Source organism: Salmo salar, chromosome 15 (genome assembly GCF_965601325.2).
Source record: "Salmo salar chromosome 15, fSalSal1, whole genome shotgun sequence".
Taxonomy (NCBI): Eukaryota; Metazoa; Chordata; class Actinopteri; order Salmoniformes; family Salmonidae; genus Salmo; species Salmo salar.
The window spans coordinates 60,886,245-61,030,423 of NC_138305.1; the positions used below are offsets into that span (position 1 = coordinate 60,886,245).

The 144,179-nt window shown below is 43.2% G+C and overlaps 1 protein-coding gene across 1 annotated transcript; it reads right to left on the minus strand.

The window, feature by feature from the left end:
* Window positions 1-6,342: 6,342 nt before the first annotated feature.
* LOC106571757 (uncharacterized) lies at window positions 6,343-102,730 on the minus strand. Its single transcript, XM_014145182.3, has 4 exons — window positions 102,414-102,730; window positions 33,204-33,309; window positions 12,984-17,687; window positions 6,343-7,320 (listed from the first exon to the last, which is right to left on the minus strand). Exons 1-3 carry the CDS (start codon window positions 102,528-102,530, stop codon window positions 13,009-13,011), a joined length of 4,902 nt encoding a protein of 1,633 aa, XP_014000657.3. The 5' UTR covers window positions 102,531-102,730; the 3' UTR covers window positions 6,343-7,320; window positions 12,984-13,008.
* Window positions 102,731-144,179: the final 41,449 nt, after the last annotated feature.

The following is a 144,179-nucleotide window of genomic DNA, read 5'->3' on the forward strand; positions in this document are numbered from 1 at the left end:
AAGCTGCCATAGAGTTACATTAGAAGTAACCTTCCAAGAAGGGTCAAGGTCATTGGCCACAGATAAAATGATGACAAATCACATTATACCAACAGTAGCTTTGATTGGACTGATGTCAACATAATTTTGAAATCTTAGCTAGCAAGCTAGCAGTCATCATCATGAATCAAGTCAACAATCTACTGGCAAATAAATCCTTGTCATTTGAAGAGAAATTATGAAGAGAAATTATAGATGAAACGTATCAGTGCACATCGGCCATAAACATTACACATCAAAGCTGGAAATCACAAATTCAACAATGAGTCATTTGGAAGGAATCAGTGGCTAACTGCAAGCATTGCAAAGTAATCACTGGCCTGCTATTCAGTGGTGTGGATATGTGGTCCAAGTCTGGGTTTAGTGGTGTCTTTTACAAGTTTAAAAGGATAAACATTCAGCATTGGCCATGCTGTCAATCCAGCATGACTTTTGCCATGTTCAAAACAACTGGAGTTCAAGAGAACTAGGAACTCTGGGGGAAAAAAACTAGCTCAGACTGGGAAAATATGTTTTGAACTTTCATCCAACTTGGAATTCCAAGTCTCGAACTGAAGATAACTAAAGTCATGATTCGACCTTGTTCCCCCCCATGTGACTCACCTTAATATGTGGTCCCTTCTCCCCTCATTATTTAGCCTACTGTTCTGACTTGGTGGTGCACATGTAGCCTATAGCCTGTTTTAGAGAAATGTCAAATATTTTAAGAGATTTCATTGTCTGCTTATTTTTTATTTCACCTTTTATGCTTATCAAGACAACTTGATATGCTTATCAAGACAAGTGGTTTGATACATTCACCTCTGAAGGTAAATAATGTACTTACATTCAGTAGTCTTGCTTTGATTTGTCATCCTGTGGGTCCCAGAGATAAAATGTAGCATAGTTTTGTTTGATAAAATCAATTTTGATATCCAATCATGATCCATGTTGTATACAGCGTTTCTCATGAATTCCGACTCAACTTGCATCAAAACAATTGATGAAATTTAACACTATACCTTGTTTTACCCCGTCAAGTTCGATTTCTGTGTAATCCTCAGACACTCTAGAAGGCAACCAAACTGTTTCACCATTCTACATTAAGTATTGGCTACACAACACCTCTTTTAGCCCATGAAGGACAGACATCATTGAGACGGGCGGTGTTCACTGGATTGACTGTATCTTGGTCCAATGACCACCTATCATTTTGAAGCATAACTAGCTAGCCAATGAGCTGGGCATTACATGAGTATGTGATGGCCCTTTGTATGAGTAAAGGCCATTGTGCTAAGCCCACGCGCAATGGGATTCATTCTCCATTGAAAATAAACTGGACGAAGAGGAGTTTGCATTATGCATAGCTCAATTAGTTCTTCAAACTCTTCTGAGAACTGTAAAAGTAGGACATGGATGAAATTATTGAAGAATTTGACTGGGAGAGTGAACCAGAACTAATAGAGGACTCTTCCAGTGAGCGTAAGTTTTGGCTGAACGCGGAAGAAATGTTTTTGGAAGGAAAATGTCCTTTTAGACCATTAAGTAAAATATGTTTTTGCTTCTCATGCTATTGTAGTTGTTTAAATGGTTGCATATTCATTTGAGATATTTTTGTGGGATACCATATATTAGTATAGCCTATGTGTAGGTTATTTTGGATATGACATTGTGTGGCTGTCATTCAGTGTCATTCAGTGTCTTATTGTCTATTGGTCCACATATTTCATTATATTGATTGTGCTCCCCATTCCCCATATATAGAATACAGTGGGGGAAAAAGGATTTGATCCCCTGCTGATTTTGTATGTTTGCCCACTGACAAAGAAAGGATCAGTCTATAATTTGAATGGTAGGTTTATTTGAACAGTGAGAGACAGAATAACAACCAAAACATCCTGAAAAACGCATGTCAAAAATTTTATGAATTGATTTGCATTTTAATGAGGGAAATAAGTATTTGACCCCCTCTCAATCAGAAAGATTTCTGGCTACCAGGTGTCTTTTATACAGGTAACGAGCTGAGATTAGGAGCACACTCTTAAAGGGAGTGCTCCTAATCTCAGTTTGTTACCTGTATAAAAGACACCTGTCCACAGAAGCAATCAATCAATCAGATTCCAAACTCTCCACCATGGCCAAGACCAAAGAGCTCTCCAAGGATGTCAGGGACAAGATTGTAGACCTACACAAGGCTGGAATGGGCTACAAGACCATCGCCAAGCAGCTTGGTGAGAAGGTGACAACATTTGGTGCGATTATTCGCAAATGGAAGAAACACAAAAGAACTGTCAATCTCCCTCGGCCTGGGGCTCCATGCAAGATCTCACCTCGTGGAGTTGCAATGATCATGAGAACGGTGAGGAATCAGCCCAGAACTACACAGGAGGATCTTGTCAATGATCTCAAGGCAGCTGGGACCATAGTCACCAAGAAAACAACTGGTAACACACTACGCCGTGAAGGACTGAAATCCTGCAGCGCCCGCAAGGTCCCCCTGCTCAAGAATACATATACATGCCCGTCTGAAGTTTGCCAATGAACATCTGAATGACTCAGAGGACAACTGGTGAAAGTGTAGGGGTCAGATGAGACCAAAATGGAGCTCTTTGACATCAACTCAACTCGCAGTGTTTGGAGGAGGAGGAATGCTGCCTATGACCCCAAGAACACAATCTCCACCGTCAAATATGGAGGTGGAAACATTATGCTTTGGGGGTGTTTTTCTGCTAAGGGGACAGGACAACTTCACCCCATCATTTGACAGGACCATGTGCTGTCAAATCTTGTGTGAGAACCTCCTTCCCTCAGCCAGGGCATTGAAAATGGGTCGTGGATGGGTATTCCAGTATGACAATGACCCAAAACACACGGCCAAGGCAACAAAGGAGTGGCTCAAGAAGAAGCACATTAAGGTCCTGGAGTGGCCTAGCCAGTCTCCAGACCTTAATCCCATAGAAAATCTGTGGAAGGAGCTGAAGGTTTGAGTTGCCAAACATCAGCCTCGAACCCTTAATGACTTGGAGAAGATCTGCAAAGAGGAGTGGGACAAAATCCCTTCTGAGATGTGTGCAACCCTGGTGGCCAACTACAAGAAACGTCTGACCTCTGTGATTGCCAACAAGGGTTTTGCCACCAAGTACTAAGTCATGTTTGCAGAGGGGTCAAATACTTATTTCCCTCATTAAAATGCAAATCATTTTATAACATTTTTGACATGCGTTTTTCTGGATTTTTTTGGATGTTATTCTGTCTCTCACTGTTCAAATGAACCTACTATCAAAATTATAGACTGATCATTTCTTTGTAAGTGGGCAAACGTACAAAATCAGCAGGGGATCAAATACTTTTTTCCCCCACTGTATGTTTATTTGATGTGTTGATGCAGGGCTCATCCGTAAAATGATTGATGTTCATCTCCTGCTAAAATAAAGGTTAAATTAAATAAGTAATAGTAAACTTGAGTTCTAACTGATCTGGATCCTTCAGTCTGACCCTTTGGCTGTCTCTGGCTCCACACAAACCCCGTCCGGACATCTAGATGTGTGAAGGTTAGTGTATTTTATGTAGGGAAGCTAATGACCCATCATGTATGACATTCCTTGGAGTGTGTAAACTAAAAAAATATAATACCATAATATTTTTGCATGTTTTCTATAGTTACGTACTTGGGAATTTATCAATTGACCAATTCAGACACTTGGGTACATTTGGGTAAACTCGTGAGGGGCACCAGGGATACAAAATATTATGTAGAATCAGTTTGATGCACACACTGGTGCCATCTTCTGGATAACATCTAAATTACACCCATATTCCTAGGTCAGTGTATGGCCTTCTTTTCGCGTTTCAAAGAAAACATGTTTTTTTGTTTTATCTTGAACCATATCTAATGTATTATTCTCCTACATATATTTCACATTTCCACAAACTTGAAAGTGTTTCCTTTCAAATAGTATCAGAAATATGCATATCCTCGATTCAGGTCCTGAGCTACAGGCAGTTGATTTGGGTATGTCATTTTAGGCGGAAATTGAAAGTGTCCAATCCTTAATTAATGTCTTAATCAAAATTACGGATTGCCTCTTATCCACTTGTCGCCCCCTTATGCCATAGTTTGTACATCTCAATTGTCAGTAGAAACCACATTTGTTTAAGCAAGTCAGCCATTTCAGCTATGTTTTTTTAAAAGGCAATAAATGAGGTTGAATTAACTATTTCGCTACTAGACAAGGCTCCTCTGATAGCCAGGTGTAGTGGTGGTAAGGTGTTGGGACTGCGGTTGGGATAGCTTTATGTAGGCCCTAACAGTTTGTGGGCACCGTTTGTCTCCATTATAGTTCAATTAATGTATTGTTTAGTGTTGTGCTGTGTAGTGGCTTTGCTGGCATGCATCTAACACTTCTTTGGGGAGTTTTCCCCACCAAGATTTGCATGCTAAAATAGTCACTGCTACTTTGCCCAGTTATATTCAAGGTTAGAACTACTTTTCTACGGGTTCTGATACTTCTAGACTTTATTTGCATTTTGATAACATATCTACAGTATTTCACTTTTTAATGTGTATAGTATTGCTTACTAGGTATTGTCCAATGAATCTGTAACCACTCCCGCTTCAAAACAGGGTTGATTGGAAAAAGCTGTTCAAAAGAGAACGTGGTATTATCATATCTTTGTACTCCCTGACGAAGGCCATGCAGCCAAAACGCGTTGTCGTTTTTCACCTTTGTTTCCCTTGAACATGTCATAGAAATGAAGGCATTTTAATTAATATTATTAAGAGTGCCTTGGTCCTCCTTTCTTTTTGATTACCAGTGTACCCCTTTTGTCGACCAAAACCTACTATTGTGTACCTTAGCAGTGCTTCCCTTCCTTTTTTCTACAAAATAGTACCATACTTGGCAACATTCTGAAGATAGAAAATGTTGGTAATGCTTTTGGAATGACAGTAACAACCATAACAGTTTAACTGCTACATGCATACTGGGCAACAAAGGTCACCACCTAACTATGTTATTTATTGACATTGTCATCAAACAAAGAAAATGTATGGTATATCACCATTCATTCTCTCTCAGCAAAAGTTATCCTACATGAACACATACTCCAAGACCCTTAGTCGATATTCGCTCTGGTAAAATTTGGCCTAATTTACTACATTGGCCAGGAAAGCATTACTGGTGTGGCACCAGGAAAAAAATGCATCGATTTATATTTTGCTTATGACAGAATTTCACACTACTTTGCCTCATATAAACATCACTGAATTAGCTAAACATTTTGTTTAACATAACTTCAGATGCATTGCCTACTTTGCTCATTTAAAAGATCACCGTTGTGGCCAGAGATTTTTTATAACCTTTAACTAGGCAAGGCAGTTAAGAACAAATCTCATTTACAATGATGGCCTTCACCGGCCAAACCCGGACGCCGCTGGGCCAATTGTGCACCGCCCTATGGAACTCACAATCACGGCCGGTTGTGATACAGCCTGGATTCGAACCCCAGTGTCTGTAGTGATGCCTCTAGCACTGAGATACAGTGCCTTAGAACGCTGCGCCACTCGAGATGGTTTAGACATGATTGTGTCAGATGTAACCTGTTGAGAAATAACTTTTCCGATGGACTATATCAACGTTACACAGCGCATGCATTAGTACTCGTTCTTAAAAAACATTATTGCAAAAACTATTGGCGTCTGCTGAATGCAAACCTATGTCAAACTTGCTACAGAATACCAATATCAAGAGGGTTTACTACAGAAATATGTTTAGAATAACTACACACGGTTTATTGCACGCTTCAAGATTGAGCTCTTGTACTGTATCAAGCAAGTCTTAGGATGACATTGCAAAACCCTAGTTATTTAGATATTCAAATCAGTATAAATGCAATCTTCATAATGAAAACATTAACTTACCTTCATAATAATATAGATACCCTTCATGGAAGAACTATTAGCCTTTCTTATTTCCTAAATTCGTTCGTAGATGCCATGTATCAAATTCTGTGGAGATCGGTCATTCAGTGCCAGAGGAGTATTGAGTGTTTTTCAACAGAATTCAAAATAGCGAATAATCCATCATGGCAGCCATTGCGTTCTTGAGGCAAATTTGCTCCTTGTGAGGGGAGGGACCTATGTACTGAATTTCAGGACTTTAGGTCACATGGGGTGAGGGGCATTTCCCTTTTCAATCGTTTGTTATAGCGCCACTATGTGGCCAATTGGTATGGCATTGCATGAGAGTACGTGGCCTATGGATGGCCTTTACCATTATGCAACTTTCCATCCTCCTAGGCCTTGTTATCTCAGCCAAATTTGCATTGTAGTGTATTATAGTGCTTTATTTTATTTCTACATGATAATCAGAGACATACTATATATTTCAGAAAGTAACAATACTTTTTTCACAGTCAGTCTGCCAGTGAAGAATGTTTTATCTACAGTAGGAGCAGAAAATATATTGTCAGGCTGAAAGGTGAAGGTAAGTACAATGTCAAAGGTTAAAGTTTAAGATTGTTGCACTTCTATTGGCTTTCATCCTCTGTAATCAATGATACCGGAACCTGCCATTGAAATCACATCTGTACCATGGTTAAGGTAGAATTTCTGCAAAATCCAGACATTGTCTTACATATGTATGAGAAAATGGGGCACATATTCTATACAATCAGAAATAGAAAAGATAAAGGATGGGGAGAATGAGAAAATACTCACAAAATATAATTACAATATACAAGATAATAAGACCACACACACACACACTTTCTCGAACTCACTTTTAACTTTTCCACACACACACACACACACACACACACACACACACACACACACACACACACACACACACACACACACACACACACACACACACACACACACACACACACACACACACACACACACACTCTCCATGGGACAGCAGACTCCCGAGTTGCAGCAAGGGCGATGGAAGCTCACCAAGACAGCAAGCGTACATCACATTGATTACCAGCCAGGTGGGAAGCTTCAGATGTGTGGGACTAGGACAGTGGCTTGGTGTGTGTTTAGGGGGATTGATGCTTCACTCCAGGGGTGGGGGGGATCACCTCTGTGTGAAGGGGCTGGTGCTGCAGGAGAGGGGGTGAAGGGGGCAGGGGGGAAATCGAGGGGGGAAGTTGTCGCTCAGTCACTCTGGGCAGGGTGGGTTGGAGCTGAGTCTGTGTGTTTCTCCATAGAGCATTCTCTCGCTCCCCTTTTCACTATCACTCACTTCCTGGTCAGGACAGTCGGTCTCCCAGTCAACCCTCTTGCATCTATAGCTGGGGTAGAGAGAAATACATGTTATTAATAAATGGATACCATTATCCTTGGAAACACACGTTATAACCATAACTACTGTTCCCTGAAGGTGGGAAACAAGGTTCAACATAACTATGGGGAGTTGCACTCTAGCGACTTCGATTGAAGAACAAAAATCATGTCTTCCACAGGTGATAAGCGTGATGCTCGGATTCATTCCTTCAATTCAGTACTGCACTTCACAGAGCCTAGGAACGGGCGGTGCGGGGCCAAACAGGTGTTGTACCTTATTTCCCTCCTTCAGGGAACAGTAGTTATATTCATAACATTACGTTCCCTTTCAGTCAGTACTTGTGGTACAACACAAGTATGGGGAACTAGAATCCCGCCCCAAGCTGGCCCCAACGGATACCAAATGAAATGGCCCATGGCAGACCACCCAGACCTCCACCCCTCAAGATGCAGTAGTTGGGTATTGTGCACACGGGACACGCTGCCTAATGACCCTCTCCTGTCCTAGCTGTATGCATGCTGTGGGCTACACTGGGAGCAGTGACATCCAAGCGATAAAACCTCAAAGTGAGTGGTGATGCTCGCCGCAGCACAGATATGCCCTACAGTCAACCCTTTAAATAATGTCTAAGACGCTGCCAGACACCTGGTGGAGTGGGCGCGAAACACCGCTATGTAACCCTTGGCCCTTTCTGCAATATGCCAGGGAGATAGTCTCCACAGTGGGAGAGACGCTTAGAGAGTGCCCTGCTGTGAGCTGGAAAAACACACATAAAACTGGTCACCTAACCGGAAATCCCAGGTCCGCTCAATGTACGTGCGTAAAGCTTGTACTGGACACAGGGCATGTAACCTCTGTTGCGCTTCAGAAGCAAAAGGAGGAGGCAATAAGGGAAATTGCTCAAAAGCTAAATTCCAGTGGGACATAACCATGACTTTCGGGAAGGCAGCATTCGGATGCAACGTCCCCTTACCGTTGCCAGGGGCGAACTGAGTACAGGAAGGGTATTTGGATGACGCGTGGAGGTCCCCAACACGTTTAGCCGAGGTCAAAGCCATGAGCTGGAAGGTCATGTAGGAGAGGATCTTAAGATCCACCGATTCCAGAGTCTCAAAGAGCGCCTCCAAAACCATAGCCAAATCCCATGTTGGCGCAATAGGTTTAGAGACCGGTCTGAGACAGCACACACCTTTAAGGAACCTAACAACCAAGTGTTGGGCCCCCAGTGTGGAGAATGCCCGACGCTGCTCGAAAAGCTCCTGTAGGAACACTAGGATGTCTCTCACGAAGCACTGAAAATGAACAAGTCCTTTATCTTGGCACCAGAGCTCAAACGCCTGTCACTTATACACATACAGCCCTCTCATGGAGGGTGCCCTTGCAGACTGAATAGCAGCAATAACCTTCAGAGGTAAACCTCGCGCCCTCTCAGAGGCCAGGCCCAGAGGAACTAAATTATGTTGATTTGCTGATGCTACAGTGCCTTCAGAAAGTGATCACACCCCTTAGAAAAATTGTAACATTTGTAGAAGATTTCCCCCCCAAAAAAAACACGTCTTGATTAGATAAGTATTCAACCCCCTAAGTCAATACATGTTAGAATCCCCTTTGGCAGAGATTACAGCTGTGAGTCTTTATGGGTAAATCTCTAAGAGCCTTACACACCTGGATTATGCCACATTTGCCCATTATTCTTCAAACTCCAATTGTTTGTTGGTCATTGCTAAACAACCATTTTCAGTTCTTGCCATAGATTTTCAAGAAGATTTAAGTAAAAACTGTAACTCGGCCACTCAAACATTTCACTGTCTTCTTGGTAAGCATCTCCAGTGTAGATTTGGCCTTGTGTTTTAGTTTATTGTCCAGCTGAAAGGTGAATTCATCTCCCAGTGTCTGGTGGAAAGCACACTGAACCAGGTTTTCCTCTAGGACTTTGCCTGTGCTTAGCTCCATTGCATAAAAAAATGCATCCTGAAAAACACCCAGTCCTTAACAATTACAAGCATACCTATAACATGATGCAGCCACCACTATGCTTGAAAATATGGAGAGTGGTTTGCCCCAAACATAACACATTGTATTCAGGACAAAAAGTGAATTGCTTTGCCACTTGTTTTGCAGTAGTATTTGTGCCTTGCTGCAAACAGGATGCATGTTTTGGAAAATTGTTATTCTGTACAGGGTTCCTTCTTTTCACTTTCAATTAGGCTAATATTGTGGAGTAACTACAATGTTGATCCATCCTCAGTTTTCTCTTATCACAGTCACTAAATCTATAACTGTTTTAAAGTCACCATTAGCCTCATGGTGAAATCCCTGAGCGGTTTCTTTCCTCTCCGGCAACTGAGTTAGGAAGGACGCCTGTATCTTTGTAGTGACTGGGTGTACTGATACACCATCCAAAGTGTAATTAATAACGTCACCATGCTCAAAGGGATATTCATGTCAGGTAGAGAGATGAGGTAGTCATAAAAACATTATGTTAAACACTATTATTGCAAACAGAGTCCATGCAATTTGTGACTTGTTAAGCACATTGTTACTCCTGAACTTATTTAGGCTTAACAAAGGGCTTGAATACTTATTAACTGAAGACATTTCAGCTTTTCCTTTTCAGATTTTTTCTCCAAAAGCATAATTCCACTTTGAAATTATAGGGTATTGTATGTAGGCCAGTGAGAGAAAAAAATATATTGAATCCATTTTAAATTCTGGATATTGAAAAGGCAAGGGGTGTGAATACTTTCTGAAAGCACTGTATGTATTGGCTATTGAGAGGCTTTGAAGCCACTGGTGGGCCATATTGGCACTCCCCAGTAGGAGCAGTCCTCCATAGGAAGGAAAGGAATTCTACAGTATTTCAGTTAAATGTTTAAAGGACAAAATGACAAGTATTTTTTGTTGTTGTAGTGGGGACAGTAACATTAGTAATCACCGTCCATATCCCCAGAATTGTGTAGCCATTGCACAGCGCATCCCTGTTGTGACCACCTTGCGGAATAACACCTGGCCCATGAGAACCACTTGCGACAGTACCTGGGGGTCCTCCCACTGGGCCAGTGCCCGCAGCCATGCCATGGACACCCAACGCGACCGGTTTAGGTGGCGAGTTGTGTCCAAGCGAGTGGCTAGCACCCAGTGCTTGAAAGGCTGCATCAATAATAGCCCCAGGGGAACGCCTACTACCATAGAAGCCATCATCCACAGTAAGCGCAGGAACTGGCGAAAACGCACTGGCGAAAGGAACTGGCAAAAAATCCAAAATTGGGCAAAGCTGAGCCAGAACCTGGATACCCTCTGCATGGATATAAAAAGTGTGATTCACGTGCAAGTCTAACTCGAGACACAGGAACAGAATGCACTGCAATGGGGTCCGACAGCTCTTTTTCTGGTTTGCAATAAAACCTAGAGACTGAATATGGGACACTAGCCTGGATGTGTGCAACATAGCTTGTTCCCTTGACTCTGCTGCTATCAGCCAATCGTCCAGATAGGCCAACACCCTCAGCCACTGGCCCCTCATGGGTGCCAGAGCTGCCTCCACTACCTTTAAAAAGGCACGAAGCGAGAGGGACAGTCAGCACAACAGGATCAAAAACTCGTAGGCTATCGCTTCATAATGGAACCTCCAAAATTTCCTGTGACCAGGGTACATGGGCACATTAAAATATGCCTCCTTCAGGTTGATTGTGCTGATCCAATCGCCGGGACGCATGGACCATAACAGCCTCTGGTTTGTGAGCATTCTGAATGTGCAAACCCTGAGGTGCTTGTTTAGGGTACGAAGGTCTAGAATAGAACGTAGCCCCCTTCCCTTTTCGGAATACTGACTGTACCAGCAGGGCCGGTATTGCCTACTTCTGGAGCAGGGAGGATATTTCCTGCACTATGCAGAAATCACTCCGCCATTTCCTGGTTGCAAAAATTTGAATAGTTCACCTAAATTCAGTTTATGCGACAAGACAAGGAAGACAACTGTGTGTCTGAATGTGGAGGAGGGAAAATGCTTGATTGAAATCACATGTGGGATACACAACACTTTTGATACCCATGAACAATGGGGTTGAAACGATGTGTTTACGTGCAAATGTTTGTCTGAAGCCCGGTCCACTCTGGATTCGGGGGCATTGGCCATCAGTGACACACCCAGATTGGCCGTGCCACTTGGGGGTACTGCTGTCACAATGGGTGTTTGGGGAGGCTCTGCCTCGGACTCGTAACAATCTGCCCTGGTGCTGGGTCTGGCCCCTGGGGCACCCCTCTTAGCCAGCGGGGCTCCACCTGTCGGCTTTAGGGAAGGTGCTCCACCAACAGCCCTGAAGGACCTCCGAGGGAGAAAAGCGTGCGGCGCTTATTCCTGCTTCTTTTAACCTTGAACCACGCCTGTGTGGCCTCCAGGGCCGAGCTGAACAACCCCATAGGAGAAAATCGTCTCATCAGGGTACATCTGTCTGTCCCTGTCTGGCACCTGTGAGAGCATCAGCCAAAGATGACAATGTGCCACCACAGTAGCTCCCATGCTTTTCCCGAGCACCAGAACGGTACACCGGGACATGCGCAGAATGAACTCGGCACAGTTCTATGAATGAAGCATTGGACACCAAGCCCTGGTGTCCAATGCGTCATTCATTCATGCCTCTACTCCAAGCCGAGACAAACACAGAAATATTGAGTATCTTTTGGAGATATAAAATAACTGCATGACTAGGGGCATGGTCGCGAAACTGAACTCGGCTTAGCCTTCATCATCTCAGTAGCATTTTTATCCAGCTTACTCATTGCACAAATAAATGAAGAATAACTAATTGTTTGTGATTAGGAAACTATGAGAACAAATACAAACTCCAGCACGTAAAGTCTAGGGGGTGAGCACGCTCTACCATGAAGGGACAGTTTAGTTGGCACAAAGTTAGATAGTCTTGCGTTCCCAAAAATTTTGTTTTTAGTAGTGTGAATCGTTACTGCTCACATCGAGGTGAAGAGTGGAAGAATTTTAATAATGAATCCGAGCCTAATGCTTACACCTGTCAAAGTCGCGAGAGTTTGACTCCTAAAAGTGGTGTTGTACCGAGAGTGCTGACTGAAAGGGAACTGGTCTCCATCTCCCATCCTGTGGATAGCAATTAGGCAACTGAGTTATCTAGAAAAGCCCAATCAGTGATTTTTCTTCTTCTAAGAGATCTTTCTAAGATGTTATACTTTGAGCACTCAGAGTAGTTTAAAACAGAATAACTTTATGACTCATGTGTCTGAGTGGAGAATGCTTTATGGGATATATTGTAGATTACATCTCTCTCTTGCTCTCTCTCTCTCCCCTAATAAAAGTAGGGCCCATTGTTGTTTTTAAAAAGCCACCATGAGAAGATTGTGTGATACCCGACAAAGGAATTCTGGAAATAACAAAATAAATGTGGTACTCTTTTCTATCACTCTTTTTTTGCTAGTGGAATAAAATAACCATAATAACATATCTAGAATGAATACCTTGGTAAAACACAAGAAAGCACTTTCTTTCACTTTCTTGTGGTAGAAGACAAGGCAGAGGGTATGATCAGATGACTAACATTAACTAAATGGATTTATAGTAATTGTGGGGAAATATTTTTGGAACTCTTTGACAACATCCACTCACTGCTTAAAAAAGGTAATTGTATAATATAGACTCCTCACCTGCTCAGGATGCTACTGTGAGCTCTTAGGAGACAGGTTTGATCTCCTTCACCACATCCTCAATCACCTGCACCATCACCTCCGCACACTTCACCGACGTCGCCTTCTCTGCCGCTGGCTCCGCTGAGCTGGCAACTGTCACAGCCATGGCAACAGCAACCTCCTCTTCCATGCTGTTAACTGGGGCGTCTTGAATGGCAGCCACAGCCTCTGTTGAAACATCCGTTTGATGCTCTTCCAGTGCTGTCTGGGGGCCGTCCGATGTCTGTTCCTGAACTGCGGCACTGTCGTCTTTCATGTTTGTTTCGACAACATCGGCGACAGTTGGAACAGGGGCGGGGGTATCTGGTGTGGGTTCAGGGGTGGGGGTGTCTGCCGTTTGTTCAGGGTCTGTTGTGTCTTCATTGGCCGGGGCTTCCTTTGTCTCTGGTGAGCTTACAATGGCATCTTTTTCTACCACCTCCACCATGATTTCCTCCGCTGCCTCTTCAATGATCTCTGTTGCCTGTATGACCACCTGTGTGGTCTGTGGGACTACAACCTCTGTAGTTGTCTCCTCTGGCTGGGCTGGGGCTTCAGCAGTCTCTGTGGGGGCATCTGGGACTGGGGTCTCTTCTGTCACAACCGTTGCTTCTGACTTCTCTTCAGCTGTCTCTGGTGTGGGAACCTCTGCTATCACTTCCTGAACCACCGCTTTTACCTCAGCTTGTTGAACCTCGAGTTGGAATTCATTAACTACTTCCTCTCCCTCAGATTGTGGAACTTCCTGAACCTCTAATGCGTCAATGTTGCCCTCTACCTCTTTGATCTCCTCCTTTGCCTTTCCATCTGTCTCACTCTCTGTCTGGTCCACCTCGGTTACAACTTCAACCTCTACAACTTTCTCCACACTTACATTGACCTCCATTGCTTGCTTTAATTCCACTTCCTGTTTTATTTCCTCTACTTCCTCTTTGAGAACATCCTCCACCTCCTTGGTAACCTCTTCCATGAGACTCTTTGTGATTTCAACTGAGACTGGAACGGTGTCAATGATCTGGACAGCCTCGTGGACTTCCTTTGGTGCTTTTTCAGCCTCGGCTGGTGCCTCTGGAGTAGCAGACACCTCTGCTGGGGTTTCTGGTGCTGGTGCCTCAACTTGGACTACAGGAGTTTCAGCAATGACAGGTTTCTCCTCTGCTACTAGTTCAATCTCTTTCTCTATCGTTGCTACCACCTGGACTGGTGGTGCATCTTCAGTTGTGATGGTAGCAGTGGCAGGCGCTTTGGGTTCAAACTCTGCTTCAGACACTTTCTCCACAGCACTCTGGATGACCACCTGAGCGACGACCAAGCCCGTCTCCTCCATGGCCTCTGCCTCCTTTGTCTCTTCAGCCTCTGTAACGCCAACCTCAGTCACCTGCACTTGAATTTGGTCATCGCCAGCGGGCTCTGCAACTGCCACTGAGACCTTTTCCACTGCCATGGCCTCTGTGACCTCCACTTGCTGGGTTTCCAAGGACTCAGACAGTGGGCAGACGAGGTACGTGGTCTGCTTTACAATGGCAAACTCTTCAGCAGGGGCAACAATGGCTGCCTCGCACACTTCAGTGACTGTGGGCTGGTTAGCATCAGTTAGTGAAGTGACCATTTCTCGGGCAGCAGGCTCATTCACCTCCTCTACAGCAGTGACCTCTTCGACGGCAGCCATCTCTTCTTTACTTTTGACCTCAATGACAGGTGCCTCAGAGCCATCCAAAATGTTAGCAGCAATGGAGTCTTCGACAGTTGGTACAATGGGGTCCACAATGTTCTCATTCACCGCAGGGGCCTCAACAATTTCAACCTCCATCTTGATATTATTGATCGTGACGACCTTTTCATCTTCATGCTCTTTACCCTCAGTGGCTATATCAGGATTTGGGATGTCTTCAATAGTTTTCTCTAGTGGCGGCTCCAGGAATATGCTTTCGACCTGCTCCACTTGAGCCTGGAACACTGGGTCTTCATTAGTGTCAGCCGCCTCAGTTGGATCAGCCTTATCTTCTACCGGCATTTCAGCAGACAGACCATTGCTGATCTCAGCTAGACATTCCATGGTGGGAATTACAAGCTTCTCCACAGCCACCTTGGCGATCTCCTTGGTGCCCAGGACAGTGCAGATGGCGGAACCCTCGATTTCTTCATGCACCATCAAGACAACATTTGATTTGGTTTCGGCGAACTCGATCGGCGGAGTGGGTTCTGGGACGGAAGCAGCCTCCTCCAGTGGGATCTCTATGATTTCCACAGAAGTCAGGCTTGGGAGATCACTGAGCAGCTCCACAGCCTCCTGCTGGACCTCCAAAGACTCTGTCTCAGGCTCATTGGACAGAGGGGTGGTTTTGCCATACGTGGCTGGGATCATCTCTTCAGTTACCTCAGAAACAGACAGATCAGGCTCCTGGCAAATGACTGCTTCTGGGATCTGCTCTAAAATGTTCTCGGCATCAGAATTTTCAGTCACCTTGGCAACAGACAACTCAGGTTCCTGCTTTTGGCATGAGACTGCCTCTGAGGTCTGTTCTGCAATGTCCTCTGCGATGGTGGTGTCAGCAGATTTGGGGGTGGCGGCACCCTCTTCTGGGATGTCACTCAGCTGATCATGTGGAATCTCCTGGAGGTTTTCCATGACCCCCGTGGCTGAGATCCAAGAGGGGGATCTCTCTTCAATGGAAAATTGGACCTGAGTGATTGGTGCTGCTTCCTCAGAATCCACTGTCTCCACTGTCATTTCGGCTTCAGCCTCTTCTTTACTCTCGGCATGCTCGTTGTCGAACTCTGAGAGAGGGACCACGGCTGGTGTGTCGGAATCTTCCTCAACAAACCCCAGATTGGAGGAAAGCAGCTTCTTCTTTCTGCGTCCGGGAATGAGTTTCCTCAGAGAGAAGGAGGACTCTTCTTTGGGAATTTCACTGTCTGAGATTACCTGTTCGCCACCAGATTCATCTGTCTTCTCCTCGTTTTTGGGCTTCTTTCTATGGGTGACAAAACGCTTGAGAGTATCCCAGGTGGAGTCTCCTGCGGCGGGGCTAGTGGATGGTTCGGGGGATGACACTGTGTTTTCCTTGTCTGCCTCTCCAGAGCTGCCAAGAGGAGACTCTGCTGTCTTAACCTGCTCTTCCCCAGTTGGTGGTGCCTCCTCTTCGATTTTGGTCTCCTCATCTTCAGAGGTCTTCCTGGTCCTCTTCTTGTTGCCCATACACATCAGGGCCTCCCAGGAGAGTGAGGTGTCCATCTTCATCTTTTTGGGGTCCTCTGTGCTGCCCTCCAGGTCCTCTGTGGTTTCGGTTTTTGGCTCCTCCTCAGTGAGTTCCGGCTCCTCTTTCTTTTTCTCCACAAACACGGCGCTCTCAGTGGAGAACAGGGTGGCCGACATGGCCTTCTCAACAGTTGTCTCGTCCTCGCTCTCAGAGGGCCTCTTGACTCGTTTCTTGGGTGTCACCAGCTTCTTGAAGGAGGACCAGTGCATGATACCTTCTTTCTTCTTGCCTTCGTCTGATCTGGTTACCTCCTCATCAGCCTCTAGGCTGACCTCAGCTTGGGTAGCTTCCACCCCGATGGCATGCTCACCAGACTCCTCTGGAGATGATGCCCCACTGTCAGGTTTCTGGACCTCTGCTGACTCTGTAGAGGGTTGGAGCTGTTCAGGTGCCTGTTCCCCAGACTCGGTCAGCTTGGTCTCCGTATCTTTCTTGTCTTTCTTCTGTTTCTTGGTAGAGAGCTTCTTCAGGCCAGCCCCAGTAAAGAGCTTTTTCAGTGGGCTTCCCTGGGCCTTGACCTTATTCTGGGATGAGAAAAGCTCAACCTCGGTGGTGACCTCAACTGGGGCCTTGTCTGAATCCACAGCTCCTTCAACATTCTCCTCTGCTTGTTTGGCATAATCAGTAATAGCGGCTTCTGAGATTTCCATGTCAACTTCGGCTTGGATCTCCTCGTTGATCTCTTCGGCAGATGCTTCAGGTGTCTCAGTTTCTGATAGTGTCACTGGCTCCACCTCCTTCACCTCTTCCTTTGCTTTCTCTCGCTCCACCCCAGCCTCTGCTTTCTCCTCTCCCTCCTTTATCTTCTCCTCAGCAGCTTTCTCTTTTGGTTCCTCCTCTTTGGCCTTTTTGATACTTGCCTTCTTGCGCTGGTTGGAGAAGATTCCCTGTGTAAAGAACCTTCTGAAGGGGGACGCGGGGGCCTCCTGGCCACGTGGGGTAGTTGCAGCTGCAGCTGGGTCCGAGGGCTCTTTCTCTGCAGCCTCTCCATCCACAGTCTCAGATGGGGCATCCACTGGAGTTGCAGCCTCAACAGCGTCAGCCTCAACAGTGGCGGTCTCTGGCTCAGCCGCCTTCCTCTCCTCTGCAGTGGCGGCTTCCTCTTTAGTTTCCTCAGACCCCTTAGTCCCTCCTTCCACGTCCTTGTCCATCAACTTCAGCATCTGCACCGGATCAGTCTTCTCATTCTTGTCCTTCTTCAGAGTGAACTTGAAGCCGATGAAATTGAAGATCTTCTTGAAACCCACCTCGTTGGCCTCACCCGATTTCTCCTCAACCTCCTTCTCTTCAGGCCCGGTGATGTTGTTGGCGTCAGGAGACTCATTCTCCTCCTTCTCTCTGTTCACCTGAGAGGCCACCGCAGCCTGGAGGGAGTCCATCATCTCAGGAACAACCTCCTTCTGAGACACGGACACGCCACCAACTGAAATGACAGGGAGATAAGTATTCATCTTTAGGTTGAGGTAATACACATTCCCACAAACAACAACCAGCAGGCACTCTTTATCTCACACGGGCACATAGGGTGGAGCCAGACTAGAAACAAGACTGTCAGGGCAAAAGGAAAATGGGTAGAAAACAATAAAAAATATCAAACTGATATAATGTACAGTTGAAGTCGGAAGTTTACATACACCTTAGCCAAATACATTTCAACTCAGTTTTTCACAATTCCTGACATTTAATCCTAGTAAAGATTCCCTGACTTAGGCCACTTAGGATCGCCAATTTATTTTAAGAATGTGAAATGTCAGAATAATTGTAGAGAGAATGATTTATTTCAGCTTTTATTTCTTTCATCACATTCCCAGTGGGTCAGAAGTTTACATACACTTAATTAGTATTTGGTAGCATTGCCTTAAACAATTTAAACTTGGGTCAAACATTTTGGGTAGCCTTACACAAGCTTCCCACAATAAGTTGGGTGAATTTTGTCCCATTCCTCCTGACAGAGCTGGTGTAACTGAGTGAGGTTTGTAGGACTCCTTGCTCGCACACACTTTTTCAGTTCTGCCACACATTTTCAATAAGATCGAGGTCAGGGCTTTGTGATGGCCACTCCAATACCTTGACTTTGTTGTCCTTAAGCCATAACTTTGGAAGTATGCTTGTGGTCATTGTCCATTTGGAAGACCAATTTGTGACCAAGCTTTAACTTCCTGACTGATGTCTTGAGATGTTGCTTCAATATATCCACATAATTTTCTTTCATGATGCCATCTATTTTGTGAAGTGCACCAGTCCCTCCTGCAGCAAAGCACCCCAACAACATGATGCTGCCACCCCCGTGCTTCACGGTTGGGATGATGTTCTTCGGCTTGCAAGCCTCCCCCTTTTTCCTCCAAACATAAGGATGGTCATTATGGCCAAACAGTTCTATTTTTCTTGCATCAGACCAGAAGACATTTCTCCCAAAAGTATGATCTTTGTCCCCATGTGCAGTGGCAAACCGTAGTCTGGCTTTTTTATGGTGGTTTTGGAGCAGTGGCTTCTTCCTTGCTGAGCGGCCTTTCAGGTTATGTCGATATAGGACTCGTTTTACTGTGGATATAGATTATTTTGTACCTGCTTCCTCCACCATCTTCACAAGGTTAATTATTGAAACAGTGGATGTTCATTTTTATGCAGATGATACTGTTCTTTATTCAAGTGGTAGTAGTTTATCTTTAGCTTTTAAAAATGCCCAAAGAGCATTTAACATCATACAACAGAATCTGTATGATTTAAAGCTGATTCTAAATTCAGGTAAAACAAAATGCATGGTATTTTCAAATGCCAGGCATGTTACAAATCATGTCATTGCTACATTGGCTGGACCTAATATAGAGCAAGTTAAAGTGTACAAATATTTGGGTGTGTGGGTTGATGATAAGCTGAGCTTCACTGTGCATGTAGAGAACTTGATAAGGAAGCTCAAGCTGAAAATACGATTTTATTACCGGCATAAGGCTTGTTTTTCTTTTGAGGCCAGGAAGGAGCTGGTACGATGTACATTACTGTCGGTTTTATATTTTAGTGATGTTATATATATGCAGGCCTCAGCCACTACCCTGAGAGCACTTGATTCAGTGTATCATGCAGCCCTCAGGTTCATTACAAATCAGAAACGTCTAACACATCATTGTGATCTCTACAGCGCTGTTGGCTGGTCGTCATTGACCTTGAGTAGGCTTAAACACTGGTATACAATGATTTATAAGGCCATATTGGGTAAAATGCCATTTTATCTCTGTTCTTTTTTAGTTAGGTCAGTAAATAAGTATCAATTACGGTCCCATTCTGATTTGCTTCTAACAGCACCAAAAATCAGAACAGGTCATGGTAAAGGTAAATAAAAAAGGTCCTTTGCTGTTGTTTTGGGATTGATTTGCACTTTTCGCACCAAAGTACGTTCATCTCTAGGAGACAGAACGCGTCTCTTTCCTGAGTGGTATGACGGCTGCGTGGTCCAATGGTGTTTATACTTTCGTACTATTGTTTGTACAGATGAACGTGGTACCTTCAGGCGTTTGGAAATTGCTCCCAAGGATTAAGCAGACTTGTGGAGGTCTACATTATTTTCTGATTTCTTGCCTGATTTATTTTGATTTTTCCCATGATGTCAAGCAATGAGGCACTGCGTTTGAAGGTAGGCCTTGAAATAGATCCACAGGTACACCTCCAATTGACTCAAATTATGTAAAATAGCCTATCAGAAGTTTCTAAAGCCATGACATCATTTTTTGGAATTTTCCAAGCTGTTTAAAGGCACAGTTAACTTAGTGTATGTAAACGTCTGACCCACTGGAATTGTGGTACAGTGAAATAACTGCAAACAATGTCTGTAAACAATTGTTGGAAAAATTACTTCTGTCATGCACAAAGTAGATATCCTAACCGACTTGCCAAAACAATAGTTTGTTAAAAAGAAATTTATGGAGTGGTTGAAAAACGAGTTTTAATGACTTCAACTGTATCTAAAGATTTCATTTTCAACATTTGAAGATAATTTAAACCACATTAGAAAAGCAGTAGCTGAGAGATTTTGACCCCTTGAGTGGATTTAATCAATCATTTGATAGATTAATTGCAGTCAGATTTCGTAAAACAAAAGGTTTGATCATTGACACCACCCAACAACAAGCCCTGGAGGAGACTGCAGTGTGTTTCACAATGAAAGCAATTCCATTGCCAACGCTTGAACAAAGATTCAGTCCCAAAACAAAGAAAGCTTACAGACAAGGGTATACTGTAAACTCCTCAGCTGTTGCTTCTTCCAAAATTATAGCTATGACTTTATCCACTCATGCATCTACTGTAAGACGCAGTTTCTTTATTGTTTAGGTTATAAAATGGCAGCAAAAGAAATGGCAGCAGTTTTACGGTCACCCAACCAATTGTGCTGTTATGTGATTTTTTTCGCATTATTTGTAACTTATTTTGTACATAATGTTTCTGCAACCGTATCTTACAGCAAAAAAAAGCCTCTGGATATCAGGACAGCGATCACTCACCTCAGATTAGACAATGATTTTTTCTTCAACAAGCAGGACGCACAGGACATTCTTCTAACACCCGACAAGGCCAACATCCCAGTTAGTTGCAAGAGGGAGAGACGCAGGAACAGAGGACAGAGAGCTGGATGCCTCGTGAGGATCCGCAGAACGCGAGGGTGAAAGCTGCCGTTACAGTCAATATTACTCGCCAACGTGCAATCATTGGACAATAAATTAGACGAGGTACGATCACGAATATCCTACCAACGGGACATCAAAAACTGTAATATCCTATGTTTCACGGAATCGTGGCTGAATGACGACATGGATATTCAACTAGCGGGATACACGCTGCACCGGCAAGAAATAACAGCACACTCCGGTAAGATGAGGGGGGGGGGGGGGGGGGGGGGTGGTCTGTGCATATTTGTAAACAACAACGGGTGCACAAAATCTAAGGAAGTTTCTAGATTTAGCTCGCCTGAAGAGTATATTGTGATAAATTGCAGGCCACACTACATGCCTAGAGAGTTTTCAGCTATACTTTTAGCGGCTGTTTATTTACCACCACAGACAGATGCTGGCAATAAGACCACACTCAGTCAGCTATATAAGGAAATAAGCAAACAGGAAACCACTCACCCAGAGGCGGCGCTCCTCTCCTAGTGGCCGGAGACTTTAACCTCTTACATCTAGACGTTCCGCTAGCGGAACACCTGCTCCAATATCCAATGATGGGCGTGGCGCGAATTACAAATTCCTCTAAAATCCGAAAACTTCAATTTTTCAAACATATGACTATTTTACAGCATTTTAAAGACAAGACTCTCGTTAATCTAACCACACTGTCCGATTTCAAAAAGGCTTTACAGCGAAAGCAAAACATTAGATTATGTCAGCAGAGTACCCAGCCAGAAATAATCAGACACCCATTTTTCAAGCTAGCATATAATGTCACAAAAAACAAAACCACAGCTAAATGCAGCACTAACCTTTGATGATCTTCATCAGATGACAACCCTAGGACATTATGTTAGACAATGCATGCATGTTTTGTTCAATCAAGTTCATATTTATATCAAAAAACAGCTTTTTTACATTAGCATGTGACGTTCAGAACTAGCATACCCCCCCGCAAACATCCGGTGAATTTACTAAATTACTCACGATAAACGTTCACAAAAAAACGTAACAATTATTTTAAGAATTATAGATACAGAACTCCTCTATGCACTCGATATGTCCGATTTTAAAATAGCTTTTCGGTGAAAGCACATTTTGCAATATTCTCAGTAGATAGCCCAGCCATCACGGCTAGCCATTTAGACACCGACCAAGTTTAGCCCTGATCAAACTCCGATTTACTATTACAAAAGTTTCATTACCTTTGTTGTCTTCGTCAGAATGCACTCCCAGGACTGCTACTTCAATAACAAATGTTGGTTTGGTCCAAAATAATCCATCGTTATATCCAAATTGCGGCGTTTTGTTTGTGCGTTCCAAGACACTATCCGAAATGGTAAATCAGGGTCGCGAGCATGGCGCAATTCGTGACAAAAGATTTCTAAATATTCCATTACCGTACTTCGAAGCATGTCAACCGCTGTTTAAAATCCATTTTTATGCCATTTTTCTCGTAAAAAAGCGATAATATTCCAACCGGGAATCTCCGTTTAGCTATACAGACAAAGGAAAACAAAGCTTTTGGTCGACGCGGGCACGAGCCTGAGTCTCACAGTACTGTAACCAGCCACTACCCAAACGCGCTACTTTGTTTCAGCCAGAGCCTGCAAAGCCACGATTCAGCATTTTGCCGCCTTCTGAGAGTCCATGTGAGCCGTAGAAAGTGTCACGTAAGAGCAGAGATCCCCTGTAATTGATAGAGATAATCAACAAGGCCAAGAAATGGTCAGACAGGGTACTTCCTGTACAGAATCTTCTCAGGTTTTTGCCTGCCAAATGAGTTCTGTTATACTCACAGACACCATTCAAACAGTTTTAGAAACTTTGGAGTGTTTTCTATCCAAAGCTAATAATTATATGCATATTCTAGTTTCTGGGCAGGAGTACTAATCAGATTAAATCGGGTACGTTTTTTATCCGTCCGTGAAAATACTGCCCCCTAGCCATAACAGGTTAATGCAGGGATACTTAAATCAGTTCTACCTAATTTCTATCAACATGTTAAATGTGCAACCAGAGGCAAAACAATTCTAGATCACCTGTACTCCACACACAGAGACGCGTACAAAGCTCTCCCTCACCCTCCATTTGGTAAATCCGACCACAACTGCTATCCTCCTGATTCCTGCTTACAAGCATAAATTAAAGCAGGAAGCACCAGTGACTCGGTCTATAAAAAAGTGGTCAGATGAAGCAGATGCTAAACTACAGGACTGTTTTGCTATCACAGACTGGAACATGTTCCGGGATTCTTCCGATGGCATTGAGGAGTACACCACATCAGTCACTGGCTTTATCAATAAGAGCATTAAGGACGTCGTCCCCACAGGGACTGTACGTACATACCCCAACCAGAAGCCATGGATTACAGGCAACATTCGCACTGAGCTAAAGGGTAGAGCTGCCGCTTTCAAGGTGTGGGACTAACCTGGAAGCTTATAAGAAATCCTGCTATGCCCTGCTACGAACCATCAAACAGCGAAAGCGTCAATACAGGGCTAAGATTTAATCATACTACACCGGCTCCGACGCTCATCTTATGTCGCAGGGCTTGCAAACTAATAAAGTCTACATGGGAAGCACAGCCGAGAGCTGCCTAGTGACACGAGCCTAACAGACGAGCTAAATCACGTCTATGCTCGCTTTGAGGCAAGCAACACTGAGGCATGCATGAGAGCATCAGCTGTTCCGGACGACTGTGTGATCACACTCTCTGTAGCCGACGTGAGTAAGACCTTTAAACAGGTCAACATTCACAAGGCTGCGGGGCCAGACGGATTACCAGGACGTGTGCTCTGGGCATATACTGACCAACTGGCAGGTGTCTTAACTGACATTTTCAACATGTCCCTGATTGAGTCTGTAATACCAACATGTTTCAAGCAGACCACCATAGTCCCTGGGCCCAAGAACATGAAGGCAACTTGCCGAAATGACTACAGACCCGTAGCACTCACATCCATAGCCATAGAGCGCTTTGAAAGGCTGGTAATGGCTCACATCAATGCCATTATCCCAGAAACCCTAGACCCACTCCAATTTGCATACCGCCCAAACAGATCCACAGATGATGCAATCTCAATTGCACTCCACACTGCCCTTTCCCACCTGGACAAAACAGGGAAAGCGGAAGGAACACCTATGTGAGAATGCTATTCACAAAAAAAAGTAACACCTATGTGAGAATGCTATTCATTGACTACAGCTCAGCGTTCAACACCATAGTACCCTCAAAGCTCATCACTTAGCTAAGGATCCTGGGACTAAACACCTCCCTCTGCAACTGGATCCTGGACTTCCTGACGGGCTGCCCCCAGGTGGTGAGGGTAGGTAGCAACACATTTGCCACACTGACCCTCAACACTGGAGCCCCCCAGGGACCTCCTTCCCTCCTGTACTCCCTGTTCACCCACGACTGCATAGCCAGGCACGACTCCAACACCATCATTAAGTTTTCAGATGACACAACAGTGGTAGGCCTGATCACCGATAACGACGAGACAGCCTAAAGGGAGGAGGTCAGAGACCTGGCCAGGTGGTGCCAGAATAACAACCTATCCCTCAACGTAACCAAGACTAAGGAGATGATTGTGGACAACAGGAAAAGGATTCTCATCGACGGGGCTGTAGTGGAGCTGGTTGAGAGCTTCAAGTTCTTTGATGTCCACATCACCAACAAACTAGAATGGTCCAAACACACCAAGACAGTCGTGAAGAGGGCATGACAAAGCCTATTAAGGAAACTAAAAAGATTTGGCATGGTCCTGAGATCCTCAAAAGGTTCTACAGCTGCAACATCGAGAGCATCCTGACTGGTTGCATCAGTTCCTGGTATGGCAATTGCTCGGCCTTCGACCGCAAGGCACTAAAGAAGGTAGTGCGTTCGGCCCAGTACATCAATTTTATTTTTTATTTTATTTCCCCTTCATTTAATGAGGTTGGCTTGTTGAGAACAAGTTCTAATTTACAACTGCGACCTGGCCAAGAATAAATCAAAGCAGTTTGACACATATAACAACACAGAGTTACACATGGAATAAACAAAACATACAGTCAATAATACAGTTGAAGAAAATGAGGTAAGATAAGGGAGGTAAGGCAATACATAGGCCGTGGTGGCGAAATAATTACAATATACGAATTAGACAATGGAGTGATAGATGTGCATAAGATGAATGTGATAAATAAACGAATACAGTATGGGGATGAGGTAGTTGGATGGGCTATTTGCAGATGGGCTATGTACAGGTGCAGTGATCTGTGAGCTGCTCTGACAGTTGGGGCTTAAAGCTAGTGAGGGAGATATGAGTCTCCAGCTTCAATGATTTTGTTGCAGTTCGTTCCAGTCATTGGCAGCAGAGAACTGGAAGGAAAGGCGGCCAAAGGAAGAATTGGCTTTGGGGGTGACTAGAGAGATATACCTGCTGGAGCACGTGCTACGGGTGGGTGCTGCTAAGGTGACCAACGAGCTGAGATAAGGCAGGGCTTTAACCTAGCAGAGACTTGTAGATAACCTGGAGCCAGTGAGTTTGGCGACGAGTATGAAGCGAGGGCCAGCCAACGAGAGCGTACAGGTCGCAGTGGTGGGTAGTATATGGGGCTTTGGTGAAAAAACAGATGGCACTGTGATAGACTGCATCCAATTTGTTGAGTAGAGTGTTGGAGACTATTTTGTAAATGACATCGCCGAAGTCGAGGATCGGTAGGATGGTCAGTTTTACGAGGGTATGTTTGGCAGCATGAGTGAAGGATGCTTTTTTGCGAAATAGGAAGCCGATTCTAGATTTAATTTTGGATTGGAGATGCTTAATGTGAGTCTGGAAGGAGAGTTTACAGTCTAACCAGACACCTAGGTATTTGTAGTTGTCCACATATTCTAAGTAAGAACCGTCCAGAGTAGTGATGCTGGACGGGCGGCAGGTGCAGGCAGCGACCGGTTGAAGAGCATGCATTTAGTTTTACTTGCATTTAAGAGCAGTTGGAGGCCACGGAAGGAGAGTTGTAGTGCATTGAAGCTCGTCTAGAGGTTAGTTAACACAGTGTCCAAAGAGGGGCCAGAAGTATACATAATGGTGTCGTCTGCGTAGAGGTGGATCAGAGAATCACCAGTCGCAAGAGCGACATCATTGATGTATACAGAGAAGAGAGTCGGCCCGAGAATTGAACCCTGTGGCACCCCCATAGAGTCTGCCAGTGGTCCGGACAACAGGCCCTCCGATTTGACACACTGAACTCTATCAGAGAAGTAGTTGGTGAACCAGGTGAGGCAGTCATTTGAGAAACCAAGGCTGTTCAGTCTGCCGACAAGAATGCGGTGATTGACAGAGTTGAAAGCCTTGTCCAGGTCGATGAATACGGCTGCACAGTAATGTCTCTTATCGATGGCGGTTATGATATCATTTAGGACCTTGAGCGTGACTGAGGTGCACTCTCCTGACTGTCTATCTGCCAGATAAATACACACACGCCCCTAACCCCCCCACCACAAACACACACACATGCAATATATCCATAAAACAACGGTATTAGAATACAGTTCAATATGAATAATTTTCCCTCTGACAACCTTGCTAATGTTAGCTTTTAATGCATGTCTGAAGAGAATCCTATCTTTTAAGAGCCAACTAATGAAAAATCTTTCTCATCAATTTCTCTAAGGGATAAAAGAATGTGAAAAACACAAGGTAATATATCAAAAGAAACATTAAACTAAGACATTGGAGCATAAAGTTTCAATTTAAATGAAACATAAATTATATACAGTGCATTCAGAAAGTATTCAAACCCCTTGACTTTTTCCACATTTTGTTACGTTATAGCCTTATTCGAAAATTAATAAAATATTTTCCTCAATCTATACACAATACCCCATAATGACAAAGCAAAAACGTTTTTTGAATTTTTTGCAAATGTATAAATAAATAAGTATTCACACCCTTAACTCAGTACATCCTCGAGTGTTCTTGAGTATGACGCTACAAGCTTGGCACACCTGTATTTGGGGAGTTTCTCCCATTCTTCTCTGCAGATCCTCTCAAGCGCTGTCTTGTTGGATGCGGAGTGTTGCTGCACAGCTATTTTCAGGTCTCTCCAGAGATGTTCGATCGGGTTCAAGTCCAGGCTCTGGCTGGGCCACTCAAGGACATTCAGAGACTTGTCCTGAAGCTACTACTTCGTTGTCTTGGCTGTGTGCTTACGGTCATTGTCCTGTTGGAAGGTGAACCTTCACTCCAGTCTGAGGTCCTGAGCGCTCTGGAGCAGGTTTTCATCAAGTATCTCAATGTACTTTGCAACCGTTCATCAGTCCCTCGATCCTGACTAGTCTCCCAGTCCCTGCCGCTGAAAAACATACCCACAGCATGATGCTGCCACCACCATGCTTCACCGTAGGGATGGTGCCAGGTTTCCTCCAGACTTGACGTTTGGCATTCAAGCCAAAGAGTTCAATCTTGGTTTCATCAGACCAGAGAATCTTGAGTCCTTTAGGTGCCTTTTGTCAAATTCTAAGTGGTGTGTCATGTGCCTTTTACTGAGTAGTGGCTTCCGTCTGGCCACTCTACCATAAAGGCCTGACTGGTGGAGTGCTGCAGATTGGTGGAGTGCTCCCATCTCCACAGAGGAACTCTGGAGCTCTGTCAGTGACCATCAGGTTCTTGGTCACCTCCATGACAAAGGCCCTTTTCCTCGATTGCTCAGTTTGGCCGGGCGGCCAGCTCTTGGTGTTTCCAATCTTTTTCCATTTAAGAATGATGGAGGCCACTGTGTTCTTGGGGACCTTCAATGCTGCAGACATTTTTTGGAACCCTTCCCCAGATCTGAGCTCTACGTACAATTCCTTCAACCTCATGGCTTGGTTTTTGCTTTGACATGCACTGTCAACTGTGGGACCTTATATAGACAGTGTTGTGCCTTTCCAAATCATGTCCATCAATTGAATTTACAACAGGTGGACTCTAATCAAGTTGTAAAAACATCAAGGATGATCAATTGATACAGGAGTTCAATTTCGAGACTCATAGCAAATGATCTGAATACTTATGTAAATAAGGTATGTTTTTATTAATAATACATTTTCCAAAAATCCCAAAAAACTGTTTTCACTTGTGTGTAGACTGATGAAGAAAAAAATGTGTTTAATCAATTTTAGAATAAGGCTGTAACATAACAAAATATGCAAAAAGGGAAGGGATCTGAATACTTTCCGAATGCACCGTATATCCCTAAAAACACTTATATTTTAACCTCTTAGTGACCCCTTAACACGCGAATGCCATTAGCGGGATTGATTTGACAACAGCCAGTGAAATAGCACAGCGCCAAAACCAAAATCTCATAATTCAAATTTCTCACACATAACCACACTGTCCGATTTCAAAAAGGCTTTACAACGAAAGCAAAACATTAGATTATGTCAGCAGAGTACCAAGCCAGAAATAATCAGACATCGTGCGTTCAGATCACTATCCAACGGCATAACGCGCGAGCGTAAATCCAGACACGAAAAGTCAAAATGTTCCATTACCGTTCGTAGAAACATGTCAAACGTTGTTTACAATCAATCCTTAGGGTCTTTTTTAACATAAAACGTCGATAATATTCCAACCGGACAATAGCGTATTCATTCAAGAAGAAAAAGAAGGAACGGCGCGCTGGCGCATAACCAAGTCCTTTGTCCTCAGACTGAGCTCCTATTTTCTGCCCAGTAACAGGAGACGGATGAAACAAGTTTCTAAAGGCTGTTGAAGCCTTAGGAAGTGCAACATGACCCCACAGACACTGTAGTTTCGATAGGGATTCAAAAGAAGAACTACAATTCTCAGATTTCCCACTTCCTGGTTGGATTTTTCTCAGGTTTTGTATCCAAATCTACTAATAATATGCATATCCTACCTTCTGAGTCTGAGTAGGAGGCAGTTTAATTTGGGCACGTTTTTCATCCGAATTTGAAAATACTGCCCCCTATCCTTAACAGGTTTTAACATGTTATTGCGGGTGTAGTGAAATGCTTGTGTTCCTAGCTCCAACAGTGCAGTATTATCTAACAATTCACACAAATCTAAAAGTCAAAAAATGGATTTAGGAAATATAAAAATTAGATTAATTAATGTCGGAGTGGCATTGACTAAAATACAGTACAATAGAATACAGTATGTACACATATGAGATGAGTAAAGCATTATGTAAACAAAGTGACTAGCGTTCCAATTATTAAAGTGGCAAGTGATTCCAAGTCTATGTTTGCATGGAGTGCTGCAGAGATGTTTGTCCTTCTGGAAGGTTCTCCCATCTCCACAGTCAAACTCTAGAGCTCTGTCAGTGACCATCGGGTTCTTGGTCACCTCCCTTATCAAGACCCTTCTCCCCCAATTGCTCAGTTTGGTCGGGCGACCAGCTCTACGAAATGTCTTGGTGGTTCCAAACTTCTTCCATTTAAGAATGATGGAGGCCACTGTGTTCTTGGGGACCTTCAATGCTGCAGAAGTGTTTTGGTACATTTTAGTCATTTAGCAGACGCTCTTATCCAGAGCGACTTACAGTAGTGAATGCATACATTTCATACAATTTCATACATTTTTTTTTTGCTGGCCCCCCGTGGGAATCGAACCCACAACCCTGGCGTTGCAAACACCATGCTCTACCAACTGAGCTACAGGGAAGGTACCCTTCCTCAGATCTGTGCCATCCTCTCTGTGCCATCCTCACCATCCTCTCTCTGAGCTCTACGGACAATTCCTTTGACCACATGGCTTGGCATTTGCCCTAACATGCACTGTCAACTGTGGGACCTTATATAGACAGGAGTGTGCCTTTCCAAATCATGTACAATCAATTGAATTTACCACAGGTGGACTCTAATCAAGTTGTAGAAACATCTCAAGGATGATCAATGGAAACAGGATGCACCTGAGCTCAAGTTCGAGTCTCAGAGCAAAGGGTCTGAATACTTATGTAAATAAGGTATTTCTGTTTGAAAATTTGCAAAAATTTTGAAAAACCTGTTTTCGCTTTCTCATTATGGGGTATTGTGTGTAGATTTATGAGGATTTTTATGTATTTAATCCATTTTAGAATAAGGCTGTAACGTAACAAAATGTGGAAAAAGTGAAGGGGTCTGAATACTTTCCTAATGTGCTGTATGTCTAATCTCACCAGATCATTCTCTACATACAGTGCATCACCTCATTAAATAGGCTTTTTGACAGTGTGGTATGTGACATATCTCTCTGTTTAAAGTAGCATAGAGTTACTCCTTCCCCTTGCAGAACAGAGTTATTAAACGGCGAAGTTCACTTTTGTTCGAGTCAGGTCACGGCCTGCTAAATATTTAGGGAGGGAAGTGCCCATGCAGCCCTCCCAGATAGACGGAGACCCTGTTAGGAACCTTAACGTAAATAAACAAACACACATACACAGAGTGGGCAGGGTCGTGAGGAATTCTACCTGGCTTTAGTTAAGATCCCACAAACAAATGACTTTCAGGCTAGTTCAAGTGAATGGGCAGGTGTCTACACACAGTCTTACACCAGATTACCTAGAACAACTGAGCCTCCACGCAGTCCAGATGTGTGTTGGCTATGTGAGTGTGTGACATGCGGATCACATGGCTCGCGTGTGCGAGGGTTGCAAAATAAATGTACACATACATGTTATTCAATCATTGCACCACTCTGCTTGCGCGCGTCAACAAGCGTCTGCGTAGCCAGGCGCTAAAATAGAACTTGGTTCTATTTGTGATGCAAGATGCACTGCATGTCACGCCTCTCCCATCTCCTCATTGGTTTTTAGGAGCATATACCCACATGCCATCTCATTGGTTTTTAGGAGCATATACACACATGGGTGATTGAAAGATGAACTGAGGTCCACACTCCAGTCCAGTTGGTAATGCACCTTAAAGTTGGTTGCCAACCACCATATAAAGTCCAAAGAAGAAGAATCCTGAAGGAGGAGAGATTACTAGAAACAAACTCGGTTTACCCTTTTATCTGTGGATTAATTGTCAGAGTAGAGGACCTTGTGCATTTCAGGTAAAATAACAACCCAATGTTTATATCCCAGGACAAATTAGCTAGCAACAGCAAGCTAGCTAGCTAAATTGCCATATATGTTTAATGCTTTTTGACCTGTCCCCAAATTAATATAGTTGGTTCAGATTTCATTTTGATATTTCAACCTGCGTGTCCTGATCGCGTCTGGTGTGGGTGAACAAAATAAGGCGCACGATGTTGCACACGGACGGTCTGGTCACCATGTGAGGGACCAGTTTCAAAGCTCCAATAGGAGACTGTAGGTTTCCCTTCAGCTGTCACGCCCTGACCTGAGAGAGACGGTTTATTTCTCTATTTTGTTAGGTCAGGGTGTGGGGTGGGCATTCTATGTTTTGTATTTCTTTGTTTTGGGCCGAGTATGGTTCCTAATCAGAGGCAGATGTCTATTGTTGTCTCTGATTAGGAATCATACTTAGACAGCCTTTTCCCACCTGAGTTTGTGGGTAGTTGTTTTCTGTTTCTGTACCTGACAAAACTGTGCGCTTTCGTTTCCCTTTGTTATTTTTGTTCGAGTTTGTTTGTTTGATTTAAATAAATAATCATGAACACGTGCCACGCTGCATCTTGGTCACCTCTCTATGACGATCGTTACAGAACTACCCACCACAACTGGATCAAGCAGCGTGCCCGGGAGGAGATGGATTCCTGGTCTCTGGAGGAGTTGCGAGAGAGGATAGATTGGACTCAGGGGCAAGTATTGGAGAGATACAGAAGCCTGCCGGGGAAGCAGGTGAAGGCAGCAAGAGAGGAACTAGCACGGCAAGGACGGATGCACGAGAGGCAGCCCCCAAATTCTTTTGGGGGGGGCACATGGCTAGATTGGCGGAGTCAGGGTTGAGACCTGAGCCAACTCCCCGTGCTTATCGTGGTGAGCATGTGCCTGCTCCTCGCACTCTCCCTCCAGTGAGTTTATTCAGCCTGGTACGCCCTGTGCCTGCTCCACGTACCAGGCTGTTAGTATGTCTCCTCAGTCCGGTGAGACCCGTTCCGGCGCCACGTAAGAAGCCTCCAGTGATGATCCATGGTCCAAAGCCTCCAGTGATGATCCATGGCCCGGAGCCTGTAGGGATGATCCATGGCACGAAGCCTCCAGTGATAATCCATGGCCCGGAGCCTCAAGTGATAATCCATGGCAAGAAGCCTGTAGGGATGATCCATGGCCCGGAGCCTGTAGAGATGATCCATGGCACAAAACCTCCAGTGATGATCCATGGCACAAAGCCTCCAGTGGTGATCCATGGCATGGAGGCTGTAGCAACGGTCCCCAGTACGGAACCCCCTGAGACGGCCCGCAGCCCGGAACCCGCTGAGACGGCCCGCAGCCCGGAACCCGCTGAGACGGCCCGCAGCCCGGAACCCGCTGAGACGGCCCGCAGCCCGGAACCCGCTGAGACGGCCCGCAGCCCAGAGTCTTCAGCGGCGGCCTGCAGCCCAGAGTCTCCGGCAATGATCCACGGTCACGGTCACGTTCCTCCGGCGACACAGAAGCGGGGGGATCAGCGGGCGGAGTGGGGGCTACACCCCGAACCAGAGCCGCCGCCAAGAATAGATGCCCACCCGGACCCTCCCCTATAGGTTCAGGTTTGCGGCCGGGAGTCCGCACCTTTGGGGGGGGGGGGGGTACTGTCACGCCCTGACCTGAGAGAGACGGTTTATTTCTCTATTTTGTTAGGTCAGGGTGTGGGGTGGGCATTCTATGTTTTGGGCCGAATATGGCTACTAATCAGAGGCAGCTGTCTATCGTTGTCTCTGATTAGGAATCATACTTAGGCAGCATTTCACCACCTGTGTTTGTGGGTAGTTGTTCTGTGTTTCTGTACCTGACAGAACTGTGCGCTTTCATTTCCCTTTGTTGTGTTTGTTTGATTTAAATAAATAATCATGAACACGTGCCACGCTGCATCTTGGTCTCTAAGACGATCGTTACATCAGCATTGACAGAAAGATTAGTGAAGGATCAAGAGGCTCTAGAGGGACATAGTTGCAGGGATCTACAGATCACACAGACACCCACACCCACACACGAAGGGCCAGAGGCTGAACATGGGTGATATTGTATTTTGTGTCAGTCAGGGGCCATACCACACACACTCTCTCACACACACCCCACCCACCTGCACATCGAACACACAAATAGGATCAGGGACAAACTCAAACAGACACATCCATACATAAACACAAGCTCACAGATAATCACAATCACATAGATAAATAAACAACTGTCTCTCTAACCTTCCTCTGCCAGGGTATTGTCCTCTGAGTGGTCATAGAGCTCTGTCTGTTCATCTGCCTTCCCATTCAGACTGGAGATGGAGATCAGTCCATTCTTCTGCTGCAGCTGATGAGGAAGGGGGGAGAGAGAGCACTGAAAGATAACTCCAACAATACAGCAGAGATACTCATCAGTAAAGCACAGCATCCGCACAGTATTCAATCCACTCATTGTCATGTCAAGAGAGCAGAAAAAAACAAATGGTTTTCATCAAGGTTTCAAAATAAAAAAACAGGTATCATAATAATATTCCTCCATCCAACAAATGACATATAATGTCAAATTCATAACAAAGTAGCTACAAACCTCCCAGAGGTGTCATGGCGATAGGGGGCACAAGGGCATGTGCCATCTCAGATTTAAAACTGTGCAGTAATAATACCTGTGCCTCGACACAATCCTGTCTCGGCGCTCTACGGACAAATCTTTTTGTCCAAGCCATGGCTTGGTTTTTGCTCTGACATGCACTGTCAACTGTGGGACCTTATATAGACAGGTGTGTGCCTTTCCAAATCATGTCCAATCAATAGAATTTACCACAGGTGGACTCCAATCAAGTTATAGAAACATCTCAAGGATGATCAGTGGAAAAAGGATGCACCTGAGATCTCATAGCATATGGTCTGAATACTTATGTAAATAAGGTACTTCTGTTTTTAATAAATCTGCCCCAAAAATTTTTTTACCTGTTTTCGCTTCATCATTATGGTGTATTATGTGTAGATTGATGAGGAAAAACATTAATATAATCCATTTTAGAATAAGGCTGTAACGTAACAAAATGTGGAAAAAGTCAAGGGGTCTGAATACTTTCCGAATGCACTGGATATATAAACTCAGCAAAAAAAGAAACATCCCTTTTTCAGGACCCTGTCTTTCAAAGATAATACGTAAAAATCCAAATAACTTCACAGATCTTCATTGTAAAGGGTTTAAACACTGCTTCCCATTCTTGTTCAATGAACCATAAACAATTAATGAACATGCACCTGTGGAACGGTCGTTAAGACACTAACAGCTTACAGATGGAAGGCAATTAAGGTCACAGTTATGAAAACTTAGGACACTAAAGAGGCCTTTCTACTAACCCTGAAAAACACCAAAAGAAAGATGCCCAGGGTCCCTGCTCATCTGCATGAACGTGTCTTAGGCATGCTGCAAGGAAGCAAGAGGACTGCAGATGTGGCCAGGGCAATAGATTGCAATGTCCGTACTGTGAGACGCCTAAGACAGCGCAACAGGGAGACAGGATGGACAGCTGATCATCTTCGCAGTGGCCGACTACGTGTAACAACACCTGCACATGATCGGTACATCCTAACATCACACCTGCGGGACAGGTACAGGATGGCAACAACAACTGCCCAAGTTACACCAGGAACGCACAATCCCTCCATCAGTGCTCAGACTGTCCGCAATAGGCTGAGAGAGGCTGGACTAAGGGCTTGTAGGCCTGTTGTAAGGCAGGTCCTCACCAGACATCACCGGCAACAACGTTGCCCATGGGCACAAACCCACTGTCGCTGGACCAGACAGGACTAGCAAAAAGTGCTCTTCACTGACGAGTCAAGGTTTTGTCTCACCAGGGGTGATGGTCGGATTCGCATTTATTGTCGAAGTAATGAGTGTTACACCGAGGCGTGTACTCTGCAGCGGGATCGATTTGGAGGTGGAGGGTCCATCATGGTCTGGGGCGGTGTGTCACAGCATCACCGGACTGAGCTTGTTGTCATTGCAGGCAATCTCAACACTGTGCGTTACAGGGAAGACATCCTCCTCCCTCATGTGGTACCCTTCCTGCAAGCTCATCCTGACATGACCCTCCAGCATGACAATGCCACCAGTCATACTGCTCGTTCTGTGCGTGATTTCCTGCAAGACAGGAATGTCAGTGTTCTGCCATGTCCAGCGAAGAGCCCGGATCTCAATCCCATTGAGCACGTCTGGGACCTGTTAGATCGAAGGGTGAGGGCTAGGGCCATTCCCCCCAGAAATGTCCGGGAACTTGCAGGTGCCTTGGTGGCAGAGTGGGGTAATATCTCACAGCAAGAACTGGCAAATCTGGTGCAGTTCATGAGGAGGAGATGTACTGCAGTACTTAATGCTGCTGGTGGCCACACTAGATACTGACTGTTACTTTAGATTTTGACCCCCCATTGTTCAGGGACACATTATTCCATTTCTGTTAGTCACATGTCTGTGGAACTTGTTCAGTTTATGTCTCAGTTGTTCAATCTTATGTTCATACAAATATTTACACATGTTAACTTTGCTGAAAATAAACGCAGTTGACAGTGAGAGGACGCTTCTTTATTTGCTGAGTTTACATTTACTACTGTTATCATTTTTAAATTGAGAACACATAAGCTCAATAATATGTAAACAATGTGCATTGCAAATGCCCATAATGCTAATGCCATCATAATTTAGGCCAGTGGTTCCCAACTCTGGTCCTCGAGTACCCCCAACAGTACACAGTTTTATTGAAGCACAACTGATTCAACTTGGCAACTGATCATCAGGCCGTCAATTAGCGGTGATGCAGCCATTCAAGATGCTCTCAATGGTGCAGCTGTTGAACTTTTTGAGGATCTGAAGGCCCATGCCGAATCCTAACACATCTTAACACAGGCAACATGCTGTGAAGGCAGATTTGTTTCCCTTAGGTAGTGGAATGACGTTTGACTCTTTCCAGATTTCTGGGCACATCCCACACACCAAGCACCAATTAAAATTGGGGTGAATATGTGGTTGGTTGTAACTCTAAGCAATTTGCCGTCAAGATTATTTGTACCTGGGATGCAAGATGGCAGCTTTGCTTCTAGCTCCTAAGCAACTTTGCAGTATTTTGTTTTCTTACATTATTAGCCCAGAATGTTGTTGTGTGTTATGACATCCAGCCGTAAAGAACTTTTGGATATCAGAGCAATGGTAACTCACCAGCATTACGACCAGGAATATGACTTTACCGAATTGGATCCTTTGTTCATACCCCCCAGGGCAATTGAACTTAGGCTGCTCCAAGAAGCCGCTGGCGGAGAAGAGGTATTTGGAGTGGACCTCTAGTCCAACTCAGGAGGCGTGCTTACCATCCACTGCTTCCGAGTGTATTACTCGCTAATGTTCAGTCTCTGGAATATAAAGTGGACGAGCTCAGTGTGAGGATCTCCTTCCAGGGAGACATCAGGGACTGTAATATACTCTGTTTCACATAATCATGGCTGTCTCTGGATATACTGTCCCCGTCCATACAGCCAGCTGTGTTCTCAGTACATCGATCAGACAGAAATAAAGAACTCCGGGAATAAGAACGACGGTGGTGTATATTTCATGATTAAGTACTCATAGTGTGATTGTGATAACGTACAGATACTCAAGTCCTTTTGTTCACCTGACCTAGAATACCTCACAATCAAATTCTGACCGTATTACCTGTCAAGAGAATTCTCTTCAGTTATAGTTACAGCCGTGTATATTCCCCCTAAAGGCGATACCATGACGTCTCTCAAGGAACTACCCTGGACTTTGTGCAAACTGGCAACCACATATTCTGAGGCCGCCTTTATTGTAGCTGGGGATTTTAACTTTTAACTTGAGGTTCTATCAACACAATGACTGTAGTACTCATGCTGCTAAAACGCTCAAACCCTTCCGGGATGGCTACAAGACCCCCCCTTTGACAAATCAGATCCCGACTCCATTTTGCACCTCCCTTCCTATAGGCAGAAACTCAAACAGTAAGTAGCCATGCTAAGGTCTATCCAATGCTGGTCTGACCTATCGGAATCGATGCTTCAAGATTGTTTTGATCACGCAGACTGGGACATGGTCCAGGTAGCCTCTGAGAATAACATTGGCATATACATATACAATGACTGAGTTCATCAGGAAGTGTATAGGGGATGAGGGGATGATGTTCACACTGTGACTATTAACTTACCCAAACTGGAAACAGTGGAGAGACAGCAACATTCACACAAAACTAAATGCACGAACCACCGCATTTAACCATGGCATAGTGACTGGGAATATGGTAGAACACAAACAGTGTAGTTATTCCCTCCATAAGGCAATCAAACAGGCAAAATGTCAGTACACAAAGTGGAGTAGCAATTCAACAGCTCAGACACAACACGTATGTTTAAATTTTATTTAACGTTTATTTAACTAGGCAAGTCAGTTAAGAACAAATTCTTATTTACAATGATGGCTTAGGAACAGTGGGTTAACTGCCTTGTTCAGGGGCAAAATTACAGATTTTTACCTTGTCAGCTTGGGGATTCGATCTAGCAACCTTTTGGTTACTGGCCCAACGCTCTAACCACTAGGCTACCCGCCTGCCTATGTGGCAGGGTCTACAGTATATGGCAGGGTCTACAGACAATCAAGGATTTGATTTGATTTGAAAACCAGCCATGTCGCGGACACCGACATCTTGCTCACGGACAAGCGAAACACCTTCTTTGCCCGCTTTGAGGATAACACAGTGCCACCACTCCCAAGGACTGTGAGCTCTCGTTCTCCCTGGCTGACATGAGTAAGACATTAAAGCATGTTAACCCTCTCAAGGCATCCCTATCGGGTCCTCAGAGCATGCGCAGACCAGCTGGCTGGAGTGTTTACAGACATATTGAATCTCTCACTATCCCAGTCTGCTGTCCCCACTTGCTTCAAGATGTCCACCATCGTTCCTATACCCAAGAAAGCAAAGTTAACTGAACTAAATGACTATCGCCCCGTAGCATTCACTTCTGTCATCATGAAGGGCTTTGAGAGGCTAGTTATGGATCATATCACCTCTACCTTACCTGACACCATCGACCGACTTCAATTTGCATACCGCCCAAGTATATCCACAGACGATGCAATCGCCATAGCACTGCACACTGCCCTATCCCATCTGTGTAAGAGGAATACCTATGTAAGAATGCTGTTCATTGACTACAGCACAGCATTCAACACCATAGTACCCTCAAAGCTCATCATTAAGCTCAGGAGCCCTGGGTCTGAACCCCGCCCCGTGCAACTGGGTTGTGGACTTACTGACAGGCCGCCCCCACAACGGTTCATGCTCAGCCCCCTCCTGTACTCCCTGTTCACCCATGACTGCCTGGTCGCATCTGCTACAAGACCATGGTGCTTGCCTACGGAGCTGTGAGGGGAACGGCACCTCCGTACCTTCAGGCCCTGATCAGATCCTACACCCAAAGAAGGGCACTGCGTTCATCCACCTCTGGCCTGCCTGGCCACGCACGTGTCCAACTCAATCATCAAGTTTGCAAACAACATAACGGTTTTAAGTCGGAGTACCAACAACGACGAGACAGCCTACAGGGAGGAGGCTAGGGTCCTGGCGGAGTGGTGCCAGGAAACAGCGCCTCTTCAACCTCAGGAGGCTGAACAAATGTGGTTTGGTCTCTAAGACCCTCACACTTTTACAGATGCACAATTGAGAGCATCCTGTCGGGCTGTATCACCACCTGGTACGGCAACTGCACAGCCCGCAACTGCAGGGCATTCCAGAATGTGGTGCGGTATGCCCAACGCATTATCGGGGCCATGCTGCCTGCCCTCCAGGACACCTAGAAGGCCAAAAATATCATCAAGGACATCAACCACCCAAGCCACGGCCTGTTCACCCCGCTATTATCCAGAAGGTGAGGTCAGTACAGGTGCATCAAAGCTGGGACAGAGAGACTGAAAAACAGCTTCTATCTCAAGGCCATCAGACTGTTAATAGCCATCAATAGCCGGCTACTACCCAGCAACTCAACCCGCACCTAAGATGTACATTTACATTTACGTAATTTAGCAGACGCTCTTATCCAGAGCGACTTACAAATTGGTGCATTCACCTTATGATATCCAGTGGAACAACCACTTTACAATAGTACATCTATATCTTTTTTGGGGGGGAGGGTTAGAAGGATTACTTAATCCTATCCCAGGTATTCCTTAAAGAGGTGGGGTTTCAGGTGTCTCCGGAAGGTGGTGATTGACTCCGCTGTCCTGGCGTCGTGAGGGAGCTTGTTCCACCATTGGGGTGCCAGAGCAGCGAACAGTTTTGACTGGGCTGAGCGGGAACTGTGCTTCCGCAGAGGTAGTGTGGCGAGCAGGCCAGAGGTGGATGAACGCAGTGCCCTTGTTTGGGTGTAGGGACTGATCAGAGCCTGAAGGTACGGAGGTGCTGTTCCCCTCACAGCTCTGTAGGCAAGCACCATGGTCTTGTAGCAGATGCGAGCTTCAACTGGAAGCCAGTGGAGTGTGCGGAGGAGCGGGGTGACGTGAGAGAACTTGGGAAGTTTGAACACCAGACGGGCTGCGGCGTTCTGGATGAGTTGTAGGGGTTTAATGACACAGGCAGGGAGCCCCGCCAACAACGAGTTGCAGTAATCCAGACGGGAGATGACAAGTGCCTGGATTAGGACCTGCGCCGCTTCCTGTGTGAGGCAGGGTCGTACTCTGCGAATGTTGTAGAGCATTAACCTACAGGTTCGGGTCACCGCCTTGATGTTAGCGGAGAACGACAGGGTGTTGTCCAGGGTCATGCCAAGGCTCTTAGCACTCTGGGAGGAGGCCACAATGGAGTTGTCAACCGTGATGGCGAGATCATGGAACGGGCAGTCCTTCCCCGGAAGGAAGAGCAGCTCCGTCTTGCCGAGGTTCAGCTTGAGGTGGTGATCCGTCATCCACACTGATATGTCTGCCAGACATGCAGAGATGCGATTCGCCACCTGGTTATCAGAAGGGGGAAAGGAGAAGATTAATTGTGTGTCGTCTGCCTAGCAATGATAGGAGAGACCATGTGAGGATATGACAGAGCCAAGTGACTTGGTGTATAGCGAGAATAGGAGAAGGCCTAGAACTGAGCCCTGGGGGACACCAGTGGTGAGAGCACATGGTGCGGAGACGGATTCTCGCCACGCTACCTGGTAGGAGTGACCTGTCAGGTAGGACGCAATCCAAGAGTGAGCCGCGCCGGAGATGCCCAACTCGGAGAGGGTGGAGAGGAGGATGTGATGGTTCACAGTATCAAAGGCAGCAGATAGGTCTAGAATGATGAGAGCAGAGAAGAGAGAGTTAGCTTTAGCAGTGCGGAGAGCCTCCGTGACACAGAGAAGAGCAGTCTCAGTTGAATGACCAGTCTTGAAACCTGACTGATTTGGATCAAGAAGGTCATTCTGAGAGAGATAGCAAGAGAGCTGGCCAAGGACGGCACGCTCAAGAGTTTTGGAGAGAAAAGAAAGAAGGGATACTGGTCTGTAGTTGTTGACATCGGAGGGATCGAGTGTAGGTTTTTTGAGAAGGGGTGCAACTCTCGCTCTCTTGAAGACGGAAGGGACGTAGCCAGCGGTCAAGGATGAGTTGATGAGCGAGGTGAAGTAAGGGAGAAGGTCTGGAGAAGAGAGGAGGGGATAGGGTCAAGCGGGCAGGTTGTTGGGAGGCCGGCCGTCACAAGTCGCAAGATTTCATCTGGAGAGAGAGGGGAAAAAGAGGTCAAAGCATAGGGTAGGGCAATGTGAGCAGGACCAGCGGTGTCATTTGACTTAACAAACGAGGATCGGATGTCGTCAACCTTCTTTTCAAAATGGTTGACAAAGTCATCCGCAGAGAGGGAGGAGGGGGGAGGGGGAGGAGGATTCAGGAGGGAGGAGAAGGTGGCAAAGAGCTTCCTAGGGTTAGAGGCAGATGCTTGGAATTTAGAGTGGTAGAAAGTGGCTTTAGTAGCAGAAACAGAGGAAGAAAATGTGGAGAGGAGGGAGTGAAAAGATGCCAGGTCCGCAGGGAGGCTAGTTTTCCTCCATTTCCGCTCGGCTGTCCGAAGCCCTGTTCTGTGAGCTCGCAATGAGTCGTCAAGCCACGGAGCAGGAGGGGAGGACCGAGCCGGCCGGGAGGATAGGGGACAAAGAGAGTCAAAGGAGGGTTGAGGAGGCAGAATCAGGAGATTGGTTGGAGAAGGATTGAGCAGAGGGAAAAGATGATAGGATGGAAGAGGAGAGAGTAGCAGGAGAGAGAGAGCGAAGGTTGCGACGGCGCCATACCATCTGAGTAGGGGCAGAGTGAGTAGTGTTGGAGGAGAGCGAGAGGGAAAAGGATACAAGGTAGTGGTCCTCCGACCACTACCTTGGAGGGGAGTTGCAGTGAGATTAGTAGAAGAACAGCATCTAGTAAAGATGAGGTCAAGCGTATTGCCTGTCTTGTGAGTAGGGGGGGACGGTGAGAGGGTGAGGCCAAAAGAGGAGAGGAGTGGAAAGAAGGAGGCAGAGAGAAATGAGTCAAAGGTAGACATAGGGAGGTTAAAGTCACCCAGAATTGTGAGGGGTAAGCCATCCTCAGGAAAGGAACTTATCAAGGCGTCAAGCTCATTTATGAACTCTCCAAGATGCTGCTGCGTTATGTACATAGACATGAAATCACTGGTCACTTTAAAAATGGAACACTAGTCACTTTAATATAATATTACATACTGCTTTACTCATTACATATGTATACACTGTATGTGAACTGTATGTGACCTGTTTCAGGAAACGAGGCGTATATCGCGGGTCACTACTTCACATGAGAACCGTTTGAATGTAAACATAATTTTTTTTAAATCAAAATTGTTTTTTTTAGCAGAAATGCCTTCTCGAACATGTGAACTTTCATGTACCTTAATAACAAACGTGTATGCCATCTGTCAATACGAATACAATTGTTAAATTACAAGCCTAGTTGGTTAAGCTACACAAAAAGGGGGCAACCTTCTCGCTACCAATGATTGGCTGAGATTATGAGTTGGTTGGACAAGCCGAGAGATGATTTTGGATTGGTCTGCCATATAGCACGCTTCCGTCTATTTGAGCTGGTCAGTTTGTATAGGTAATCCTGTCTAACAAGGCTTTTTTATGTATTGCGTAGTAAAACTTAACAAAAGACTCAACTATGCAAATATCAATTTCAATAGAACGTCACTGCAACAATTGTTTCAGAGCATTCTCGTCTGAGTGTGCCAGAGTGCAGAATAACTGATGAATTTACGAACGTTCAATACCGGTTGAAAATGACTGGTGTCAGTAAACATCCGCAAAAAAGCGTAAATAAATTGTTGTCATACAGTCACCAACGCTCTGGATAACATGAAAACAGCCTAACCAGCTCTGCTAGGGCGAGTAAAATGGTCAAAGTTTGGGTGGGGGTTAAAGTTGAAGTTGATTCTTATGACATTGCACACAGTCAGTGTGAACCAGAGTGACTTGATGCTAATCAAGCTGTACAAACAAAATGGAAACGACACAATACATCTTATTTAATGAAAGGGGTTGCAGTCTGCCATGAAGCATTAATCTATGTATGCGGGGAAGAGTCTAGCTACAGTTTCAGATATTATACGTTTCTAATTTTGTCAGAAAGTTGTTTTCATTGCAAATTAAAGCTTACTGTTAGCTAGCTATCTGACGTTAGATGTCTGGCTCGCTAGCTAACATTATGTTTGAGATCTGTGTGTAGTAATGTTCTCAGAATGCCATTTTGCATTGCTAAATAGCCTAATGTTAGCTAGCTAACTAGCTAACATTGAACCTATTTGGTTAAGTTTAGCTAGCTGTGACAATCGGTTTGTATTGCTAGTACTCTATGGATTAGGATTATGGATCATTGTTTAGCTAGCATGTGCAAACAAAAGACTCCATTTCGCCAGATGATTATATGACCCATCAAGTTAGCCAGGTGTGTCTGACGGTGATTACGGCTAACTGTTGTATAATAATGCCAAAATATTTGTATCTGGAATTTGTCTTTCAGCATCAGTAGAACATGCCTGACTCTCTTCCACCAGTCATACAAGGAGAATTATCTAATGCCTCCCATCAAAAAGAGAGCTGGTCCAAGCAAGCACAGGTTACACCTGAAGCATGAGGACTTGCAGCGAGTGGTGAACTTCATCAACAACTATGCAGAGGATAATGCAATAGTATTACCTGGACGCCACCCAGGACCCAAACACTTAGGTGGAAAGCTGCTGCCATCCCATGTGACAAAAGCAGCAGTGTGGCGTCTCTACAAGTAATCGATGACAACACTTGGTATGCAAAGCATAAACAACACATTTTGATTATTTCAATGACCTGATAATGATGCATTAAAAAATGACATTACATTTTATGTTACATTTTCTTTTGATTAACTTATCTTAATGGTATTTTGTTGTTTGCAGGTGCAATATCCTTCTGACCCTATGCAGCCACTTGGTATGTAAAGCATAAACAACATGTTTTGATTATTTAATTGACCTCCAACATGATTGGCATTACTTTTATTGATCTCACATTTTTTTCTTTATTTTCCAGAGGTACGTGTAGTCGGGCTTACATTTTCTTTTCATTAACTTATCTTAATGTTCTTTGTTGTTTGCAGGTGCACTATCCTTCTGACCCTATGCAGCAAGGTCCCATCTACTTTTTAACTCCTTGCAAGTGTGGCTTGTTTGGTGTTTGCTGTGAAGGATTGCCACAACAAGTCAACTACTTGATTGACGAAGGCATGTCATCCAGCAAAGGCAGCAGCGCAGTCATCAACTACATGCACCATTTCTTCACCAACTACGGAGTTGGGGGACACGTGTGGACCTGAATTGTGATAACTGCAGTGGCCAAAACAAGAACAAGTTTGTGCACTGGTATTGTGCCTGGCGGACCATGCGCAAGCTCCACCACAGTCTGGACATTCACATCCTGTTCACAGGCCACACCAAGTTTGCCCCCGACTGGTGCTTCGGCCTCATTAAGCAGCGCTTCAGAAAGACCAGAATGAACACTTTGTCTGAGATTGCTGGTGTTGTGAAGGACAGCACCGTGACAGGGGTCAACATCCCACAGATGGTTGGACTGGAGGATGGTACGATGCTGGTGGAAAGCTATGGCTGACAACATCACCTGACTCCACAGCCACTGTTCAAGCAGTACCAGCACTTCAGGTGAATATTATTTTCATTGCATTGTATGAGGTTGTTCTTCTTATCTAAACTTGGGAGGTGAAATGATGTTGTGCAAGGTTGTAATGTCAAATGTTTTTGTTTGTTATATCCTGTTTTACAGCTTCGATGCTCTGGAGCCTGATGTTGTTATCGCCAAAGAGCTTCCGGACTCAGTCGGGATCAGGTTTCAGCTGGTGCGCAATGCGAACATCCTTCCTCCCATAGATGATCAGCCTGTACAAGCACCATCTGGACTGGACAGCTAGACAAACTGATGTTTTTGAGAAAATCAGGTAGTTTTGCAACAAAGAGGCTATGGACATCACATGCCCTGCACCAAAGTCAAGGGCAGGACAGAAACAGGCTCTCCGAATATAGATTCCCTTGTTCATGCTTGGTTCGGACGGACCAGTAATCAGCACTATCTGCAGTGCCATATGTTGCTGCTACAATTTTTTTGTTATCCTGGTGCTCAGCCACTTTACCCCTGATTGTATGCAAATAACTACCTAATCTGTCACTGTTCTTGTTATTGATATTGTTCTTGTACATACTGTTTATTATTTTATTTATATTGACACTATCCATTTCTGATATTGCTACTATGCAAGTAACCATTTGGCTGTACTGTTTAGACCTTCTGCAGAGACCCATCCACTTGGCAATATGTGGCTGGAGGTTATAGCATTTCTTTCACATGACACATCCATTTAGACAAGTGTGTCTTGGTAAGCATCATCTAATATCTATAAAATATTTTTATCTGGACACTTTCTGTTTACCTGGAATTTTTCCTTTTGTAGGCTACTACCTTTACTACGCTACTCACTGCTTAGCACATGACTTCACATGTGAATCCTTAAAGAGATGGGTGGGGCTGGCTTAAGAGTGTGTGAACAATATTGAAAGGGTGTGGACAAAGGAGAGCTCTCCAGTAGGTACCAAAACATTGAAAGGCAAGTGAGTTTACAAGTTTATCAACTTTCAAATCAGAATTACTTTCCCATTGTTCCTCAAATGCAGTGTATGATATACCATTTTGTAGCTCTGAGTCTCTACTTTTATACAATGTAAAAAAAAAAAAATGTTCAATTTGCTACATAAGACCGATTTCAGCCGGTCGGTCATGTATTCTATTTTACTGTCTTTTAGTCAATGCCACTCTGACATTGCTAAATCCTAATATTTATCAATTCCATTCTTTACTTTTAGATGTGTGTATTTTTGTGAATTGTTAGATACTACTGCACTGTTGGAGCTAGGAACACAAGAATTTCGCTACACCCAGAAACACAAGCATTTCGCTACACCCGCAATAACATCTGCTAAATATGAGTATGTGACCAATAAAATTTGATTTGACCTGACCTATCATCAGAACGAGACAGCAGCAGCATCCTTTCCACCTCTTCTCTTTCTACTTGGTGGAATTCAAACTTGTAATGCCTTTCACACATGATACAATATTTTATCAGTGTATATGATAGGGGGCCATTATTTGGCATTTTCTATCACCCTTGACTTAATTTTGTGCTGACAATATCCTTTCTTTTTACCTTTGTTTAGCTTGGTCTTGTCATGCAGCGCCAATCTCTAGTAACAGCATATTCGGGAATAGTACTTTCTTCTTTCATATCTCCACATACATAATAGCGTTATACCATCAAACTCCACTGATGAGACATGTTATCTTCGTTATCTCTAATGAGTCATGTTATCCTCTGAGACATGTAACCCTCGATTGAGATCCTGAGACATGTTATCATTAACCTGTACAGTGCCTTGCAAAAGTATTTATCCCCATGACATTTTTCCTATTTTGTTGCAGTACAACCTGTAATTTAAATGCATTTTTATTTGGACTTCATGTAATGGACATACACAAAATAGTCCAAATTGGTGAAGTGAAATGAAAAGAATAACTTGTTAATTGGTGCATGCATATGTATTCACCCCCTTTGCTATGAAGCCCCAAAATAAGATCTGGTGCAAACAATTACGTTCAGAAGTTACATAACTAATTAAATAAAGTCCACCTCTGTGCAATCTAAGTGTCACATGATCTCAGGATACCTGTTCTGAAAGGCCACAGGGTCTGCAACACCACTAAGCACGGGACACCACCAAGCAAGCGGCACCATGAAGACCAAGGAGCTCTCCAAACAGGTCAGGGACAAAGTTGTGGAGAAGTACAGATCAGGTTTGGGTTATAAAAAAATATCTGAAACTTTATACATCCCACGAAGCACCACCAAAACTCACAGACCAGGCAACGAGGGCATTAATCAGAGAGGCAACAAAGAGACCAAAGGTAACCCTGAAGGAGCTGCAAAGCTCCACAGCAGAGATTGGAGTATCTGTCCACAGGACCAATTTAATCCGTACACTCCACAGAGCTGGGCTTTACGGAAGAGTGGCCAGAAAAAAAGCCATTGCTTAAAGAAAAAAATAAGAAAACACGTTTGGTGTTCGCCAAAAGGCATTTGGGAGACTACCCAAACATATGGAAGAAGGTACTCTGGTCAGATGAGACTAAAATTGAGCTTTTTGGCCATCAAGGAAAAAGCTATGTCTGGTGCAAACCCAACACCTCTCATCACCTCGAGAACACCATCCCCACAGTGAAGCATGGTGGTGGCAGTATCATTGAAGGAATTGAAGGAATGATGGATGGCGCTAAATACAAGGAAATTCTTGAGGGAAACCTGTTTCAGTCGTCCAGAGATTTGAGACTGGGACAGAGGTGCACCTTCCAGCAGGACAATGACCCTAAGCATACTGCTAAAGCAACACTCAAGTGGTTTAAGGCCTAGTCAAAGCCCAGACCGCAATCCAATTAAGAATCTGTGGTATGACTTAAATATTGTTGTACACCAGCGGAACCCATCCAACTTGAAGGAGCTGGAGCAGTTTTGCCTTGAAGAATCCCAGTGGCTAGATGTGCGAAGCTTTTAGAGACATACCCCAAGAGACTTGCAGCTGTAATTGCTGCAAAAGGTGGCTCTACAAAGTATTAACTTTGGGGGGGATGAATAGTTATGCACGGTCAAGTTTTCTGTTTTTTTGTCTTATTTATTGTTTGTTTCACAATAAAAAATATTTTGCTTCTTCAAAGTGGTAGGCATGTTGTTTAAATCAAATTATACAAACCCCCCAAAAATCCATTTTAATTCCATGTTGTAAGTCAACAAAATAGGGAAAATGCCAAGGGGGTGATTACTTTCGTAAGTCACTGTAGATCCGACGGGAGGTGGTGGAATTAGGTATTTACATCACACCACCCCATGTCGTGCTATTATCAGTGGTTCAGACCACATGGACATTTATATTGTTACATCCTATGCACCATAATCAACTTCAATGGTTCTCTTGCCGCAACTTCCTATACATATAAAACACACCATGCTCAAAAACACCTTGTGCTAGTAGTCCCAGACTACGATGGGCAGTGGTGGACAGAACCCCATAGATAACATTTTAGATTGAAAACTCAGCTCACACAGAACTGGAATACTCAGCTCACACAGAACTGGTTGGGATATTCATTCAGACCTCTTTCACACTGGAGCTCATCCCCTGACAGCTGTCATTCACTCAGTACTTAATAGCTACATTTCAATCCTCTTATTATCCACATTTCAATTTGCTTATTATCCAAATTTCAATCAGTTTAACATGTCCTTTCCACACTCACACTTCTTTCACATCCACATTCACTTAGTACTATTCCAAAACACACTTGGTAAACTCCCTTATTGCCCCATGTGCATCTTCAATAATTGTCTGTTAATGTATTCCTATGCACCATATGTATCTTTCACATACATATATAATAACACCCCATGCTATTAGAAGTGGCTGCAGACCACGTAGGCACTTCTCTTATAAATACCAACAGACAGTTGTCAGCAGGGTTTTTCCATGGTACCGTTACGCACTCAGTCCAGTCTTCTCATAAGACGAGTGAATAACCTTCTATAAGACTATGGTTACCTTTTTATGCATTACTCACCTTAATTTTATTGGTTTATCATTTATTTTTTATACAAATTCATTTAACCTCTTACATCTAGACGTTCCGCTAGCGGAACACCTGCTCCAATATCCAATGATAGGCGTGGCGCGAATTACAAATTCCTCAAAAATACAAAAACTTCAATTTTTCAAACATATGACTATTTCACAGCATTTTAAAGACAAGACTCTCCTTTATCTAACCACACTGTCCGATTTCAAAAAGGCTTTACAGCGAAAGCAAAACATTAGATTATGTCAGCAGAGTACCAAGCCAGAAATAATCAGACACCCATTTTTCAAGCTAGCATATAATGTCACAAAAACCCAGAAGACAGCTAAATGCAGCACTAACCTTTGATGATCTTCATCAGATGACACACCTAGGACATTATGTTATACATTACATGCATGTTTTGTTCAATCAAGTTCATATTTATATCAAAAAACAGCTTTTTACATTAGCATGTGACGTTCAGAACTAGCATACCCCCCGCAAACTTCCGGATGAATTTGCTAACATTTTACTAAATTACTCACGATAAACGTTCACAAAAAGCATAACAATTATTTTAAGAATTATAGATACAGAACTCCTCTATGCACTCGATATGTCCGATTTTAAAATAGCTTTTTGGTGAAAGCACATTTTGCAATATTCTAAGTACATAGCCCAGGCATCACGGGCTAGCTATTTAGACACCCGGCAGGTTTAGCCTTCACCAAAATCAGATTTACTATTATAAAAGTTTGATTACCTTTTGTTGTCTTCGTCAGAATGCACTCCCAGGACTGCTACTTCAATAACAAATGTTGGTTTGGTCCAAAATAATCCATCGTTATATCCAAATTGCGGCGTTTTGTTCGTGCGTTCCAGACACTATCTGAAAGGGTAAATAAGGGTCGCGCGCATGGCGCAATTCGTGACAAAAAAAATCAAAATATTCCATTACCGTACTTCGAAGCATGTCAACCCCTGTTTAAAATCCATTTTTATGCCATTTTTCTCGTAAAAAAGCGATAATATTCCGACCGGGAATGTCCATTTAGCTAAACAGAGGAAAGTAAACAAAGCTTTCGGTCGACGCGGGCACGAGCCTGAGTCTCACAGTACTGTAACCAGCCACTACCCAAACGCGCTACTTTGTTTCAGCCAGAGCCTGCAAAGCCACGATTCAGCTTTTTACCGCCTTCTGAGACCCTATGGCAGCCGTAGGAATTGTCACGGGACAGCTAAGATCCTCACTCTTCAATAAACAGAGACAAGAAGAACGACACCTTGTCAGACAGGCCACTTCCTGAATGAAACCTTCTCAGATTTTGGCCTGCCATATGAGTTCTGTTATACTCACAGACACCATTCAAACAGTTTTAGAAACTTTAGGGTGTTTTCTATCCATATGTAATAAGTATATGCATATTCTAGTTACTGGGTAGGAGTGGTAACCAGATTAAATCGGGTACGTTTTTTATCCAGCCGTGAAAATACTGCCCCCTAGCCATAACAGGTTAAATTGACTTACTGAAATTTAGGAGACATGTCCTTCAATTGTTCATGGATGATGTGTCTACTCCTGGGCAGCTCACAGTAAGTGTCTGGGCTGGTCCTCGTTCTCTTTTGGTCAGATTGGAATTTCCCTCATGCTTCATAAAATGTGCCACCGGTTTTCCTTGCAGACCCCCACTGGAAAGCACCGCAGACAGAATCAATCATCCTTTTCGTGATGCCAAATTGTAGTGGAAATTCTACACATGCGACACTCAAAGTCAATCTTAAATGAATCATTGTTTATTAACAGTTACAGTGCCTTGCGAAAGTATTCGGCCCCCTTGAACTTTTCGACCCTTTGCCACATTTCAGGCTTCAAACATAAAGATATAAAACTGTAATATTTTTGTGAAGAATCAACAACAAGTGGGACACAATTATGAAGTGGAACGAAATTTATTGGATATTTCAAACTTTTTTAACAAATAAAAAACTGAAGAATTGGCCGTGCAAAATTATTCCGCCCCTTTACTTTCAGTGCAGAAAACTCTCTCCAGAAGTTCAGTGAGGATCTCTGAATGATCCAATGTTGACCTAAATGACTAATGATGATAAATAGAATCCACCTGTGTGTAATCAATTCTCCGTATAAATGCACCTGCTCTGTGATAGTCTCAGAGGTCCGTTTAAAGCGCAGAGAGCATCATGAAGAACAAGGAACACACCAGGCAGGTCCGAGATACTGTTGTGGAGAAGTTTAAAGCCGGATTTGGATACAAAAAGATTTCACAAGCTTTAAACATCCCAAGGAGCACTGTGCAAGCGATAAAATTGACATGGAAGGAGTATCAGACCACTGCAAATCTACGAAGACCCGGCCGTCCCTCTAAACTTTCAGCTCATACAAGGAGAAGACTGATCAGAGATGCAGCCAAGAGGCCCATGATCACTCTGGATGAACTGCAGAGATCTACAGCTGAGGTGGGAGACTCTGTCCATAGGACAACAATCAGTCGTATACTGCACAAATCTGGCCTTTTTGGAAGAGTGGCAAGAAGAAAGCCATTTCTTAAAGATATCCATAAAAAGTGTCGATTAAAGTTTGCCACTAGCCACCTGGGAGACACACCAAACATGTGGAAGAAGGTGCTCTGGTCAGATGAAACCAAAATCGAACTTTTTGGCAACAATGCAAAACGTTATGTTTGGCGTAAAAGCAACACAGCACATCACCCTGAACACACCATCCCCACTGTCAAACATGGTGGTGGCAGCATCATGGTTTGGGCCTGCTTTTCTTCAGCAGGGGCAGGGAAGATGGTTAAAATTGATGGGAAGATGGATGGAGCCAAATACAGGACCATTCTGGAAGAAAACCTGATGGAGTCTGCAAAAGACCTGAGACTGGGACGGAGATTTGTCTTCCAACAAGACAATGATCCAAAACATAAAGCAAAATCTACAATGGAATGGTTCACAAATAAACATATCCAGGTGTTAGAATGGCCAAGTCAAAGTCCAGACCTGAATCCAAACGAGAATCTGTGGAAAGAACTGAAAACTGCTGTTCACAAACGCTCTCCATCCAACCTCACTGAGCTCGAGCTGTTTTGCAAGGAGGAATGGGAAAAAATTTCAGTCTCTCGATGTGCAAAACTGATAGAGACATACCCCAAGCTACTTACAGCTGTAATCGCAGCAAAAGGTGGTGCTACAAAGTATTAACTCAAGGGGGCTGAATAATTTTGCACGCCCAATTTTTCCGTTTTTTATTTGTTAAAAAAGTTTGAAATATCCAATAAATTTCGTTCCACTTCATGATTGTGTCCCACTTGTTGTTGATTCTTCACAAAAAATTACAGTTTTATATCTTTATGTTTGAAGCCTGAAATGTGGCAAAAGGTCAAAAAGTTCAAGGGGGCCGAATACTTTCGCAAGGCACTGTAACTGGAGAGGTTCCACAGGTGTCACAATACTCAAAAATAGCGATACAATAAATCACTTATCTTTGAAGATCTTCATCTTTTTGCAATCCAAAGGGTCCCAGTTACACAATGAATGGTCATTTTGTTCGATAAAGTCCTTCTTTATATCCCCAAAAAGTCAGTTTAGTTTGGCGCGCTTCATTCAATAATCCACTGGTTTATTGAATGAAATGCATACAAAATGAATACCAAACATTACCAATATACTTCGTCCAAACAAGTTAAAAAACATTTCTAATCAATCCTTAGGTACCCTAATATATAAATAAACGATAAAATTTAAGACGGAAAATAGTATGTTCATTCCCAGAGATAAACAACCAAGTGCGCATCCTCACCGGAACGCGGCACAAACATTTTCCAACCAAGCAGAGGCATAACGAAAGTACAAGAGAGATAAAATAAATCACTTACCTTTGAAGATCTTCATCTTTTTGCAATCCAAAGGGTCCCAGTTACACAATGAATGGTCGTTTTGTTCGATAAAGTCCTTCTTTATATCCCAAAAATGTATGTTTATTTGGCGCATTTGATTCAGAAACAGACCTGTTCCAACATGCCTACAAAGGAATCTAAAAAGTTATCTGTAAACTTCGTCCAAACAATTCAAACAACGTTTCTAATCCAACCTCAGGTACCCTAATATGTAAATAATCGATAAAATTTAAGACGGAATAAACTGTGTTCAATACCGGAGAAAAATAACGAGGAGTGCGCACTCATTCACCCGCACAAAAAGACTAGAGTGCTTTTGAGGGATCCTTTGAAAGAATACGAATACTTTTTCATTTTTCAAAAAACAAGCATGAAACAATTTCTAAAGACTGTTGACATCTAGTGGAAGCCATAGGAACTGCAATCTGGGTCCTAATTATTAGACTTTCCCATAGAAAAGCATTGAAAACTCCAATGACCTCAACAACAAAAAAATTCCTGGATGGATTGTCCTTGGGACTTTCGCCTGGCAAATCAGTTCTGTTATACTCACAGGCATTATTTTAACAGTTTTAGAAACTTTAGAGTGTTTTCCATCCAATACTACCATGCATATGCATATCCTAGCTTCTGGGCCTGAGTAACAGGCAGTTTACTTTGGGCACCTCAGTCATCCAAACTTCCAAATACTGCCCCCTAGCCTTAAAAAGTTAACCAAGTTATGAGCACTACAACCGAGTGGCACTGATACAGGTTTGGAACAATGTTCAGCCATAGTGGTAAAAATATGATCAATACAGGCTGACGATGTAGTACCAGACCTACACCCAAAATAATAATTAAAACAAAGTGGATAGTAGAGAACATGTCTACCATTTACCCTCACTTCTTGAGACAGACCAAAGTCTTAGAAATGCAGTTTTTGAAACGGTTCTTTGCCCTGTACGCATTGCCCTGTACGCTACCTATGGCCCTGCTAGCTGTCTGAATCTCACTTGGACATTTATGATCACTCGGCTAAGCATGCCTCTCCTTAATGTCAATATGCCTTGTCCATTGCTCTTCTGGTTAGTGTTTATTGGCTTATTTCACTGTAGAGCCTCTAGCCCTGCTCATTATACCTTATCCAACCTTTCAATTCCACCACCCACACATGCTATGACATATTCTGGTTTCAATTATGTTTCTAGAGACAATATCTCTCTCATCATCACTCAATGCCTAGGTTTACCTCCTCTGTACTCACATCCTACCATATTTTTATCTGTACATTATACCTTGAAGCTATTTTATCGCCCCCAGAAACCTGCTCCTTTTACTCTCTATTCCGGACGTCATAAACGACCAATTCTCATAGCTTTTAGCCACACCCTTATCCTACTCCTCCTCTGTTCCTCTGGTGATGTAGAGGTGAAACCAGGCCCTGCAGTGCCTAGCTCCACTCCAATTCCCCAAGCGCTCTCTTTTGATGACTTTTGTAACCATAATAGCCTTGGTTTCATGCATGTTAACATTAGAAGCCTCCTCCCTAAGTTTGTTTTATTCATTGCTTTAGCACACTCTGCCAACCCGGATGTCCTAGCCGTGTCTGAATCCTGGTTTAGGAAGTCCACCAAAAACTCTGAAATCTTCATCCCTAACTACAACATTTTCAGACAAGATAGAACGGCCAAATGGAGCGGTATCGCAATCTACTGCAGAGAGAGCCTGCAGAGTTCTGTCCTACTATCCAGGTCTGTACCCAAACAATTTGAACTTCTACTTTTAAAAATCCATCTCTCTAAAAACATGTCTCTCACCGTTGCCGCCTGAAATAGACCACCCTCTGCCCCCAGCTGTGCTCTGGACACCATATGTGAACTGATTGCCCCCATCTATCTTCAGAGCTCGTGCTGCTAGGTGACTTAAACTGGGACATGCTTAACACCCCAGCCATCCTACAATCTAAGCTTGATGCCCTCAATCTCACACAAATTATCAATAAACCTACCAGGTACCACCCCAAAGCCGTAAACAGGGGCACCCTCATAGATATCATCCTAACCAACTTGCCCTCTAAACACACCTCTGCTGTTTTCAACCAAGATCTCAGCGATCACTGCCTCATTGCCTGCATCCGTAATGGGTCAGCGGTCAAACGACCTCCAGTCATCACTGTCAAATGCTCCCTGAAACATTTCAGTGAGCAAGCCTTTCTAATCGACCTGGCCCGGGTATCCTGGAAGGATATTGACCTCATCCCGTCAGTAGAGGATGCCTGGTTATTTTTTTTTTAAATGCCTTCCTCACCATCTTAAATAAGCATGCCCCATTCAAGAAATGTAGAACCAGGAACAGATATAGCCCTTGGTTCTCTCCAGACCTGACTGCCCTTAACCAACACAAAACATACTGTGGCATTCTGCATTAGCATCGAACAGCCCCCGTGATATGCAACTTTTCAGGGAAGTTAGAAAAAGCTAGCCAAGGCTAGCTTTTTCAAGCAGAAATTTGCTTCCTGGAACACAAAATCAAAACAGTTCTGGGACACTGTAAAGTCCATGGAGAATAAGAACACCTCCTCCCAGCTGCCCACTGCACTGAGGATAGGAAACTGTCACCACCGATAAATCCACTATAATTGAGAATTTCAATAAGCATTTTTCTACGGCTGGCCATGCTTTCCACCTGGCTACCCCTACTCCGGTCAACAGCACTGCACCCCCCACAGCTACTCGCCAAAGTTTTCCCCATTTCTCCTTCTCCCAAATCCAGTCAGCTGATGTTCTGAAAGAGCTGCAAAATCTGGACCCCAACAAATCAGCCGGGCTAGACAATCTGGACCCTTTTTTTCAAAAATTATCTGCCGAAATTATTGCAACCCCTATTACTAGCCTGTTCAACCTCTCTTTTGTGTCATCTGAGATTCCAAAAGATTGGAAAGCAGCTGCTGTCATCGCCCTTATCAAAGGAGGGGACACTCTTGACCCAAACTGCTACAGACCTATATCTATCCTACCCTGCCTTTCTAAAGTCTTCGAAAGCCAAGTCAACAAACAGATTACCGACCATTGTGAATCCCACCGCACCTTCTCCACTATGCAATCTGGTTTCAGAGCTGGTCATGGGTGCACCTCAGCCACGCTCAAGGTCCTAAATGATATCGTAACCGCCATCGATAAGAAACAATTCTGTGCTGCCATATTCTTTGACCTGGCCAAGGCTTTCGACTCTGTCAATCACCACATCCTCATCGGCAGACTCAATAGCCTTGGTTTCTCAAATGATTGCCTCGCCTGGTTCACCAACTACTTCTCTGATAGAGTTCAATGTGTCAAATTGGATGGCCTGTTGTCCAGGCCTCTGGTACTCTCTATTGGGGTGCCACTGGCTTCAATTCCTGGGCCAACTCTTTTCTCTGTATACATCAATGATGTCGCTCTTGCTGCTGGTGAGTCTCTGATCCACCTCTACGCAGACGACACCATTCTGTATACTTCTGGCCCCTCTTTGGACACTGTGTTAACAACCCTCCAGACGAGATTCAATGCCATACAACTCTCCTTCCGTGGCCTCCAACTGCTCTTAAAACCTGTTGGGGATAGGGGGCAGTATTTGCACGGCCGGATAAAAAACGTACCCGATTTAATCTGGTTACTACTCCTGCCCAGTAACTAGAATATGCATATAATTGTTTGATTTGGATAGAAAACACGCTAAAGTTTCTAAAACTGTTTGAATGGCGTCTGTGAATATAACAGAACTCATATGGCAGGCAAAAACCTGAGAAGATTCCAAACAGGAAGCGCCCTCTCTGACCATTTCTTGGCCTTCTTTGTCATCTCTTTCCAAAACAGAGGATCTCTGCTGTAACGTGACACTTTCTAAGGCTCCCATAGGCTCCCAGAAGGCGCCAGAACGTTGAATGATGACTCTGCAGTTACTGGCTGAAAAACAGTAGCGCATTTGGTAAGTGGTCGATCTGAGAACAATGAGACGGGCGCACGCGTGCACGTGAAGAGTCCATTTTACTTTCTCAGACTCCCGGTCGGAATATTCTCGCTATTTTACGAGAAAAATCGCTTAAAAATTGATTTTAAACAGCGTTTGACATGCTTCGAAGTACGGTAATGGAACATATTGAATTTTTTTGTCACGATACGTGCCGGGCGCGTCACCCTTCGTTACCCTTCGGATAGTGTCTTGAACGCATGAACAAAACGCCGCTATTTGGATATAACTATGGATTATTTGGAACCAAACCAACATTTGTTGTTGAAGTAGAAGTCCTGGGAGTGCATTCTGACAAAGAACAGCAAAGGTAATCCAATTTTTCTTATAGTAAATCTGAGTTGGGTGAGTACCAAACTTGGTGGGTGTCAAAATAGCTAGCCTGTGATGGCCGGGCTATCTACTCAGAATATTGCAAAATGTGCTTTCACCGAAAAGCTATTTTAAAATAGGACACCGCGATTGTATAAAAGAGTTCTGTATCTATAATTCTTAAAATAATTGTTATGTTTTTTGTGAACGTTTATCGTGAGTAATTTAGTAAATTCACCGGAAGTGTTCGGTGGGAATGCTAGTCACATGCTAATGTAAAAAGCTGGTTTTTGATATCAATATGAACTTGATTGAACAAAACATGCATGTATTGTATAACATTATGTCCTAGGAGTGTCATCTGATGAAGATCATCAAAGGTTAGTGCTGCATTTAGCTGTGGTTTTGGTTTTTGTGACATTATATGCTAGCTTGAAAAATGGGTGTCTGATTATTTCTGGCTGGGTACTCTGCTGACATAATCTAATATTTTGCTTTCATTGTAAAGCCTTTTTGAAATTGGACAGTGTGGTTAGATAAAGGAGAGTCTTATCTTTCAAATGGTGTAAAATAGTCATATGTTTGCGAAATTGAAGTAATAGCATTTCTAAGGTATTTGAATATCGCGCCACGGGATTCCACTGGCTGTTGACTAGGGTGGGACGCAACGTCCCACCTAGCCCAGAGAGGTTAAATACAAGTAAAACTAAATGCATGCTTTCAACCGATTGCTGCCTGCACCTGCCTGCCTGTCCAGCGTCACTACTCTGGACGGTTCTGACTTAGAATATGTGGACAACTACAAATACCTAGGTGTCTGGTTAGACTGTAAGCTCTCCTTCCAGACTCACATCAAACATCTCCAATCCATAGTTAAATCAAGAAGTGGCTTCCTATTTCGCAACAAAGCATCCTTCACTCATGCTGCCAAACATACCCTCGTAAAACTGACTATACTACCGATCCTCGACTTCGGCGATGTCATTTACAAAATAGCCTCCAACACTCTACTCAACAAATTGGATGCAGTCTATCACAGTGCCATCCGTTTTGTCACCAAAGCCCCATATACTACCCACCACTGCGACCTGTACGCTCTCGTTGGCTGGCCCTCGCTTCATACTCGTCGCCAAACCCACTGGATCCAGGTCATCTACAAGACCCTGCTAGGTAAAGTTCCCCCTTATCTCCGCTCACTGGTCACCATAGCAGCACCCACCTGTAGCACGCGCTCCAGCAGGTATATCTCTCTGGTCACCCCCAAAGCCAATTCCTCCTTTGGCCATCTCTCCTTCCAGTTCTCTGCTGCCAATGACTCGAACAAACTACAAACATCTCTGAAACTGGAAACACTTATCTCCCTCACTAGCTTTAAGCACCAGCTGTCAGAGCAGCTCACAGATCACTGCACCTGTACATAGCCCATCTACAATTTAGCCCATACAACTACGGCTTCCCCTACTGTATTTGTTTATTTTATTTATTTTGCTCCTTTGCACCCCATTATTTCTATTTCTACTTTGCACTTTCTTCCACTGCAAATCTACTATTCCAGTGTGTTACTTGCTATATTGTATTTATTTTGCCACCATGGCCTTTTTTGCCTTTACCTCCCTTATCTCAACTCATTTGCTCACATTGTATATAGACTTATTTTTCTACTATATTATTGACTGTATGTTTGTTTTACTCCATGTGTAACTCTGTGTTGTTGTATGTGTCGAACTGCTTTGCTTTATCTTGGCCAGGTCGCAATTGTAAATGAGAACTTGTTCTCAACTTGCCTACCTGGTTAAATAAAGGTGAAATAAAATAAATAAAAAAAAACATGGCATCGCAGGAATTTTGATAGCACACAGGGCTGCGAGCCAGAAGGTTGTAAGGGTTGAAAATTCTCCTTTATAGTAAAAGCATTGCATGAATCTATCATCATATTTGCAGGTCTGTCATGTCCTGACCAGTAAAAGGGGTTATTTGTCATTGTAGTTTGGTCAGGGCGTGGCAGGGGATATTTGTTTTGTGTGTTTCGGTGTTTTTGGTTTAGGTTCTATGTTTTCTATTTCTATGATTAAATCTAGTTTTCTATTTCTATGTTGTGGTTTTGGTAGGACTTCCAATTAGAGGCAGCTTGTTGTCGTTGCCTCTAATTGGAGGCCATATTTAGTTGGGGTTTGTTTCACTTGTGTTTTGTGGGTGGTTGTTTTCCTGTATAGCCTGTGTTGCCTTACGGAACTGTTTCGTCATTTTGTTTATTTTGTTTAAGTGTTATCTTTGAATAAATTAAGAAGATGAGCGCTATACCCGCTGTGCCTTGGTCCAATCCTTACGACGCCTATGACAGAACCACCCACTAAACAAGGACCAAGCAGCGGGGATTGGAGCACCGAGGAGAAGGATGGACGTGGGAGGCAGAACGACGTTTCTGGGAGAGGAAATTAAGGGAGCTACGTGAGGCCGAGAGGCATCGGGGCACACGGGGAGTTGGGCAGAGTCAGGATGGAGACCTGAGCAAACTCCCCGTGCTAATTATGGGGAGCGACAGATACGCACTGTGTCGCCCATATGCACGCACAGTCCGGTGCGGTCAATAAGGGCTCCGCAGCGTTGCCGGGCGAGAGTTGGCCGGCAGCCAGGGAGAAGTGCGCCGGCGCAGCGCTTCTGGCCACCAGTGCATCTCCTCGGTCAAGTTTACCCTGTTCCTGCTCCCCGCACTAGCCCTGAGGTGCGTGTTACTCGTCTGGCGCCCCCAAAGCCAGCCCCAGGCATCAGGCCTCTAGTGCGCCTGCCCAGTCCAGTATGTCCTGTTCCTGCTCACCGCACTAGCCCTGAGGTGCGTGTCACTAGTCTGGCGCCTCCAAAGCCAGCCCCACGCATCAGGCCTCTAGTGCGCCTGCCCAGTCCAGTATGTCCTGTACCTGCTCCCTGCACTCGCCCTGAGGTGCGTGTTACTAGTCTGGCGCCTCCACAGCCAGCCCCACGCACCAGGCCTCCAGTGTGCCTCCATAACCCGGTACAGCCAGTGCCTGCTGTGAGCACTCGGTCTCCAGCGACGCTCCTCAGCCCTGAACCTCAAGCGGCGCTCCCCAGCCCTGAGCCTCAAGCGACGCTCCCCAGCCCTGAGCCTCCAGCGACGCTCCCCAGCCCTGAGCCTCCAGCGACGCTCCCCAGCCCTGAGCCTCCAGCGACGCTCCCCAGCCCTGAGCCTCCAGCGACGTTCCCCAGCCCTGAGCCTCCAGCGACGCTCCCCAGCCCGGAGTCTCCAGCGACGCTCCCCAGCCCGGAGTCTCCAGCGACGCTCCCCAGCCCGGAGCCTCCAGCGACGCTCCCCAGCCCGGAGCCTCCAGCGACGCTCCCCAGCCCGGAGCCTCCAGCGACGCTCCCCAGCCCGGAGCCTCCAGCGACGCTCCTCAGCCAGGAGGCTCCAGAGACGCTCCCCAGCCTAGTCTTCTGAACGGGAGCTACACCCAGAGCCAGAGCCACCTCCGTAGTGGGAGGATTGGGAAGGGGGGGTGTAGCACAGGGACCGTTGTTGACGGTGGCCACCCTCCCTTCCCTCCCTTTAAGTTTGGGGTTGTTTTTGAGGTGCTTTCGGGGTCTGCACCTTTGGGGGGGGGGGGGGGGGTACTGTCACGTCCTGACCAGTAAAAGGGGTTATTTGTCATTGTAGTTTGTTTGTTTTGTGTGTTTCGGTGTTTTTGGTTTAGGTTCTATGCTTTCTATTTCTGTTTAAATCTAGTTTTCTATTTCTATGTTGGGGTTTTGGTAGGACCTCCAATTAGAGGCAGCTGGTTGTCGTTGTCTCTAATTGGAGGCCATATTTAGTTGGGGTTTCACTTGTGTTTTGTGGGTGGTTGTTTTCCTGTATAGCCAGTGTTGCCTTACGGAACTGTTTCGTCGTTTTGTTTATTTTGTGTAAGTGTTATCTTTGAATAAATTAAGAAGATGAGCACTATACCCCCTGCGCCTTGGTCCAAACCTTACGACGCCTATGACAAGGTCAGAGAAAAAAAATTGCCTTTTCTAAACATTTCATGCAATTCAACGTCTTTTTACAGATTAGCATAATATTTTTTAATACCACACAAATTACGGAAATTACATGCTAAGAATGGACAAAGAGATAGGACTATGTGTTTATCTTATCCTATTTCTCCAATGCCAAATCAGTGCGTCTTGTTTGCAACAAAACTGTCCCTGTTTGCAAATAATTAAATCTGAGATGTCATTAAGAATCTGAGCATGGTACAGTACTTACAAAATTTAGGCCTACATTTTCACCCCAGACAGAGTATGACTACCGAAGCAGAAAAAAATTAAGCTTTAACTGCTGGCTACTCTTCCATGGCTTAACCCAACGGAGAGGATAACTGTCACGTCCGGACCAGTAATGGGGTCCTTTGTCATTGTAGTATGGTCAGGGCGTGGCAGGGGTGTTGTTTTTGTGTGTTTTGGGGTCGGCCTTGGGATGAGAGATGTGTACCTAACTTGAGCACAGGGATGTATTATCTGCAGGTACCAGCTGTAGCAGAACACAGGAGGTCATTGGAGATGTTGATGGCTAGAGACTTATCAGTAAACCACGAAGGCAATAGGAGAGCAGGAGACAAATTCCGAGCTATAGCTATTCTCACAGCAGTCGATGTAGGGACAGTAACTGAAGGAGCAGTACTAGTAGCGTAGGATGCTATATTGATAGCATGGAATTGGACTACTGCGCAAATGAGGGGTATTGTGAGACTATAGTCATGGGCCATGTTGGAAGTAGCAATGGTTACTTTAGTAGCATTGTTGGGATATCAGTGTATGATGACTCATGTCACATGGATTGGTTACTGGTAACTGGGGGACCGATGGGAGGACGGGATGGGGTTATTCAAATATCACAAATGATGTTGTCAGGAAATAACCCATGTGTTGCAGTGTGTGTATATCCTCAAGTGAAAGCAGAGATATAACCAAGGGCACGAGCTGAATTCTGGAGATTGAGTGTACATCTAGAGACACCAGGCGGGGTGTTAGAACATCATTGGTTTGAGAGACACACTACTACGAACAGTACCTGCAGTGGTTAAGATTGTCATGTCTCTCCTTGGGGCGTGCATAGTTCTGACGTGAAGTGAGGTCCAACTGCATAATGGGTGAGTGAAGACACCATGACAGAGGAAGCGGAGCGAGTGAGAGACTAGATTCCACTGTAAGACATACGGATGGGTTGGGTCTGGGAACTACTATAAACATCATAGTTGGTTTGGGGTTTAACCTGTTGGGGATAGGGGGCAGTATTTGCACGGCCGGATAAAAAACGTACCTGATTTAATCTGGTTACTACTCCTGCCCAGTAACTAGAATATGCATATAATTAGTAGATTTGCATAGAAAACACTCTGAATTTTCTAAAACTGTTTGAATGGTGTCTGTGAGTATAACAGAACTCATATGGCAGGCAAAAACCTGAGAAGATTCCATGCAGGAAGTGGAAATCTGATTTGTGGAATCACCTTCAACACTTTGCCTATGAGACACACCGCGAGTTAGGATTAGCACTTCCTAAGGCTTCCACTAGATGTCAACAGTGTTTACAAAGTGGTTTGAGTCTTCTATGGTAGAAACTGACCGAAAGAGAGGCTTGGAAAGTTGGTCACAGGGGGAGGGCCATTACTACTATGACGCGGGTGCCCATGGGAACCCTTCTGTTCCGAAACGTTTAGTAAGACAATACAATCGTCTGCCTTGAATATTATTGAAGCTCTGGTTGAAAAAGGCCCTAAAGATTTATGTTATACAACGTTTGACATGTTTGAACGAACGTAAATATATATTTTTTGCTCTTTCGTGGCGACAAGTCCCGCGCGCTACAGTACATTATGAGTAGCCTTCGGAACGCGCTAACAAGAAGGAGCTATTGGGACATAAATTATTAACTTTTTCGAACAAAACTACATTTGTTGTGGACCTGGGATCCCTGGAAGTGCCTTCTGATGAAGATAATAAAAGGTAAGGGAATATTTACAATAGTATATTTGATTTTAGATGGTTCCAAGATGGCGCTAACATGTATCGCCTAGCCTATTTTTCTGAGCATACCACCTCGTTTATTGCAAAGTGTGATTTCCCAGTAAAGTTATTTTTAAATCTGGCAATGTGGTTGCATTCACGAGATGTTAATCTATAATTCTTTGAATAACAATATTACATTTTAAATGTTTTCGAATAGTAATTTTGTAAATTGTAGCGCTAATTCACCGGAAGCATTTGAGGGAAAATATTTTCTGAACGTCACGCGCCGATGTAAAATGATGTTTTTATATATAAATATTAACTTTATCGAACAAATGCATGTATTGTGTAACATGATGTCCTAGGAGTGTCATCTGATGAAGATTGTCAAAGGTTAGTGCTGCATTTAGCTGTGTTTTGGGTATTTGTGATGCATGCAAGTTGCTTTGAAAATGGCAGTGTGATTTTTTTGGCAGGGTACTCTCCTAACATAATCTAATGTTTTGCTTTTGCTGTAAAGCCTTTTTGAAATCGGACAACGTGGTTCGATTCAGGAGAGGTGTATCTATAAAATGGTGTAAAATAGTCATATGTTTGAGAAATTGAAGTTATAGCATTTATGAGGTATTTGTATTTCGCGTGACGCGATTCCACTGGCTGTTGACTAGGGTGGGACGCAAGCGTCCCAGGTTCCCAGAGAGGTTAACTGCTTTATGGGTTAATGCATCATATGATAGAGGATTGTCCATTGTACGGTGAACGAAATGTTGAAGGCATTGATGTGAAAGCATATACAGTGCTGAGTTACCTCAAGAGGATGGAATGTGGATTAGGGATACGCACTTGTATATCAGGTGTCGTGCCTATCAGGTGAAATGGAGATGGGGAACAAAGTGAAAATGACATGACTTGGGAACACCTCTCAGGACCTGGGGCCTAAAGGGGAAGACTGGGCAAAAGCATGAGGAAGCTTTTTAGAGCTTTCATTTTTGTGGAACCCAGCAGGAAAGTATCCTGGAGGCATAGAGTCAGTTGAAAAGAGAGTGGGAATTGTCATGGTCTCAGACTTTGTTTGTCATGCATATATATTTATGCATAGCTTATCACATCGTTAATACTGTTATGTTTTGTGAGTCTTTTTGTTGCTTTCCAAGTCTTGTGCTATCACTCTCTTAGGAACCAGAAGTGGGAAGTGGAGAAACTAAAAGCTGCTCCATCTGCCATTGAATGAGACCGCAGATTCAGCTGGAATGGAATTTTGTTGTGTGATCATAGTTCGGAGGCCATAATTCTCTGAATTTTTACACCTCGCGGTGACTGTTTGGTCGTTGTTTGTTCATTTGTTTAATTCTTGTTTTATAATAATTTGTAAATTTTTTTATTCATGTTTTATTATCATTGTTTATACCTTTATTAGTAATTTCCAAGTTTATATGAATTGAACATTAGGATGCTATTGTTCGAGACGAGGGACTGTTGGGTTCGACATTTTGAACATTGAGATATTAAAGACATGATAGATCAGACGCATAATATATTAAGGAGTGAAAGAGACTGGATCTCTGTAGAAAGACAGATAGCTGTGGAATGTGTCGTATGAGAGGAGAGCAAGGTGTGAAACGGGAGACAGATGGACCTCTGTGGATTAGATGAAGGAGGGGTTGAGGTCAGGAGGTGAGGACAGATTCTCTTAAAGGAGCAATAAAGGTTTGGTATCCTGTTAACCCCTTTATTAGCTTCCTGTAGAGCCATAAAATGTAAGGATTGGAGAGAAGGAGGTCTTAAGTGGGATATAAATATCTGGATGGGACAAATGTTGGGTTGTCTGATTACAGCTGTACCGAACTTTGGGAAGAATTAAACTTGGTTAACCTGTTAGGGCTAGGGTGCAGTATTGACACGGCTGGATAAAAAAACATACCCGATTTAATCTGGTTACCACTCCTACCCAGTAACTAGAATATGCATATACTTATTACATATGGATAGAAAACACCCTAAATTTTCTAAAACTGTTTGAATGGTGTCTGTGAGTATAACAGAACTCATTTGGCAGGCAAAACCCTGAGACATTTTCTGACAGGAAGTGGATACCTGATGTGTTGTATTACCTTTAAACCTATCCCATTGAAAAACACAGGGGCTGAGGAATATTTTGGCACTTCCTATTGCTTCCACTAGATGTCACCAGCCTTTACAAAGTGTTTTGAGTCTTCTGGAGGGAGATCTGACCGAACAAGAGCCATGGAACGATGATGGCCCATTAGACACCTGGCGCGCGAGTTCATGTTGGGTACCCTCGTTCCAATACGTTATAAAAGAGTATGCATTCGTCCACCTTGAATATTATTCATGTTCTGGTTAAAAAAGGCCCTAATGATTTATGCTATACAACGTTTGACATGTTTGAACGAACGTAAATATATTTTTTCCCCTCGTTCATGACGAGAAGTCCGGCTGGCTTAGATCATGTGCTAACAAGACGGAGATTTTTGGACATAAATGATGAGCTTTTTTGAACAAAACTACATTCGTTATGGACCTGTGATACCTGGAAGTGACATCTGATGAAGAGAATCAAAGGTAATGGATTATTTACATAGTATTTTCGATTTTAGATCTCCCCAACATGACGTCTAGTCTGTATCGCAACGCGTATTTTTCTGGGCGCAGTGCTCAGATTATTGCAAAGTGTGATTTCCCAGTAAGGTTATTTTTAAATCTGGCAAGTTGATTGCGTTCAAGAGATGTAAATCTATAATTCTTTAAATGACAATATAATATTTTACCAATGTTTTCTAATTTTAATTATTTAATTTGTGACGCTGACTTGACTGCCGGTTATTGGAGGGAAACGATTTCCTCAACATCAATGCCATAGTAAAACGCTGTTTTTGGATATAAATATGAACTTGATAGAACTAAAAATGCATGCATTGTCTAACATAATGTCCTAGGAGTGTCATCTGATGGAGATTGTAAAAGGTTAGTGCATCATTTTAGCTGGTTTTATGGTTTTGGTGACCCTGTCTTTGAATTGACAAAACATTACACACAACTCTTGTAAATGTACTGTCCTAACATACTCTAAATTTATGCTTTCGCCGTAAAACCTTTTTGAAATCGTAAAACGTGGTTAGATTAAGGAGATGTTTATCTTTCAAAGGGTGTAAAATAGTTGTATGTTTGAAAAATTTGAATTTTGACATTTATTTGGATTCAAATTTGCCGCTCTTGAAATGCACCTGCTGTTGATGGAGTGCACCACGGGTGGCACGCTAGCGTCCCACCTAGCCCATAGAGGTTAAAGCTTCTCTAGTGTCCGTGGGTTATTTACTCTGAAAAATAAGAACCGAACACAATAAACGCGTGCTGAAAGTTGCACAGAATTGAAGTTGACCTGAAATTTGCACGTCTCAAAAATAACAGGGAACATTACCAGTTGTAACGATCGTCTGGAAGAGGGGACCAAGATGCAGCGTGGTAATTGGTCATAATGATTTTTAATGAGACACTTCAAAAACAAACAGGGAAAACGAAAGCCAACAGTTCTGCCAGGTGAACACACACATGATAGAAAACAACTACCCACAAAACCCCAAAGGAAAACAGGCTGCATAAGTATGATTCCTAATCAGAGACAACGATAGACAGCTGCCTCTGATTAGGAACCCTACTCGGCCCTAAACAAAGAAATACAAAAACATAGAAAAAGGAACATAGAAAGCCCACCCAATGTAACACCCTGGCCTAACCAAAATAAAGAACAAAAAACCCCTCTCTATGGCCAGGGCGTTACACCAGTGACCTATTCTGCCACATCCCAGGGGAGAGCAGAACCACCCCTCCTTAAATCCATAGTCATTGACAGTACATTTTGTGTACAAAATATACACTACTGTTCAAAAGTTTGAGGTCACTTTGAAATGTCCTTGTTTTTTAAAGAAAAGCATCTTTTTTTTGTCTATTAAAACAACATCAAATTGATCAGAAATACAGTGTAGACAATGTTAATGTTGTAAATGACTGTTGTAGCTGGAAACAGCAGATTTTGAATGGAATATCTACATAGGTGTACAGAGGCCCATTATCAGTAACCATCACATCCTGTGTTCCAATGGCACGTTGTGTTATCCAATCCAAGTTTATCATTTTAAAAGGCTAACTGATCATTAGAAAACCCTTTTGCAATTATGTCAGCACAGCTGAAAACTCCTGCGCTGTTTAACCTGTTATGGCTAGGGGGCAGTATTTTCACGGCTGGATAAAAAACATACCCGATTTAATCTGGTTACCACTCCTACCCAGTAACTAGAATATGCATATACTTATTACATATGGATAGAAAACACCCTAAAGTTTCTAAAACTGTTTGAATGGTGTCTGTGAGTATAACAGAACTCAAATGGCAGGTCAAAACCTGAGAGATTCCTTTACAGGAAGTGGCCTGTCTGACCATTTCTTGAACTTCTTTTCCATCTCTATCTTTTACTAAGGATCTCTGCTCTAACGTGACACTTCCTACGTCGTCCATAGGCGCTCAGAGCCCGGGAAAAAACAGAATGTCGTCATCCCAGCCCCAGGCTGAAACACATTATCGCCTTTCTCAAGTGGCCGATCAAGGGACTCTGGGCTTAGGCGCGTGACCCGACCGCCCCCGCCTTCGTGATTTTTTCCTCTGTTTGCCGAAAAGGAGATTCCCTGTCGGAATATTATCGCTTTTCTACGAGAAAAATGGCGTAAAAATTGATTTTAAACAGCGGTTGACATGCTTCGAAGTACGGTAATGGAATATTTAGAATTTTTTTGTCACGAATTGCGCCATGCGCACGACCCTTCTTTACCATTTCGGATAGTGTCTGGAACGCACGAACAAAACGCTGCTATTCGGATATAACGATGGATTATTTTGGACCAAACCAACATTTGTTATTGAAGTAGCAGTCCTGGGAGTGTATTCTGACGAAGACAACAAAAGGTAATGAAACTTTTATAATAGTAAAGCTGATATTGGTGAGTGCTAAACTTGCCGGGTGTCTAAATAGCTAGCCCGTGATGCCTGGGCTATGTACTTAGAATATTGCAAAATGTGCTTTCACCAAAAAGCTATTTTAAAATCGGACATATCGAGTGCATAGAGGAGGTCTGTATCTATAATTCTTAAAATAATTGTTATGCTTTTTGTGAACGTTTATCGTGAGTAATTTAGTAAAATGTTAGCGAATTCCCCGGAAGTTTGCGGGGGGTATGCTAGTTCTGAACGTCACATGCTAATGTAAAAAGCTGGTTTTTGATATAAATATGAACTTGATTGAACAAAACATGCATGTATTGTATAACATAATGTCCTAGGGTTGTCATCTGATGAAGATCATAAAAGGTTAGTGCTGCATTTAGCTGTCTTCTGGGTTTTTGTGACATTATATGCTAGCTTGAAAAATGGGTGTCTGATTATTTCTGGCTTGGTACTCTGCTGACATAATCTAATGTTTTGCTTTCGTTGTAAAGCCTTTTTGAAATCGGACAGTGTGGTTAGATAAAGGAGAGTCTTATCTTTAAAATGCTGTGAAATAGTCATATGTTTGAAAAATTGAAGTTTTTGTATTTTAGAGGAGTTTGTATTTCGCGCCACGCCCATCATTGGATATTGGAGCAGGTGTTCCACTAGCGGAACGTCTAGATGTAAGAGGTTAAAGAAGCAATAAAACTGGCCTTCTTTAGACTAGTTGAGTCTCTCGAGTATCAGCATTTGTGGGCTCGATTACACGCTCAAAATGGCCAGAAACAAAGACCTTTCCTCTGAAACTCGTCAGTCTATTCTTGTTCTGAGAAATGAAGGCTATTCCATGCGAGAAATTGTTAAGAAACTGAAGATCTCTTAAACGCTATGTACTACTCCCTTCATAGAACAGCACAAATTGGCTCTAATCAGAATAGAAAGAGGAGTGGGAGGCCCCGGTGGACAACTGAGCAAGAGGACAAGTAAATTACAGTTTTAAGTTTGAGAAACAGACGCCTCACAAGTCCTCAACTGGCAGCTTCATTAACCTGTTATGGCTAGGGGGCAGTATTTTCACGGACGGATAAAAAACATACCCGATTTAATCTGATTTAATCTGATTACGCCATTTTAAAGACAAGACTCTCGTTAATCTAACCACACTGTCCGATTTCAAAAATGTTTTACAACGAAAGCAAAACATTAGATTATGTCAGCAGAGTACCCAGCCAGAAATAATCAGACACCCATTTTTCAAGCTAGCATATAATGTCACATAAACCCAAACCACAGCTAAATGCAGCACTAACCTTTGATGATCTTCATCAGATGACACTCCTGGGACATTATGTTATACAATACATGCATGTTTTGTTCAATCAAGTTCATGTTTATATCAAAAACAGCTTTTTACATTAGCATGTGCCGTTCAGAACTAGCATACCCACCGCAAACTTCCGGTGAATTTACTAAATTACTCACGATAAACGTTCACAAAAAACATAACAATTATTTTAAGAATTATAGATACAGAACTCCTTTATGCAATCGCTATGTCCGATTTTAAAATAGCTTTACGGCAAAAGCACATTTTGCAATATTCTGAGTAGATAGCTCGCCATCACGGGCTAGCTATTTTGACACCCACCAAGTTTGGCCCTCACCAAACTCAGATTTACTATAAGAAAAATTGGATTACCTTTGCTGTTCTTCGTCAGAATGCACTCCCAGGACTTCTACTTCAATAACAAATGTTGGTTTGGTTCAAAATAATCCATAGTTATGTTCAAATATCCTCTGTTTTGTTCGTGCGTTCAAGACACTATCCGAAGGGTGACGAAGGGTGACTTCGAAGCATGTCAACCGCTGTTTAAAATCAATTTTTATGCGATTTTTCTCATAAAAAAGCGATAATATTCCAACCGGGAAACCCTGTTTTCGTTCAAAGACGAAAAAATAAAAACATGGAGTCGTCTCGTGCACGCGCCCCCAGTCTCATTGTTCTCTGATCGACCACTATCCAAATGCGCTACTGTTTTTCAGCCATGGCCTGCAAAGTCATCATTCAACGTTTTGCCGCCTTCTGAGAGCCTATGGGAGCCGTAGGAAGTGTCACGTTACAGCAGAGATCCTCAGTTTTTAATAAAGAAAGTGTTGAAGGCCAAGAAATGGTCAGAGAGGGCACTTCCTGTAAGGAATCTTCTCAGGTTTTTGCCTGCCATATGAGTTCTGTTATACTCACAGACACCATTCAAACAGTTTTAGAAACTTTAGGGTGTTTTCTATCCAAATCAAACAATTATATGCATATTCTAGTTTCTGGGCAGTAGTAACAACCAGATTAAATCGGGTACGTTTTTTATCCGGCCGTGCAAATACTGCCCCCTACCCTAGAGAGGTTAATTGAAGCCAATTTTCTCCTACAGCAGGACAATGACCCAAATCACAGCTCCAAACTTTGCAAGAACTATTTAGGGAAGAAGCAGTCAGCTGGTATTCTGTCTATAATGGAGTGGCCAGCACAGTCACTGGATCTCAACCCTATTGAGCTGTTGTGGGAGCAGCTTGACCGTATGGTACATAAGAAGTGCCCATCAAGGCAATACAATTTGTGGGAGGTGCTTCAGGAAGCATGGGGTGAAATCTCTTCAGATTACCTCAACAAATTGACAACTAGAATGCCAAAGGTCTGCAAGGCTGTTATTGCTGCAAATGGAGGATTCTTTGACGAAAGCAAAGTTTGAAGGACACACTTATTATTTCTGACCTTGTCAACATCTTGACTATATTTCCTATTCATTTTGCAACTCATTTCATTGATGTTTTCATGGAAAATAAGGACATTTCTATGTGACCCCAACATTTTGAACGGTAGTGTATATTTTTTCTCTTTGATACTCTGATCTTCAATGTGTATTGATTCCTACTAACAAGCTAGGTTTGTACTTGCTATGCTGATGATCATTCAACTTTTTTCTCTGTAACAAGTCTCACTGAGATTGGATTCCCCAAGAGACACAATATTTAATATATTTTTTTACAAATGAATAAAAAATGAAAAGCTGAAATGTCTTTAGTCAATAAATATTCAACCTCTTTGTTATGGTAGGCCTAAATAAATTCAGGAGTAACACATTGCTTATCAAGTCACGTAATAAGTTGCATGAACTCACTCAGTGTGCAATAATAGTTGAAAATTATTTTTGAATGACTACTTCATCTCTGTACCCCACACATGTAAGGTCTCTTGCAAGACATGACAATGGCTGTCTAACAATGATCAACAACCAACTTGATAGAGCTTCAAGAATTTGAAAAATAATGAGGAAATATTGTACAATCCAGGTGTGCATAGCTCTTAAGAGACTTACCCAGAAAGACTCACAGCTGTAATCACTGGCAAAGGTGATTCTAACATGTATTGACTCAGGGTTGGAAATACTTATGTAAATGAAATGTTTCTGTATTTAATTTTCAATAAGTTAGCAAACAATTCTAAAAACATGGGGTATTGTGTAGAGATGGATGATAAAAAAAATCTGACTGTAACACAACAAAATGTGGAATAAGTCAATGGGTTTGAACACTTTCTGAAGACACTGTTATTAGATCCAATTGAAATAACACGGCTTCTGATAATATACGTTTGTAAAGCAAATCAAATCCTATTTTAACAGACACCCCACTGGGCACACACGTGAGTTCAATGTCTAGTTTTGATTTACATTTGGTTGAGTTGTTAAGTATTGCCAATTCAACATGAAATCAACAAAAAATGTCATCATGTCATTGGATTTAGGTGAAAAAAAATATGAAATGCCCTTACGTTGATGAGTTTTTGCAATTCCAATGAGTTTTCCACGTTGATTTAACTTCATCACATAGATTGTTTTGGGTTGAAATGAGTGGGGACAACAGTGGGGACCCGTCACTCAGGGTTATGTCATAGTTTTAATGTCTTGACTATTATTCTACAATGTAGAAAACAGTAAAATAAAGAAAAACCCTTGAATGAGTAGGTGTGTCCATACTTTTGACTCGTACAGTTTTTACTATTTGCTACATTGCAGAATAACAGTGAAGACAACAAAACTAACTTTTGGCGCCCCCTTGTGTACTAAGCAGGTAATATCATAAATCCCAGGATGAGAGAAGGATTGTATGACGATATGAAAACCTGGATACCACTCAACCCTACTGTGCATCTCCCAATATTTTTTTAAATTGCGTAGGTATATGTAGCTATGCTGAGCCCTTTGGAAGGTTCAGCATGAATCTGTATAGCTCAGCATTGACATGATTGGTTAACGGTAGGTGGGGGCGGTACGTGCTGTATAACCTCTCTGGGCTAGGTGGGACGTTAGTGTCCCACTCTATTCAACAGCCAGTGGAATCGCGTGGCGCGAAATACAAATCCCTCAAAAATGCTATAACTTCAATTTCTCAAACATAGGACTATTTTACACCATTTGAAAGATAAGACTCTCTTTAATCCAACAACATTGTCCGATTTCAAAAAGGCTTCACAGCGAAAACAAAACATTAGATTATGTCAGGAGAGTACCCAGCCAAAAATAATCACACAGCCATTTTCAAAGCAAGCATATATGTCAAAAAAAACAAAACACAGCTAAATGCAGCACTAACCTTTGATGATCTTAAATCAGATGACACTCCTAGGACATTATGTTATACAATACATGCATGTTTTTTTCAATCAAGTTCATATTTATATCAAAAAACAGCTTTTTACATTAGCATGTGATGTTCAGAACGAGCATACCCACCGAAAACTTCCGGTGAATTTACTAAATTACTCATCATAAACGTTGACAAAATTATTTTAAGAATTATAGATACAGAACTCCTTTATGCATTCGCTATGTCAGATTTTAAAATAGCTTTTCGGCGAAAGCACATTTTGCAATATTCTGAGTACATAGCTCAGCCATCATGGCTAGCTAATTTGACACCCGCCAAGTTTGGGGCAACCTAAACTCAGAATGACTATTAGAAAAATTGGATTACCTTTGCTGTTCTTCGTCAGAATGCACTCCCAGGACTTCTACTTCAACAACAAATGTTGTTTTGGTTCCAAATAATCCATAGTTATATCCAAATACCTCAGTTTTGTTCGTGCATTCAGGTCACTATCCAAAAGGTAACGCGCGACTGCATTTCGTGACAAAAAATATTCAAAATGTTCCTTAACCGTACTTAGAAGCATGTCAAACGCTGTTTAAAATCTATTTTTATGCTATTTTTCACATAAAATAGAGATAATATTCCAACCGGACAACATTGTATTCATTCAAAGCCGGAAAGGAAAAATTCGCGAGGTCTCGTGAACGTGCATCTCCTGTCTCTCTGTCACCAGGCAGTCCACTGACAAACTCTGCTCCTGTTATCTGCCCAGAGACAGGAGACGCGTCAATCTGGTTTCTGAAGGCTTTAGAGAGCCAATGGAAGCTTTAGAAAGTGTCACGTAACAGCACAGATACTGTAATTTCGATAGAGATGCAACAGAAGGACTACAAATTGTCAGACAGGCCACTTCCTGCTTGGAATCTTCTCAGGTTTTTGCCTGCCATATGAGTTCTGTTATACTCACAGACACCATTCAAACAGTTTTAGAAACTTTAGAGTGTTTTCTATCCAAATATACTAATAATATGCATATTATCGTTTCTGGGCAAGAGTAGTAACCAGTTTAAATCGGGTATGTTTTTTTATCCGGCCGTGAAAATACTGCCCCCTATCCCAGACAGGTTAAACACAAACTCACTTCCTTGACAACTTCCGTCACAACAGTTCTGCCATGATCCGCAAAGTGCAAGAAGTATGAATGTCGTGTCTTCAGCAGAGGCTGCATCGTAGTAAATGTTGTATGGCCAATGCAGACGCTGGAATAACATTAGATTTAACATTAGATAAAATAAAAGCAGAGAGGGACACAGCAGGTTCCCTAGCCAATCACCAGTCCTCCCTGATTCAATTTCAACGCTTAAAAATATAAAAGAATCACAAACAAAAGGTATTTCTTGGAAGTTTATATTGTCTGGCGGCCGGTCGGGCACTTGTTTCTCACATGCTGCTACTTTACTTTGTGCTTGTCCTAACCTCATTACTGGAGATGTGACGGATGTCAGATGTAAGGAAGGCAGGGTTCTTATTTCAGTCCACCTACATTGACACATTTAGCAGCATTTCTACTGATAGAGTTCACCTTGGGGTCATGATAGGGGCTGCACCCAATGATTGATGTATTATAATAATTGATTACGCTTATGTTGTATTAACCTGTTAGGGCTAGGGGGCAGTATTGACACGGCTGGATAAAAAACGTACCCGATTTAATCTGGTTACTACTCCTGCCCAGTAACTAGAATATGCATATAATTATTGGCTTTGGATAGAAAACACCCTAAAGTTTCTAAAACTGTTTGAATGGTGTCTGTGAGTATAACAGAACTCATATGGCAGGCCAAAACCTGAGAAGATTCCATGCAGGAAGTGGCCTGTCTGACAATTTCTTGCCCTTCTTGATTATCTCTATCCATTACAGAGGATCTCTGCTGTTACGTGACACTTCCTACGGCTCCCATGGGCTCTCAGAAGGCGGCAAAAAGCTGAATCATGGCTTTGCAGGCTCTGGTTGAAAAAAAGTAGCGCGTTTGGGTAGTGGCTGGTTACAGTACTGTGAGACTCAGGCGCGTGCCCGCGTCGACCGAATGCTTTGTTTTCTTTCCTCTGTTTACCTAAACGCAGATTCCCGGTCGGAATATTATCGCTTTTTTACGAGAAAAATGGCATAAAAATGGATTTTAAACAGCGGTTGACATGCTTCGAAGTACGGTAATGGAATATTTAGACATTTTTTGTCACGAAATGCGCCGTGCTCGTAACCCTTCTTTACCCTTTCGGATAGTGTCTTGAACGCACGAACAAAACACCGCTATTTGGATATAACAATGGATTATTTGGGACCAAACCAACATTTGTTATTGAAGTAGAAGTCCTGGGAGTGGATTCTGACGAAGACAGCAAAGGTAATAACATTTTTCTTATAGTAAATCTGACTTTGGTGAATGCTAAACTTGCCGGGTGTCTAAATAGCTAGCCTACTCTACTGAGAATATTGCAAAATGTGCTTTCACCGAAAAGCTATTTTAAAATCGGACATAGCGAGTGCATAGAGGAGTTCTGTATCCATAATTCTTAAAATAATTGTTGTGTTTTTTGTGAACGTTTATCGTGAGTAATTTAGTAAATTCACCGGCAGTGTTCGGTGGGAATGCTAGTCACATGCTAGTCACATGCTAATGTAAAAAGCTGGTTATTGATATAAATATGAACTTGATTGAACAAAACATGCATGTATTGTATAACATAATGTCCTAGGGTTGTCATCTGATGAAGATCATCAAAGGTTAGTGCTGCATTTAGCTGTGGTTTGGGTTTATGTGACATCATATGCTAGCTTGAAAAATGGGTGTCTGATCATTTCTGGCTGGGTACTCTGCTGACATAATCTAATGTTTTGCTTTCGTTGTAAAGCCTTTTTGAAATCGGACAGTGTGGTTAGATTAACGAGAGTCTTGTCTTTAAAATGGTGTAAAATAGTCATATGTTTGAAAAATTGAAGTTTTTGCATTTTTGAGGTATTTGAATATCGCGCCACGGGATTACACTGGCTGTTACGTAGGTGGGACGCATGCGTCCCACCTAGCCCATAGAGGTTAAATGTGCAACCAGAGGGAAATAAATTCTAGATCACTTGTACTCCACACACAGAGACGCTTAAAGCTCTCCCTCGCCCTCCATTTGGTAAATCAGCTGACAAATCTATCCTCCTGATTCCTGCTTACAAGCAAAAATTAAAGCAGGATGCACCAGTGACTCGGTTTATAAAAAAGTGCTCAGATGAAGCAGATGCTAAACTACAGGACTGTTTTGCTATCACAGTCTGAAACAGGTTCCGGGATTCTTCCGATGGCATTGAGGAGTACACCACATCAGTCTCTGGCTTTATCAATAAGTGAATCCAGGACGTCGTCCCCACAGTGACTGTACGTACATACCCCAACCAGAAGCCATGGATTACAGGCAACATTCACACTGAGCTAAAGGGTAGAGCTGCCACTTTCAAGGTGCGGGACTCTAACCCAGAAGCTTATAAGAAATCCTACTATGCCCTTCGACGAACCATCAAACAGGCAAAGAGTCAATACAGGGCAAGATTGAATCATACTACACCGGCTCCGACGCTTCTCTTATGTGGCAGGGCTTGCAAACTATTACAGAGGGCTGCCCAGTGACACGAGCCTACCAGACGAGCTAAATCACTTCTATGCTCGCTTCGAGGCAAGCAACACTGAGGCATGCATGAGAGCATCAGCTGTTCTGGATGACTGTGTGATCACGCTCTCCGTAGCCGACGTGAGTAAGACCTTTAAACAGGTCAACATTCCCAAGGCTGCAGGGCCAGACGGATTACCAGGACATGTGCTCCGGCCATGTGCTGACCAACTGGCAGGTGTCTTCACTGACATTTTCAACATGTCCCTGATTGAGTCTGTAAAACCAACATGTTTCAAGCAGACCACCATAGTCCCTGTGCCCAAGCACATGAAGGCAACCTGCCAAAATTACCACTGACCCGTAGCACTCACAGACGTAGCCATGAAGTGCTTTGAAAAGCTGGTAATGGATCACATCAACACCATAACCCAATCCAATTTGCAAACCACCCAAACAGAAAACACAGATGATGCAATCTCTATTGCACTCCACGCTGCCCTTTCCCACCTGGACAAAAGGAACACCTACGTGAGAATGCTATTCATTGACTACAGCTCAGTGTTCAACACCATAGTACCCTTAAAGCTCATTACTAAGCTAAGGATCATGGGCCTAAACTCCTCCCTCTGCAACTGGATCCTGGACTTCCTGACGGGCTGCCCCCAGGTGGTGAGGGTAGGTAGCAACACATCTGCCATGCTGATCCTCAACACTGGAGCCCCTCAGTGGTGCATGCTCAGTCCCCTCCTGTTCACCCGCGACTGTGTGGCCAGGCACGACTCCAACACCATCATTAACCTCTATGGGACCGGCGGGACGAATTCGTCCCACCTACGTAACATCCACTGCCAGCCTGTGGCGCGATTTTCAAAATCTTCAAAATCCTATTACTTCAATTTCTCAAACATATGACTATTTTACAGCCATTTAAAGATAAGACTCTCGTTAATCTAACCACACTGTCCGATTTCAAAAAGGCTTTACAACGAAAGCAAAACATTAGATTATGTCAGCAGAGTACCAAGCCAGAAATAATCAGACACCCATTTTTCAAGCCAGCATATAATGTCACCAAAACCCAGAAGACAGCTAAATGCAGCACTCACCTTTGATGATCTTCATCAGATGACAACCCTAGGACATTATGTTATACAATACATGCATGTTTTGTTCAATCAAGTTCATATTTATATCAAAAACCAGCTTTTTACATTAGCATGTGACGTTCAGAACTAGCATACCCCCCGCAAACTTACGGGGAATTCGCTAACATTTTACTAAATTACTCACGATAAACGTTCACAAAAAGCATAACAATTATTTTAAGAATTATAGATACAGACCTCCTCTATGCACTCGATATGTCCGATTTTAAAATAGCTTTTTGGTGAAAGCACATTTTGCAATATTCTAAGTATATAGCCCAGGCATCACGGGCTCGCTATTTAGACACCCGGCAAGTTTAGCACTCACCATAATCATATTTACTATTATAAAAATGTCATTACCTTTTGTTGTCTTCGTCAGAATGCACACCCAGGACGTCTACTTCAATAACAAATGTTGGTTTGGTCCAAAATAATCCATCGTTATATCCGAATAGCGCCGTTTTGTTCGTGCGTTCCAGACACTATCCGAAATAGTAAAGAAGTGTCGCGCGCTTGGCGCAATTCCTGACAATAAAATTCAAAGTATTCAATTGCCGTACGTCGAAGCATGTCAACCGCTGTTTAAAATCAATTTTTACGTCATTTTTCTCGTAGAAAAGCGGTAAAATTCCGACAGGGAATCTCCTTTTCGGCAAACAGAGGAAAAAATCCCAAAGGCGGGGGCGGTCGGGGTCACGCGCATAAGCTAGTGTCTCTTGATGGGCCACTTGAGAAAGGCGATAATGTGTTTCAGCCTGGGGCTGGAATGACGACATTCTCTTTTTTCCCGGGCTATGAGAGCCTATGGACGACGTGGGAAGTGTCACGTTAGAGCAGAGATCCTTAGTAAATGATAGAGATGGCAAAGAAGTTCCAGAAATGGTCAGACAGGCCACTTCCTGTAAAGGAATCTCTCAGGTTTTGACCTGCCATTTGAGTTCTGTTATACTCACAGACACCATTCAAACAGTTTTAGAAAATTTAGGGTGTTTTCTATCCATATGTAATAAGTATATGCATATTCTAGTTACTGAGTAGGAGTGGTAACCAGATTAAATCGGGTATGTTTTTTATCCAGCCGTGTCAATGCTGCCCCCTAGCCCTAACAGGTTTTAAGTTTGCAGACAACACAAAAGTGGTAGGCCTGATCACCGACAACGACGAGACAGCCTATAGGGAGGTCAGAGACCTGGCTGGGTGGTGCCAGAATAACAACCTGTGCCTCAACATAACCAAGACTAAGGAGATGATTGTGGAATACAGGAAAAGGAGGACCGAGCATGCCCCCATTCTCATCGACGGGGCTGTAGTGGAGCAGGTTGAGAGCTTCAAGTTCCTTGGTGTCCACATCACCAACAAACTAGAATGGTCCAAACACACCAAGACAGTCGTGAAGAGGTCACGACAAAGCCTATTCCCCCTCTGGAAACTAAAAAGGTTCTACAGCTGCAACATTGAGAGCATCCCAACTGGTTGCATCACTGCCTGGTACGGCAACTGCTCGGCCTCCGACCGCAAGGCACTACAGAGGGTAGTGCGTACGGCCCAGTACATCGCTGGGGCTAAGCTGCCTGCCATCCAGGACCTCTACACCAGGCAGTGTCAGAGGAAGGCCCTAAAAATTGTCACAGACCCCAGCCACCCCAGTCATAGACTGTTCTCTCTACTACCACCTGGCAAGCGGTACCGGAGCGCCAAGTCTAGGACCAAAAGGCTTCTCAACAGTTTTTACCCCCAAGCCATAAGACTCCTGAACAGCTAATCAAATGGCTACTATTTGCATTGTGTGCCCCCCCTCCCCAACACCTCTTTTACGTTGCTGCTACTCTCTGTTTATCATATTTGCATAGTCACTTTAACTATACATTCATGTGCATACTACCTCAATTAGCCCGACCAACCGGTGCCCCCGCACATTGGCTATCTATCTGGCTGTCTGCATTGTGTCCCGGCACCCACTACCTGCCAACCCCTCTTTTACGCAACTGCTACTCTCTGTTTATGGTCACTTTAACCATATCTACATGTACATACTACCTCAATCAGCCCGACTAACCGGTGCCTGTATATAGCCTCGCTACTGTTATAGCCTCGCTACTGTATATAGCCTCGATTCTGTTATTTTTCACTGTCTTTTTACTGTTGTTTTTATTTCTTTACTTACCTATTGCTCACCTAATACCTTTTTTTCTTTTTACTTAGAAATTACACTGGTGGTTAGAGCCTGTAAGTAAGCATTTCACTGTAAGGTCTACACCTGTTGTATTCGGCGCACGTGACAATTAAACTTTGATTTGATTTGAGAATGGTTCAGAACTTTTGTGAAACATCACAGCACAGTTTAAAAATATATTGGCAAAAATCAAAACTTTTCAGAGATAGATGGCAGAAGGGTGGGACTAAGGCAAAAGAGGGATAACTAACGTAAAATGTACCGTGCTCGTAAAATGTATAATGTATAAGTTGGAAGTAGAAGTCTAAATATTGATCCATTAGTTTAGGTTTTAGGTGTGTGTGTGTGGGGGGGGGTAGTGTTATGGGAAAATAATAAAGCAGGAAAATATAATTAAAAGATACTATAAAAAAGTGGGGATTGAAAATTATGCAAACAATTGCATTGATAGAACCCACAATCTATCTGCAATATATTAAAGCTGATCTACCCCCCCAAAAAAACATTTTAAAAAGCTGTCAGATGTTCATATCCAAACAGAGACAGTCTCAACCCCCCCAGCCATGTCTACTGTGTACCAGCCGTAGACAGATAAGATATTCTATCAGAGAGGAGCTGTACGTGTACCCTATCCATTTCCGTCGCTCAGCAAAAAGCATAACCACAGTCAGCTATTCTGTAGTGTGGGAGTCTCCCCATCCCTCTGTACACTTCCCAAGGCTGCAGGATTTACACTGACGATCCCTCAGTAAATCTCAGAGATTTTACAGTGGATGGAGGGAGCTGGGTAGGGAAGGAAGGAGGGAGAGGGACACATCCGCCATGCCCCTATACACCACACAACAGCATGACCCTAATGAGTTATGAATTGTTTGTCCTTTTGACATTCCCCGACACACACCAAATATGAAACACACACTACCGGTCAAAGGTTTTAGAACATCTTCTCATTGCAGGGGTTTTCTTCATTTTTACTATTGTCTACATTATAGAATAATAGTGAAGACATAAAAACTATGAAATAACAAATATGGAATCATGTAATAACCAAAAAAGTGTTAAAAAAAATCACAATATATTTTATATTTGAGATTCTTCAAATAGCCACCCTTTGCCTTGATGACAGCTTTGGACACTCTTGGTAGTCATTTAATCTGTGTTACTTTCCTCGAAGCGAGCGTAGAAGTAATTTAGCTCATCTGGTAGGCTTGTGTCACTGAGCAGCTTGTGGCTGTGCTTCCATTTGTAGCCTGTAATAGTTTGCAAGCCCTGCCACATCCGATGAGCGTCAGAGCTGGTGTAGTACGATTTAATCTTAGTCCTGTTTTCCGCATTGCCTGTTTGATGGTTTGTCTGAGGGCATAGCGGGATTTCTTATAAGCGTCTGGGTTAGAGTCCCGCTCCTTGAAAACGGCAGCTCTACCCTTTAGCACAGTCCTGTTAGCAATTGATGTTACTCTTCAATAACACAAACCCCAAGCAAATCAGGGGGAGGAAAATAGGTTTAGTCGAAGAGGACAAATCATACAGGGAGGTAGACGGTCATTCTTCCCTGTCCTCAGTGATGCTCTCTCAGTAGTTCTCTACAGTGAATAAAGGAACAGCATGCAGTTTTATAACCCAGCCCTAGCCTGTGGTTGAACAATTAGAATTCCTTGCAATAAAATTAGCAAATGGCTAAATAACAAGTATCCTATTTCAGAAGACATATTCCTCCCATGTCTCCGAAACATTGATGGATAATTCCCATTACAGAAAAAACACTTTCCATTGATCGTTAGTTCTATTCTCGTACTCTGTCTCTGCGTTGTGTATTTATCTTCCAAATATTATTATAGTGCGGATATTGCCTGTAATCCTTGGCTTCTGGTTAGGGTATGTACATACGGTCACTGTGGGGACGATGTCATCGATGCACTTATTGATGAAGCCAGTGACTGATGTGGTGTTCTCCTCAATGCCATCGGAAGAATCCTGGAACATATTCCAGTCTGTGCTAGCAAAACAGTCCTGTAGTTTAGCATCTGCGTCATCTGACCACTTCTTTACTGACCGAGTCACTGGTGCTTCCTGCTTTAGTTTTTGCTTGTAAGCATGAATCAGGAGGATATAATTATGGTCAGATTTGCCAAATGGAGGGTGAGGGAGAGCTTTGTACACATCGCTGTGTGTGGAGTAAAGCTGGTCTAGAGTTTTCTTTCCTCTGGTTGCACATTTAACATGCTGATAGAAATTAGGTAAAACAGATTTAAGATTCCCTGCATTAAAGTCCCCGCCACTAGGAGCGCCGCCTCTGGACGAGCGTTTTCCTGTTTGCTTATGGCATTATACAGCTTATTGAGTGCGAACTTAGTGCCAGCATCGGTTTGTGGTGGTAAATAAAAAATCTCTTCGTAAATAGTGTGGTCTACAGCTTTCTCATGAGATACTCTACCTCAGGTGAGCAAAATGTTGAGACTTCCTTAATATTAGATTTTGTGCACCAGCTTTCCGGTTTCCGGTCACAACTTGCAGACTTGTTTACGCTGCTGTGCGTTTTGTTGCCGATCTTACTTTGCTACCTGACGGTTTTTTACTTTTTCATTACCGTATATTTTAACTTTTTCCCTCACTCAACTTTTTTCATTCATATTTTTACTTTTTCCCTCACTCAACTTTTTTCATTCAACTTTTTCACCCCGGAGGTTTTATCTGGACATGGTTCGTCAGGACTTCAAACAGCCGAAGCTAAGTAACATTAACATGATGCCTTCTAATTGCAGTCGTTGTACTTATAATATATAGGAGAACGATCGCCTTACGGCAAGGATAGCTGTGCTGCAAGCCCAGCTTCAGACGCAATCGTTAGGCAAGGGTCATTTCAGTGTAGCAAAGGATGAAACAGCGTCTGTGCCACCAGTAAGTACAGATAGTAACGTTAGTATAAACCCCCTCGCACAGTCCCCGCAGCCGGACAACTTTCTCATGGCTTCTGGAGGGAAACGCTGTAGGAATGCTCAACCGGTGTCGCTTATTCAGCCGACAGAAACTTTCAACCGGTTCTCCCCATTAAGCGAGTCGGAGTCGGAGGCCGAGACTTCTCTGTGTCGGCATCGATTAATTGTCTCTGGCCCCCTCCCAGTTAGGGGGAGTGATGAGCTCTACAGCAGTCTCACAACTCAATCGCTGGTTGAAAACTGTTTTCTGCTCCTCCCAAAAGATAGAATTTGTAGATAATTGGCCCTCTTTCTGGGACTCACCCACAAACAGGACCAAGCCTGGCCTGTTGAGGAGTGACGGACTCCATCCTAGCTGGAGGGGTGCTCTCATCTTATCTACGAACATAGACAGGGCTCTAACTCCTCTAGCTCCACAATGAAATAGGGTGCAGGCCAGGCAGCAGGCTGTTAGCCAGCCTGCCAGCTTAGTGGAGTCTGCCACTAGCACAGTCAGCGTAGTCAGCTCAGCTCTCCCCATTGAGACCGTGTCTGTGCCTCGATCTAGGTTGGGCAAAATTAAAAATGGCGGTGTTCGCTTTAGCAATCTCACTAGTATAAAGACCTCCTCCATTCCTGCCATTATTGAAAGAGATTGTGATACCTCACATCTCAAAATTGGGTTACTTAATGTTAGATCCCTCACTTCCAAGGCAGTTATAGTCAATGAACTAATCACTGATAATAATCTTGATGTGATTGGCCTGACTGAAACATGGCTTAAGCCTGATGAATTTACTGTGTTAAATGAGGCCTCACCCCCTGGTTACACTAGTGACCATACCCCCCGTGCATCCGGCAAAGGCGGAGGTGTTGCTAACATTTACGATAGCAAATTTCAATTTACAAAAAAAAAAACTATGACGTTTTCGTCTTTTGAGCTTCTAGTCATGAAATCTATGCAGCCTACTCACTCACTTTTTATAGCTACTGTTTACAGGCCTCCTGGGCCATATGCAGTGTTCCTCACTGAGTTCCCTGAATTCCTATCGGATCTTGTAGTCATAGCAGATAATATTCTAATTTTTGGTGACTTTAACATTCACATGGAAAAGTCCACAGACCCACTCCAAAAGGCTTTCGGAGCCATCATCGACTCAGTGGGTTTTGTCCAACATGTCTCTGGACCTACTCACTGCCACAGTCATACTCTGGACCTAGTTTTGTCCCATGGAATAAATGTTGTGGATCTTAATGTTTTTTCTCATAATCCTGGACTATCGGACCACCATTTTATTACGTTTGCAATTGCAACAAATAATCTGCTCAGACCCCAACCAAGGAGCATTAAAAGTCGTGCTATAAATTCTCAGACAACCCAAAGATTCCTTGATGCCCTCCCAGACTGCCTCTGCCTACCCAAGGACGTCAGAGGACAAAAATCAGTTAACCACCTAACCGAGGAACTCAATTTAACCTTGCGCAATACCCTAGATGCAGTTGCACCCCTAAAAACTAAAAACATCTGTCATAAGAAACTAGCTCCCTGGTATACAGAAAATACACGAGCTCTGAAGCAAGCTTCCAGAAAATTGGAACGGAAATGGCGCCACACCAAACTGGAAGTCTTCCGACTAGCTTGGAAAGACAGTACCGTGCAGTATCGAAGAGCCCTCACTGCTGCTCGATCATCCTATTTTTCCAACTTAATTGAGTAAAATAAGAACAATCCGAAATTTATTTTTGATACTGTCGCAAAGCTAACTAAAAAGCAGCCTTCGCAAATGGAGGATGGCTTTCACTTCAGCAGTAATACATTTATGAACTTCTTTGAGGAAAAGATCATGATCATTAGAAAGCAAATTACAGACTCCTCTTTAAATCTGGGTATTCCTCCAAAGCTCCATTGTCCTGAGTCTACACAACTCTGCCAGGACCTAGGATCAAGGGAGATACTAAAGTGTTTTAGTACTATATCTCTTGACACATTGATGAAAATAATCATGGCCTCTAAACCCTCAAGCTGCATACTGGACCCTATTCCAACTAAACTACTGAAAGAGCTGCTTCCTATGCTTGGCCCTCCTATGTTGAACATAATAAACGGCTCTCTATCCACCGGATGTGTACCAAGCTCACTAAAAGTGGCAGTAATAAAGCCTCTCTTGAAAAAGCCGAATCTTGATCCAGAAATTATAAAAAACTATCGGCCTATATCGAATCTTACATTCCTCAAAAATTTTAGAAAAAGCTGTTGCACAGCAACTCACTGCCTTCCTGAAGACAAACAATGTATACGAAACGCTTCAGTCTGGTTTTAGACCCCATCATAGCACTGAGACTGCACTTGTGAAGGTGGTAAATGACCTTTTAATGACGTCAGACCGAGGCTCTGCATCTGTCCTCGTGCTCCTAGATCTTAGTGCCGCTTTTGATACCATCGATCACCACATTCTTTTGGAGAGATTGGAAACCCAAATTGGTCTACATGGACAAGTTCTGGCCTGGTTTAGATCTTATCTGTCGGAAAGATATCAGTTTGTCTCTGTGAATGGTTTGTCCTCTGACAAATCAATTGTAAATTTCGGTGTTCATCAAGGTTCCGTTTTAGGACCACTATTGCTTTCACTATATATTTTATCTCTTGGGGATGTCATTCGAAAACATAATGTTAAATTTCACAGCTATGCGGACGACACACAGCTGTACATTTCAATGAAACATGGTGAAGCCCCAAAATTGCCCTCGCTAGAAGCCTGTGTTTCAGACATAAAGAAGTGGATGGCTGCAAACTTTCTACTTTTAAACTCGGACAAAACAGAGATGCTTGTTCTAGGTCCCAAGAAACAAAGAGATCTTCTGTTGAATCTGACAATTAATCTGGATGGGTGTACAGTCGTCTCAAATAAAACTGTGAAGGACCTCGGCGTTACTCTGGACCCTGATCTCTCTTTTGAAGAACATATCAAGACTGTTTCAAGGACAGCTTTTTTCCATCTACGTAACATTGCAAAAATCAGAAACTTTCTGTCCAAAAATGACGCAGAAAAATTTATCCATGCTTTTGTTACTTCTAGGCTGGACTACTGCAATGCTCTACTTTCCGGCTACCCGGATAAAGCACTAAATCAACTTCAGTTAGTGCTAAATACGGCTGCTAGAATCCTGACTAGAACCAAAAGATTTGATCATTTTACTCCAGTGCTAGCCTCCCTACACTGGCTTCCTGTTAAGGCAAGGGCTGATTTCAAGGTTGTACTGCTAACCTACAAAGCATTACATGGGCTTGCTCCTACCTATCTTTCCGATTTGGTCCTGCCGTACATACCTACACGTACGCTACGGTCACAAGACGCAGGCCTCCTAATTGTCCCTAGAATTTCTAAGCAAACGGCTGGAGGTAGGGCTTTCTCCTATAGAGCTCCATTTTTATGGAATGGTCTGCCTACCAATGTGAGAGACGCAGACTCAGTCTCAACCTTTAAGTCTTTACTGAAGACTTATCTCTTCAGTAGGTCCTATGATTAAGTATAGTCTGGCCCAGGAGTGTGAAGGTGAACGGAAAGGCTGGAGCAACGAACCGCCCTTGCTGTCTCTGCCTTGCCGGTTCCCCTCTTTCCACTGGGATTCTCTGCCTCTAACCCTTTTACAGGGGCTGAGTCACTGGCTTACTGGTGTTCTTCCATGCCGTCCATGGGAGGGGTGCGTCACTTGAGTGGGTTGAGTCACTGACGTGGTCTTCCTGTCTGGGTTGGCGCCCCCCCTTGGGTTGTGCCATGGCGGAGATCGTTGTGGGCTATACTCGGCCTTGTCTTAGGACGGTAAGTTGGTGGTTGGAGACATCCCTCTAGTGGTGTGGGGGCTGTGCTTTGGCAAAGTGGGTGGGGTTATATCCTGCCTGTTTGGCCCTGTCCGAGGGTATCATCGGATGGGGCCACAGTGTCTTCTGATCCCTCCTGTCTCAGCCTCCAGTATTTATGCTGCAGTAGTTTATGTGTCGGGGGGCTAGGGTCAGTCTGTTACATCTGGAGTATTTCTCTTGTCTTATCCGGTGTCCTGTGTGAATTTAAATATGCTCTCTCTAATTCTCTCTCTCTTTCTGTCTTTCTCTCGGAGGACCTGAGCCCTAGGACCATGCCTCAGGACTACCTGGTATGATGACTCCTTGCTGTCCCCAGTCCACCTGGCCGTGCTGCTGCTCCAGTTTCAACTGTTCTGCCTCTGGAACCCTGGAACCCTGACCTGTTCACCGGACGTGCTTGTTGCACCCTCGACAACTACTATGATTATTATTATTTTACCATGCTGGTCATTTATGAACATTTTAACATTTTAACATCTTGACCATGTTCTGTTATAATATCCACCCTGCACAGCCAGAAGAGGACTGGCCACCCCTCATAGCCTGGTTCCTCTCTAGGTTTCTTCCTAGGTTTTTGGCCTTTCTAGGGAGTTTTTCCTAGGGAGTTTTTCCTAGCCACCGTTCTTCTTTCACATGCTTTGCTTGCTGTTTGGGGTTTTAGGCTGGGTTTCTGTACAGCACTTTGAGATATCAGCTGATGTACGAAGGGCTATATAAAAATAAATTTGATTGATTTGATTTGGTTAACAAATATACAGACCGCCACCCTTTGTCTTACCGGAGTTAGCTGTTCTATCTTGCCGATGCAGCGTAAATCCGCCAGCTGTATTTTATCCAAGTCATCGTTCAGCCATGACTAGGTGAAACATAAGATCTTACAGCTTTTAATGTCCTGCTGGGAGGATATTCATGATCATAGCTCATCTATTTTGTTATCCAATGATTGTACGTTGGCTAATAGGACTGATGGTAGACGGGCATGAGGGCCTGTCGGGTGTCTGAAGTAAATCCTTTGCATCCGACTCGTTAAAGAAATTATCTTCAACCAGCACGAGGTGAGTAATCACTGTCCTGAAATCTAGAAGCTCTTTTCGGTCATAAGAGATGGTGGCAGAAACATTATGTACAAAATAAGTTACAAATAATGCAAAAAAAACACACACAATTGGTTAACTTCTTACATCTAGACGTTCCGCTAGCGGAACACCTGCTCCAATATCCAATGATAGGCGTGGCGCGAATTACAAATTCCTCAAAAATACAAAAACTTCAATTTTTCAAACATATGACTATTTCACAGCATTTTAAAGACAAGACTCTCCTTTATCTAACCACACTGTCCGATTTCAAAAAGGCTTTACAGCGAAAGCAAAACATTAGATTATTTCAGCAGAGTACCAAGCCAGAAATAATCAGACACCCATTTTTCAAGGTAGCATATAATGTCACAAAAACCCAGAAGACAGCTAAACCTTTGATGATCTTCATCAGATGACACACCTAGGACATTATGTTATACAATACATGCATGTTTTGTTCAATCAAGTTCATATTTATATCAAAAAACTGCTTTTTACATTAGCATGTGATGTTCAGAACTAGCATACCCCCCGCAAACTTCCGGGGAATTTGCTAACAATTTACTAAATTACTCACGATAAACGTTCACAAAAAGCATAACAATTATTTTAAGAATTATAGATACAGAACTCCTCTATGCACTCGATGTCCGATTTTAAAATAGCTTTTTGGTGAAAGCACATTTTGCAATATTCTAAGTACATAGCCCAGCCATCACGGGCTAGCTATTTAGACACCCGGCAAGTTTAGCCTTCACCAAAATCAGATTTACTATTATAAAAGTTTGATTACCTTTTGTTGTCTTCGTCAGAATGCACTCCCAGGACTGCTACTTCAATAACAAATGTTGGTTTGGTCCAAAATAATCCATCGTTATATCCGAATAGCGGCGTTTTGTTTGTGCGTCCCAGACACTATCCGAAATGGTAAATCAGGGTCTCGCGCATGGCGCAATTCGTGACAAAAAAATTCTAAATATTCCATTACCGTACTTCGAAGCATGTCAACCGCTGTTTAAAATCTATTTTTATGCAATTTATCTCGTAAAAAAGCGATAATATTCCGACCCGGGAATCTCCTTTTCGGCAAACAGAGGAAAAATCACAAAGACGGGGGCGGCCAGGGCACGCGCCTAAGCCCACAGTCCCTTGATCGGCCACTTGAGAAAGGCGATAATGTGTTTCAGCCTGGGGCTGGGATGACGACATTCAGGTTTTTCCCGGGCTCTGAGCGCCCATGGAAGACGTAGGAAGTGTCACGTTAGAGCAGAGATCCTTTGTAAAAGATAGAGATGGCAAAGAAGTTCAAGAAATGGTCAGACAGGCCACTTCCTGTAAAGGAATCTCTCAGGTTTTGACCTGCCATTTGAGTTATGTTATACTCACAGACACCATTCAAACAGTTTTAGAAACTTTGGAGTGTTTTCTATCCAAAGCCAATAATTATATGCATATTCTAGTTACTGGGCAGGAGTAGTAACCAGATTAAATCGGGTACGTTTTTTATCCAGCCGTGAAAATACTGCCCCCTAGCCATAACAGGTTAAGAGCCCGTAAAACGGCAGCATTCTCTTCCAGCGCCATTCAAAACCAGTATGTTAGGAGATAAAGAAGATTGCGTTTTTCATTTCAACTGTCATAATTTTTCATTATGAAGCTTACCTGTAGTCCCCAGTCACGTGATTTTTGTTTACAAGCTCACAACGACGTGAGACCAGAGCCTTGTGAGACACTCACTGTTGTGCATCCAGGTGATCTAGGTGATCTAGTTACGATATGGAACTCACAACTAAATGTTTACCAGCTAGATATCTTGTAACTAATATGTTAACTCTATAAAATGTGCTAAATACTCTGCAGTTTTGCATTTGGGTTGAAAATGTTGCAACTAGTTAACTATTTAGCTAAGTGGTTAGCTTCTTTCAAAACCAAGTTTCACTTGTCAACAGCAGAGAATCCCCTTCTGGATCAAGATAATTGCTGTCTAATATATGAATTGTGCATGCAGCAAACTGTGAGTAGCATTTTTTTTGTTACTTGTATAACATTATGAGCTAGGATGTCTGTCCTGCAAATACCTTACGTCAGAGACTGTATCAAATGTTTGCAATGAACTCATTAGCATTTCGTTAGCATTCTCTATGGGATTTTACATGTAATTGTTAGCAGTGCTAACCTTCAGATTACAATCGTGCCCCTTGTGTTCAGTGTCGGTATTACTGAATATCCCGTTATGGCTCGAGGTTGGTATGACAATCTGTACACCGCCCAAGCCTACTAAACACAGGAAACACAGTCAATTACACACCCATACTAACGAGACACTACAAACACACTACAACTGTATACTACCCTTCCATAAACAACAGAACTATGGAACTGCGTTAGAAGAGTCTCACTGATGACGTGGGCAGAAATGTCCCAATTGATCTCCTCTAAAAATTGCAATTAGGATTTAATCAATCCTCTCGTTGTAACAATAAATTGTTAAGGTCACCCCCTCTCCTAGGGAGGGTGATGTGTTCGATGCCGATAAAGAGAAGGGACAAAATAGAGTGGTTTGCTTCCAAAAACTGTCCCCAATTGGGTACATCAAGTTTTTGCACCTAATGGTGCTAAGATGCTCAGAGATTCTTACTTTCAGTTCACGCTTCGTTTTGCTTACATCATTTTTACCACAAGGACAGGTTATAAGATAAATAACTGTCTTAGTGGAGCACCTGATAACACCATTGATTGGGATCTGTTTCTCTGTTTGGGGGTGTTTGAAGAATCTACATTTATAAGTGCCATTGTATTGAGTGCACCCATTACACTTGTTTTTTCCATCTGGAGGCGCAAGGTGACGTTGTGCTGGGGTATTTTGGGGTGGTAAATCAGAATTTATCAATTGATCTCTAAGATTTCTGCCCCGTGAGAATATGACCAAGGCAGGGTCCGAAAACACATTACCAATACCGTCATCGGATCTTAGAATGTGGCAAAGTTTGAACGATTCCCTTAATTTGTTCAGAGCACTTTGAATAGGCTGTTGTAAGAATGCAAGACTGCTTATTTTTGAGAGGCAGTCCTTGAAAGAGATCATGTCTCAATTGTTTGGGATTTTCTCAACGGCAGTACTGATCTGACATTTCTTGTACCCCCATTCCTTTAATCTTTGCATCAGCCATGTTTCTGTGGAAATCTGATTTGTTTATTGCAAATTCTTTTGATTCAACAGAATTGGCTGAAGGGCAAACTGTTTTTCAATGGAAGCGGGTGACAGCTATCAGCCCTCAACAAACTGTGTATAGAACATTATCCTCACACAAAATCAAAAGATCAAGAAAACTGATTTGACGTGTGTCAGATTTCATAGTGAATCTCAGGTGCTCAGAACAAGAGTTAAGAAAAGCATGGAACGCCTGGAGCTGTTTCGCATCATGTTAAGACTTTCCTTGCACATGACATACACTTTAACCTAAAACAACGGGTACACAGGACCAAACACAAACAAGACCATGGCTGTTCTAATACGTTCACAAAAAATATCCTCCACACCCAATCTGTGAAGCATTTATTACCTCCTGAAGTACTTTATGTATGAGTAAAGGAATTGTGGAAAGGTAGATTGCTTTCTAAGAAAATGTTAATTATTCAAATCAAATTGTATTGGTCACACAAATGGTTAGCAGACGTTATTGCGAGTGTAGCAAAATTCTTGTGCTTCTAGTTCTGACAGTGCAGCAATATCTAACATGTAATCTAACAATTCCACAACAACTACCTAATACACAAATCTAAGTAAAGGGATGGAATAAGAATATATACATATAAATATATGGATGAGCAATGACAAAGCAGTATACAGTATATGTGTATACTGTATAAAATACAGTGTATACATATGACATGAGTAATGCAAGATGTAAACATTATTAAAGTGGCATTATTAAAGTGACTAGTGATCCATTTATTAAAGTTGCCAATGATTTCAAGTCTGTATGTAGGCAGCAGCCTCTCTGTTAATGATGGCTGTTTAACAGTCTGATGGCCTTGAGACAGAAGCTGTTTTTCAGTCTCTCGGTCCCAGCTTTGATGCACCTGTACTGACCTCGGCTTCTGGATGGTAGCGGGGTGAACAGGCAGTGGCTCGCGTGGTCGTTGTCCTTGATGATCTTTTTGGCCTTCCTGTGGCATCGGGTGCTGTAGGTGTTCTGGAGGGCCTGTAACATACTTTGTTTCATGGAAACATGGCTCTCTCTTAATACTCTGTAGGAGTCAGTAAAGCCAGCAGGATTCTCAGTACATCGTTTAGACAGGAATCAATATCTCTCCGGGAAGCAGAAGGGTGCGCGGGGGGGGGGGGGGGGTTGTGTTTCATGATTAACGACTCATGGTGTAATTTTAGGAACATACAGGAACTCAAGTCATTTTGTTCACCTGACCTAGAATACCTCACAATTGAATGGCGATCATATTATCTCCCAATAGAATTCTCCTCCGTCATCGCCACAGCCGTTACATCCCATTTATTGCCGAAACCTCAACGGCCCTCAAAGAACTTCACTGGAATTTATGCAAACTGGAAACCACATATCCTGAGGCTGCATTTATTGTATCTGGTGATTTTAACCTGTTGGGTCTAGGGGGCAGCATTTGCACGTCTGGATAAAAAAAATGTACCCGATTTAATCTGGTTACTAATCCTACCCAGTAACTAGAATATGCATATACTTATTATATATGGATAGAAAACACTCTAAAGTTTCCAAAACTGTTTGAATGGTGTCTGTGAGTATAACAGAACTCATTTGGCAGGCAAAACCCTGAGACATTTTCTGACAGGAAGTGGATACCTGATGTGTTGTATTGACTTTAAACCTATCCCATTGAAAAACACAGGGGTTTAGGAATATTTTGGCACTTCCTATTGCTTCCACTAGATGTCACCAGCCTTTACAAAGTGTTTTGAGTCTTCTGGAGGGAGATCTGACCGAACAAGAGCCATGGAACGGTGATGTCCCATTAGACACCTGGCGCGCTAGTTCATGTTGGGTACCCTCGTTCCAATACGTTATAAAATAGTATGCATTCGTCCACCTTGAATATTATTCATGTTCTGGTTAAAAAAGGCCCTAATGATTTATGCTATACAACGTTTGACATGTTTGAACGAACGGAAATATATTTTTTCCCCTCGTTCATGACGAGAAGTCCGGCTGGCTTACATCATGTGCTAACGAGACGGAGATTTTTGGACATAAATGATGAGCTTTTTTGAACAAAACTACATTCGTTATGGACCTGTGATACCTGGAAGTGACATCTGATGAAGAGAATCAAAGGTAATGGATTATTTACATAGTATTTTCGATTTTAGATCTCCCCAACATGACGTCTAGTCTGTATCGCAACGCGTATTTTTCTGGGCGCAGTGCTCAGATTATTGCAAAGTGTGATTTCCCAGTAAGGTTATTTTTAAATCTGGCAAGTTGATTGCGTTCAAGAGATGTAAATCTATAATTCTTTAAATGACAATATAATATTTTACCAATGTTTTCTAATTTTAATTATTTAATTTCTGACGCTGACTTGACTGCCGGTTATTGGAGGGAAACGATTTCCTCAACATCAATGCCATAGTAAAACGCTGTTTTTGTATATAAATATGAACTTGATAGAACTAAAAATGCATGCATTGTCTAACATAATGTCCTAGGAGTGTCATCTGATGGAGATTGTAAAAGGTTAGTGCATCATTTTAGCTGGTTTTATGGTTTTGGTGACCCTGTCTTTGACTTGACAAAACATTACACACAACTCTTGTAAATGTACTGTCCTAACATACTCTAAATTTATGCTTTCGCCGTAAAACCTTTTTGAAATCGTGAAACGTGGTTAGATTAAGGAGATGTTTATCTTTCAAATGGTGTAACATAGTTGTATTTTTGAAAAATTTGAATTTTGACATTTATTTGGATTCAAATTTGCCGCTCTTGAAATGCACCTGCTGTTGATGGAGTGCACCACGGGTGGCACGCTAGCGTCCCACCTAGCCCCAAGAGGTTAACAAAGCAAATCTGAGGACTAGGCTGCCGAAATTCAATCAACATATTGACTGTCCTACTCGCTCTACTAAGATTCTCGAACATTGCTATTCAAACTTCCGGGATGCTTACAAGGTCCTCCCCCGTCCTCCTTTTGGCAAATCTAACCATGACTCCATCCTGCTCCTCCCATCCTATAGGAAGAAACTCAAACAGGAAGTGCCTGTGCTTCTTACTATTCAACGATGGTCTGACCAATCTACTGGACAACCAGCATTTTATGTATTTTATGTATTAAAGACATGGCTGGAATACAGGGCATGTTTTCAGTTGATCCCAACAGTTACACGTTAGAGTTTGGTTGTAGACCAAAGGTGGAACCAAATGTATGTGATTTACTTAAAGATGAATATGTCTAAATGGAGTCGCAATTCAACGGCTCAGACACGAGACATTTGTGGCAGGGACAACAGACAATCATGGACTATAAAAGGAAAACCAGCCATGTCGCCGAGACCGACGTCTTGCTTACGGACGGGCTAAATTCTTCGCAGTGCCTGTGGCATTTTCCTGTAAAGATTAGAAAAAAATATCAGATAAGATAAAGGGAATTCCAATTCTATTTCCCTTCCCAAACTGCTTTTGCCTTTCATAAAGAATTAGCCCAATTCCATTACATGAAATCCAAATAAAAATCAATTTAAAATTACAGATTGTAAAGCAACAAAATAGGAAAAAACGCCACAGGGGATGAATACTTTTGCAAGGCACTGTATATCTGGAGTATTTCTCCTGTCTTATCCGGTGTCCTGTGTGAATTTAAATATCCTACATCTAATTCTCTCTCTCTTGCTCTTGCTCTCTTCTCTCGGAGGACCTGAGACCTAGGACCATGCCTCAGAACTACCTGGCCTGATGACTCCTTGCTGTCCCCAGTCCACCTGGTCGTGCTGCTGCTCCAGTTTCAACTTTTCTGCCTGTGGCTATGGAACCCTGAGCTGTTCACCAGACGTTCTACCTTTTCCCGGACCTGTTTTCGACTCTCTCTCTCTACCGCACCTGTTGTCTCTAACTCTGAATGATCAGCTATGAAAAGCCAACTGGCATTTTGTCCTGAAGTGCTGACCTGTTGCACCCTCTACAACCACTATGATTATTATTATTTGACCCTGCTGGTCATCTATGAACATTTGAACATCTTGGCCATGTACTGTTATAATCTCCACCTGGCACAGCCAGAAGAGGACTGGCCACGCCTCTGAGCCGGGGTCCTCTCTGGGTTTCTTCCTAGGCTCCTGCCTTTCTAGGTAGTTTTTCCTAGCCACTGTGCTTCTACATCTGCATTGCTTGCTGTTTGGGGTTTTAGGCTGGGTTTCTGTACAGCACTTTGTGACATCGGCTGATGTAAAAAGGGCTTTATAAATAAACGTGATTAACCTCCAGAAGCTACTTCCAATATGGTTTAACTGAATGATATAATCAGGTGAGGCTCCTACAACATGATCCTAGTCAATGAAAGGTTGAATCAAAGGCATGCATGTCCCAGTAGTCTTCAATAGCATTCTCTCATCATTGCCTTTCCTTTGTGATCAAAGATCTGACAGGACTGGATAGGTTAATGCTATATTGTTGAATCCTAGCTACAGACTCCTACTCAGTACAAACTCTACCATTAACCCATAGCTGCAGATGAGAGAGGAGGTCCTCGATCCAACTAGCTCTCACAGTCTCATGTCAGAATTAGACGTTCATCTGCCAACCCCATCTACAATCAAAAAATGGAATCTACTTGAAGGTAACACCGCTCACTGTTGCCCCTAGTGGCCAGTTTCCGCGTCATTTTCCAACGTGTTCAGACATGGATGGACGTCGAATACTGACTTGTATCACGGGTGGCCTGGCTGCCTAGATCTCCCCATTAGACTCTTTCTTTACCTGAGTCCGTTTCACTCTCTACCCCTGCTGTCATCAGGGTCCTTTTAACCAAGGGGACCAGGAACAATCACCCGATTAATCTGTCTTTATGTCACCCTGGCAGGTCCCCATTTCACTCCACCTCTTGGTCTCTCTCTACCTCTCTCCTGACCTCTCTCTCTCCCCCTCTCTCATCCCGCCGTCCCCCCACCCACCCAAAACACTCTCCTTCCTGGCTGTTTTGGGCTGGTGCACACTCAAGCCTGTCTCCCTCAGCCTATCCTCAATGGCTCCTCAATTTGGCTTTACGCCCTCTTCTCCTCCTCCCCCCTCCTCACCCACTCCCATCCCTCTATGCCTGCCCCGTCCTTCAGTCCTAAACAGGATAAAAAGAGTCATAATGGAGCTAGATCAGCCAAAGCTCATTATAAAAGAACGTATGGGCCTTTAAGCGATCTACTCATTACATTACATAACATTAACCTGTTTGGGCTAGGGGGCAGTATTGATAATTTTGGAAAAAATATGTGCCCATTTTTAACTGCCTCCTACACCAACTCAGAAGCTAGAATATGCATATTATTGTTCAGGTTTGGATAGAAAACACCCTAAAGTTTCTAAAACTGTTTGAATGGTGTCTGTGAGTATAACAGAACTCCTATGGCAGACAAAAACCTGACAAGGTTTCATGCAGGAAGTGGCCTGTTTGACAAGGAGTCGTGCGTCTTGCATCTGTTTATTGAAGAGTAAGGATCTTAGCTGTAACGTGACAATTCCCAGGGCTCCAATAGGCTCTCAGAAGGCGGGAAAATCCTGAAGGTTGACGAGGCAGCCTCAGGCTGAAACAGATTATCGCCTTATTCAAGTGTCCCATTAGGTGACAATGGAATGAGGCGCGTGTGCGATTAGCCCCCATGGAGTATTTTAATTCGGCTGTTTAGTTTATTGCAGATTCCCGGTCGGAATATTATCGCTTTTCTACGAGATAAATGGCATAAAAATTGGTTTTAAACAGCGGTTGACATGCTTCGAAGTACGGTAATGGAATATTTAGACATTTTTTGTCACGCCATGCGCACGACCGTGGATTACCATTCTGATAGTGTCTAGAACGCACGAACAAAACGCCGCTATTCGGATATAACGATGGATTATTTTGAACCAAACCTACATTTGTTATTGAAGTAGAAGTCCTGGGACTGCATTCTGACGAAGAACAAGAAAGGTAAGAACATTTTTCTTATAGGAAATGTGATTATGGTGAAGGCTAATCTTGCCGGGTGTCTAAATAGCTAGCCGTGATGGCTGGGCTATGTACTTAGAATATTGCAAAATGTGCTTCATCCGAAAAGCTATTTTAAAATCGGACATATCGAGTGCATAGAGGAGTAATGTATCTATAATTCTTAAAATAATTGTTATGCTTTTTGTGAACGTTTATCGTGAGTAATTTAGCAAACTGTTAGTAAATTTCCCGGAAGTTTGCGGGGGGTATGCTTTTTCTGAACTTCACATGCTAATGTAAAAAGCTGTTTTTTGATATAAATATGAACTTGATTGAACAGACATGCATGTATTGTATAACATAATGTCCTAGGTGTGTCATCTGATGAAGATCATAAAAGGTTAGTGCTGCATTTAGCTGTGGTTTGGGTTTTTGGTGACATTATATGCTAGCTTGAAAAATGGGTGTCTGATTATTTCTGGCTGGGCACTCTCCTGACATAATCTAATGTTTTGCTTTCGTTGTAAAGCCTTTTTGAAATCGGACAGTGTGGTTAGATAAACGAGAGTCTTGTCTTTAAATAGCTGTAAAATAGTCATATGTTTGAGAAATTGAAGTAATAGTATTTCAAACGATTCAAAAATCGCGCCACTGGATAAGACTGGCTGTTACGTAGGTGGGACGAATTCGTCCCGCCTAGCCCATAGAGGTTAACCATGTCAATGTTTATAATCACCCGCTACTGTGTTCTGCTGAGAGCAAGTGAATGGCCCTCTATTGTGAACTGCATGATACAGGCATGTGTAAACAGTGTTTGTATGAATGCATGTATGTGCTTATGGATGGATGGTGCTGTGTAAGGAATGTTCATGCTACATACATTTCTTGATTGACACAGGTATTGTGTGTCAGGAGCAAAACAATGTATTTTGTAGGGCTGGGAATTGCCAGCGACCTCACGATACAATATTGTCACAATACTTAGGTGCCGATACGATATGTATTGCGATTCTCACAATTCTATATGTATTGCGATACGATACGGTGATTTTATTGCAATTTGATATTCCAAACATATTGCTCACTATATGTCTGCTACAGAGAGATGAGAGAGCATGAGAAAATATGTTTTTATCAGTCAGGGAAATAAAAGTGCTGAAAACATGATGGCTCATTATTTAAAAAGAAGATGGAGAACAAGCTATAGGGTGAAAAATAACCGAGTTTTGGTGCAAGTAGTGCCGACTAGCGGTAGTTATCACTAGCTACATTAGCTAGTTGGCTTTTTACAAATCGATATTAGGAGTCAAATATCAATATACTATCGTCCAAAAATAACATAGTGATAAGTAAATATCGTTTCCACCCCCCATTACTAGTATTTAGGATCCCGCCTATTCTTGCGTAACCATATATCAAATATCACGATGTTGTCACGCCTCCTTTTGAAACGGCTAGAATGGGCTGCTGGATTCCAGCTGCTACATTGTGATGGATGTTACATTTCAAGAACCCTCCCCACATGCCCGTAGAAGGGGTGCGCGTGTTAGTCACTAATTTCCGAGTTGATGAAGGCAACAACTCCTCTGCTTGAACACGCTTTCAAAAAAAGAGATGTTATGACATGCTCACCTACATGCTTTACCTACATGGTAAAAGTTGTGTGGCCATATCAAGTGTGACCGACAGTCTGCAATTTGTCTTAAGGTCGGAAGCCGAGCAGATGCCGTACCAGGCAGCCATGCAACCAGTCAGGATGCTCTCAATGTTGCAGCTGTAGAACCTTTTGAGGATCTGAGGACCCATGCCAAATCATTTCAGTCTCCTGAGGGGGAATAGGTTTTGTCTTGCCCTCTTCACGACTGTCTTGGTGTGTTTGGACCATTCTAGTTTGTTGGTGATGTGGACACCAAGGAACTTGAGGCTCTCAACCTTCTCCACTACAGCCCCGTTGATGAGAATGGGGGCATGCTCGGTCCTCCTTTTCCTGTAGTCCACAATCATCTCCTCTGTCTTGATTACATTGAGGGATAGATTGTTATTCTGGCACCACCCGACAGGTCTCTGACTTCCTCCCTATAGGCTGTCTCGTCATTGTCGGTGATCAGGCCTATCACTGTTGTGTCGTCTGCAAACTTAATGGCGGTGTTGGAGTCGTGCCTGGCCATGCAGTCATGGGTGAACAGGGAGTACAGGAGGGGACTGAGCACGCACCCTTGAGGGGCTCCAGTGTTGCGGATCAGCGTGGCAGATGTGTCGTTACCTACCCTTACCACCTGGGGGCGGCCCATCAGGAAGTCCAGGATCCAGTGGCAGAGGGATGTGTTTATTCCCAGGATCCTTAGCTTTGTGATGAGCTTTGAGGGCACTATGGTGTTGAACGCTGAGCTGTAGTCAATGAATATTATTCTCACGTAGGTGTTCCTTTTGTCCAGGTGGGAAAGGACAGTGTGGAGTGCAATAGAAATTGCATCATCTGTGGATCTGTTAGAGCTGTATCCCCACCATCCCTGAGATGGTCTAGCTTCTCATTGCCACTGGGTGACAATCCTACATTTCAATATCATAAAGATGGTACACCTATGTTATAACAGGTCATGAGGGTCTACTCAGTCAGATGGGCTGGATTATATGACATATGAGGTAAGCGAAACCTCACACCATAAGGTAGGCTTAAAGACAACAGCAAACATCTAAAGCTGGCTGGATTTGCATCCCGACCAAAACTCTTAACCTCTTACATCTAGACGTTCCGCTAGCGGAACACCTGCTCCATTATCCAATGATGGGCGTGGCGCGAAATACAAAGTCCTCGAAAATCCGAAAACTTCCATTTTTCAAACATATGACTATTTTACACCATTTTAAAGACAAGACTCTCCTTTATCTAACCACACTGTCCGATTTCAAAAAGGCTTTACAGCGAAAGCAAAACATTAGATTATGTCAGCAGAGTACCCAGCCAGAAATAATCAGACACCCATTTTTCAAGCTAGCATATAATGTCACAAAAAACAAAACCACAGCTAAATGCAGCACTAACCTTTGATGATCTTCATCAGATGACACTCCTAGGACATAATGTTATACAATACATGCATGTTTTGTTCAATCAAGTTCATATTTATATCAAAAAACAGCTTTTTACATTAGCATGTGATGTTCAGAACTAGCTTTCCCACCGAAACTTCCGGTGAATTTACTAAATTACTCACGATAAACGTTCACAAAAAACATAAATTATTTTAAGAATTATAGATACAGAACTCCTTTATGCAATCGCGGTGTCCGATTTTAAAATAGCTTTTCGGTGAAAGCACATTTTGCAATATTCTGAGTAGATAGCTCGCCATCACGGGCTAGCTATTTTGACACCCACCAAGTTTGGTACTCACCAAAGTCAGATTTACTATAAGAAAAATTGGATTACCTTTGCTGTTCTTCGTCAGAATGCACTCCCAGGACTTCTACTTCAATAACAAATGTTGGTTTGGTTCCAAATAATCCATAGTTATATCCAAATAGCGGCGTTTTGTTCGTGTGTTCAAGACACTATCCGAAGGGTAAAGAAGGGTGACGTGCCCGGCGCATTTCGTGACCAAAAAATTCCAAATATTCCATTACCGTACTTCGAAGCATGTCAAACGCTGTTTAAAATCAATTTTTATGCGATTTTTCTCGTAAAAAAGCGATAATATTCTGACCGGGAGTCGTTGTTTTCGTTCAAAGACAGAAAATAGTCTTCTCGTGCACGCGCCCCCAGTCTCATTGTTCTCAGATCGACCACTATCCAAATGCACTACTGTTTTTCAGCCATGGCCTGCAAAGTCATCATTCAACGTTCTGGCGCCTTCTGAGAGCCTATGGGAGCGTTAGAAAATGTCACGTTACAGCAGAGATCCCCTGTTTTGGATAGAGATGATCAAGAAGGCCAAGAAATGGTCAGACAGGGTACTTCCTGTACAGAATCTTCTCAGGTTTTGGCCTGCCAAATGAGTTCTGTTATACTCACAGACACCATTCAAACAGTTTTAGAAACTTTGGAGTGTTTTCTATCCAAAGCTAATCATTATATGCATATTCTAGTTTCTGGGCAGGAGTAATAATCAGATTAAATCGGGTACATTTTTTATCCAGCCGTGAAAATACTGCCCCCTATCCATAACAAGTTAACACATGATGGCCCTGAGAGACAATGTCCTAGGCCAAATGACAAAGACTCTGCCGTAAACATGCATTCAATGTTAGTTTCGTCACTAAAGGGCTGAAAAACTGTAAACTTTTGATTTACTTCAGGCTGAAACTGAATAGGTGTGTATGCGACTCATAGCTACTTCAGTGAGGAGTTGATCTCTTCCTGGTCTTATCAAGTTTAGAATGCTCTCCAGTTCGATAGGTGGACATTAAACCAATCAGATGGGAAACATTTTAGATGGGAAACCATCAAAATAATGACCTTCATCATCATTGCATAAAGCTGGCTCCTGTATCCAATCCCTCCAACTTCGTTGGGTAAAAATGCAAGAAGTTACTAAAATTTGAGATTGGTGAGAAAGCAAAAATATTTGAAGTAGCAAAGTTGCAAGTTGCTTGAATAGTCCTACAAAGCTGCTACAATGGGGTACATATTGTCATCTGCAATACATACATGCCTACTTCTCTGTTCTTGCTAAAATCACAAATCACAATACCCTCACTATTACACACCATGACATCAGGAGCAAACACAGCACACAGAAAAACAAGCTTGAGTGAATGCTTAGTTTGTGCTATACAGCTTCATCAAAATATAATGGAACTTTGAAAGTCTTTAATATTTACTATTAATTTGCTGTTCAGCATAGAAGGGTAATATTTCAATACTCTTTGATGTAGCTGTTGACCTTTAAAATACAACAAAATAAAGATCAACTTGACTTTTCAACTTCTGGCTACTGAAAGGTCAAGAAATGCATTTTGTTTAATGGTGCTTCAAAAACAGCAGGTGGCCAAATGTACCAAGCCATTAACTGAAGTCCTCTTAAAGCTGAATTATTCACACATAACCTACAGAAGCGTTCACACAGAAGCAATATATCCATAACCCATCTGGAGTCAGTGGGCCTATCTCCTCTTATCTTACAGTAGAACAAAAACATCACTGATGCCTATCCACAGCTCCCAGCTGCAGAGTGTATCATGTTGGACACTCACTGTGCCACGCCTGGCTTCTAGAACACTAGCCAAAGTAAAAGAATGATTGTTATGCCTAATTAAATTAAGGTGTGTGTGCGCGTGTGTGCGTCGGTGCGTCTGGATCTTAAGTCAGAACCAGCAAGGCACCCCCTTGGACATTTGCTGTGCTCTTGTTATTTTTCTTTTCACATGGTGCAAATTGAGACATGCCTTCCCAGCGCTGCTGAGTCTGGGGAACTGCACTGCACTGTCCACCACAGCAGAATCAGTGTCAGTCATATGAACCTTGTTGTCAACATGATCCATAGTTCATTGTTCGCAATATAACATAGATGTGGCAGTTATGCACCCTACATACTAACATGGGACCAGCAAATTGTTAAATTAGTCAGCCATGTATGAGCTTGGACAAGTACATTGGAATCAAAACATGGCATTATTATGTGACACAAAAAGCTAAAAGGTTATTACTGGCCAATACCTTTCTTATGATTTTCATCATTTTATCTAGGGTATCTTTGAATATGTTTCAAAAAGTGCAGGAAACTATCTAGATGTGGAGGCTAAATCTGAAGACCAAGACAAGTGGCTGTCAATCAACCTGGGGAGTGTCATTCATTACAAGCTACAAAATATTACAGCCTGTATTATGACTGCATGTGTGTTGTGAATATGATTGTAAATGTTTAATACATCTGTTTTATTCTTCTTATCATTCTCCATCATCATCAGCAGCAGCAGATCCATGTATCTTAAACATCTATAAATGTTGGAATATTGCGTATAGGCTGTTGAAACGCACACAGGGACTGTTGATGCCGTGAGCCCATGGTACTGAGCCGTAAATCGTGACCACGGCAGACCACAGTTGGCGTTTTTATTACTGCGGGAGTAGAGTTTAGTCCGCTACTACAGCCTACTACAGACAAGCTAACTGCAGCGACCACAGGCACCTCATAGCATTACTCAGCAGAAAAAAAGTGGCACTGCATCGCAGCATCGTGAGTTTATGATTTCTCAAAAATATTCAACATTGATGCCCAATATTTTATACTTTGTTTATCAAAATAAACTCAAATATGTTTATAAACCTGGGGTGTAGGCTAAGCCTGAGGGTAGTAGATATTGACATTGTCAGCTGTAAAGTGGCCATTACTGGGTACCATTGTTTTACCTTGGATTCGACGACGCTATCTCCCTCCGAAATCGCGTTCACCGCTGATCTCAGATTCTCGGCTGATGCATCCTCTTGGCTCTTCCCGTCCCGATGCGCTGAGGTCTGTGCTCCCATCGCGAAAACCGCACTTATTTAACCTCTTTGGCTCCTGCTCGTTCGGAAACCACTGCAAACGCGATACAAGTAAAAAAGGTAGTCAGTGATAGCAAGTATGCATCCACGCGCCTAAAATGCGTCCTAGGACCGATCCGGGGTAGTCGAGCGCTCAAGTGATGAAACGTGAATGGCAGCGAACTCTTAGGACCCCGCTCCTCCCCTCCCTACAACATGGCCAAAGCCAGTGTGCAATAGCAAGTGTTGCATAATCACTTAATTTGGCAGCAGCATCGTGTCACTGTGACTTTCTATCTGCTACACAGAGCGCGTTGTTTTCAGATCAGAGGGGAAGAGCATCTTTATTCTATTTTCCCTGTTGTACTGTACCATATTTATTGTTTATGTCTAAGTTTTCTGCAAGTATTGGAAATAAAAAAGTATCATATTGGATCCTATAGGCAGTGTCGATTTTGGCATGTACATCTTGGTCGTGCAAAAAAGAACATGTGGGATGCATGCCAGCAAAGCCACTACACAACACAAAACTAAACAATGCATGAATTGCACTATAATGGTGACAAACACTGCCCACAAACTGTTAGGGCCTACATAAAGCTGTCCCAACAGCAGGCTCAACACCTAACCACTGCGACACCTGGCTATCAGCGGAGCCTTGTTGGCAGCGAAACAGTTCATTCAGCCTCATTTACTGCCTTTTAAAAAAACATTGCTGATATGGCTGACTTGCTTAAACAAATGTGGTTTCTACTGACAATTGAGATGTAGAAACTATGGCATAAGGGGACGACAAGCAGATAAGAGGCAATCCGTAATTTCAATTAAGACATTAATGAGCGATCTGGGACGGACGTAGTCAATATAACTATGTGTTCAGCACTTTTGAAATGTACAGCGACAGAATTCAGAACATGGGCTGTTCTTACAGTGTTCTCCCTGTACACAAAGTCAGAATGGTAGGATAAATAAAGGGGGCATATAAGCAGACAATGAAATCTCTTACCATATTCAATGATTACATTTCTCAAAAACAGGTTGTAGGCTACATGTGCACCATCAAGTCAGAACAGTAGTCGAAATTAAGTGGTGAAAATAGACCAAATTATTAAAGCGAGGCACATGGGCTACACAACATACACTTAGTATTACTTTCTTAGCTACAGTATACACATCCCCTTGGCATATGATATCATTTATGCAGCAGCATACAATACATTTTTGGACTCACCTTGTTGTGCTGTGCTCACTTGAACAGGAAGATGGCATGGCGGCCCTACTTAGGCAAACTTTGCCATCAAAGTCTGGCATTCTCTGGATTTATGGTGCTTTCAAGACAACTGGGAACTCTGGAAAAAAACAGTTGAATCATGATTACATCAGTGATCATCAGGTCGTAGATCTAAAAAGAGGCCCGAGTTCCAAATGTACAATTCCGAGTTGGATGAAAGTTCCAAACTGTCACACCTGCTCCCACTCCCCCTCTCTTACGTTCGAAGGCGCCAGGCTGCCCATCATTACGCACACCTGTCACCATCATTATGCGCATCAGCGCTTCATTGGACTCACCTCAACTCCATTACTTTATCGATTGCCTCTTCTTCAGTATATTTGTCTATTCCTCAGTTTGATCCCTGTGTCAGCATTAATGTTATATTTCTCTTGTCCAGAAGCTGTCCGTGTTTTGTTTCATGTCTGTTATTTATTAAATATTCACTCCCTGTACTTGCTTCGCATCTCCCAGCGTCTGTCCGTACACAAACGTATTTTCCCAGTCATAGCTCATTTTTTCCCTAGTTCCCAGTTGTCTTGAACTCACTAAAGTTTGCAGTTCCCGAGTTAACAGTTGTTTTGAGTGCTGCACAAATCATGTTTCATTGACTGCATGGCCAATGTTGAATGTTTATAATTTTAAAATAGTTAAAGAGAGCCTTAATCTTAGACTTGGGACCACACAGCCACTCCACTGAATAGCAGGCTAATGGTTGCTTTGCAATGCTTGCAGTTAGCCACACTGATTCCTTCCAAATCATTCATTGTTGAATTTGCGATTTCCAACTTGTTGTGTAATGTTTATGTCCAATGGCTGATGAGCACTGATACGTTTTATCTATAATTTCTCTTCATTATTTCTCTTCATATGCAAGGATTAAAAAGGATTTGCCAGTAAATTGTCGACTTCATTCATGTTGATGACTGCTAGCTACGATTTTGAAAGTATGATGTTGACATGATCAGTCCAATCAAAGCTACTGTAGATATAATGTGATTTGACGTAATGTTATCTGTGGCCAATGACCTTGAGCGCTCGACCTTGACCCATATTTTCTTCTGGCTTGCCCCACCACCACAGAAAACACTGAGCTAGGCTGAAACACCTGCATTTTGGAGCTGCTTTACTCAAGAATATTACTTTATTAACTCAATTATATATATATTCTTTACATTGTTTGCAAACTGATATGTGACATGTATTAATGCCTAAATAAAATGCAAAACAGGAAAGCCCCACCTGCCCTGAATGAAAGGTCGCCACTGCCTATAGGATTCTTGCAGTCCTAAAGTATTATTTGTGTCACCTGTATCAGAATCCAAATGGAATCATATTTGATAACTTTTTCCCCCGATTGGAAATCAAAAGTAATCCTATTGTACCATATATGTTAGGATTTAGTATCACCTATATCAGAATCCTATAGGACTACTTTTGTTCCTACTGGAAATCAAAGTAATCCGATTGAATCCTATAGTTATTTAATTTTTGTTGCAACAATACAAAACATACACATATAAACAACAACATACTCAAACATCCACAACATCAACCTTGCCCAGACCCACCTGCTCACACCCCCCATCTCCAGCGCCCCAATCGGTATCAACTTACCTGTAAGAAAGCATGTCCCTTTAAGAGTGACTGATGACATCACAGCTAGCATGAGCTTGCAGTGTTAATTAGCCTAACTCCCAAGGTCAGCTTCAGAGAATCTCTGGTTTTCTAACGTTATTATTGTAGAAATGTTTTTTCTTCTTTGTTATTGCTAAATATTCAGTGCATTCGGAAAGCATTCAGACCCCTTGACTTTTTCCACATTTTGTTACGTTACAGCCTTATTCTGAAGTGGATTAAATAAAAAAAATTCCTCATCAATCTACACACAATAACCCATAATGACAAAGCAAAAACAGGTTTTAGGAATGTTTGCAAATTTATAAAAAATAAAAAACAGACCCTAATTCAGACCCTTTGCTATGAGACTCGAAATTAAGCTCAGGTCCATCCTGTTTCCATTGATCATCCTTGAGATGTTTCGTCCCACCTACGTAACAGCCAGTGTAATCCCGTGGCGCGATTTTCAAATATCTTAGAAATGCTATTACTTCAATTTCTCAAACATATGACTATTTTACAGCATTTTAAAGACAAGACTCTCGTTAATGTAACCACACTGTCCGATTTCAAAAAGGCTTTACAACGAAAGCAAAACATTAGATTATGTCAGCAGAGTACCCAGCCAGAAATAATCAGACACCCATTTTTCAAGCTAGCATATAATGTCACAAAAACCCAGAAGACAGCTAAATGCAGCACTAACCTTTGATGATCTTCATCAGATGACACACCTAGGACATTATGTTATACAATACATGCATGTTTTGTTCAATCAAGTTCATATTTATATCAAAAACCAGCTTTTTACATTAGCATGTGACGTTCAGAACTAGCAAACCTCCGGTGAATTTACTAAATTACTCACGATAAACGTTCACAAAAAACACAACAATTATTTTAAGAATTATAGATACAGAACTCCTTTGTGCAATCGAGGTGTCCGATTTTAAAATAGCTTTTCGGTGAAACCACATTTTGCAATGTTCTGAGTACATAGCCCAGCCATCACGGCTAGCTATTTAGACACCCACCAAGTTTAGCCCTGACCAAACTCCGATTTACTATTTCAAAAGTTTGATTACCTTTGATGTTCTTCGTCAGAATGCACTCCCAGGACTGCTACTTCAATAACAAATGTTGGTTTGGTCCAAAATAATCCATCGTTATATCCAAATAGCGGCGTTTTGTTCGTGCGTTCAAGACACTATCCGAAGTGTAAATAAGGGTCACGAGCATGGCGCAATTCGTGACAAAAAAAATCTAAATATTCCATTACCGTACTTCGAAGCATGTCAACCGCTGTTTAAAATCAATTTTTATGCAATTTTTCTCGTAAAAAAGCGATAATATTCCGACCGGGAATCTGCGTTTAGGTAAACAGAGGAAAGAAAACAAAGCATTCTGTCGACGCGGGCACGTGCGTGAGTCTCACAGTACTGTAACCAGCCACTACCCAAACGCGCTACTTTTTTTCAGCCAGAGCCTGCAAAGCCACGATTCAGCTTTTTGTCGCCTTCTGAGAGCCCATGGGAGCCGTAGGAAGTGTCACGTAACAGCAGAGATCCTCTGTAATGGATAGAGATAATCAAGAAGGGCAAGAAATTGTCAGACAGGCCACTTCCTGCATGGAATCTTCTCAGGTTTTGGCCTGCCATATGAGTTCTGTTATACTCACAGACACCATTCAAACAGTTTTAGAAACTTTAGGGTGTTTTCTATCCAAAGCCAATAATTATATGCATATTCTAGTTACTGGGCAGGAGTAGTAACCAGATTAAATCGGGTACGTTTTTTATCCAGCCGTGTCAATACTACCCCCTAGCCCTAACAGGTTAAACTCTTTGGCCTGAATGCCAAGCATCACGTCTGGAGTGCCATGCCTCTCCTGTGAGGATCCAAAGGACCAGGTTACAGAGCTCTCTCTGTAGAGGGATTGATGTGGGGGTTTTATGACACCTTACGTCAATTGTAAATTGTAAGGCAGCAGACCAACTCCTTTCTGGTCTCTAGTATTGGTGATCGGAATGTCTTCGTGCCTTATGAAGAGTTTACAACCCAAATCTAGAAGATCAAACAATGGACACAGGGACAATATATTTCATCCTCCGAATGCTGGTAATGATGAGAGATGGAATGTGGAAGATTGTCTATTTTGGGATGTCATTAAAAGTTAAATGAAGACGTTAAATGGGACTGGGAGACTAGTCAGGATCATGGGAAAGATGAACGGGGCAAAGTACAGAGAGATCTTTGATGAAAACCTGCTCCAGAGTGCTCAGGACCTCAGACTGGGGTGAAGGTTCACCTTCCAATAGTACAACGACACTAAGCACACAGCCAAGACAATGCAGTGGCCTCAGGATACGTCTCTGAATGTCCTTGAGTGGCCCAGCCACAGCCCGGGCTTGAACCCGATTTAAAATCTCTGGAGAGACCTTACAATAGCTGTGGCGTAACACTCTCCATCCAACCTGACAGAGCATAAGAGGATCTGAAGAGAAGAATGGGATAAACTCCCCAAATACAGGTGCGCCAAGCCTGTAGCGTCATACCCAAGAAGGCTCGAGTCTGTAATTGCTGCCAAAGGTGCTTCAACAACGTACTGAGTAAAAGGTCTGAACACTTATGTAAATGTAATATTTCAGTATTTCAGTTTTTTGTATACATTTGCAAAACATTTTTGGGCCATTTAAAAATAAGCCTGTAATGTAACAAAATGTGGGAAAAGTCAAGGGGTCTGAATACTTTCCAAATGCACTGTGTGTGCCTTGTCTGTGTGTGCAAATCAACCCCGTTTTCTGGTAGATCCCTAGTAGAAAAATCTTATCAGATTTTGGAACCAGTCCTATTGGAGTCCTATGGGATTCTATCCTATAGGATTTTATCCTATAGAATCCCATAGGAATCCAAGAACAGGATCCATAGTAGAAAAATCCTATCAGATTGTGTAACCAGTCCTATTGGTCTCCTATGAGATTCCTATAAGATACAAAAGGATTCCAATACAAAAATCCAATAGAAAATAGGATAAAACTTTATAGGATAGGTTCCTTCAATTGAAATAAATGTATCAGGCCCTAATTTACGGGTTTCACATGACTGGGCAAAGGCCCACCCACCTGGGAAACAGGCCCACCCACTGGGGAGCCAGGCCCAGTCAAAGGGCTTTATTACAGATATAAATACTCCTCAGCAACCTCACCCCTTCCTCCTCAGACTATCCCGCAGGTGAAGAAGTCGGATGTGGAGGTCCCATGTTTACAATTCTAGTGGGTCAGAAGTTGACATACACTAAATTGACTGTGCCTTTAACCTCTTGACGGTCGCCTAGGATAGGGGGCGCCACAGCGCATTTTGAAAAAAAATTGTGCCCATTTTAAACGGCCTACTACTCAAACTCAGAAGCTAGGATATGCATATAATTAATAGTTGTGGATAGAAAACACCCTAATGTTTCTAAAACTGTTTGAATGGTGAGTATAACAGAACACATATGGCAGTCGAAATCCTGAGACAGATCGAAACAGGAAGTGGAATTCTGAATTGCGAACTCAACTTCATCACGTTGCCTATTAATCACACCGTGAGCTATGGTTCATTGAGCACTTCCTATTGCTTCCACTAGATGTCCCCAGTCTTTACAAAGTGGTTTGAGTCTCCTACTGTTAAAACTGAATGAATGAGACGCTGTGGAACGTGGTCACACGGAGAGGGCCATCACCATTATGACGCCGGCGCCCCTGGTTACCCTCCCCTTTCGAAACGTTTTGAAACACAATGCAATCGTCCCCCTCAAATCTTATTGGCTCTCTTGTTGAAAAACGCCCTGAAGATTTATGTTATACAACGTTTGACATGTTTGAACGAACCTAAATGGGAAAAAAATGCATTTTCTCGAAATGGCTGTCCCGCGGCCGACGGAGCATTTGGATCAGCCTTCAGACGCGCAAACAAGAACAAGCTCTTGGAACATAAAGGAGTAATTTTTTCGAACGAAAATACATTTGTTGTGGACCTGGGATGCCTGGAAGTGCTTTCTGATGAAGACAACCAAAGGTAAGGGATTATTGACAATAGTATACAAGACTAGATGTGATTCGCGATTGTTTCAAGATGGCGCTGACCTGTAACGTTAGCCTATTTTTCAGAGTATCGCATCCCCTTTCATCGCAAAGTATGATGACCCAGTAAAGTTAATTTTAAATCTGGCATTACAGGTGCTTTCAAGAGATATTCATCTATAAATCTTAGAATGACAATATTACATTTTAAAAATGTTTTCGAATAGTAATTTAGTAAATTGTAGCTCTGTTTCATCGGATGCATTTGAGGGAAAATAGTTAGTCAACGTTACGCACCGATGTAAAATGCTGTTTTTATATATAAATATGAACTTTATCGAACAAAAGAATGCATGTATTGTGTAACATGATGTCCTAGGTGTGTCATCTGATGAAGATTGTCAAAGGTTAGTGCTGCATTTAGCTGTTTTTTGGTTATTTGTGATGCATGTGGTTGGTCGGAAAATGGCTATGTGGCTACTTTTACGATATACTCCTCTAACATAATCTAATGTTTTGCTTTTGCTGTAAAGCCTTTTTGAAATCGGACAACGTGGTTCGATTCAGGAGAGGTGTATCTATAAAACGATATAATTTGAAAAAAAAAAAGAAAAAGAAAAAATATTACATTTTGTTATGCTAATGGCGATATGATTTTTCGCTGGATGTCCGAGGCCGCACAGGGGTTAAACAGCTTAGAAAATTCCAGAAAATGATGTCATGGCTTTAGAGGCTTCTGATAGGCTAATTGACATCATTTGAGTCAATTGGAGATGTACCTGTGGGTGTATTTCAAGGCCTACCTTCAAACTCAGTGCCTCTTTGCTTGACATCATGGGAAAATCTAAAGAAATCAGCCAAGACCTCAGAACTTTTTTTTTTAGACCTCCACAAGTCTGGGTCATCCTTGGGAGCAATTTCCAAACGCCTGAAGGTACCACATTCATCTGTACAAACAATAGTATGCAAGTATAAATCATACCAGTCGTCATACCGCTCAGGAAGGAGACGTGTTCTGTCTCCTAGAGATGAACGTACATTTGTGCGAAAAGTGCAAATCAATCCCAGTACAACAGCAAAGGACCCTGTGAAGATGCTGGAGGAAACATAACAAAAGTATATTGACATAAACTGAAAGGCCGCTCAGCAAGGAAGAAGCCACTGCTCCAAAACCGGCATAAAAAAGCCAGAATACAGTTTGCAACTGCACATGGGGAGAAAGATTGTACTTTTTGGAGAAATGTTCTCTGGTCTGATGAAACAAAAATAGAATTGTTTGGCCATAATGACCTTCGTTATGTTTGGAGGAAAAAGGGGGAGGCTTGCAAGCCGAAGAACACCATCCCAACAGTGAAGCAAGGGGGTGGCAGCATCATGTTGTGGGGGTGCTTTGCTGCAGGAGGGACTGGTGCACTTCACAAAATAGTTGTCGTCATGAGGATGGAAAGTGATGTGGATATATTGAAGCAAAATCTCAAGACATCAGTCGGGAAGTTACAGCTTGGTCGCAAATGGGTCTTCCAAATGGACAATGACCCCAAGCATACTTCCAAAGTTGTGGCAAAATGACTTAAGGACCACAAAGTCAAGGTATTGGAGTGGCCATCACAATGCCCTGACCTCAATCCTAGCTGTGCTCTCTCAGCTTTCGGGTACGCCACCTAAGCTCCGCCACTGTGCCTTCTTCTCTAAGAAGATCAGCCCGGCGGAGCGAAACTATAATGTGGGGGACCGGGAGCTGTTAGCTGTCGTCAAGGCTTTGAAGGTGTGGAGACATTGGCTTGAGGGGGCTAAACACCCTTTTCTCATCTGGACTGACCACCGCAATCTGGAGTACATCCGGGAGGCGAGGAGACTGAACCCTCGCCAGGCAAGGTGGGCCATGTTTTTCACCCGTTTTGTGTTTACCCTCTCTTACAGACCAGGTTCCCAGAATGTTAAGGCAGACGCCCTGTCCCGGCTGTATGACACAGAGGAGCGGCCCATAATCCCAGCCTCGTGTTTAGTGGCACCGGTAGTATGGGAGCTGGACGCGGACATGGAGTGGGCGTCACGTGCAGAGCCCGCTCCCCCTCAGTGTCCATCTGGGCGTCTGTACGTTCCGTCTGCTGACCGAGACCGATTGATCTACTGGGCTCACACGTCACCCTCCTCTGGTCATCCTGGGATTAGGCAGACTATGCGCTGTCTTACTGGGAGGTACTGGTGGCCCACCTTAGCTAAGGACATGAGGGTTTATGTTTCCTCCTGCTCAGTGTGCGCCCAGTGCAAGGCTCCTAGACACTTACCCAGAGGTAAGTTACAACCCTTACCCGTTCCACAACGGCCGTGGTCACATTTATCGGTGGATTTTATAACCGATCTTCCACCTTCACAAGGTAACACCACGATCCTGGTCGGTGTGGATCGTTTTTCTAAGTCCTGTCGTCTCCTCCCTTTGCCCGGTCTCCCTACGGCCCTACAGACTGCGGAGGCTCTGTTTACACGTTTTTCGGCACTAGTGTGCCTGAGTATATAGTGTCTGATCGGGGTCCCCAGTTCACGTCAAGGGTCTGGAAGGCATTCATGGAACACCTGGGGTTCTCGGTCAGCCTTACCTTTCACCCTGAAAGTAACAGGCAGGTGGAGAGAGTTAACCAGGATGTGGGTAGGTTTCTGAGGTCTTATTGCCAGGACCGGCCGGGGGAGTGGGCGGCGTTTGTGCCCTAGGCAGAGATAGCTCAGAATTCACTCCACCACTCCTCCACTAACCTCTCTCCCTTTCAGTGCATGTTGGGGTATCAGCCAGTTCTGGCCCTTGGCATCAGAGTCAGACCGAGGCTCCTGCGGTGGAGTATTGGTTCCAGCGTGCAGAGGAGACCTGGGACGCCGCTCACGTCCACCTTCAGCGCACCGTTCGACGCCAGAAAATTGGTGCAGACCGTCACCGCAGTGAGGATAGGGTCTGGCTCTCGACCAGAAACCTGCCCCTCTGCCTGCCCTGCCGGAAGCTGAGTCCGCGGTTTCTGGGGCCGTTTAAAGTCCTGAGGAGAGTGAACGAGGTATGTTATAGGTTAAAGCTTCCCCCCAATTACCGCATGAACCCCTCGTTCCATGTGTCTCTCCTCAGGCTGGTGGTGGCTGGTCCACTCCAGGAGAATGAGGTGCGGGAGGGCCCCGGGGTACTCCGTTCGATCCATCCTGGATTCGAGACGTCGGGCGAGGGGCCTTCAGTACCTCGTGGACTGGGAGGGGAACGGTCCGGAGGAGAGATACTGGGTTCCGGTGGAGGATGTGTTAGATCCTTCCCTGCTGCGAGAGTTCCATCGTCTCCATCCGGATCGCCCTGCTCCCCGTCCTCCGGGTCGTCCCCGAGGCCGGTGTCGGCGCGCAGCTGGAGCCGCGCGTCAGGAGGGGGTACTGTCACGACTCCCGCCGAAGTCGGCCCCTCTCCTTGTTCGGGCGGCGTTCGGCGGTCGACGTCACCGGCTTACTAGTTGCCACCGATCGATGTTTCACTGTTCGTTTGGTTTTGTCTTTATTGTGTACACCTGTTTTTGATTTTCCCTAATTATGTTCATTATTTAAACCTCTGCATTTCCTGTTTGTCTTGTCGGTGATTGTTTCCTGTTTTGTGTGGTCGGAGGTGTTTTTCCGCAATATGTATTTTCCTAGGAGAAGATTTATTGATTTTTCAAGTAAACACGTTTGTTTACATTGATCCCTGTGTCCTGCGCCTGACTCCTCTACTTCTCCTAAAGATAATCATTACAGCAACTTTCCACAAGAATGGGCTTCAGGTGAGGCAGATGAACCTGTAGCCATATTACTTCAACAGTATTTAACATTAGATCCGCTTTACAGGAATGTGGCTCTGAATATAGACCCCCAACACCACCCCTGTTGGCATTTCTGTCTTTTCGGTAGATGTTATAACCATGTAATGCTACCACTGTATCATCAAAATGTATTGTCTAAGTGAATTTCAGCGATAGTCAGAATATGAATGTCATCTGTTACAAGCAAGTTATTGACTTCATGGACCTTGTTTCTTAGGCTGCATATATTAATATGGACTATTTTTAGCATATTTCTGGGTTGCTTGATTGTTTTTTAAGCTTTACTGGGAAGCTTATCAGAAGTAGATTTGCTCATGTTATTTATATATTGGAGTTGATAGAGCAGGGTGAGCTGCACATGGTGGTCTTCCTACTATGGCACACCGCCTCAGTGCTAACAGTATAACTCTGGTTTAAAGGCTCATGATTACTGCATATAATAGCTGTAGGATCAACAGAGGTATTCAGGGCAATTTTGTACTAATTGTTCATTGTTAATGGTGTATGTTCACGCGCGATAGTTTATGTTCCGTGGTTTTGGGCACTTCTGTCAATTTTTGTGTCTATTGTTGAATGGAATAAAAGTGCGCCTGTTTACTCTACTCTGCTCTCCTGCACCTGACTTCGCCTCCCTTACACAGCCTTAACACTCCATCATTCCTGTAGAGTATCTTCTGTTTCCAGAAGGTGTCAAAGTTATCTATAAAAGTGATTCCAATAAAAAATGGTATTGTATATTACTGCCTTAATGTTGCTGGACCCCAGAAAGAATGAGGATCCTTAATACAAAGGTTTTATCAAATAATTTTTGTAAAAAAATATATTATACCTAAAGGGGTCCTAAAATTCAAAATCAAATATCTAAATGATCCTTGGTATGACCATCTTAAAACAATTCCCTATGTTAACATAGTAGAAGCACCCCCCGGCTTAGCCTCTTAAAAGGATACTTCAGGATTTTGACAATGAGGCCCTTTGTTTACTTCCCCAGAGTCAGATGATCTAAGGGATACTATTTGTATGAATCTGTGTCCAGTATGAAGGAAGTTAAAGGTAGTTTTGTGAACCAATGCTAACTAGCATTAGTGCAATGACTGGAAGTCTATGGGTATCTGCTAGCAGGGTAGGGGGAAACCTATTCTAAGAGTATGTATGAAGTTGTTTGAGAGAAGGTTTAAATCCTAATCAAGCCATTCAATGTGAGTATATCTGTTGTTGAAGTACAGTAGATCAATACAGCTGCAGTACTCAAGCAGTAGTCAAGCTGCTTATGCTGAAAAGTTTTTTTCCAGAAGGTCTGATAATAGCTTAAATCCTGCCACCATACATTATTACTGTGCATTATATACAACATATATAGAACATTATAACAACATGACTGTCAATGGCAGCCTAAAGTTGTTGGTTTTCACAATGTTACAATAAAATTAAGGCAAGTAACGCATAAAATGGTATACATAGTCTTATAGGAGAAGGCTTTTCACTAGTCTTATGAGAAGACTAGAGTGAGGGCGTAACGGTACCATGGAAAACCCTGCTGACAGCTGTCTGTAGGCATTTATAAGAGAAGTGTCTACGTGGTCTGCAGCCTTTGGAAAGTATTCAGATCCCTTTACTTTTTCCACATAAGTTACAGGCTAATTCTAAAATGCATTGAATGCTATTTTCAGGTCTCTCCAGAGATGTTCGATCAGGATAAAGTCAAATCAAATTCTATTTGTCACATGCCCCGAAAACAACAGGTGTAGAACTTGCAGTAAAATGCTTACTTATAAGCCCTTAATTAACCAACAATGCAGTTCAAGAAAGAGTTAAGAAAATATTTCCAAAATAAACTAAAGTAAAGAAATCAAATAAAGTCAATGTATAGGGTTAGTCCAGGTAATTTGTAAGGTGACTATACATAGACACCAAACAGTGAGTAGCAGCAGTGTAAAAACAAAGGGTGGGGTCAATGTAAATGCCATTTGATTTATTGTTCAACAGTCTTATGGCTTGGGGGTAGAAGCTGTTAAGAAGCCTTTTGAAACTAGACTTGGAGCTCCGGTACTGCTTGCCGTGTGGTAGCAGAGAGAACGGTCTATGACTTGGTGACGGCCTTCCTCTGACACCGCCTAGTATGTAAGTCCTGGATGGCAGGAAGCTTGGCCCCAGTGATGCAGTGGGCCATACGAACTACCCTCTGTAGTGTCTTATGGTCGGATGCTGAGCAGTTGCCATACCAGGCGGTGATGCAAAGGGTCAGGATGCTCTCGATGGTGCAGCTGAATAACTTTTTGAGGATCTGGGGACCCATGCCACATCTTTTCAGTCTTGTGCCATCTTCACAACTTTCTTGGTGTGTTTGGACCATGATACTTTGTTGGTGATGTGGACACCAAGAATCTTGAAACTCTTGACCTGCTCCACTACAGCCCCGTCGATGGGAATGGGGGGGGGGGGGGGGTGTTAGGCCATCCTTTTCCAGTTGTCCATGAGCATCTTCTTCGTCTTGCTCACGTTGAGGGAGAGGTTGTTGTCCTGGCACCAAACTGCCAGGTCTCTGACATCTCCCTATAGGCTGTCTCATCGTTGTCGGTGATCAGGCCTACAGACTCAGTCAGGGAAAGGTTGAAAATGTCAGTGAAGACACTTGCCAGCTGGTCCACGCATACTGTGAGTACACATTCTGGTAATCCATTTGCCCCCCACAGCTTGTGAACGTTGACCTTTTTAAATGTTTTTCTCACATCGGCCTACGGAGAGTGTAATCACGCAGTCGTCCAGAACAGCTGGTGCTCTCATGCATGCTTCAGTGTTGCTTGCCTCGAAGGGAGCATAAAAAGCATTTAGCCCATCTGGTAGGCTCGTGTCACTGGGCAGCTCACGACTGGGTTTCCCTTTGTAGTTCGTAATAGTTTGTAAGCCCTGCCACATCTGACGAGCATCAGAGCCGGTGTAGTAGGATTCAATCCTAGTCCTGTGTTGACGCTATGCCTGTTTGATGATTTGTCTGAGGGCATAGCAGGATTTCTTATAAGCATCCGGATGAGTGTCCCGCTCCTTGAAAGCGGCAGCTCTAGTCTTTAGCTCGGAGCGGATGTTGCCTGTAATCCATGGCTTCTGGTTGGGATATGCACGTACTGTCACTGTGGGAACAACGTCGTCAATGCACTTATTGATGAAGCCGGTGATTGAGGTGGTATACTCCTCAATGCCATTGGATGAATCCCAGAACATATTCCAGTCTGTGCTAGCAAAACAATCCTGTAGCGTAGCATCTGTTTCATCTGACCACTTCCGTATTGAGCGAGTCACCGGTACTTCCTGCTTAGTTTTTGCTTGTGAGCAGGAATCAGGAGGATAGAATTATGGTCAGATTTGCTAAATGGAGGGCGAGGGAGAGCTTTGTGTGTGGAGTAAAAGTGATCCAGAGTCTTTTTTCCTCTGGTTGCACTTGACGTGCTGGTAGAAATTAGGTAAAACGGATTTAAGTTTGCCTTCATTAAGTCCACGGCCACTAGGAGCGCCAAATCTGGATGAGCATTTTCTTGTTCGCTTATGGCCTTATATAGCTCGTTGAGTGCGGTGTTAGTGCCAGCATCGGTTTGTGATGGTAAGTAGACCGCTACGAAAAATATAGATAAACTCTCTTGGTTTACAGCTTATCATGAGGTACTCTACCTTAGGCGAGCAATACCTCAAGACTACCTTAATATCAGACATTGCGCACCATCTGTTATTGACAAATAGACACACACACCCCACCCCTCGGACGTAGCTGTTCTATCCTGCCGATGCATGGAAAACCCAGCCAACTGTATATTATCCGTGTCGTCGTTCAGTCACGTCACGGTGAAACATAAGATATTACAGTTTTTATTGTCTCGGATATGTCTGTCTGTATATATTCTGTTTACTTTGGTCAGCACCATTTCATCAGGTTAAGTTCCTCATACATGTAAATGTACATGACAAATAAAAGTGATTCTGATTCTAATCTAGATGTTTAATCTCAAAAGATGAGGTGTCTGTCACATTTACTCAAGAGACAAAAGTTAAAACAACCTATGGATTGCAGTTTGTCTTGTGCTTGTTGACAGTCCTTAGCTCGGGTTGTAAACCATGCCTGAGGACACACAACTCAGCTACATGATACTACCGCTAATCAGACAGACAAGCAATGGCTCCATTGACCTACACACACCAGCGCATGCACGTGAGCAATCCAGTCTCTCAGGTAGGTAATATAATTGCACCTCCAAAAACTAAAAATAACAGTCAACCTTTGCCCTCCAAAGCAGACAGGGACATAATCATCTTGATTTTCTCTCCACCACAAAATGCTATTATAGAACAAGCATGCAAAACAGTCTCCTCAGCCATGGAGAGATTGCCCACTCCTTCCATCAAAGCTACACAATCTCACCCATATTTATTTTGTCTTTAATTCTAATCAGATTTATTAGGGTAAATTAAATCAATGATTCCTCAGACCTTGGATATTGTTCTTTTGTTTTATAAAATTCCCACAAACAAACAATTACATTTAAATTGGATAAAAACAAGCAAATCTTGTTGTTGTGTTCCTATTCCATCTGGATGAGATCTGCAATCAACAAGTCATGTCTGGCTGGATCTTATTCTCTATAGGTTCCTGTGGTACCAGATCCCATTTCCCACTGCTGTGACTTTGACCCATCCCAGGCTCCAGCACAGTGTTAATCTAATCCACTCTTTCCTTCCATCCATTACTGTAATGACCTTATACCTAAACAGCCCTGCCCACAATAACTATGTCTCAACAATCTTAAAATGACTGGAAAATTGTAAGCAGCATCGTTATAATGAAGAAGCGTGATGGTGGCTCCCCAAATCTATACTTTCAGTCAGCTATGTATATTTTACTCCATACTGAACACACCTATGTGTCAAATCTGAAATGCAGAGTCTGCAAGAGCATTGACTGTGAATCAGGCATCTCCTCTGGCCATCGGCTGTTTGTCTGTATCTGTCCTGTTAGTCACCAGTCACTGGTATTTAATAATCTTGTGGTTAGAAGAGGCTTCATCCACATGAGCCTAGATTAATTTAAGACTTTAACTCTGGGTCAACATAGTAGTTTATGTGTCGAGGGGCTAGGGTCAGTCTGTCACATCTGGAGTATTTCTCCTGTCTTATCCGGTGTCCTGTGTGAATTTAAGTATGCTCTCTCTAATTCTCTCTTTCTTTCTCTCGGAGGACCTGAGCCCTAGGACCATGCCTCAGGACTACCTGGCATGATGACTCCTTGCTGTCCCCAGTCCACCTGGCCGTGCTGCTGCTCCAGTTTCAACTGTTCTGCCTGCGGCTATGGAACCCTGACCTGTTCACCGGACGTGCTACCTGTCCCAGACCTGCTGTTTTCAACTGTCTAGAGACAGCAGGAGCTGTAGAGATCCTCTGAATGATCGGCTATGAAAAGCCAACTGACATTTACTCTTGAGGTGCTGATTTGTTGCACCCTCGACAACTACTGTGATTATTATTGTTTGACCATGCTGGTCATTTATGAACATTTGAACATCTTGGCCATGTACTGTTATAATCTCCACCCGGCACAGCCAGAAGAGGACTGGCCACCCCTCATAGCCTGGTTCCTCTCTAGGTTTCTTCCTAGGTTTTGGCCTTTCTAGGGAGTTTTTCCTAGCCACTGTGCTTCTACACCTACATTGCTTGCTGTTTGGGGTTTTAGGCTGGGTTTCTGTACAGCACTTTGAGATATCAGCTGATGTAAGAAGGGCTATATGAATACATTTGATTTGATTTGAGAACCTCAGTTATCATTGTGGGACTGACTAGGGGAGCTCAAGTCTTCAGGTGACAGGCAAGGTTAATCATCACTTGAGTAACCACCTCTCTACTAGCTGTATGGTTGGCCCAAATCAGGCCCAGTCTTGGCCAGTTTTCTCTTCACACCTCCTCTGTATGGCATAGCAGAGGAATGACAAGCTCCAAACAATGTCACAGGCCAGTGCTACACCATGCTAATGCTAACAACCACCAAGTGCTTACACACAAATAAGATAGCATTGTGTCTCATTGCCATAGCTTCACATAAAACCCCATATACTGTAATGCTAGAATTGTTGGAGAAATGAATAACTTCTCCAACTTGTGGATAAATAGTGTGTTAAATTGTGGCATTTTATAATGACTGGACATAGCAACCTAATTCCTGCACACTCTTACATCACAAGCCAGAAGGCTTTGCAGAAACTTGACAAGCCCGTTTATTTAGCCTACTTCCTTTCACATACTTCCATGATGATATAGCATGGCTTCCGACGCCTCAGACTCGTTGGCGATCTTGCACACCAGGTCAATCTCTGCCTGGGTATTTGTCCTGTGGAGTAACCAAGAAGACGGTAACCTTAGAGGCAACCAGAGAAACAAACGTAGCGCAATGAATGGCGTGGTGTAACACAGCCATTGGGGCACATAATGTATTTAAATGAGAGGGCAACCTTGAGGTATTTAAAGCTTAAATCCTTCATTGAAACAAAGCCATCTCTCCGCCTTTCTTTTGGTGAAATCCTGAGCGATGGACCTGGAGAAATGTAACCACAATCTAATAGCTATTGACAGGCCACAGTTCCTGTGTAAACTCCTCAGTTACACTGACAGACTAATGCTATGTCAAACAAATTCAGTTCTCTAAACACTGATCTCTACTACATTAATTATTAAGACAATTGGTGTATGGATGATTCATACTAAAGGCTGGGTTCATGCAGATAACCAACAATTAACAATGTTTGGAATGAGACTAATGTGAGGTAAAGAATAATTCATTCATTAGAAGACAAATTGATCAGATATGAAAATATATATTAGGAAAATTATAACTTTGTAATCTGAAGATTTTTCTTGGTGCCCCGACTTCCTAGTTAAATACATTTACATGATTAGTTTTATCAAGTAATAATAATTACAGAGAATGTATTTCATAAAATAACAGTCTTCACTTTAATGATGCCAAAGACACGACACCTGCTAATCAAATTATTACTTCAAATCATGTTAGAGTGGAGGGAGAGTAGGAGAGATATGTATGCATGTCTGTATGTGGGAAATTGAATGAGGACCAAGGGGGCGGCTTTTATTTATTAGGTTACACATGAGCCGACGCCTAAGGCGACAACTAGTCTTACTGAGGTGCGACACAACAGAAATACATTACAGACAAAAGACTTTACATACATTTAAAAACATTAACACGTGTGTTAGCTATGTTAATTGTGAGGCCTGTAACGAAAAGCAGAAGGGCTGGGGAGTCAGTCTCTCCCTCTCGCCCTCCCCGAGTATGGTGGCGGAGGACTGCATTGGTAACCTGAAAAAACAGATCCAGATAGCCCATCTGTTTGGAGTCCTTGTGGTCATGGCTCTCATCATCTTCAAGTAAGAATTCCAGTCTCTTTCTGTCTGAGCAGCTCAACAGCTGTAGCCTCAGCTGGCCTGGGTCTCTCCTTCTCTCTGACCCCAGATTGTATACAAGAATGTAATGCAGACATAAACACACACACACACTCTTGTATAAATAATCTTGTGGGGACACACAATTCAGTCACATTCAAAACCCCTAAACCTGACCCTAATTCTAACCTTAACCCTAAACCCCCTAGAAATAACATTTGACCTTGTGGGGACTAATAAAAGGACCCCAGTTGGTCAAAATGTTTTTGTTTACTATTCTTGTTGGGTCCTTCTGGCACCTGAGCTAAATTTCGAGTCTCATAGCAAACGGTCTGAATACTTATTCTAAAAAATACATACCTTATAAAACTATTCAGACTCCTTAATGTTGTTACGTTAAAGCCTTAATCTAAAAATGCATATCTTATTTACATAAGACTGTAACATAACATTTTGAAAAAGTCAAGGAGTCTGAATAATTTCCAAATGCACTGTAGATTTTAACAGATGGACCAACAGTGTTTATATACTGTAAATAGTGAAGAGAACAGGTCCCAAAATCGACCCCTGTGGTGCCACCTTTATGTACTTCAAGAAATTCAGATTTAACCCCATGAATTACGATGTCCTGATTTCTGTCACTAAGATAATCATGAAACAATGAACAGGCGTCAGAACTCTGGCCTATCGTAGACAACTTATTCAATAAAATAGCATGATCAACAGAATCAAACCCAGCTAGCAATGAGAAATCGGCCCAGAAGCAGCCCCCCAGAACTGATTGAATCGGCCCGGAATCGGGTGTCGGACTGGGCCCGGAATCAAAATGAATGACTGCCGAGAATCGGCCCATCTGTCATATGAGTTCTGTTATACTCACAGACACCATTCAAACAGTTTTAGAAACTTTAGAGTGTTTTCTATCCAAATCTACTAATTATATGCATATTCTCATTTCTGGGCAAGAGTAGTAACCAAATTAAATCGGGTATGTTTTTTTATCCCGCCGTGAAAATACTGCCCCCATCCCAAACAAGTTAACTGCCAAAGATTTGAGAAGAATCAAACGTGAAGCTACCAGGAACCCATTATCCTCCAGTGCTGTCATATTCCAGAACTGCAACCTACCTGGAGTGCCCAGAAGTACAAGGTGTTCAGTGCTCAGAGACATAGCCAAGGTCAGGAAGGCTGAAACCCGACCACCACTGAACAAGACACATAAGTTGAAACGTCAAGACTGGGCCAAGAAATATCTGAAGACAGATTTTTCAACGGTTTTATGGACTGATGAGATGAGAGTGACTCTTGACGGACCAGATGGATGGGCCCGTGGCTGGATCAGTAACGGGCACGGAGCTCCACCTCGACTCGGACGCCAGCAAGGTGGAGGTGGGGTACTGGTATGGGGTGGTATTATTAAAGATGAGCTAGTTGGACCTTTTCGGGTTGAAGATGGACTCAAACTCAACTCCCAAACCTACTGCCAGTTTTTAGAAGACACTTTCTTCAAGCAATGGCACAGGAAAAAGTCTGCATCTTTCAAGAAGACCATGATTTTTATGCAGGACAATGCTCCATCGTATGCATCGAAGTACTCCACTGCGTGGCTAGCCAGTAAAGGCCTTAAAGATGAAAGAATAATGACATGGCCCCCTTCCTCACCTGACCTAAGCTCTATTGAGAACTTGTGGTCCCTTCTTAAATTGACAATTTACGGTGAAGGAAAACAGTACACCTCTCTGACCAGTGTCTGGGAGGCTGTGGTTGCTGCTGCACAAAAAGTTGATCGTCAACAGATCAAGAAACTGACAGACTCCATGGATGGAAGGCTTATGACTGTTATTGAATAGAAGGGTGGCTATATTGGTCACCGATTTTTTTGTTGTCGTTGAAATGTCAGAAATGTTTATTTTTACATTTTGAGTTGTTTGTTTATTATTCTCACTTTAACAGATGAAAATAAACAAGTGAGATGGGGAACTTTTCGTTTTTCATTTAGTTGCATAATAATTGTGCACACTAATAGTTGCCCAATAATTGTGCACGCATAGATATTCTCCAAAGAAAGCCAAAACCTCACTTTTACTTTCTTAAATATTCAGGTTTGAGGTTTAACATTTTGGATTGACCGAGTGCGCTGTAGTTGTTCTATAATAAAATGAATCCTCAAACATACAGCTTGCCTAATAATTGTGCACACAGTTTATAGTGTAGAGAATCATTGTACCATCTAAACCGCTGTGAAATATATTTTCCATAAATAAACATATTCTATTTTCAGCTGATGTACAAAACCGAAAGTAAAAGACGCAAAAACGAAACTTAAGCACAGGAAGCATACAAAAAGTAAACATAGAACAGCTCAAACACTTGTTAGACTTAATTTCAATGACAAATCTATATATTACATTTTTATGTGGATTTGGTCAGGTCCCCCAAAAATAAACACATTGTAGCTTTAAGAATAGGGAAGGGCATGATGAGTAATCGAGTATCTTTAACCAAAAATCGATTTTTTCAAATACTGTAAAACAATATTTTTGTCTTGAGGAATACATTAATTTGCTTTGGCTCTAGTGTTCCATTTGTACATGTGCATTTGCGGGGCACAACAAAAAAAGAAGCCAAGCATCACATAGTTCTTCTCCCTAAATTCCCTTTCCCCTCTGTGTCTCACTCTCTCAACTGCATTAGGACTTTTCCCTCTACACACCCGTGCTGAGCACACACACAAGCAAACAGTGGCGGACTGGCCGTCGGGACATTTCCCTGTGGCCTGAGGGTCGTTTTGGCCTGCCGTGAATATTCAACTTTACCAGCAATATTATAGCAAGCAGGAATACGTTGACGAAGAATCCACGCATCAGGTGCGACTCTCACTGTCTCGCTGCAGTGTCCCAGCCGAGGGTGCGTGCACCAAAAATGACATCAGGTCTCTCCGCAACGCATATCAAATCAAAGTTAATTTGTCACATTCAACGAATAAAACAGGTGTAGACCTTACAGTGAAATGCTTACTTACAGGCCCTAACCAACAGTGCAATTTTTAAGTAAAAAATTGGTGTTAGGTGAACAATAGTTAAGGAAATAAAAAACAACAGTAAAAAGACAGTGAATAATAACAGTAGCAAGGCTATATACATAAAGTGACTATGCATATATGATAAACAGAGAGCAGCAGTAGTTGGGGGGGGGGGAGGTACACACACAACACACACACAATGCAAATAGTCCGGGTAGCCATTTGATTAACTGTTGGGTGGACAAAATGCAAATAGTCCGGGTAGCCATATGATTACCTGTTCAGGAGTCTTATGGCTTGGGGGTAAAAGCTGTTGAGAAGCCTTTTGGTCCTAGACTTGGCGCTCCGGTACCGCTTGCCATGCGGTAGTAGAGAGAACAGTCTTTGACTGGGGTGACTGGGGTCTTTGACAATTTTTAGGGCCTTCCTCTGACACCGCCTGGTGTAGAGGTCCTGGAAGGCAGGCAGCTTGGCCCCAGTGATGTACTGGGCCATACGCACTACTCTCTGTAGTGCCTTGCGGTCGGAGGCCGAGCAGTTGCCGTACCAGGCAGTGATGCAAGCAGTCAGAAAGCATCCTGTTGCAGCTGTAGAACCTTTTGAGGATCTGAGGACCCATGCCAAATCTTTTTATTTTCCTGAGGGGGAATAGGCTTTGTCGTGCAACCATCTACCTGCTTCTCTACCGATAACATTTTAGACAAGTTGCACGGTGAAATGGACGGTCAGAAAAGGAAAGAAGAGGGGGGGGAGAATAAAAAAGAGAATGGCCCTTGCCACAGATGCAGCTACAGATGAAGTCGGAGGTTTACATACACTTTGGTTTTAGTCATTAAAACTCGTTTTTCAACCACTCCACAAATTTCTTGTTAAAACCTCTGGGCTAGGGGGCAGTATTTTCACGTCCGGATGAAAAGCGTGCCCAAAGTAAACTACCTGTTACTCAGGCAGTTACTATGGGAAACCTGATTTATTAGTGCCCAGATTGCAGTTCCTATGGTTTCCACTAGATGTCAACAGTCTTTAGAAATTGTTCGATGTTTTTATTTTGAGAAATTAAGGAATTGTCCTATTCTCTCTACGTGTCACTCAGATAGACTCAAGTATTTTGGTGCGCGTGAACAGGAGCGCGCTCCAAGTTATTTTTCTCCGGTTTTGTAAACAGTTTATCCCGTCTTAAATTTTTGCGATTATTTACATTTTAGGGTACCTGAGGATGGATTAGAAATGTTGTTTGAAATGTTTGGACCAAGTTTACAGGTAACTTATTAGATACTTTGTAGTCATGTTGGGCGAGTTGGAACCGGTGTCTGCTAAATGATGTAAATGTAAATGTAAATGATGTAAATACATTTACATCATTTAGCAGACGCTCTTATCCAGAGCGACTTACAAATTGGTGCATCCACCTTATGATATCCAGTGGAACAACGACTTTACAATAGTACATCTATATCTTTTTTTTTGGGGGGGGGGGGGGGGGGGGGTAGAAGGATTATTTTACCCTATCCCAGGTATTCCTTAAAGAGGTGGGGTTTCAGGTGTCTCCAGAAGGTGGTGATTGACTCCGCTGTCCTGGCGTCGTGAGGGAGCTTGTTCCACCATTAGGGTGCCAGAGCAGCGAACAGTTTTGACTGGGCTGAGCGGGAACTGTGCTTCCGCAGAGGTAGGGAGGCAAGCAGGCCAGAGGTGGATGAACGCAGTGCCCTTCTTTGGGTGTCGGGACTGATCAGAGCCTGAAGGTACGGAGGTGCCGTTCCCCTCACAGCTCCGTAGGCAAGCACCATGGTCTTGTAGCAGATGCGAGCTTCAACTGGAAGCCAGTGGAGTGTGCGGAGGAGCGGGGTGACGTGAGAGAACTTGGGAAGGTTGAACACCAGACGGGCTGCGGCGTTCTGGATGAGTTGTAGGGATTTAATGGCACAGGCAGGGAGCCCCGCCAACAGCGAGTTGCAGTAATCCAGACGGGAGATGACAAGTGCCTGGATTAGGACCTGCGCCGCTTCCTGTGTAAGGCAGGGTCGTACTCTGCGAATGTTGTAGAGCATGAACCTACAGGATCGGGTCACCGCCTTGATGTTAGCGGAGAATGACAGGGTGTTGTCCAGGGTCACGCCAAGGCTCTTAGCACTCTGGGAGGAGGAAACAATGGAGTTGTCAACCGTGATGGCGAGATCATGGAACGGGCAGTCCTTCCCCGGGAGGAAGAGCAGCTCCGTCTTGCCGAGGTTCAGCTTGAGGTGGTGATCCGTCATCCACACTGATATGTCTGCCAGACATGCAGAGATGCAATTCGCCACCTGGTTATCAGAAGGGGGAAAGGAGAAGATTAATTGTTTGTCGTCTGCGTAGCAATGATAGGAGAGACCATGTGAGGATATGACAGTGCCAAGTGACTTGGTGTATAGTGAGAATAGGAGAGGGCCTAGAACTGAGCCCTGGGGGACACCAGTGGTGAGAGCACGTGGTGTGGACATGGATTCTCGCCACGCCACCTGATAGGAGCGACCTGTCAGGTAGGACGCAATCCAAGAGTGAGAGTGAGCTGCGAATCAAATGCACCAAATAAATGGAAATTTTGGGGATATAAAGAAGGAATATATCGAACAAAATGACCATTCATTGTGTCACTGAGATTTGGGATTGCAAAAAGATGAAGATTTTCAAAAGGTAAGGCATTTATTATATTGCTATTTCTGACTTTCGTGTCGTACCTGCCTGGTTGCAAAATGATTTTCATGTTTTTGTATGCGGGGCGCTGTCCTCAGATAATCGCATGGTGTGCTTTCGCCATAAAGCCTATTTGAAATCTGACACAGCAGCTGGATTAACAACAAGTTAAGCTTAATTTTGATGTATTACACTTATGAATGTTAAATATTTATATTTCTGTAGTTTTAATTTGGCGCTCTGCAATTTCACTGGATGTTGTCAAATCTATCCCGATAACGGGATTCGAGCGGGATTCGAGCTTAAGGGATCCCTAAGAGGTTAACAAACTATAGTTTTGGCAAGTCGGTTAGGACATCTACTTTGTTCATGACAAGTAATTTTTCCAACAATTTTTTACAGACAGATTATTTCATTTATAATTCACTGTATCACAATTCCAGTGGGTCAGAAATGTACATACACTAAGTTTGTCTGTGCCTTTAAACAGCTTGGAAACTTCTCGAAAATGATGTCATGGCTTTAGAAACTTCTGATAGGCTAATTGACATAACTTGAGTCAATTGGAGGTGTACCTGTGGATGTATTTCAAGACCTACCTTCAAACTCAGTGCCTCTTTGCTTGACATCATGGGAAAATCTAAAGAAATCATCCAAGACCTCAGTATTTTTCTTTTAGACCTCCACAAGTCTGGGTCATCCTTGGGAGTAATTTCCAAATGCCTGAAGGTACCACATTCATCTGTACAAACAATAGTACGCAGTATAAACACCATGGGACCAAGCAGCCGTCACACCGCTCAGGAAGGAGACGCATTCTGTCTCCTAGAGATTAACGTACTCTGGTGCGAAAAGTGCAAATCAAACCCAGAACAACAGCAAAGGACCTTGTGAAGATGCTGAAGAAAACAGGTACAAAAGTATCTATAGCCACAGTAAAATGAGTCCTATATCGTCATAAGCTGAAAGGCCGCTCAGCAAGGAAGAAGCCATTGCTCCAAAACCACCATAAAAAAGCCAGACTACGGTTTGCAACTGCACATGGGGACAAAGATTGTACTTTTTGGAGAAATGTCCTCTGGCGTGATGAAACAAAAATAGAACTGTTTGGTCATAATGACCATCGTTATGTTTGGAGGAAAAAGGGGGACGCTTGCAAGCCGAAGAACACCATCCCAACCGTGAAGCACGGGGGTGGCAGCATCATGTTGTGGGGGTGCTTTGCTGCAGGAGGGACTGGTGCACTTCACAAAATAGATGTCATCATGAGGCAGGAAAATTATATGGATATATTGAAGCAACATCTCAAGACATCAGTTAAAGCAGAAGTTAAAGCTTCGTCGCAAAATGGGTCTTCCAAATGGACAATGACCCCAAGCATACTTCCAAATTTGTGGCAAAATGGCTTAAGAGACCACTCTTTTTTTTCCCAGAGCTGTATTAGTGTAGCCTACTGATGCACCAATGATAGTGAGTATGATAACAGAGTATTGGAGATGGTGGTCAGTTCAGAGCAGGAACCTTCAGGTACAACTTAAGAGCACAAACCTAAACATGTAGGCTATGATTTTAGATTAATATGTGCTTTATTTATGAGATCAAGACTTAACATTAGGCGGTTGGCCAACCTTCGTAAATAACGATAACCTTTGTCCAATCATTGACAAGAAAGGCCAATTGTCTACTGATCAAGGATGTGTTCTGTGGGGATCAAGGGTGGTGGTACCTCACAAATTCCAGAGGAGACTGCTATCTGACTGCATGAGGGACATCCAGGGATCACTCGAATGAAAGCACTCGCCTGCAGTTATCTGTGGTTGCCTGGACCAGGACATTCAACAGCATGTAGGCCACAGCTGACCTTGTGAAGCTGTTCGCAACAAGCCTTCGGGACGTGAGCATCCTCTTCATCCATGGTCCTGGGCTGCTACACCATGGGAATGCATCCATGTGGATTACGCCGAGATTGACATGTAACATTTCCTTGTTGTCGTTGATGTCCATTCCAAGTGGATGGAAGTGTTCCCTACTCAACTGACCACAGCTGAGAAGGCCATCAATCTTCTCAGACACCTGTTCACATCCTTTGGACTAGTCAAGGAGCTCGTATCGGACAATGGCCCTCCTTTCACGTCAAACGATTTTGAAATGTTTTACAAGAACAACAGAGTTAGGCACATTCTGTCACCACCTCACCATCCGGCATCAAACGGAGCAGTGGAGAGAGCCGTGCAAACCTTTAACCTCTCTGGGATCGTTCGGGACGTGAGCATCCCACCTCCCCAACAGCCCATGAAATTGCGGGGCGCCAAATTCAAACAGAAATCTCATAATTAAAATTCCTCACACATACAAGTATTAATCACCATTGTAAAGATAAACTTCTTGTTAATCCAGCCACAGTGTCCAGTTTCAAAAAGACTTTACGGCGAAAGCACACCATGCGATTATGTTAGGTCAGCGCCTAGCCACAGAAAACCATACAGCCATTTTCCAACCAAGGAGAGGTGTCACAAAAGTCAGAAATAGCGTTAACATTAATCACTTACCTTTGATGATCTTCATCTGATGGCACTCCCAGGTCTCCATGTTAGACAATAAATGTTTGTTTTGTTCGATAAAGTTCATCTTTATGTCCAATTACCTCCTTTTTGTTCGCGCGTTTAGTCCAGTAATCCAAATGCACAAAGCGCAGGCACAAAGTCCAGACGAAAAGTCCAAAAAGTTCCAGCAGGGGATCAAATACTTTTTCCCCCCACTGTAGTATGGATTTACTCTGTGTGCAATAGTCTTTAACATGATTTTGGAATGATTACCTCATCTCTGTATCCCACACATACAAATAATTGTAAGGTCCATCAGTCGAGCAGTGAATTTCATACACAGATTCAACTACAAGGACCAGGACCAAGCACCTATTTGTAGATAGGAACAACAAAAAGACATTGAATATCCCTTTGAGCATGGTGAAGTTTTTAATTACACTTTGGATGGGGTATCAATAGATACAGGCATTCTTCCTAACTCAGTTGACATAGAGGAAGGAAACCGCTCAGGGATTTCACCGTGAGGCCAATGGTGACTTTAAAACAATTAGAGTTTAATAGCTGTTATAGGAAAAAAACTGAGGATAGATCAATGACATTGTAATTACTCCACAAAACTAACCTGAATGACAGAGTGGAAAGAAGGAAGCCTGTACAGAATAAAATATATTCCAAAACATTCTGCTTGCAATATGGCACTAAAGTAGTAAGAGGAGGAAGACCCAAAAAAGTGTGAATGACTCCAGTCACCCAAGTCATAGACTGTTCTCTCTGCTACCGCACAGCAAGCGGTACCGGAGTGCCAAGTCTAGGTCCAAAAGGCTCCTTAACAGCTTCTACCCCCAAGCCATAAGACTGTTGAACAATTCATCAAATGTGGCAAAGAAAGTGACTTTATGTCCTGAATACAAAGCATTATGTTTGGGTCAAATCCAATGCAACATCACTGAGTACCATTCTTCATATTTTCAAGCATGGTGGTGGCTGCATCATGTTATGGGCATACTTGTCATCGGAAAGGTCTATAGTGTTTAGGATAAAAACGGAATAGAGCTAAGCACAGGCAAAATTCTAGAGGAAACCCTGGTTCAGTCTGCTTTACAACAGACAGAGACAAATTCCCCTTTCATCAGGACAATAACCTAAAACACAAGGCCAAATATACACTGGAGTAGTTTATCAAGACATAATTGAATGTTCCTATGTGACCTGGTTACAGTTGACTTAAATTGGCTTGAAAATCTATGGCAAGACTTGAAGATGTCAAACAATGATCAACAACCAACTTGACAGAGCTTGAAGATTATTCTTTTAACAATGTACAAATATTGTACAATCCAGGTGTGCAAAACTCCTAAAGACATACCCAGAAAGGCTCACAGTGTAATGAACACGATAGGAGACAAAGAGCTGGTTTCAAGCGCAGAGCACAGCAGGTGTTTATTGGAAGGGACCATAGGAAGATGCAGGTACAGTAGCTGCGTCCAGGCAGAAGGTCATACACAGTAGGTCCAAAATGGCAACAGTACAGGCAGGGAATATGCAAAAGTCATCTTATTTGAGGCAGGCAAAAACTATCATACACGGGAGGAGTGAAGTGCAAGAAAAAAGGCGCAGAAAATAGTATCTCATAACAAACAATACATTACATTGATGGGTGCAAGGAACTGAACTAAATATTGTGGGATGATGAAATGCAGGTGTGTGAACAGGTGATTAGAATTCCGGTGATTGGGATGTGGAGAGTGAGCTAGAAAGTGGGCTGCGTTCCGGGGATCTAAGTGTTAGGGAGTGTGAGTTGGACGCAGACGTTACACACAGGTAGGGCTGTGGCGGACACGAAATTTAGTCAGCCGGTGATAGTCAAGCAAATAGCTCACGGTAATTGTCTGTTAATTAACACATTTAGCATTTAGCTTCCACACATAGCCTACAAGCCACTGATGCAGACCTTTGGAACATTTACATTTTAAAAACTCTAACTCCATGTAATATAGCCTAAACCTTCACAATAAATCCATTATTTATTTTAGACTCATCGTTGGGGTCAGCTCCAGTACCTGGTGGACTGGGAGTGGTACGGCCCAGAAAAGAGGTGTTGGGTTCCGGTGGACAACATTCTAGATCCCAACATCATCTGAGATTTCCACCTTCGCCGACCGGACCGGCCCGCTCCTCGTTCGCGGGGCCATGCCTCTGGCCAGCTTCCCCCTGCGGTTTGAGTGTCACATCTACTCCCGCTCCCCCGCTCGACGCCGCCGGTCTACTAATAACCGGTCCTGGAAACCCATCATTACACACATCTGGCAACCATCATGACGCACACCTGCGCCCCATCATGAGGCACACCTGGACTTCATCACTCCCTGATTACTTCCCCTTTCTCTAGCAGTCCATTTTATCACCCATTAGGTAGTATTGTTTCCTGTTTTCATGTTTAGACGATACTCCTGTTTTTGTATTCACTCTATGTCCGTTCCTATTAAACTCACCGACTGCACCTGCTTCCTGAAAGTGCAGACTTTCAGCTTTAATTTGAGGATATTTACATCCAAATTGGGTGACTGGTGTAGGAATTACAAAACTTTTTATATGTGGTCCCCCCCTTTTTAACCTCTATGGGACCGGCGGGACGAATTCGTCCCACTTACGTAACAGCCAGTTGAATCCTGTGGCGCGATTTTCAAAACCTTTGAAATGCTATTACTTCAATTTCTCAAACATATGACTATTTTACAGCTATTTAAAGACAAGACTCTCGTTAATCTAACCACACTGTCCGATTTCAAAAAGGCTTTACAACGAAAGCAAAACATTAGATTATGTCAGCAGAGTACCAAGCCAGAAATAATCAGACACCCATTTTTCAAGCTAGGATATAATGTCACAAAAACCCAGAAGACAGCTAAATGCAGCACTAACCTTTGATGATCTTCATCAGATGACACACCTAGGACATTATGTTATACAAAACATGCATTTTTCGTTCAATCAAGTTCATATTTATATAAAAAAACAGCTTTTTACATTAGCATGTGACGTTCAGAAAAAGCATACCCCCCGCAAACTTCCGGGGAATTTACTAACAATTTACTAAATTACTCACGATAAACGTTCACAAAAAGCATAACAATTATTTTAAGAATTATAGATACATTACTCCTCTATGCACTCGATATGTCCGATTTTAAAATAGCTTTTCGGATGAAGCACATTTTGCAATATTCTGAGGAGATAGCCCGGCATCACAGGGCTAGCTATTTAGACACCCGGCAAGTTTAGCCTTCACCAAAATCCCATTTACTATAACTAAAATGGTCTTACCTTTCCTGTTCTTCATCAGAATGCACTCCCAGGACTGCTACTTCAATAACAAATGTTGGTTTGGTCCAAAATAATCCATCGTTATATCCGAATAGCGGCGTTTTGTTCGTGCGTTCAAGACACTATCTGAAAGGGTAAATAAGGTCGCGCGCATGGCGCAATTCGTGACAAAAAAATCTAAATATTCCATTACCGTACTTCGAAGCATGTCAACCGCTGTTTAAAATCCATTTTTATGCCATTTTTCTCGTAAAAAAGCGATAATATTCCGACCGGGAATGTCCATTTAGCTAAACAGAGGAAAGTAAACAAAGCTTTCGGTCGACGCGGGCACGAGCCTGAGTCTCACAGTACTGTAACCAGCCACTACCCAAACACGCTACTTTGTTTCAGCCAGAGCCTGCAAAGCCACGATTCAACTTTTTGCCGCCTTCTGAGACCCTATGGCAGCCGTAGGAAGTGTCACGGGACAGCTAAGATCCTCACTCTTCAATAAACAGAGACAAGAAGAACGACACCTTGTCAGACAGGCCACTTCCTGCATGAAATCTTCTCAGGTTTTTGCCTGCCATATGAGTTCTGTTATACTCACAGACACCATTCAAACAGTTTTAGAAACATTAGGGTGTTTTCTATCCAAAGCCAATAATTATATGCATATTCTAGTTACTGGGCAGGAGTAGTAACCAGATTAAATCGGGTACGTTTTTTATCCAGCCATGTCAATACTGCCCCCTATCCCCAACAGGTTTTAAGGGACCAAAAGTAATTGGACTATTGGCTGCTCATGAAAAACCCCTTCACAACAGTTGGCCATTTCAAGAACACCCTCCAGGAAGTAGGCGTATCTGTGTCAAAGTCAACAATCAAGACAAGTAAATACAGAGGCTTTACCACAAGATGTGGAAAATCAGATTAGAGTTTGCCATAAAAAACATCAAGAGACAAAGATGAACTTGTACCAGAATGATTGGAAGAGAAGAGTATGGAGAAGGGTAAGAACTGCTCATGATTCATCCGGCTGCCAATGGAACTGGTTCCCTTGTATTTATTGATGATGTGACTGCTGACAAAAGCAGCAGGATGAATTCTGAAGTGTTTAGGGCTATATTATCTGCTTAGATTAAGTCAAATGCTTCAAAACTCATTGGACGGTGCTTCACTGTGCAGATGCACAATGACCCGAAGCCTACTGCGAAAGCAACCCAATATTTTTTTAAGGCAAAGAAGTAGAATGTTCTGCAATGGCCAAGTCAATCCCCTGACCTGAATCCAATTGAGCATGCATTTCACATGCTGAAGGCAAAACTGAAGGCAAAACGCCCCAAGAACAAGCAAGAACTGAAGACAGCTGCAGTGAAGGCTTGGCAGAGCATCACAAGGGAAGAAACCCAGCATCTGGTGATGTCTATGGGTTACAGATGTACAACCAAGTATTACAACTGTCACGTCCTGGCCAGTATAAGGGTTAATTGTTATTGTAGTTTGGTCAGGACGTGGCAGAGGGTATTTGTTTTATGTGGTTCAGGGTGGTGTGTTAGTTAGGAGGGTGTTTGATTTATTATTTCCGGGTTTTGAGTTATGGTCTATGTTTATGTATTTCTATGTGTAGTCTAGTGAGTGTGTTTCTATATTGAGTTAATTGGGGTGGACTTCCAATTGAAGGCAGCTGTTTGGTGTTGCCTTTGATTGGAAGTCCTATATTAGTTGGGTGTGTTTGTCTTGTATTTGTTGGAGATTGTTTTTGCACTGCGTATGTATAGCTTGCAAAACTGTCATTTGTCGTGCCTATTGTTTTCTTGGTTTTTTCGTGTTCAACGTTCGTTAATAAATTAAGAAAATGAACATCAACTCTGCTGCATATTGGTCCACATTTTCAGACGACGATTTCGCTATATCATCGGATGATGACGAAGATCGTGACAACAACTCACAATTGAATTCATGATTATGCTAGTTTGTCCAATTACTTTTGAGCCCCTAAAATTGGGGGGCTATGTATAAAAATGGTTGTAATTCCTACACGGTTCATACAATAATTTTTACAAAAACCTTAAATGAAAGAAGAAAGTCTACATGTAAAGCACATCTTGATTGTTTCCTTTCAAATCCATTGTGGTGGTGTACAGAGCCAAAATGACATAAATTGTACACTGTCCTAATACCTATGGACCTGACTGTACATGAGGTGTGTGACTATGATTAAAAAAAGTAGCAAAAAAAAGGTATTGTTTATTGCTTTACGCTGGGGATCATTCACAAGTGATAGGCTAATATTGTACCCATCAGACTATTCTTGATTTAATCTTGTCTACATATATTAAATAATATGTGTGAAAAATCTGTTTTAACCCATTTCTACCAGCATGTTAAATGTGCAACCAGAGGGGAAAAAAACTCTAGACCACCTTTACTCCACGCACAGAGACACGTACAAAGCTCTCCCTCGCCCTCCATTTGGCAAATATGACCATAATTATATCCTCCTGATTCCTGCTTACCAGCAAAAACTAAAGCAGGAAGTACCAGTACCTCACTCAATACGGAAGTGGTCAGATGACGCAAATGCTAAGCTACAGAACTGTTTTGCTAGAACAGGCTGAAATATGTTCCGGGACCCATCCAATGGTATTGAGGAGTATACCTCATCAGTCACCGGCTTCATAAATAAGTGCATCGATGACGTAGTCCCCACAGTGACTATATGTACATACCCCAACCAGAAGCCATGGATTACAGGCAACATCCACACTGAGCGAAAGGGTAGAGCTGCCGCTTCCAAGGAGTGGGACACGAGCCTACCAGACAAGCTAAATGAGTTCTATGCGCACTTTAAGGCAAGCAACACTGAAGCATGGATGAGAGCACCAGCTGTTCCGGACAACTGTGTACTCACGCTCAGGTCAACATTCACAAGGCCGTAGGGCCAGATGGATTACCAGGATGTGTACTCCAAGCATGCGCTGACCAACTGACAAGTGTCTTCGATTACATTTTCTTCCTGTCCCTGGCCAAGTCTATAATACCTACTGCACATGTTTCAAGCAGACCGCCAGACCGTCCCTGTGCCCAAGAACACCAAGGTAACCTGCCTAAATGACTACCGCCCCAGCACTCACGTCGGTAGCCATGAAGTGCTTTGAAAGAATGGTCATGGCTCACATCAACACCATCATCCCAGAAACTCCAGACCTACTCCAATTTGCATACCACCCAACAGATCCACAGATGACACAATCTCAATCACACTCCACACTGCCCTTTCGCATCTGGATAAAAGGAACACCTATGTGAGAATGCTGTTCATTGACTACAGCTCAACGTTCAACACCATAGTGCCCACAAAGCTCATCACTAAGCTAAGGACCCCGGGACTAAACAACTCCATCTGCAGCTGGATCCTGGACTTCTTGACGGGTCGCCCCAAGTGGCAAGAGTAGGCAACAACAAATCTGCCACGCTGATCCGCAACATGGGGGCCCCTCAGGGGTGTGTGCTTAGTCCCCTCCTGTACTCCTTGTTCACCCATGACTGCGTGGCCACGCACGACTCCAACACCATCATTAAGATATATTATCTTGATACATGCCTTTTTTTAGCAACTTTTTAAAATCATCATCGCACACCTCATGTAGCCTAGGCATATATGTTTTGATAAGGTTTGTATCAAAACTAAAGTGGCAAAATCACTTCTTAAAATGAAGCACATTAACCTCTTGGCGTTCCCCTAGGATAGGGGGCGCTAAAGCGATTTTTGAAAAAAATGTGTGCCCATTTTAAACGGCCTCCTACTCAAACTCAGAAGCTAGGATATGCATATAATTAATACTTGTGGATAGAAAACACCCTAAAGTTTCTAAAACTGTTTGAATGGTGTCTGTGAGTATAACAGAACTAATATGGCAGTCAAAACCTCGAGACAGATGGAAACAGGAAGTGGAATTCTGAATTGCGAACTCAACTTCATCACGTTGCCTATTAATCACACCGTGAGCTATGGTTCATTGAGCACTTCCTATTGCTTCCACTAGATGTCCCCAGGCTTCACAAATTGGTTTGAGCCTAATACTGTTAAAATTGAATGAATGAGACGCTGTGGAACGTGGTCACACGGAGAGGGCCATCACCATTATGACGCCGGCGCCCCTGGTTACCCTCCCCTTTCGAAACGTTTTGAAACACAATGCAATCGTCCCCCTCGAATCTTATTTGCTCTCTTATTGAAACAGGCCCTGAAGATTTATGTTATAGAACGTTTGACATGTTTGAACGAACCTAAATGGGAAAAAAATGCTTTTTGTCGAAATGGCTGTCCCGCGCCCGACGGAGGATTTGGATCAGCCTTCAGACGCGCTAACAAGAACAAGCTAATGGAACATAATGGATGAACTTTTTCGAACGAAAATACATTTGTTGTGGACCTGGGATGCCTGGAAGTGCTTTCTGATGAAGACAACCAAAGGTAAGGGATTATTGACAATAGTATACAAGACTAGATGTGATATGCGATTGTTCCAAGATGGCGCTGACCTGTAAGGTTAGCCTATTTTTCAGAGTATCGCATCCCCTTTCATCGCAAAGTATGATTACCCAGTAAAGTTAATTTTAAATCTGGCATTACAGGTGCTTTCAAGAGATATTCATCTATAAATATTAGAATGACAATATTACATTTTAAAAATGTTTTCGAATAGTAATTTAGTAAATTGTAGCTCTGTTTCATCGGATGCATTTGAGGGAAAATAGTTAGTCAACGTTACGCACCGATGTAAAATGCTGTTTTTATATATAAATATGAACTTTATCGAACAAAAGAATGCATGTATTGTGTAACATGATGTCCTAGGTGTGTCATCTGATGAAGATTGTCAAAGGTTAGTGCTGCATTTAGCTGTTTTTTGGTTATTTGTGATGCATGTGGTTGGTCGGAAAATGGCTATGTGGCTACTTTTACGATATACTCCTCTAACATAATCTAATGTTTTGCTGTTGCTGTAAAGCCTTTTTGAAATCGGACAATGTGGTTCGATTCAGGAGAGCTGTATCTATAAAACGATATAATTTGAAAACATTTATTTTTATTTTTTATTATTAAATTTGTTATGCTAATGGCGATATGATTTTTCGCTGGATACGGGACGGAGGCCGCACAGGGGTTAATCCAGCCACAGTGTCTGATTTCAAAAAGGCTTACAGCAAAAGCATACCGTACAATTATGTTAGGTCAGCGCCTAGTCACAAAAAAAACATTCAGCCATTTTCCAGCCAAAGAGTGGAGTCACAAAAAGCAGAAATAGAGGTAAAATGAATCACTAACCTTTGATGATCTTCATCAGATGGCACTCATAGGACTTCATGTTACACAATACATGTATGTTTAGTTCGATAAAGTTCATATTTATATCCAAAAATCGCAGTCTACATTGGCACGTTATGTTCAGTAATGTTTTGCCTCTAAAAAACATCCGGTGATTTTGCAGAGAGCCACATCAATTTACAGAAATACTCATCATAAACTTTGATGAAAGATACAACTTTTATGCATAGGATGCAACCGCTGTGTCAGATATTTTTTTAAACTTTAAAGTGAAAGCACACCATGCGATAATCTGAGTACAGTGCTCAGCCACCAAAACAAGCCATACAGATACCCGCCATGTTGTGGAGTCAACAAAAGTCAGAAATAGTGTTCTAAGTATTCACTTACCTTTGATGATCTTCATCGGAATGCACTCCCAGAAATCCCAATTCCACAATAAATGTTTGTTGTGTTTGAAAAGTTCATTTTTATGTCCAAATACCTACTTTTTGTTTGCGCGTTTAGTCCAGTAATCCAAATGCACAAAGCGTGCTCACAAAGTCCAGACGAAAAGTCAAAAAAGTTCCATTATAGTTCGTAGAAACATGTCAAACGATGTATATAATCAATCTTTAGGATGTTTTTATCATAAATCTTCAATAATATTCCAACCGGACAATTCCTTTGTCATTAGAAAGGAAAGGGAACGGAGCTCGTGCTCACGGCTGTGCGCGATCAACAACTCAAGGCTTTCAGCCAGACCACTGGTTCAAACAGCTCTTATTCGCTCCCTTTTCACAATAGAAGCCTGAAACAACGTTCTAAAGACTGTTGACATCTAGTGGAAGCCTTAGGAACTGCAATCTGACCCCATTGACGCTGTATATTGGATAGGCAATCACTTGAAAAACTACAAACCTCAGATTTCCCACTTCCTGGTTGGATTTTCTCAGGTTTTTGCCTGCCATATGAGTTCTGTTATACTCACAGACATTATTTTAACAGTTTTGGAAACTTTCGAGTGTTTCCTATCCATACCTACTAATTATATGCATATTCTAGCTTCGGGGCCTGAGTAGCAGACAGTTTACTCTGGGCACCTTATTCATCCAAGCTACTCAATACTGCCCCCCGTTCCCAAAGAAGTTAAACGATTCACCTGCACCTGCTTCTCGACTCACAGCATCATTGTTACAGAATACTGACTCAAACTGTGGAATCAGCAGGAAATTTGAATATCTCTCAGACGGTCGATGAACAGGGTTATCTTCTACGTCAACACCATGACCAGCTGGCACAACTGGGATCAGCTATGGAGGAGATTCTTCGCATTGTGCAACATCTCGAACACACCCAGGAGGCGTTGCCTTCATCCAGCGGAGGATAGTCTACAACCAGTCGACCCAGCGAGCCAGCATATCAGCCTATTCAGCAACCCCCTCAGGTCAGCAATGCCTGTTTATCCCTCCTGGATAAATATGGCGGTACACCATCCAAATGCCGTGGCTTCCCACTTCAGTGCTCCCTCTACTTTACGCACCAGATGGGAGCCCCCGCACCGAGAGGTCCAAGGTTGCCGCAGTTATATCTCTGCTGACTGGGCAGGCGTTGGAATGGAACGTGGCCATCTGGGAGAGAGGAGAGGAGGAGCTTGATTCTTATGAAGGGTTCATGGCTCAGTTTAAATGTATTTTTGATCATCCCCCAGAGGGCAGAGAGGGAGGTGAGCGGATACTGCAATTACGGCAGGGAACCAGACGGCTGCTGAGTACGCACTCATCTATCAGGACAGTAGCAGCATCCAGTGGATGGAATGAGCCAGCGCTTCATACGCTATTTAGAAAAGGTTTGTGTGAAGAGGTCCAGACAGAACTGGCCTGTTGAGACAACAACCTTACCTTGGAGGCACTAATTGCAATGGCCATCCATCTGGATAACCTACTTGAGGAGCGCCGGTATTCTCATTGCTTCTCTCCCTCGTCTGTGAACACTCGGGATCAGAGCCTGAACCCATGGAGGTAGGGGTCATTCATCTCCCCGCGGATGCTGCTGTGACTCTGTCTGTAGTGTGGACAAGGAGGGCACAAGCTCCAGAGGTGTCCGACGTATCCGAATCCGGGATCCACAAGAGCAGAGTGACGGTCACGTGATCTTCCATCCCCTGGAGCAGGAGTGAGTATTCCATCTTCATCACTGTCCAATAAGCTCTGTTTGGTGTCCATTACACTATCTGACTGTCCCTCATATACTGTCTACAGCGTTAGTGGATTCAACTCATACCCATTCTTCTCTCCTTTTCCAGTTCAAGCCCTTGATAATCGGCCACTAGGATCCGGAACCGTCGTCCACATCACTCAACCACTCACCCTCACCGTGGAGTCCATTCATCAGGAGAACATTCCCTTCTTCATTACCAGTCCACAAGATCATCCTCTGCCTCCCTTGGCTTCAACGCCACAACCCTACCACCTCATGGTCAAGAATGAGAATTAGATTGGTCACCGGAGGACCTGCTTCCCTGTCCCCTGTGGTTCCACATCAGTTGAGAGTCTTGTGGTTGCCCTTCAGCCCAACATCCCAGAGGTATATCAGGACCTGCGGGAAGTATTCTCCAAGACCCGCGCCACCTGTCTTCCTCCTCGTCACCCCTGGGACTGTGCCATCAACCTGTTTTCAGGTTCAGCGCCTCCGCGCAGACACATCTACCCTCTGTCAGTGGCTGAGACCCAGGCCATGGAGGATTTAGATCCAAGAGTCGTTCCAAAAAGGTTTCATCCGTATGTCCACTTCCCCTGCGTCGGCTGTTTTTTTCTTCGTGACCAAGAAGGGTGGAGGGTACATCCCTACATTGACTAGAGAGGACTCAACGAAATCACCACAAAGTATCGGTACCCTCTCCCATTGGTTTGTTACCAAACTGGACCTGTGTAGTGCGTACTCTCTCATCTGCATCCGGGAGGAGGATGAGTGGAAGACTGCATTCAGCACGATTTCTGGTCACTACGAGTACTTGGTGATGCCATATAGCTTAGCCAATGCACTGTCAGTGTTCCAGGTATTTGTTAATGAAGTGTTCAGGGACTTGCTCAGCCACCAGGTGGTCGTGTATATCGATGACATCCTGATCTACTCGGCTACCCTGGAGGATCACATCATTCACGTTCGAGCAATCCTGGAACGCCTCTTCGCCAATCACCTGTTCGTCAAGGCTGAGAAGTGCCAATTTCACCAGAGGATGGTCTTCTTCTTAGGCTACCAAATCAGACCACAGGGTGTGAGGATGGATGACAAGAAGGTAGATGCAGTCAGGTCATGGCCAGTTCCAACCACCATAAAGGGGTTACAATGTTTTCTGGGGTTTGCCAACTTCTACCGCTGCTTCATCAGGAACTTTAGCTCTGTCGGAGCTCCTCTCACCCCTCTCCTTAAAAAGGAGGGCCCCGTAGGTTGGTGTGGAGCCCAGCAGCCGACGAAGCCTTCTGACGACTCAAAGGACGTTTCAGCTACATCCAGTGCTTAACCTGTCTGGGCTAGGGGGCAGTATTTTCACGGCCGGATGAAAAACGTACCCAATTTAAAACAGGTTACTACTCTGGCCCAGAAACTAGAATATGCATATTAGTAGTAGCTTTGGATAGAAAACACTCTGAAGTTTCTAAAACTATTTGAATGGTGTCTGTGAGTATAACAGAACTCATATGGCAGGCAAAAACCTGAGAAAATTCCAAGCAGGAAGTGGAAAGTCTGAGAATTGTAGTTCTTCTTTTGAAGAACTATCGAAACTACAGTGTCTGTGGGGGACGTTGCACTTCCTAAGGCTTCCATTGGCTGTCTAAAGCCTTCAGAAAGTGGTTTGAGCATTTTCCTGTCACTGGGCAGATAATAGGAGCTCAGTTTCTGAGTGGTCTGCCTGGCAACAAAGGGATTGGATATGCTCGGTCCCGCGAGCGCACCCCATTTTTCTTCTTGAATGAATATGCTATTGTCCGGTTGGAATATTATCGCAATTTTACATAAATAATACATTTGAGGGGACGTTACTCATTTTATAACTTTACATTTGAGTCATTTAGCAGACGCTCTTATCCACAGCGACTTACAGTAGTGAATGAATACATTTCATACGTTTTCTTTTTCTTCCGTACTGGCCCCCTGTGGGAATCGAACCCACAACCCTGGCGTTGCAAAGACCATTGCAAACACCATGCTCTACCAATTGAGCCACAGGGAGGCCCAATACCATAAAGATTGATTTAAAACAGCGTTTGACATGCTTCTAAGTATGGTAATGGAACATTTTGACTTTTCGTCTCTCGTTCTGCGCTCGCGCGTTATGCCTTTGGATGAGTGATCTGTACGCACGAACAAAACGGAGGTATTTGTACATAAATATGGATTATTTCGAACAAAAACAAAATTTATTGTGGAAGTAGCAGTCCTGGGAGTGCATTCTGACGAAGATCAGCAAAGGAAAGAGAATATTTCTAAGACTAATTCTGAGTTTAGGTTGCCCCGAACTTGACGGGTGTCTGAATAGCTCGCCGTGATGGCTGAGCTATGTACTCAGAATATTGAAAAAAGTGCTTTCTCTGTAAAGCTATTTTAAAATCTGACACAGCGGTTGCTTCCAGGAGTAGGCTATCTATAATTCTTAAAATAATTGTTATATATACTGCTCAAAAAAATAAAGGGAACACTTAAACAACACAATGTAACTCCAAGTCAATCACACTTCTATGAAATCAAACTGTCCACTTAGGAAGCAACACTGATTGACAATAAATTTCACATGCTGTTGTGCAAATGGAATAGACAACAGGTGGAAATTATAGGCAATTAGCAAGACACCCCCAATAAAGGAGTGGTTCTGCAGGTGGGGACCACAGACCACTTCTCAGTTCCTATGCTTCCTGGCTGATGTTTTGGTCACTTTTGAATGCTGGTGGTGCTTTCACTCTAGTGGTAGCATGAGACGGAGTCTACAACCCACACAAGTGGCTCAGGTAGTGCAGTTCATCCAGGATGGCACATCAATGCGAGCTGAAGGTTTGCTGTGTCTGTCAGCGTAGTGTCCAGAGCATGGAGGCGCTACCAGGAGACAGGCCAGTACATCAGGAGATGTGGAGGAGGCCGTAGGAGGGCAACAACCCAGCAGCAGGACCGCTACCTCCGCCTTTGTGCAAGGAGGAGCAGGAGGAGCACTGCCAGAGCCCTGCAAAATGACCTCCAGCAGGCCACAAATGTGCATGTGTCTGTTTCTGACCGTTTGAGCAGACTCCATGAGGGTGGTATGAGGGACCGACGTCCACAGGTGGGGGTTGTGCTTACAGCCCAACACCGTGCAGGACGTTTGGCATTTGCCAGAGAACACCAAGTTTGGCAAATTCGCAACTGGCGCCCTGTGCTCTTCACAGATGAAAGCAGGTTCACACTGAGCACATGTGACAGACGTGACAGAGTCTGGAGACGCCGTGGAGAACGTTCTGCTGCCTGCAACATCCTCCAGCATGACCGGTTTGGCGGTGGGTCAGTCATGGTGTGGGGTGGCATTTCTTTGGGGGGCCGCACAGCCCTCCATGTGCTCGCCAGAGGTAGCCTGACTGCCATTAGGTACAGAGATGAGATCCTCAGACCCATTGTGAGACCATATGCTGGTGCGGTTGGCCCTGGGTTCCTCCTAATGCAAGACAATGCTTGACCTCATGTGGCTGGAGTGTGTCAGCAGTTTCTGCAAGAGGAAGGCATTGATGCTATGGACTGGCCCGCCCGTTCCCCAGACCTGAATCCAATTGAGCACATCTGGGACATCATGTCTCGCTCCACCAACCAAAGCCATGTTGCACCACAGACTGTCCAGGAGTTGGCGGATGCTTTAGTCCTGGTCTGGGAGGAGATCCCTCAGGAGACCATCCTCCACCTCATCAGGAGCATGCCCAGGCGTTGTAGGGAGGTCATACAGGCACGTGGAGGCCACACACACTACTGAGCTTCATTTTGACTTGTTTTAAGGACATTACATCAAAGTTGGATCAGCCTGTAGTGTGGTTTTCCACTTAAATTTTGAGGGTGACTCCAAATCCAGACCGCCATGGGTTGATAAATTGGATTTCCATTGATTATTTTTGTGTGATTTTGTTGTCAGCACATTCAACTATGTAAAGAAAAAAGTATTTAATAAGATTATTTCATTCATTCAGATCTAGGATGTGTTATTTTAGTGTTCCCTTTATTGTTTTGAGCAGTGTATTTTGTCAACGTTTATGATGAGTATTTTTGTATATTGATGTGCACATTCACCGGCGTTTTGGTGGGAATACATTTTCTGAACATCACGCGCCAATGTAAAAGGCATATGACTATTTTACACCATTTTAAAGACAAGACTCTCCTTTATCTAACCACACTGTCCGATTTCAAAAAGGCTTTACTGCGAAAGCAAAACCTTAGATTATGTCAGCAGAGTACCCAGCCAGAAATAATCAGACACCCATTTTTCAAGCTAGCATATAATGTCACAAAAAACAAAACCACAGCTAAATGCAGCACTAACCTTTGATGATCTTCATCAGATGACACTCCTAGGAC

What these genes read in the sequence shown, in the direction of transcription:
- LOC106571757 (XM_014145182.3), bottom strand. Translation starts at nt 102,530, where the DNA reads ATGGGAGCACAGACCTCAGCGCATCGGGACGGGAAGAGCCAAGAGGAT. An exon ending in ATAGCGTCGTCGAATCCAAG is followed by an intron (nt 33,310 to 102,413) that starts GTAAAACAATGG and finishes CTTCCTCATCAG; the next exon opens with CTGCAGCAGAAGAATGGACT. An exon ending in CAATACCCTGGCAGAGGAAG is followed by an intron (nt 17,688 to 33,203) that starts GTTAGAGAGACA and finishes CTGTCATTTCAG; the next exon opens with TTGGTGGCGTGTCCGTGTCT.